The sequence below is a fragment of the Haliotis cracherodii genome, unplaced genomic scaffold (genome assembly GCF_022045235.1).
Source record: "Haliotis cracherodii isolate W230 unplaced genomic scaffold, xgHalCrac1.p SCAF_9, whole genome shotgun sequence".
Taxonomy (NCBI): Eukaryota; Metazoa; Mollusca; class Gastropoda; order Lepetellida; family Haliotidae; genus Haliotis; species Haliotis cracherodii.
Window position 1 is genome coordinate 33,419,196 of NW_027266343.1, and position 144,179 is coordinate 33,563,374.

The window sequence follows — 144,179 nt, forward strand, 5'->3', positions numbered from 1 at the left end:
TGTTTTGTTTCATGACAATTGTTTAATCAATTACTATATATTTTACAATACAAATAAGAAGTTACGAGAAATTAGAACTGTTAGTTGTTTTGTTATCTAAAAATAGTTGGTACTTTAGTGTGTCTAATCGTGAATAAATCATGTTTAAACTAATATAAAGCTTTATTTATTTTCAGCCATTTGAAATTTTATTACTGATAAATATGATTCACATATAAGCAGTTGTATTTAAAATAGTATATAAACTCAGCGTCGCCATAGTTACCAGACTGCTTATACCGCCATTTTGGACGAGGTGCAATGCGTGAGATGCCTTGAGAGGAATGAGACGTCATGCATCAACTAAGATAATGAACACATACAGCATAATTCTAAAGCTAACATGACAAATTTGCAGAAGAGCACCGAATCAGACCAACTGTCTGATTCGTGTGCAGAATCGTCGTGTAGTGAACTTCAACAACTTGACATAGACCTCGAGTCGAGAGAGGATTCTCCGAGTGTAAGAGCACTTGCCAAAACGCGACAACAAGAAGAGGAAGTGCTACAGATTATTAGACAAGTAGACGCTCTCGGTGCTAACACTTTAGATCTGAGCAACAAGGGACTTTTGCATCTGCCAGAGGAAGTATTAGAATTGAAAGGCCTGGAGGTATTGCAATTGTTACGTTGACAAAACATAATCAAGAAGTTATTCAAACAATGTGTTTCACACATCAGTCCAAACTGACACTCTGACACGTCTGATTTGTATTTCATATTCAAAAATCTTATTTTACCCAAATATATAAAAGATTTTCTTGAATAGTTTAGAAGGGAGATATGATATATAATCTCCATTATTTCAGGAAATAAGATTTCTGAGACTAATAATGAGATTCAATTTGTTTATACAACTTCGTAAGATTTCGTGAGTATTGTAATCATCGTGTAGCCTATACATGGTTAAAGAATGTCGCAAAACATGCTGTTCCAAGTCTTGTTGATGAATGAAAGTTGACACCACAAAACTTTGCGCCCAAAACTGAAGTCTTGTTAAAACTCAAACATAGGCTATAACTCAAAGTACTAGACGAAATATTTGAAAAATTATCTCTGAATTTAATGGTTGTATTCAACAGACATGTTCAAGTGAAATATGTATTGGATAACTTTCTTACAGACTTACTAACTTTCTTAATGTCGAATATTACACACTTGGCAATCAGTCAATACCATTTCCACGTTAGACTATGGAGATGTTGCTTTCTTATTGGCTGGTCAATACATGCAAATTATGTGCTATCTAGGCAACTGTATATGATTTTCATGGTACATATAGATTCAGTCTAGATTTCATCTTTCAAAGACTGGAGTTGGCTTGTCTTCCTTTTTCCAGGAATATCAGACATTAATTCTTTTACATGTCATGGTTATTAGCTATTCATTGCATTATGTCCCATTTCATGTGGACTGATGTTTAATTACGTCATTGACAAACTGTTGTAAAATGTGGATTCAGAGTCTTTTTATAACTACAGTAAAGTACGGTTATAACATACTTAAAGGGACTACTAATTTTAGTTCGTTATAACTGTAGTTCGTTATAAGCATATATAAAGCATAACTACAGCAAATAGTCCGGACCCAAAACGTTAGTTCGTTATATCCGTAAGTTCGTTATAAGCGTGTTCGTTATAACTGTAGTTTACTGTATTTCAAGTGAATACATCAGGTTGTGAGAAACTACTATTGATAGTTTTATAAACGTAACTGCAAATGCTTCTTATTAGTATTAAAACTAGGTTAACAAATACCGGTGTGCACATTTCAGAACCGGTTTGGAATTCTAACCAAACCATAACCAGTAACTGTTATCTGATAATCTTAAAGGGCCTAAATGATTACTGGCTACTCACAATTTATCGTCAATTTTCATGTTATTTCTGAAATATTCTGTGTGTAAAGTTGCCTATACCAATAACTTTTATTTTTGTGAAGGTTTGAGCAAAAGGTTTGAATAGAGGGGAACACAAAGTACCTGATCTACTCTCAGTTGTCGGATTTCCATTTTGTGAAAGCCTCAGTGGCTGAGTGGGTTAAATCGCTGAGTTCATGTGTTGGTGATTAGGTGCCTCACTCTGGCGGTGTGGGTTCGAATCCCGGATGGGACTGAACCACAACAGTACTAGAATTTGTACTTTACTAAGAGAGTGTAACAACTGAACCAGTTATCGTTATCGTTTTAACAGCAGGTGCCACATGATTACATAGACCGCTTCAGTTATGAAAATTGCGTTTTTTATTATCTCTGGTATCACACTCAATTATTTTATTCAATGAAATTAATAAGAAATGTTTTTTATCAATTTGTTGCTACTGATGTAAACCAATATTCCCAAGCATGATACTATGTTTGCTTCTGGATATGAAGAGAGAACTTAGAAATACAAGGTGTTGTACATGGCGTATGAATCAGTTTCCAAAGTTTGTTTGTTTGTTGTTTAACACCGCACTCAGCAATATTCCAGCTATATGAAGGCAGTCTCTAAAATAATCGAGTCTGGACCAGACAATCCAGTGATTGACATCATGAGCATCGATCCACGCAATTGGGATCGATGACATGTATCAACCAAGTCAGCTAGCCTGACCATCCGATCCCGTTAGTCACCTTTTACAACAAGCAAAGTCACCTTTTACGGCAAGTATGGGTTGCTGAAGACCTATTCTACCCCGGAATCTTCACGGGTCAGTTTCCAAAGTACACTGGCCAGGAGGGCTTGTTAACAAAAAATGTTGGAAGCCCTCATGTGTGACTTATGGCTATGACCTACATAGTGTGTGTTGACCTAAATGTTTTGTGTGGTTAAAATACCGCATGTATGTATATCAGTCATAATCAGTGTACAGCAAAAAACAAATTTACTACTTTGTGTGGGTTTCCGATAAAATACAAAATGAAAATATATAACAACTGTCTTTGACATTAATTGTTGCCTTAACTGACTTGATGATTCATGGCAATAAATCAGTACTGACTGGAATTTTAACTAGACATTCAGGCCAGGTCTTACAGAAATGTTATTACCCCAATTTTAAAGACAATGGCATTTGACAGCCATTTGAAACACTGGTTGTGCATACCAGTTTAAGGGAATATTCTTTGTGAGCTATGCTAGTATATGAGTATTAGAAATTGGCACTAGTCCTGTAGACCTTGCCAAACTGCCCAATAGTTAAGGTATCATAAGGACTAGTAGAAATTTGCCATTTTTAAGGGTTTTGCTATATGTTATCATTATAAGGACTAGTGGACTAAAACAGTTAGTTTCTATCACTGTACATGGTATATGCACTGACATGTAAAGTAGTCCTGCACCATGACTGTGGAATATATTTATTTTATGAAAAATTAATAATCTAGAAACCCATTAAAAAGCAAGTCTAGCCAGCTCTAGCTAACTTTATTATACATGTATGTGAAATCAGCATAGGGAATTTTTTTTTTTTTTAGTGTCAAGAAGGATATTGTGTAATATAAGATTTCAGAGACTAAATGTTAGTCTATATGTAAAGGTGCTATCTAAGTTACACATAAAATTTAACAATTTAGTGATTTATCTAGGATTCCAAACTCTGCCCTTGGCAGGCAAACTGGGAAAAACCCTCTAATTATGACATACTTTAACATTGCATTCAATAGTTTAGAACAAAGCACCAAAGCCTTATTGATCCTTCTTATTGGTCCTGTTATCTGTGAAATACAAGTCACCTCTACATAGAAATAACATTGGGTATTGATTATAACAATATCTACATTAATTGGGAAATTTATTCGAGCCGGAATATGTCTCAAAGCCTCATTTTCAATAGAATTCAGTGTAATCATATGGACTATTATTAGCAAAGTCTATTAGATGACACAGAATTTTACTTGACTCAGGTCTCCATACTAATGGATAAAGTCAGAAACTGCAATTGATACATGACAAATTTAATTGCACACTGAACACAAAGTCAGGCAAACATTTATACTTGTCTTCACTTTGATGAAGTCAATGTCCGTGCACAGTTTTTGTGGGAATTTATCAGTGGTGATTGTCATAATTCCTTCTTTTCCTGGATACTTATCTATGTCAAGAGATTCATCATCATTAGTTATCTGGATAACTATTGATCAGACCAACTGAGGCTTAATTCCTATCATTGGCACCCCATACCTCTATTAATAACAATCATTGTGACAGTTTTGTCAACGCTTGCCGTTTTGAGTGTATCTGTCTATGATTATAGCACGTTGGGTTGTTCCTGGTCATGACAGGCGTAGTAAAGACACGGTTTGTTCTGACTGGAAGTGTTTTTATAACTATTTCCCGGACTGTGATTGTGACAGGAAGTCCATTTCCCTCAATCAACCTCCGAGTCCCATTTGTCATACTGCACCTGTAACAGTCTATAAAAAAAAGACTCATTGAAGTATGTTTCAGCATTGTTCAGCCTCAACTACAATCATTGATTTTCTGGTTGTTAGAATAGGGGCATCTTTTTTTCTGAAATAGGGGTGGGGGATTTAATTTATGGCATGTGTTCGCCACAAAGTTACATCTTTGGGTTAAAATGTAGAACTTAAAAAATATATATTTTTAAGAATCCAACTAGGTGAGTCCCGGCCTATTTTGTGTTCATTGGTAATTATATGGCCATGGAAGACAAATGCATTTGTGTTTTATTACTCACTTCACAGATCTGTCGACTATACTTTTCACACATGTGGAATAAAATTATGAGAACATTAATGTGTTATTCCCACAGAGTACTATATTTCTCTGAAAAACAAATAATAGTGTTGGAATTCTTTTGGATTTCTTTTGGCATGTGTCATGAAAAGGTCAAGGTCAGAGCATAGTAAATCCCCACAAGATTGCTTTGTGGTTAGATTTTCTCAAAAAGTATTGTTGCATTTGTCATAAAGCCTGGTATATAATCTCTCTAGGACGAGGCCATTTTTCATAGACTTTGATCAAGATTAGTCAAACATCAAGGTCAGCTTTCAGGTTTTTGTAAAACATCTTAATATCAGAGTCAGTTTTCTTAGCCATCGTTACCTTTACCATGTTTACAGACATTGAACTATAAATTTACCTGTTTCTTTAGAAATGCTTCCGGATCAAATGTCAATCACATTTATGTCAAAGGTCAAGGTCACCTTTGAGGTAATTTTGTGCAATGTAGTTGTGTGATACTTTCTCCTAGAGTATGGCACAAAAAATATTGACAGTAGAGGATGTCTTACAATGGATGTTTTCAACACAGACCTATTGAATTATTTTGTTCCGTGCTATAAGGTCAAAGGTCAAGGTTACAAGAAAGAAAATAGGGTTATGGTTACACATTCTTTAAAAGTATTAATGCATTTATAAATAAACAGCATATACATTATTTAGGATGTGGCCCTGATATTGAAAGATTTATGTCACAAAAAGTCAAAGGTCAAGGTCAGCATTCAAAATTTTGAAATGTTGGTGGGTGGTCTGTGAAAAATCTAAGGCTTCTCTTTGGTGCATGTGGTGAAACACGTTTGCATCATTCATTGCCAGTTACTTTTGTACTTTAACCAATACTCCTGAGACTTGGAATTTTGTTGGATCTAAAGAAGTTTTGTTGATTAAGTTCAGGGAAAAGTGTTTTTGGACTTGAAGCACATGACCGATCAAACTTAAGTATCACTTACAAAATCGTGAAAGTGAAAGTCCGAATGTGTTTTCTTATCATCAGATCATGCAACCAAAACGATTAACAAGGGGTATTCCAAATGATAGTTACAGGATGTAATGGGATAAACATTTGAAATGGAAGAGGCTTTTCACAGCCCATGAGAAGTACTACCGTACAATCTTGGTCATCCATTAGACATTCCAGAATTTTCTTTTGTTCAGTTTTCAAATTTTGAATCAAGAACTTTGTCAAAATGTTTCAAAGTGTAGTCTAGGAAGGAATTCACCATTTTGAAACTACAGCCATCAAACTTGAGAAAGTTGATTGGCTTATGTCGTCTTCCTGTTATTGATTTCAATTGTCGGTCAAAGTTTACTGAAGGTTGTCCTGACATGACCGTTAATGTGATATCCTCAGACCTTTGTGTAGGGGTAGTGAGCACCAAGATAGGATTGGGTACAATCATAACAAATACTAGTACTAGTCACTGACCAGTTATCGCCATTTTCTTCATGTTATTTCTGACATATTACATGTACAAAGTTGGCTGTACCAATAACTATATTTTTTCGGAAACTATGAGCAAAATGCACTTATTTCTGTCCGCAATCTCATTAAAATCAGATCTTAGTTCTCGCTACCACTAAACAAAGATCTGAGGACATCCCATCAGGGATCATGTCAGAACGACCTTTCATCCGACCAATCAGAGTGTCGCTTACCAGATCATGAAAATGATAGTCGGAATGTGATTTCTATCATGCAGCCTCGAAAACTTTAAAACGGGGTATTCCCAACGATAGTTACAGGCTTAACGACTTGATCTATACAATCTAGACCATATATTAGCCTCAAATTTTTAAGCGAGAATTTGTCAAAATATGTTTCGAAGCGTAGTCGCTGATTGGAAATTAGTGCCGTAAAGCACGAGAAAGCTGCCTTCTGATTGGCTAATGTCGATTTCTTGTCAGTCATTCCATCGGTCGGTCAGAGTTCACGAAAGGTCGGTCTGACGTGACCTGTAATGGGATGTCCTCAGATCTTTGTTTAGCAGCAGCGAGAACTAAGATCTGATTTTAATGAATTGTTTTGTCCGTGGAATAAGATTCAGTTGATTTCTGTTATAACGCTACAATAGGGAATCAAAACTGTTGAAATAGAACTTTCCCGTCAACTTGCTGTACCAGTTATCGCCATTGCAGCATGTGACACATGATCACACACACCATTTCCGTAATACAAATTACATTTTTTTTGTATCTCGGCTAAGAAATGCTATTATCAATTTGTCGTCTGCAAACTGACAAAAACCAATATTCTCCAAATTCGATCTGCACATGCTTATCCTTAACACAATGTACCATGGGGTTCGCGATATATACTGGTTATGCATTTTTGGAAATATGGCTGAAATAGGTTTCAGAATTGTATTTTGGCGAAGAAGTGACAGATAGATAGAAAGCAATGACAGAACTGAAAGTGCATCATCATTTTGTTTGATTTATATTTTAGCGTGATTTAGTCGCGTGACACCGCCCGCATGTCTTTTCTAAAGTTGTATTTGAGCAAGGTGATCATGGTGGTTTTTTTTTTAAATATTTCCTCACAAGAGTCCGTTTTGTTCATAATTTTCAGATAAATATTCGTCTCTTCTATTGAATACGAGCAAAAGTAAAATGAGATCATGCGCTCGCTTTAACGGGGAGTTGGCGATAATTGGTCCTCAGCGATAACTGGTCTTTTCTAAGATGTTGACTGTGTTTGTATATGAACATGATATGTACTGTAGGAAGTACTATCTTTTTTAAAGAATCTTGGCTATGATCCAGATGATGGTCCAGATCTTTTACTGAAATGGGATTTCACCTCAACTTTTTATTACAGAACCTGTACCTAGAAGGTAACGAGTTAGCCTACCTCCCTGAAGACTTCTTCTGTTGCCTGTCCAACCTAAAATGGCTGGACCTCAGACGGAACTTTCTCTCTCGCCTTCCCACATCCAGTATTGGCAAACATCAGCATCTGCGCAACCTGTTACTGGAGGGCAACAATCTACGCACATTGCCCCTGGAACTAGGTAAGAGCCACACACAGTTCTACATGACATAAACTTAAACACTCAGACAGATGTTTTGTAATGACTTGGCTTAGGGATCCACTGAATAAGAATATCACAAATGTGGAATACTGTTATATGTTTTTTATTTTCCATTCTGTCAACTGAATTGTTGTAATGAACAAAATGTACACTTTAATTCTTTTCATTAAAAAAAAGTCATATTCATTCCGTTTTCTGTCTCATCAAACTGATATATTTTTTATAGATCACTTTAATATCTTTTTATTTATATTTTTTATTTCAACCACCAAACCAACATTTCAGTTTGTTAATTCTGTAAACTAGGTGGTTTTAAAAAACTCCATTTCTTGTCTGTCTTCAGTTTGTACCAAACAATTTTGCATCTACTTTTTGTCAGTGATGATGCAAAATGCCGTGGATGTGTTGTGTGTTACATAGAGAATCTCACCCGAGTGTGTTTTGATATCAAATATATCAACGAGTATTGATATATTTGATATAAAAAAACACGAGGGTGAGATTTTATTTATAATCCAACATCAATCTTCCAACTTTTTCAGTTTGTAGACAGTAATAAGCAATGTCTTAAGTGTAAAAAGTACTGCTGACAGCTTTAGTAGTAGAGCCATTAGTGATGTCATTTGATTGTGACGCCATGGTAACCAATGACGTCACAATGGTCTGCAAAGCATTGTGATGCAATGTCATTGCAGCGATATCTACAGTGTAGATATCGCTTGATCTCACCCAAGGATATATCCTGTGGGAGCCAGTTTTGGATGATAAACATGATTAAAATAGGTGATATTCTAAAAATGTTCTCCCTTTTTAAAGATAAATATGCTAAGTGATTTTTAATTCTGTTTCAAATAGGTTTTGTGAGTACTCTGCATGGCCTCAACATCACTAACAACCCTTTGGAGTTCCCTCCCCTTGAAATCCTTGAAAAGGGAACAGTGGAAGTGCTGAGGTTTCTCACTGAAATGTTAGAGGCCAAATCTGCCAAGTTTACAAATGGAGGTTTGTAGAAAGATTAATAGTTACTGTTACAGAAGATATTTGTTTGTTCTTTATATATTGCAGTGTTCAAGCGGTCCTTATTATTAGTTAAAGATTTATTGGGGGGCCCTTGATTCAAATGCTATAGTGGCAAAACAGAAGAACCCCAGGACCCCATAATTTTAAACACTGAAGTGCAATAATAAATCATTGGTGTCATTTGTAGGCAATCAGACTAAAATTGATGGAAGTTAGCTTTGCGAAGTCTGTAAGTAAGATAACGGTTTTACCTAGATCAACAATCGAGGGGTCTTAGGGACGCCGAATATTTAATTTCAAGGATCTTTATCATGTTTATAGGATATATGGGGTCCTGTAAAGTAATGATATTGAATAGTGTACTGTACTCTATGATTTAATAATTATCTTAAATACAGGACCTTTATATTTATACTTAGTATTGTCGTGCGTCTCTCAAGATGCAATATATATATTTTTTCTGCATCTATTCTAAACGTTTGTGCGTACTGGATTTACATATCTTTGCCATGTAAAACGCTGAAGATATCCCTTAAAGGTGTGATGTTCAGAATTGACAGGTTAATATCTGCATGAAAAGGTCTAAAAATTGAGAACTGCAATATTAGTGGGATTTTATGAATTTTTAAAATATCTGCCAAATATTTACATTAAAGGTCATAACTTTGAAGCTACCTGGACTTCAGTAGCTGCATTACTGTATTCTAGAGCATGAACACTGATCATTCACGCACAAGTCAGCATCTAATGATGTACGCTGACTCCCCAGATTCAATACTACTGAGTAAGGAGGACAGCTCCAGTGATGATGAGTGGGACGGATCCCTGGGAGAGATCGCACGCATGCGACAGCGTGCACGCTCAAAACACCATCAGAAGTCGGCAGGGTCCAACTCCGACATCGGTGGTCTGGTTCCTCACTCTGCAGAGCTGCATCGACCAGTTAGCTATACAGATATCAAACAACAGCATTTAGAGAAGTTGAAGAAAGTCGGAGCATCAGGCAAGTTAGAGAGGTAGGTTCATCAGGACAGATGAATGAGAGCGATACACTGCTTTTAATCACAATCTGTTCTTTACAGAGCTGTAGATAATTTTTGAGCCATTGATTAAATAATTTACTTTCTAAGCATCATTCTCATTTGGTATTGATCATTTTCTTAGGGTATTCGATATTTTTTGCTCCCTTGTCTAATCCATTGGTGTTTTTAACACCAATCAGTAGCACTTTTTTTAGTAATTATGCTTGAAATGCTTTTTCAAGTGACTGCTAATTTGTATCTGTTCATGTGCTGCCCCAAGTCATGGATCTATGACGTCACATGTGATGCATTTATGAGCATTGTTTTTACACAATATACCAGTATGTTCGTTTGTGCATCGAACAAAACTAATATCTCTTGAATATGAGCAAGTCTTCATATATTAACCAACATGTAAGGTATTTGCATTTCTTTTGGCAGTGAATATAGATACAAGTGATTTCTGCAACTTAAACTATGCTATGGTTGATATATAAATTCTCTATAATATTACATTATGACCTATAGTTGGGTCCATTTTACTTGCAAAAAATGCACGCATGGAATGGCCAGTGACTTCCTGGCTCAGAATCAGCTGCAACAACAATAGCATGATGTCATCATACTGATTTATATCTTTGGTATTGTAAACTTATTCAATTAACATTTTTGTCAAGATATGAACAGAGTGTCAGATTGATGGGTTGAAATTAAACCTAAACACATATGGCTCTGAGTGCCAGTGTTATGAGGGTGTACATGGGTTTGCTTGTATGTCCTGCCTGCTCAGTCTTACCTGATATGATTGTTAGACCATTGCTTGCATGATCCTGTTTAGTGATGTAATATGACCACGTCTTGCACATTCTGAATCAGGCCCAAAACAAATAATATGGTTCTGATTATCTGACTGACCCTAATTAGAGATACTGGCCCAAACCTTTTTTAGAAGTACCCACTGTTTGTGACCAGAAACAGATTGTACACATGAAAATAAATATTACATTCTGCAAATTTTACAGTTGTTTTCCAACATATGTAAAGTTTTAAAAAGAAGAATAAGCTTACACACCTACCATTTTGTGAATATTGTTTGTTGTTAAATGCCACACTCAGCAATATTCCAGCTATATGACGGCGGTCTGTAAATAATTGAATCTGGACAAAACAGTCTAGCGATTGACATCATGAGCACTGTTCTTCAAAATTGGGATATGATGACATGCATCAACAAAGTCAACGAGCCTGAACCCCCCCGATCCCATCGGTCGCCTTTTGCATAAGTTACAAGCTTGGGTTGATGAAGACTAATTTAAACCTGGATCTTCATGGTTATTTTGTGAATAAGTGTTATCAGAACCACATTATTTTTATTAGGCCTATGATGATCTTTGACCACTGCTTAACCATTTGCTTCTAATATTACTTATTTGAGCACTGCTTGCTTCTTCTAACTCTCTCCTTGACTGCTCAGTGCTGCAATCAGGAAACTCCTCGCACGCAAGAGGAGCTCCAAGAGCTTACTGATGACTCCAAAGAGGATTCAAGGTCATACGCAGGGGGACAGGTGGGAATTGTTGGGTGGAGAGGTGTGGGTGGAACTGTTTGTGTATAGGGAGGTGGGGGAGAACTGTTTGTGTATAGGGGTGTGGGGGAGAACTGTTTGTGTATAGGGAGGTGGGGGAGAACTGTTTGTGTATAGGGGTGTGGGGGAGAACTGTTTGTGTATAGGGGTGTGGGGGAGAACTGTTTGTGTATAGGGGTGTGGGGGAGAACTGTTTGTGTATAGGGGTGTGGGGGAGAACTGTTTGTGTATAGGGGTGTGGGGGCGAACTATTTGTGTATAGGGGTGTGGGGGAGAACTGTTTGTGTATAGGGGTGTGGGTGGAACTGTTTGTGTATAGGGGTGTGGGGGAGAACTGTTTGTGTATAGGGGTGTGGGGGAGAACTGTTTGTGTATAGGGGTGTGGGGGCGAACTATTTGTGTATAGGGGTGTGGGGGAGAACTGTTTGTGTATAGGGGTGTGGGGGAGAACTGTTTGTGTATAGGGGTGTGGGGGCGAACTATTTGTGTATAGGGGTGTGGGGGAGAACTGTTTGTGTATAGGGGTGTGGGGGAGAACTGTTTGTGTATAGGGGTGTGGGGGAGAACTGTTTGTGTATAGGGGTGTGGGGGCGAACTATTTGTGTATAGGGGTGTGGGGGAGAACTGTTTGTGTATAGGGGTGTGGGGGCGAACTATTTGTGTATAGGGGTGTGGGGGAGAACTGTTTGTGTATAGGGGTGTGGGGGAGAACTGTTTGTGTATAGGGGTGTGGGGGAGAACTGTTTGTGTATAGGGGTGTGGGTGGAACTGTTTGTGTATAGGGGTGTGGGGGCGAACTATTTGTGTATAGGGAGGTGGGGGAGAACTGTTTGTGTATAGGGGTGTGGGGGAGAACTGTTTGTGTATAGGGGTGTGGGGGCGAACTATTTGTGTATAGGGGTGTGGGGGAGAACTGTTTGTGTATAGGGGTGTGGGGGAGAACTGTTTGTGTATAGGGGTGTGGGGGAGAACTGTTTGTGTATAGGGATGTGGGTGGAACTGTTTGTGTATAGGGGTGTGGGGGCGAACTATTTGTGTATAGGGGTGTGGGGGAGAACTGTTTGTGTATAGGGGTGTGGGGGAGAACTGTTTGTGTATAGGGGTGTGGGGGCGAACTGTTTGTGTATAGGGATGTGGGTGGAACTGTTTGTGTATAGGGGTGTGGGTGGAACTGTTTGTGTATAGGGGTGTGGGTGGAACTGTTTTGTGTATTGGGGTGTGGGGGCGAACTATTTGTGTATAGGGGTGTGGGGGCGAACTGTTTGTGTATAGGGGTGTGGGGGAGAACTGTTTGTGTATAGGGGTGTGGGGGAGAACTGATACTTGATTGATTTCAAGATGGATTAGCCTGTTGGGTAGAAGTAGTCATGGATGGATTTTAGGGTGTGGAGTATGATGGAGGGAGTTTGGGGAAGAGTAGTTGTTGTGGAGGGGTTTGGGTAGACTAGTAGTTGTGGAGGGGTTTTGCTTAGAGTAGTGTGTTTGAGGGTGGATTGGCGTGTGGGGGATAATAAGTCATGAATGGATTTGAGGGTGGATTGGTGTGTGGGGAGAATAAGTCATGAATGGATCTGAGGGTGGATTGGTGTGTGGGGAGAATAAGTCATGAATGGATCTGAGGGTGGATTGGTGTGTGGGGTAGAATAAGTCATGAATGGATTTGAGGGTGGATTGGCATGTGGGGTAGAATAAGTCATGAATGGATTTGAGGGTGGATTGGCGTTTGGGGTAGAATAAGTCATGAATGGATTTGAGGGTGGATTGGCGTGTGGGGTAGAATAAGTCATGAATGGATTTGAGGGTGGATTGGCGTTTGGGGTAGAATAAGTCATGAATGGATTTGAGTGTGGATTGGTGTGTGGGGTAGAATAAGTCTTGAATGGATTTGAGGGTGGATTGGTGTGTGGGGTAGAATAAGTCATGAATGGATTTGAGTGTGGATTGGTGTGTGGGGTAGAATAAGTCATATATGGATTTGAGGGTGGATTGGTGTGTGGGGTAGAATAAGTCATATATGGATTTGAGGGTGGATTGGCGTGTGGGGTAGAATAAGTCATATATGGATTTGAGGGTGGATTGGCGTGTGGGGTAGAATAAGTCATATATGGATTTGAGGGTGGATTGGCATGTGGGGTAGAATAAGTCATGGATTTGAGGGTGGATTGGCGTGTGGGGTAGAATAAGTCATATATGGATTTGAGGGTGGATTGGCGTTTGGGGTAGAATAAGTCATATATGGATTTGAGGGTGGATTGGCGTGTGGGGTAGAATAAGTCATATATGGATTTGAGGGTGGATTGGCATGTGGGGTAGAATAAGTCATGGATTTGAGGGTGGATTGGCGTGTGGGGTAGAATAAGTCATATATGGATTTGAGGGTGGATTGGCGTTTGGGGTAGAATAAGTCATTTATGGATTTGAGGGTGGATGATGGCGTGGGAAACTAGTCAAAGAAGTAGAATTTGAATTCTCACTGCCACATTTGTTGCTGCTTCAGTCAAGTGAACAGTCTATTTGTGCGGCTCAGATAATAATTGTTCTTATTTAGCACTAAGATCTATTGCTTGTGGTGCATGTACTAGGTAGTGAATTTAAAAGATTTTGACCCAAACTGCATCCAAACATTCAAACTGTTTATGCAACTAACTTTGATCACTTGTTTATTAGAGAATAGCAGCACTCCTACCATTAGCGTTAACATTATTTAGTCATTTCTGGGTCTGTGGCCATGCAGTTGGTTGTAAGCATGGACTGTAAGAGTGTACCTTTTAACTTGTTCAGAAGGAAGTCTGGTTCGAGTGTGATGTCATGGAAGGTGAACCAGTACCCCGAGCCCCCAGTGCCAGAGTATGTGGACCTGCGCATGGCGGAGGAGAGAAAGGCTGCCAAGATACGCGAACTCAAAGAAAAACAGGACGCCATCCTGCAGAGGAGGAGGTGAGTAGGTCGGCAGATCAGTACACCAGTTTTTGATAAAGGTATTGACCTAGCCATGCTAGCATGGGTGGGTCAGTGGTGTACAGTACCCAGCATGCTGCCGCTGACAGAGTTACATTCCTTTGCTGCCTGGATCTGCTGGTTTGAATCTCATATTTACTCTTATGACCCTTGATCGGTCAGCTCCATGTGTTTTATATGGTGATCTATGACATGTTATTTTTTGCTTTCTTTCTGCACACCATGGTCAGGGCTTGATTTAGCTGAAAAAATGTACACCAGTGCAACCTGTTAGCGAAACATGCAAACTAGTATTTATGTCTACATGTCTACAGGAGCGGTTGGGTAGCGTAGTGGTTAAAGCGTTCGCTCGTCACGCTGAAGACCCGAGTTCAATTCCCGACATGGGTACAATGTGTGAAGCCCATTTCTGGTGTCCCCCGCCGTGATATTGCTGGAATATTGCTAAAAGCGGCGTAAAACTTCACTCACTCACATTCATGTCTACAAAATCTTTCAAATATGTATCTCACCTTGTCCACACAATATCAATCTAATTAGGGGCTTGACGTCATCAAATTGTGGGTACTTCAAGATTATGTGCACATGTATCATCTTTGATAAATTTATGGGATCAGGGTGCAGCCTGTTTTTGTACGGTGCAACGAGGTTTTCATGTCAACATGCAGCTGATGCAAGTTAGACTAGTTCCTAAAATCCCTGACGATATAACTGCAGTACTGATCATTGTGACTCACGTATGCCGTTATGACTCTTCTCTAATAAATATGTGTTGTGTTCTGTTTTTTCATGAATGTTTGTCTTCATTATACATTTTATGATGTGATTAAATGACAGAGATTCCCGATCGGACATGTCTGGCGCATGTGACCATTTCCGGATCCCTGGTATGGCCCCTTCAGTTGCTCGCTGAGTGTCAGGTGAAATTGATGGCATGCTTTCCATTTCAGAGATGAACAGATGTTAAAAGACTGGAGAGAAGAAACAAAGAAACTAAAGCAGAAGAAATACTACGAGAGTGTGCAGAAGGGAACCAAAGGTGAGAATGATGTATTACCATCTAGGTTTCAATCAAAGATGGCTGGTGTTCCAGCTAAAGGTAGATCATTTTTATGGAATGTTGTTTTAAAGTCTTATGATATTTAATCCTACTGTTATATTGAAAACTGTTTCAATCTCTTAATAAATCAGATCTTAGTGATTGCTACTGCAGAGCAAAGATCTGAGGACATCCCATTATAGGGCACGTCAGAATTTATTTTTTTTCATGAACTTTGACCTGCAGATGAAGTGACAAACAAGTTGACATTAGCCAATCAGAGAGCAGCTCCTTGAGCTTTACAGTACTAGTTTCAAAATGGCGCCATGCCAACTTCCATTCCAGACTTCGTTTTGAAAAGTATTTCTTGATTCAAAAATTAAGACATGAAAACTGGAACGTCTGATACATGGCCAAGATTGTATGGCAATACTTCCCTGTGGAAAGTCTCTTTCGTTTCAAATATTTGTCTCCTTGAAGTGAGAGATAGACGATGATTTTGAGGGAATCAGTCTTCAGCCTGTAACTGTCATACGGAATACCCTGTGTGAACCTTTCCAAGGTTGCATGATTAGAAAATACATTCACTGTCACTTTCCCCTTCTGGAAGGTGATGCTCTGATTGGTCGAATGAAAGTTGCTTTGACGCGTCCCATAATTAGATGTCCTCAAATCTTTGTATAGCGGTAGCAAGAACTAAGATCTGATTTTAATAAGGTTGACAACTGTTTTGGCCTCTGTTCCTGCCATAGTTTTAAGCACACCTTACTCATGTGTTATGGGCCCTTTCATTGAAAGACATTTTGTCAAAAAGACCAAGCTCAGTATTCCAGGTTTTGTATTTCCTGGTTACATCATTGTCAGATTCTCAGGCAAAGTTACTTCTACAGGGATGGATCTTTAAGATAATTTTTTTTTAGAATCCTATCCCATCAAAAGTCAATTGCATTATGTCAAATGTCAAGGTTTTTGACAGTAGAGGATATCCGACGATGGACTTATTCAACACAGACCTATAATAAGTTTATAGTTACACTTTTGCTTAACAATATTGATGCGTCTATCATTACACCTAGTATATACATCCTTTAGGATAGGTCCCTGATATGAAAAGATTGGGGTCAAAATATGTCAAGGGTCAAGGTCAGCATTCAGGTTTTTTTACAACATGGTTATATCATTGTCACTTATGTTTGGCACTGCTACCTCTACAGACGTGAAACTTTATATTTGCATGTATCTTTACAATTCCCACCCCATGAGATGTTGGTGGCATGTCTGTCAGTCATCAAGGTCAATCATTCAGTGCCAATTACTGTTGCATGAGTACTTGTACCCCAGAGACTTGGAATATTGGATCATAAGATGTTGTCATTGAGTAAGGTCAGGGTCTGGAAAAAATGTTTTGACTGGCAGTACCTGGCATGATAATATTTTGAGGGCTTTGAGGAAATGGCAGTGAAGGTGCTGCTCCTGTCTTTTTCATGTACAGCAAACACATCTAGTATCCTGAAGTTCTTCAAACAGCATTGGAAATTCAGAAATTAATTCATAATGTTGTAAGATCAACCAAACTATAATTCGTCAGTGTGCCAGGTATTTGGACATCCTGTCTTTGATGAAGATGGCTTACGCACCAGAGATGCACCAGAAGCACATGCAAGTATCGTGATACATATCAGATCATAAGCAAGGAAACGGGATACTTATTGGATAACGCAGTTGGTGTATCGTCCCAGCCCTACTTACTGAGTCAATCACTTGCTGTTGGGGGGGCACGGGTGGCCCAGTCGTCTTAGGCGCCGCGATTCGCTGTGCAGAGTTGCATCCCTTAGGCACGCCAGAAACCTATGATTGTTGGTTCGAATCCCGTTTCGCCCCGATTATGTTTCTAGGTTTGTCAGCACCAGACCCGTGCTCGTGGGTTTCACCAAAGTGGTAAACGTCTGAGACCTGCATCACTTCGGGCTTTCCTCCTACATTAAGCTGACACGCCGTGATATAACTGGAATACTGTTAAAAACAACGTTAATCCAAACTCACTCACTCACTCACTCATTCACTCACTTGCTGTTGGCAGATTTTTTGGATCCTGCAACACAGGCTCCATACGGGTTTGACAAGGAACAGCTCAAGATGATGACAAATGAGGAGAGAATCAAGGTGAGAGATGAAGACCACTTACCAGGAGAGACAGGATCAATATTACCTTGTTAGACTTACATTTTGACATAACAGATTATCATTAATTATCTAGAGAATTAGAATACATTCTAACTGTTTGTTTTCCAGCAGGACGTGAAGACAGCTCATGAGCGTATCCGGCGTGCAATATCTCCTGCTACTAGGCAGAGAGTTGAGGAGGAGAAGTGAGTCTGTCCTATTCATTCTAGCATTACACACAGAAAGACTTCATCTTTTTGTACAAATACCAAATTATTCTATCATGAATTGAAGGTGTTGAAGTATTCAGCATATGATAGGCTGGTGTGTTCACATACAGCTTTCATACCATCGTATCTTTATAATAAATGTTTTACAATTAATTTCAGTGAAATTTCCAAGTGGAAATGGGAGAGATATTTTTATTTGTTCTGATCTTATGGGAGATCTTTTTTCAGCCTGATGCAGTAACAAAATAGCGGATAACTATCCACCATGTTTGTTTGATGCTACTGGTACAGCAGTACATGACATCATGGTTATTTTTAAAATCGGGTGTTGAAGCTCAAGATAAGCAGAAAATATTTGTAAGGTTTAGTGTTGAGCCTTGAAATTAAATATGAAAGCAATTCATAAACAATGATAATATAAGAGTAACGCTATTTTTCAGGGCATTATCATTTGCAGAAAACTGAGGTCTTCCATTAACAGCCCGACGAAGGAGGGCAGTTGAAAAGACCGAGGGCTTGTGCAAATGAAAATGGCCTGAAAAATAGCGTTACCGTTATTATAGCTAAAATGGATGGAATTTATTATCAAATAAAAAGAAACAACAACAACGTTTTGAAACATTTACTGCAATCGACTCGAATGTCACTGACCCACTTTTACAAATATGCAAACGTCACAACAAACCAGATGACGTCTCTATTGAATGTGACGTCACCAACGGGTGTGATAATGACCCGTCGTCAAGCAATATGAGGGCATTATCAAGTTACAGTGGCCAGCTGATTTCTGATAACATGCGGGCGGTTTATTGATAATTCTATCCATTTAGCCATAATTGTATATAAACAGAGAAATATTACTCATAAGATAATTTTCACAATTGCATGGATCAGTCGGTGACATTCTTCAGGGCCACAATTCAACAATCATAAGTATTTCTTCTTAACTTTCAAAACTAAAAATGACATTTATTTATGTTAGCATTTGATTCAGGTCTTGTGGGGATCAAGCCCTCTATGCCCTGCTATTTTAATGAGGCAGCTTAAAAACTTAGAAACTGTTACTAAGAAAAGGTTTGTACTCATTACTGACCAGTATGGAGGAAGGTACCATGATAGTTTCAATGACAGAGTTATCTAATATTTTCAGGAGCCTAAATGTCCTTTATCTGGATGTGATGTGCTAAAATCAGGGTAGTGCCCTACTGACATCTTGTGTTCCTTCCAGAGCGGCACGGATTCAAGAACTGGAGAGACGAATCAAGGACCATACATCCAACATGGTGGACAGGAGGAGGCGACCCAAGGGCACTCCCCAGGAAGAGATGGAGGCGGCCAAAAGGGAACTAGCTGTGGTCAGTACATGGGGATAGGGGTGTGGTTAGCACATAGAGATGGGTGTGGTCAGCACATAGAGAGGTGTGGTCAGCACATAGAGAGGGGTGTGGTCAGCATAGGGGTGTGGTCAGCACATAGCGAGGTGTGGTCAGCACATAGAGAGGAGTGTGGTCAGCACATAGAGAGGGGTGTGGTCAGCACATAGAGAGATGTGTAGTCAGCATATAGAAAGGGGTGTGGTCAGCACATAGAGAGGGGTGTGGTCAGCACATAGAGAGATGTGTAGTCAGCATATAGAAAGGGGTGTGGTCAGCACATAGAGAGGGGTGTGGTCAGCACATAGAGATGTGGTCAGCACATAGAGAGATGTGATCAGCACATAGAGAGAGGGATGTGGTCAGCACATAGAGAGAGGGGTGTGGTCAGCACATAGAGAGAGGGATGTGATCGGCACAGAGAGAGGCGTGTGTGGTCAACACAGATAGAGGGGTGCATGGGCAACACAGTGAGGGGTGTATGGTCAGCACACACAGAGGGCATGGTCAGCACATAGAGAGAGGGATGTGATCGGCACAGAGAGAGGCGTGTGTGGTCAACACAGATAGAGGGGTGTATGGGCAACACAGAGAGGGATGTATGGTCAGCACATAAAGAGAGGGATGTGATCAGCACAGATAGAGGGGTGTATGGGCAACACAGAGAGGGGTGTATGGTCAGCACACACAGAGGGCATGGTCAGCACATAGCAAGAGGGGGTGGGGTGTCAGAATGCATGTGGTATTTGCTTAGATAGAATGCAATTAACATCTGCATTGATCTTTGTGCAACACTCTTTGACATTTATGTGTTAGAGCACTTCTATTCTTAATGCATCAGTTGTTAACTTCAGACAATCTGTAATATCCAACATAAAATGTCAAGGAGAAGGAAAACTGAAAGCAAAACTGACAGCCAGTGGAACGTTTAGTTGCATAAACTGTTTAAAAAAACAACTGAAGGCTGAAGACATACATGAACAGCAAATGGGCAAATGGCCTTGTGTAGGTGCGTGTGTGTATATAACTTGATATGTTTTTTATAATTTTTACGAATGTAACCTGAGCCATCAAAATATGATTCATTAGTCGAGAATGGTTTTGTTTCTTTGAGTTGTGTGTATATATGCTGCCTGTTTTGTGGACTAGGTAAAGGCGCTACAGAAAGATTTGATGAACCGGTACCAGGAGCTGAAGCTGTGGACATCAGGTGGCTACTCCATGTCACTCACTCACTCACTCACTCATGTCTTGTCTTTCTCCTCACACATGCTGGGGGGCGTCACACCATCTGCAACCTACTCTCATTCAGTGGTGTAGTAGTAGTAATAGGATTTAGACATCTTGGACCATAAGAGGCCTGTTTGAGCCCAAAATGGTGATCACCGTGTAGAGCTACGGCCCTTGGCCATGCCAGGATCCAGTGATCCAGATTGGAATTGGATTGACCTTATTTATTATTAGTTGTTAGCACCATGCATTGGGGTTCAACAAAGAGGTAAATGTCTCTGACTTGCGTGATTCCTCAAAAGTTCAGCTCACTATGAAGAACTGAAAAACTATTCGTGAAATCAAATCATCATCGGTTTGTGAATTGATGTGATGATTCATTAGCTGTATTGAAACTATTCTAACAAAGTACACCAAGAATATGAGAGTATGTTGCATATGTTGTTGGGGCCACCAGCTGCGTGGGGCACATCGTCTCTAGTGTTCGTGCATGTGGCATCTGCAGATGTCAGCAGTGATGATCGTGCAGTGTGCAGCGTTGTCTTAGCGTTTAGTGTCGTGTACTGAAATACTGAGCAAACCCATGATAAGTCATTGCATGGAACTACATGTCTAAACTATCAGCTCTGAAACATGTATGGTAATTGTCAGAACACCCTAGCTTTGATCCAAAGTCACAAAGTGGGGTTATTTTGTTCCTAAGGATCCAAGTCTTGGTGAAGAATATGTTTCGGTTAACAGAGAATGCCATGTGGGTATAAGAGGGGTGACTCTGGGTTCAACAAATGTAGATCATGGTTTGCCAGTAAGAACATGTACATGTATTTGAGCTTCTTGTTTGTAGAATTTGTTGTAGTTTGACCGCCCTGTTATGGTCAAATAGCCAGTGTCCAGCAGTAGCTGTTTGTCAGCCATGTCCAGTCAGTAGCTGTGGTAGGCCAGCAGTCTGTGGCAAAACCTTCTTAGTCTAGTAACTAAATAAGAGACATTTTGCTAGATTTGGTTATGCTACTTTACCTAATGCAATTTAATGTGAAATATTCACTTGCCCAATTAGTGAAAACATTTCAGGATATCCTAGCAAAATTGAAATATTTCGAGCTCCTGGGACAGGTTCCACAAAGCGATCTTAGTGCTGCGACTGTCGTAAGTCAGTGTTAAAGAATGGGAGTTACGTCCGACTTAGCGCTAAGATAGCTTTGTGGAACAGGGCCCAGGGATACTTTGACAGCAGAATAACCGACATGGGACTAGTGATAATTTGCATCCATACTTAGGTTTTGAACTGGTGGCTTTTTCAACAGTGGTATTGTACGGCTACATCCTGTCTAGCTGGTGATACTAGTGCAGGGGCATTCAGTGCAGGATTACGTTGGTAACCCTGTAAAAATGTTATAACAGCCCTACCCAGTTGGTATTATGGGTAGAATTGTCCCCAGTAACCTGTTCTTGTCATATGAGTCGAAGTAGGTGTAAGTCTTGAGTAAGTGATCTTTGAGCATTACAGTTTGTTCTTAAGCATAGGCATCAAAACTGTCATAGCTGTGAACAGGCCATTATCAGATATTCCCCTGCAATATATGCAGGATATATGTGTCTGCAATGCACTGTATCAATCAGGGGCACTGTTTCTCAAAGCAATCATAGTGAAAAGGCTCTGACACTGACAGGACAGTCATGGTGACTAACAGGATTGGTACCTGTGAAGATCTGGGGTAGAATAGGTCTTCAGCAACCAATTCTTGTTGTAAAAGGTGACGCTGCTTGTCGTAATAGGATCAGGTGGTCAGGCTTGCTGACTTGGTTGATGCAAGGCATGATATTCCAATTACGTGGATCCATGCTCATGATGTCAATCACTGGATTGTCTGGTCCTGACTCGATTATTTACAGACCACCGTCATATAGCTGGAATATTGCTGAGTCCGGCGTTAAACAACAAACAAACAACAGGATCAAGTGGTCAGGCTCACTGACTTGGTTTGAAGCATGTCATCATGCATTGATTAATGCTCATGATGTCAATCACTGGATTGTCCAGAAAACAAACATAGCACAAGTTTGTTGTGGAGTAGTATCCGGGAAGCTGGCATATTGGTGTCATTTTGCCATGATGCAGTGATCCACTGGTCGTGGGTTTGAATCCCAGATTCTCCTACTTTATTATGTTTGGTTTGTCAGCACCACACCAGTGCTTTTGGTAAAGGTATACAATCTGGGTCACCGGGTTTTCCAGGCACATGAAACTTATACACAGCGTTGACCGTAAGCGGATCAAAGTGTCATTCTAAGTTGTTTAATTTCCTTGGTGACAGGGAAACCTACAATCTTGCTTCGAAACATTGATGTGTGAAGCAATCCCAATTTATTGATAGATGACAGCAATTCCCTCTGTGACTGACATTAAGTTGATATTATGTTGAATGTGACAGTTCTTTCATTATGTCATTTGGCATTTGAGTATTGATTAGGTTAAAGATGAATGCCCTACTTGTAGAAATCCAAATGCAGTACATTAGTTCCAGGTTTTGCAGTTATCAGTTGACATTTGTGATAGTTCTGTTTTGGATGGGGTTTTTAATGGGTGTTTGTGTCAGAACAACAGAGCTAGCCACCTTGTTATGGAACGGACTATTTTGTTATTGGGAGGATCAGGTGAGTTTGTTTCCATGAGTTGATAGACCAGTTTTTGTTGGTGTCCCATTCACTACCACCACACACATTAGACACAACCATGCAGCACCACGACACACGACACAAACACACACACACACACTACGCACACCCATCGCTACACCACACCACACCATACCACACTACCACACCCAGCCATCAACACCGACCTCACACCCCTCTCACATGCCATCACACACCACACACACTCTCAGACACCATACAACACACATCACATACCACACACTTCACACACACCCATGCACCACCACCACCACACCACACACCTCCTTCACACCCCTCACACACACCACCACCACACCACACACCTCCTTCACACCCCTCTCACACACCACCACCACACACCACCTTCACATGCCATCACACACCACACACACTCTCAGACACCATACAACACACATCACATACCACACACTTCACACCCTCCCATGCACCACAACCACACCACACACCTCCTTCACACCCCTCACACACACCACCACCACACCACCTTCACATGCCATCACACACCACACACACTCTCAGACACCATACAACACACATCACATACCACACACTTCACACACACCCATGCACCACCACCACCACCACACCACACCACACCACACCTCCTTCACACCCCTCACACACACCACCACCACACCACACACCTCCTTCACACCCCTCTCACACACCACCACCACACACCACCTTCACATGCCATCACACACCACACACACTCTCAGACACCATACAACACACATCACATACCACACACTTCACACCCTCCCATGCACCACCACCACCACCACACCACACCACACCACACCTCCTTCACACCCCTCACACACACCACCACCACACCACACACCTCCTTCACACCCCTCTCACACACCACCACCACACACCACCTTCACATGCCATCACACACCACACACACTCTCAGACACCATACAACACACATCACATACCACACACTTCACACACACCCATGCACCACCACCACACCACATACCTCCTTCACACCCCTCACACACACCACCACCACACACCACCTTCACATGCCATCACACACCACACACACTCTCAGACACCATACAACACACATCACATACCACACACTTCACACACCCCCATGCACCACCACCACACCACATACCTCCTTCACACCCCTCACACACACCACCACCACACACCACCTTCACATGCCATCACACACCACACACACTCTCAGACACCATACAACACACATCACATACCACACACTTCACACCCTCCCATGCACCACCACCACCACCACACCACACCACACCACACCTCCTTCACACCCCTCACACACACCACAACCACACCACACACCTCCTTCACACCCCTCTCACACACCACCACCACACACCACCTTCACATGCCATCACACACCACACACACTCTCAGACACCATACAACACACATCACATACCACACACTTCACACACCCCCATGCACCACCACCACACCACATACCTCCTTCACACCCCTCACACACACCACCACCACACACCACCTTCACATGCCATCACACACCACACACACTCTCAGACACCATACAACACACATCACATACCACACACTTCACAACCTCCCATGCACCACCACCACCACCACACCACACCACACCACACCTCCTTCACACCCCTCACACACACCACAACCACACCACACACCTCCTTCACACCCCTCACACACACCACAACCACACCACACACCTCCTTCACATGCCATCACACACCACACACACTCTCAGACACCATACAACACACATCACATACCACACACTTCACAAACCCCCATGCACCACCACCACCACCACCACACCACACCTCCTTCACACCCCTCACACACACCACCACCACACCATACACCACCTTCACACCCCTCTCACACACTACCACCACACACCACCTTCACATGCCATCACACACCACACACACTCTCAGACACCATACAACACACATCACATACCACACACTTCACAAACCCCCATGCACCACCACCACACCACATACCTCCTTCACACCCCTCACACACACCACCACCACACACCACCTTCACATGCCATCACACACCACACACACTCTCAGACACCATACAACACACATCACATACCACACACTTCACAAACCCCCATGCACCACCACCACACCACATACCTCCTTCACACCCCTCACACACACCACCACCACCACCACCACCACCACCACCACCAGCACACCACACACCTGCACACACCTCCTTCACACCCCTCACACACATGACCACCACACCACACCACACCCTTCTCACACGCCACAACACATATCACATTCTACACACCCCTCTCACACCACACCACACCACACCACACCACACCACACCACACCACACCACACCACACCACACCACATCACACCACACCACACCACACCAGAAACCACACCACACCACATCCACCACTATCCCTGATTTTAGGAGTGCCCCTGCTGTTTTCTCATTGCCACTCATTGCCTATGATCACTTTGCAGTTCCATCACATGTTCTCTTGGATACAAATTAGGGCTGGTACAAGACTAAATTTACTACCCAGGTACCCGACCCTCTATTACCCTACCCTACCCATCTACCCACTTAAGTGTCAAGAGTTGGATACAAAATATCTGATTACAAATTGTTTTATCAGACCCCTGGCAAGAAATATTTAGGTACATCTATAAAATGATATGGTCATGCATTCTCTGGAGTTGACTGAAGCCGCATCTTTGCTCAAAACATACAAATGTCAGAGGGAATGCTTGAATAGTCAGAAAGTTATGCAGCATCAGCAACTTGTAGGTAACCGTGGAATTGTGGTAGGGGATCTTTCTCATTAAACGACATATCACATCACGGGTCTTGGTAGTCCTGTAGGTACCCGGGTTGCAACTCAGTACCCACCTGACCCATATATACAAAATGAATTTTTAAAAATGAAAAAAGGTGAGAAATTCTTAAAAAAAGGTCATCATTGTTATATGCATTTCAACTGTTAAATGAGAAAAATTGTAACTTTTTGAAGGGATGGTCTATTGTTCATGATATGTGATCACAGTTTACATTTAGAAGTTCATGAAGCGCAAAGGATGTATATCTGTAGAGTTTCATATTTACTGGTGCTCTTGAATTATGTTAAATTTTAAATATAGCTGTGTGACCCTACTACCAAGAATTGCCACTGCTTGCCACGTGAATCTCAATATTGTCATATGAATCTCAGTATTGTCATGTGAATCTCAGTATTGTCATGTGAATCTCAGTAATGCCACATGACTCTCAGTAAAGCCATGGAATCACATTACCACTATGTGAGTCCAATAATACCACTGCTTGCCTGCCATGATAGTTACAACACAGTCAATCACAGTATGACCACGTGACTCACATTACTTCCACTGCCTGCCACGTGAATCAATGTTTTGCCACATGCACTGCACCTGCAGAATCATATCAAGTTTTTGTCAGATAGTCATTTTCACACTGGTTCTGTGCTATTTCAATGTAGTTAATAACGTAGTATTGATACTACAGCTCCACAGATAGCTCATTTCAGTGGATACGTAATGAGAAGTGTAGCACATTATGTTATATACATGGAATTAATTTCTATTTGCCTTTATTAAATATGAAAATCCTGTAAGAATATAAAATTGCTTCTCTTAACGAACATTTTGCACAGTATTCAAAAAATATTCTATTACCAAGACTACAAGGAAATAACAGAAACTGACAGGAAATGACTGTTTGGCAAATACCTTTGCTATGATGATGAAGCTAGTCTGCCTGTAGATGTTCTGTTTCAGTCACCGTACAGCATCTACTGCTGCTGGTCCTGTCTGCTTCCTTGTTGGGGATTCTGTTGTATGTTTGGAGATTAATCAGCCTGTGTCATGATCTCTTAAGCCTGCTAGACTGTTACACTTAGTTTGCAATTTAGGCAAGATGCTTTTATTCATATTTGTGTACGTATTCTGCAAACTCTTTAACAAAATGAACGCTTCGCATATATTTATAGGAAAATACTGTTTTTTACGAGACAAAGCTTATCTAACACTATACAAAAGGCAACATGTGAGGAACCACTTTTACTTTTCATTTTTTCCTCACCTAACCAAATGATAAAAAAGATATCTGTAAACCAAGGCATAGGAAATGCCTGGTTTTATACAATTATATCCCCCCCCCTAATTTTTTTTATAGAAAACAGTTTTATTTGAATCAAGTTGGGGACAAGTGATACTTGTACAAATATTCCCCCCCACACACACACACACACCCTTATGAAATCATAAGAACCAGACAAATGTTTCGAGGAGTAGTGCTTCTCATGTAAATTATAATTATGCTTGCTGACTTGGGTGATGCATGTCATCTTATGCCAATTGCATAGATCAATGCTCATGATGTCAATCACTGGATTGTCTGGTGCAGATTTATTTACAGACTGCCATCATATAGCTGGTGTATTGCTAAGTGTGGCGTTAAACAAATAGTTTACTAACATATACATCTCATAATGTTCTATGTCAGCTGAAGCTAGAAGTCACAGTGCTTAAAAATGTTTCCTGTTTCTTGGGGATTTGGTGGTTGAAGATCTTACAAATGTGATTCAATGTTTGATTTCATATCACATTAATATATAAAAGGGAAAAGAAAACAAGTACAATTTAATATTAGGTTTTATAGACCACTAACATATTGGGGGAAATATTTGATAGGTGATGGTACGTTATCTTCGTCATTTATTATATTGTAATAATCATTGTTAAATCTTTTTATGAAAGTTTACTAAATAAGATACATTTTACAATGATGTTTTGATTGACTCAAATAGGATGTTTATTTTAATTGCCAAGCCTTAGCTTTCTCCCCATTTATAGGTTTCGTCCTTTTGTATGCAAATTTATGCACTAATTGTTTGAAATATATGTTACTCTGGAACTGTGCATATGAACTATGCCATATGAACTGTGTGGACGTCAGTTGACGTTTTAGAGATGGAGACAGTTATATATGATATGATATCATATTTTTTAAGAGGTACTGATTAAGATAAGAATTAAGAGTGATCAGTGTTTATGTTAGGAGACTATTAATTCTTTTCCAAAGACTGACTGTTTGTGGTCTTATGTTTTGTGTACCCCTTCAAGGTCTTGTCCTCATGAACCATCACTACATGTTGGAGGGACCCGTGAAGATCCGGGGTAGAGTAGGTCTTCAGCAACCCATTCTAGCCTTGTCATAAGAGTCGACTTACGGGATGTGGTGGTCAGATTCGCTGACTTGGTTGATGCATGTCATCATATCCCAGTTGCATGGATCGATGCTTATGATGTCAATCACTGGATTGTCTGGTCCAGAATTGATTATATACAGACCACCGTCATATAGCCGGAATATGGCCGAGTGTGGTGTTAAACAAGAAACAAACAAACAAAACTACATGTTGGAGAGGTATGAAAGTGATGTCGAGTCAAGAGAGTTTTGACACTACTGAATTGTGCCATTCTTTATTGGAAGGGGCAAGAGCTCTTATTGGAGCTAGGGTTTGATTTCACATGGGTACAATGTGTGAAGCCCAAATGGATCGAATTGTCAAGCTCAATGACTTGTTAATTGTGTATCTTCGTACCCCAATAACATAGATCGTTGCTTAAAATATTAATTGGATTGTCTGGTCAAACTCGATTATTTACAGGCTGCTATCATATAGCTGGAATATTGCTGAGTGCAGCATTGCAACAAGAAACTAATTACTGAAATCTGTATGTGTGTCTGGGTGGGAGTGGCCACTGCTTGTTCATCTCTGTGGTCATGTGTTATCAGTAACTATTTTCTGTTGGAGATGATAACCCTCTACGGATACGCATAACCCTCCCTCCAATCCAGCTGGGTAAGACGTAGAGGCTGTGTCGCGTGTTCAGACCCGTGGTGGTGGTGGAATGTGTGATTTACCCAATACAAAGTACCCCAACTAGACCATACCGGCATTGTTGAAAGCTTTGAGATCAACAGTGCAGATGTAGTTTCATTAACTTTAGCGAACTTACTGTTTGTTGTGATTGCTGATACTGATATTGATAATGTGTAAACTTCATTCTTCATACCTCTGATGTAAACGTTTCATGTACCCCGACATTGAATGCTCCACATTGAAATGACTTTTGATCACATCACATTTACTGAATAAGCTAATAATTACAGCATAATTTTTTCACATTCGTCCAGACAAAATATTTCTTGACTATTTTGTAGCTGATTTTGTATGAATCTCTTCGAACTTTTTCTCCCTCAATAAATATTGATTTTGATTTAAAATAAAAGGTTCATCGTAAACAATTAAAAATATATCCATTAATTGTCCATTTCAACTTGTCAACAGAGTTTGAAATTTAGAACTGAAGGCACCTTTGAAGAATGTCTAAAGCTAATAATTGGTTCTGGAGAATTAACAATCCTTGCTTGCATGTGTGTTACCACCTTCCTCCCATAACTTATGAATGAATAACATGTCAAAGAATTGGGAGAATCTGAAAAAACATCTTAAACATTAGCATAGTTGGATATATTCGACACATAATCAGTTGGTTTGCAGTGAATAGTCAACAATACTCGATACCATGTGTTTTAATGGCTGTAGAGGTAGAATGCCATAATTACATATAGTGCATGATCTCCCAGGTAAGTTTTGCTTTTAGGGATGTGATGTCAGCATCTTGTAACATGCTATATATGACTGTTTATATATGATAAACTCATTCTCTCTTTCAGAGTTAGCAAAACTCAGAACACCAAGTGGTAATTTTTTTGTTACAAATGCCCTTTTATTTCTTGTCTTGTTATGCATAGACTAGAGATAGACTCTCAGCCCAGGTGTCAGTGCAGGAGCTCTGCTTAAACCTCATCCATAGGATTAATGTGTAGATTCATCCCATGGAGTAGTCATCAAATAATAAACATCCATCCATAAAGTTCCATGTATTCCTGCTCTACAAACTTTTAATATCTGCCATGATGAATTTAGTTCTTGTCCAAAATGTCTGTAACTTCCTTGACAGAATTGGACACATCCCTATATGAGTCTTTGAGTCAGTTGTCTGTTTTAGACAAAGTGGGTACCAGTTGTGATAGATATCCTGTTTGTAGTTGCTGTTTGACTAATACATTTCAAAGTGATAGATTGTATGGTAGATTTTTCCTTTTACCTGTATTTCTAGCTTACCTGAACCAACGGTCCATGTGAGCCAATGTGTTGGCAGTTCCTGCTGTCTGTCTGTCACATACTCTACATCTTCTCTGAAACCTCTTAACATCATGGAAAACTGTTAGGGATTCCGAGTTGGAGTAGAACCCCAGCAACGTATGCTGCTGGTTAAAGAGGGTGGTCAGACCCGGTGACTTTGTTGATAGCATGTCATTGTGACAGTGTGGATTGTTGTTTGCAACATCAATCACTGGATTGTCTGGTCTAGACTCGATTTTAAACTCGTTGTATAGCTGGAATATTGCTGAGTGTGTTAAACATGAAACAAAAGTTGTGTTGTTTGCCCATTACCAAGTGTGTAAGAGACAGTAAATGTATTTTGTCAACATGCCATACGTTGTTTCCTGGAAGCATTCAGATTTTGTTCACAACTCCAAGATGATCTGAATGTAATCTATTATAGTCTCTTTCGTAATTATAGTCTTCTTTCCTTTCGAAAAATAACCCAAAATTCAGGTGAGCTGTAGGGCCTTAGGACTCTCTTTTTTCTGAAGAACTCGAACCATTTCAAAATAATTAGAATCCAAAAAGTTAATCACAAAGTTTTGTTAATGGACCAAGTGATGACAGATACCAATTGAATACTCCCTGCAATATGTAGAATGTTTGCTGATAAGTTGTATGCTGTCTATTTGATAGTATGTGTCTACTGCAGCAAACACCCCTGTGTCAATGTTGCTTCCCATTCTCTTATCCTGCTTGCATAACTGAAGGGAATCCCATCCTTGTTTACCATTGTAGAAAACTTGGGCTTTTGGTAGAGAAATGCTGTTATAAATATCCAATAACTAAGTGAAAATGCAATACAAAGTTTGTTTAAGATAATGTCACAAAGATTTTTAAAGCAAAACTTCTGAAGAAATTATGTTACGAATATAAAAAACATACTTCACTTATTAAACGATGTCTATGTAATTTAAATATTTTATTGAGGCGACACCAAAGTTGGTGTATTTGTCTATGTACTGAGTTTGTTATACAGGCCAATCCCGAGGAATTGCCTCGATTGTGAGGGGTGATGCTTTTGATTTCTAAAGATTGTCGTGTAAGTGCCAGTTTAGTCTTATTTATTAAATGAACAGTATATGAATTTTGGAGTCTCTATGAGCATACTGCAAGATTGGTATATACCGTAATAATTATTTCTTTATGATTTAAATTAGTTTTTTCTTAGCAACAATAAATCATGATTGTTAATCCTATTTATTTATTGAATATGAATTATCGCATGAAAGAAAAATGATTGATTGTGATCTATGATAGATTATCAGTTTTCAGCTCACAATGTGCACACATTTCTTTTATTTCAGATCCTTGTTTCCGTTCGTGTCAGTTGTTTGTAACAATATCTTGTGCCTTCAGGTGGATGACCTATATTCATGCATGATGTACCCTGTGCACCTTGCTGCAAGTTCAGCTATACAATATTACCTCTGTGTTTCCCAGGCTGATCATCTGCATCAGGAGCTGCTGGCCCGCCGAGAGGAGCTAGAGTATCGTTTCCGGGCATTCACGGCCGATATCGCCTCCGGCTTCTCTAACAACACACGGATAAAGCACTGACTTTGCCTTCTTGCCTTGTACATTGTCATGCCAAGGGAACCATCAAGATCACATCAGTGAACTGGTTTAGTACATGGGAATATGTACCATCCTAATATAATATAATAACCTTCGTCCAAATGCAGGTGTTTTTTTCAAACGATTGGTATCATGACTGTGATGACAAGTATTTTGAACTTTTCACCAGTAACATACATATTTTTAATGCATATATAAAAAAATGCTTAAAATATTGTTTCATCAAGACTTAGCAAAGCTTGCTATAATCTGTTTTGCATAGCTGCCAACTGTCCTGATTATTTTTTTTGTTATGAATATGCAACTAAAATATGAAATGGGATTTCTTCCTTAATTCCTTAATGAAGAATGTACCAATCTACGGGGGGGAAAAACAAGAACACAATTTTTATAGACAAGAGAGACGGGTATGAAGGCTATTTGTAGTGTCACATCTGTCTGATCAAGACACTCCACTCGTAGTTATCAGAAGTCGCTGTAGTAGAAATAGAAACTAAGCAATAAAATTATCAACTGAGTTTCAGAATCTTGCTTGGAGAGGACCTCAAATGCCACCATTTCACTCTCAAGATTCCCATACCCACTCCCCAACGATGCCAATATCCCCAGCAAAGGATACTTATTGTAATTTAGGAAAGTTGGCAACTATGGTTTCGTAACTGATAGCATATTTTCTGACTGAATTTGGGGAGTATATTAACTGTAGAGCTTTCAAAGTAAAATAATGAAACTTGCATGAACATGTTTCCATTTGAATAAGTTAATTTCAGCTTTACTTTTTGTAGTATTACAACAGAAAGTTGCATCCACTGCCACAAGTTTCAGTGCTAAAGATATTTTAATTGTTTACCAGTACATTATTATGCAAAAACAAAATTTGAACCACCTGTGCCTTCAACAAGAACCAAAATCATGAAGTCACTTCATTTAAGATTCGTGTATCTAGTTTCTAGTCAGCTGTACATATGATCTTGTTCATGAAAACCTTTTTACTGTTCTTTATTGCAAATACTCTGTAAAGTTTGAATAAAATGTTTTACTCTGAAACAATCTTCTCTCTTTGGGGTCATAATTAACACCTCAGGCAATCCTTATCAAGCGTGTCGATCAAGTTCAGATTTCTTTAGTGTCATATGATATTCACCACCTGATTCAAAATCTAATTCTGAAAAATAATGGCAGCATCATTGCAGAGGATCCCAATTTTGAAAATCAGAAAGCAGCAGCTTGAGACGCCTCACGAATGTCATCCAGACACTGATTGCAGAGTTAGTGGTCAACAAAAAGTGTTTTTCACTGCATAATGTGACGCTCCGATTTGTGGTGTTGATACTTTTTAGGGTTGTTGAAATTAACAATATTAGACCTTATTTATCAGGTGATGTGAAATGGGGTTTAACGTCGCCTCCAAGATAATTGCACTTATATAGCGACGTGCATGCACCTGTGTGTGTGGCTGCTTGTACTAGTCCGGACTGATGCCTATTTATAGTGCTAGCTCACTGAGATACCATGCCGCAGTTTAACATGAATACCCCACTCACAGTATACTTGCCTTGAGTACATGCAGGGTATCTGAATTAGAGGAATATTATTTTCTTCTGGAAAATTGTTCGTTTATATGTGATTTAGTGCACTCAGCAAATGTAAGGTGACGGACAGTAAATGAGCATCAGTCCACGTAATTGTGATACGAAATATGTTCAGTTTTATCAATCTTGGCTTTGATTTGGCCTTACCAGACTGAGGAAGTTTAACTTTGGCATGTATGTTATGATATATTTTATTTCCAATCTTTAGTCTGTTCCTCAGTATTTATGAAAAACAAAATTGGAACATCTGCTGACATGCTTTGTTGACATTTAAGCTGAGCAAGAGGTATCAAATTTATGTCCCAAACTAAGTTTAAGCCTTGTAGACAAAATACTATACTCAGCAAAAACAGTTAGGGATCATGAATATATTTGGGGATCTTTTTTTTGTAGAATGTTTGTAGAATTTATATTGAGCTATCAGATTCTCTTGTGAAGCCCATGTCCCCTGATCACAGATAATAGAAAACACAAAGCCATATTCTGTAAAAAGGGTAACTTTAGTTTATAGGGATAATATACAGGCTAAAATACAGCAGGGTAAGTCAAGCCCAACAAACAGAATTTTGCCTGCGTCATCATGAATGAAAAAAAAATGTGATTATTCCATGCATCACTCAATCTCCCGTACAAGCCACACAAAGTCAACTAGGCAAACTACAAACAATAGCGCTTGACTGTGTCTCCCGACCCAAAACCATGTCGTCCCTCCCCACATAATCCCCCAAAACATCCAAGTAATAAATATGCAATACACAGCCAAGGCCCTGCAAACAAATCTAACCAAAACTCCTTCTTGCATCACATATACTGTGGCTAAACCAGCACGGGTTTAACGTCTTGCATAGCAGCATGAGCAATGACAGGACTGAGGGACAGACCGACACTCGCTGGCGCAGTTCAGTCCCCATGCTTCTTACAGCAGTTGGTAGCTTTGCACATAGTTGGGTACAAAGAGTTGGCTTCCAACCAACCAACAATTTAACAGCAGCTCGAATTACAGGCGAGCCATAACATCATTTGATCATTAAAATCCATTTCTTCCTCTATGAGAAAGTTCTCACGAGTAAGATTTAATAGATATATATTTCCATCCAATCACAAGCTGTAAAAGTTGTCACCATCAAAGACGATAACTGTTCGTCTCACGAATCCATTCCAATGGACATACCAAATATCACTAGTCTCTTCAACAACTATAACATGTACTTAAGTATGACAACTGCAGGAAAGGTTCCTCAGTGAAAAAAAAAGGAAAAACAAACCTCCTTGAACCAAAGATGATCTTAATCAAACCAAATATCTGGTTTTGTCTACAGAAACATGTTGCTGACCTCGACGATTGACAAATGAGGGCTGATGGAGGAATGGAATGCCACATTGGGAATAGTAACATTTGTTGAAGTCTAAATTCATCATGGATTATGTCCAAGTGAAATCAATAAAATGAAGATGACAAAGTGTGTAATGTCCTTTGTTAATGTCGCCATGGACAAGAGCAGCAGCCATCTTGGATATAGCACTACTACAGCACATATTGTGTGACGTGGTGTGTGAGGTACACAAGTAAAACCATATTTAAAGCAAAGTCCCCACAATACTGACAATCTGCGCCCATACTGCGAAACAAATTCCACATAAAAAGCTGAGGCGTTTAGCTACAGCCAAGGCCAGATTTCTTCTTAGAGAAGATGTCCTTCAAATTGAAGTTTACTTGAAGCTTTTCCTTCTTCTGAGGTTGTGGACTGTCAAAGCAGAATCTACAACAAAAATAGCCAACATGAAACTGAGAACATACCCTAATTCGTTCATAAAATAAATCATGGGTTCCATCCCCTTAAAACATATCTAGGTCTACAAGCCCAAACCTTCATCATCTTTAGATCTAAGTGGTGTTTTGAGGACCATTACAAGACAGATATTTTACATGACTCGTGACACTTCTACTTCAACATGGTTGTGGCTAAAGACACAGACTGAAGTTTTAGAATGTTCTCATTGAATAAGGAAATCTATAGGAACAAACACTATGTCCATTATATGCACAGAAACCCATAGTATTTACATTACCAGGTGACACTTTATGATTGAATGATGAAAATCTGACATTGAAAGTCAGAATTGTCAGTTGTATCTAACATTTATGCTACATGTAAATTTGTTTTACTGATTCGAACAGCAGTAAATAATATTTGTGTATGTTCTCAGTATCTGTGTTTATTGTCCAGTTAAATCCTGGATACCATTATTAACAAAGAAGCTCCACAAGGATCCTGCCACAGACTACACCCTGTGATGAACTGCCAACTCCACACACCCTGTGCGCGCCAGCCAACTCCACACAGTTCCTGCCACACACCACAGCCTCTTGAGTAATGGCCAGCCAACTCCACACAGCTCCTGTCATACACCATACCCTCTGAGTGACAGCCACGCAACTCCCCACAACTCCTGCCACACACCACACCCTGTGAAGACCAGCTAACTCCACACCCTGTGAAGGCCAGCCAACTCCACACAACGCCTGCCACACAAGGCCTGCCCCACACCACACCCTGTGAAGGCCAGCCAAATCCACACAACGCCTGCCACACAACACCGAGTGAAGGCCAGCCAAATCCACACAACGCCTGTCATACACCACACCCTGTGAAGGCCAGCTAACTCCACACAACGCCTGCCACACCACACCCTGTGAAGACCAGCTAACTCCACACCCTGTGAAGGCCAGCCAAATCCACACAACGCCTGTCATACACCACACCCTGTGAAGGCCAGCCAAATCCACACAACGCCTGTCATACACCACACCCTGTGAAGGCCAGCCAACTCCACACAATGCCTGCCACACCACACCCTGTGAAGGCCAGCCAACTCCACACAATGCATGCCACACCACACCCTGTGAAGGCCAGCCAACTCCACACAATGCCTGCCACACCACACCCTGTGAAGGCCAGCCAAATCCACACAGCACCTGCCACAGAACGCCCTGTGAAGGCCAGCCAACTCCACACAGCTCCTGTCATACAACACACCCTGTGAAGGCCAGCCAACTCCACACAGCTCCTGTCATACACCACACCCTGTGAAGGCCAGCCAACTCCACACAGCTCCTGTCATACACCACACCCTGTGAAGGCCAGTCAATTCCACACAACGCCTGCCACACACCACACCCTGTGGTGGCCAGCCAACCACACAGCTTACCTTTTAAACTCCTCTAGCTCCCTCTCCACTTCATCCATGTCTCCATTTTCGAGGTCAGACTCCGATCGTGGCATGAAGATTTCATCTAAAACAAAACATTGACAATGTCAATCCAAGCAGCATAACTCTGTGCAGTCTTACACTACGGCAGACATTATGAGCTGATCTTCAAGAATATTTGATCAATGCAGGCTCAATTCCATGAATGGTAGGATTGTGAAACCCTTGATCAGACCCTTGGGACACAATATCTCCATAGAATATAATCATTACATGAGATATGCAGTGGCAGTTGATGGACTAACTCATTTCTCGTCCATACTGCAAAAGAAGAAAAAAACGTAAAAGGTAGTAACTTAGGTTCTGTGGAATATTGAAACTGTACTAAATGATTCGAAGTACAAGACATGCAAAGTGTTGATTAAGACCTTGTCTTCAGATTAGCAACAAAGATTCTCAAAGGATCCTGAAAAAATTGTGTCTGGTGAATGAAGTTTAAGTTAACAAGGTTTCACAACATTTTATGAACTCTGCTTACCGACACAGCCGTCTGCTCCTTTGTTCTTCTTCTTGTTTTTCTTGCCTTTTCCATTTTTGTTCTGCAAATAAAAACCCATTTTATTTGCTTGAATTTTGCTGTTGTACAAAGATACGATCATATTCAAATTAATCTGATCTGAAACTTTGTTAATGAGCACAATGTTGGGCGTTATCTGATAATCTGCTAACATTACCAATCAAGCATGTCTCGATTTTGTCAAAACACTTTTACAACCTTGATGAAGATCTAAGCAGTGAGCCATGTAACAGTGTGGAGGCGCAACATGGAGGCACAGCCACACAATTCCTGCATCTGCTCCGACACCAAGCAAACAGTACAAGGGACCTATACTTCAAAGCCTCACAAAATAATAGTCTTGGTTCTCAGGCACCGCCCACATCATCATGAAGTGGACGGCATGTTTGATTTCTATTTCCAGCCACCCCCAAAGAAACACACCGCCTGCACTATATTTTCAAAGGTCATTGCCTGAGAACCAATTCTATTATATAATTTTTAAGCCTTAGAATCATGATATTACTGTGTCAGTACAAGCAATTTATGGCGTACCTGTTCTGGAGCGCCAGTTTCCTGCTTTTTATCAGCAAGCTTGTGGTTCTTGCCTGGTCTTATGAGCAGCTCACCATTGCCTTTCGATACAACGCCATTGGTAGTGATTTTTGCGTCCTTCCCCATGGTTACATCCACAAATTTCCCATTGCTGTGCGATGGTGCTTGGACAATCTGCACACTGTTGAGGATTGAGCCATTCTGCTTGTGGGTAGACTTGGGAAGAGGTTGACTGGCTGTTGGTTGCACTAACGGAGTAACAACTTTCTTCTTGCCCTTCTTTGACAAGTCCACCTCCGGCTGGGAGTCCACATGATTCTGTATGGGGGAAGGCTGAGGAGGAATTGCTTTACGAGTATTGTTGGTAGTCTTCGGAACGTTGTTCTGTAGGGGTTTCTGCTGAGCTGTCTGTTTGGCTGGCTGGGCAGGCTGTTTGGACAATATTGTTGGAGTTGGCTGTAGAGTAGTGTTTGGTTTGGGCTGATTTGACACAGCTGTGTCATTGGATGGTGTTATCCTCTGAGCTGTCTTTGCTCGTCTCTGTCTGTCTGGAGTCATTGTGTGAGACTTGTCTGTCATGGCTTGCTGTCTTAAGTCTTTTGTAGGAGTGGTAGGGGCACTTCCTGAACCTGAGGTTTTCAGGACCTGTTTGGGAGATGGCGTGTTATCTCGGCCTTTTATGACTTCTTGTTTTCGTTCTACAATTGTTTCCACCTTAGCTGGCTTGGCACTTTCGATGGGTCTGGGAACACTTCGACAACTCAGTTGAGTGGGAGGTACAGAGGTTAGGAGAGGAGCAGAGAGGATGGTCTCGGACTTTTCCTTGTGCTTCCCCTTCTTCTTCTTCAGTGAGCCTGTACTTGAGTCAAATTCCGAGGATGATGAAAACCTCTCTTCAAGATGTCTTAAAAGCCCTTCTTTCTTCTTTTTTTCCTCTTTTATTTTCTTCTTCTTCTCCTCCTCCTCCATTTGCCGACGATCTTCTTCTCGTGCTTTCTCTTCAGCCTTGATAAATGAATAATAAAATAAATACATAATCATTTAAATTTCAAATTTAACCATAATCATTTGAATATCAAGTACAACATTTCAAGCTTGATATATGAACTCTCTTCTCTCCAAGAGGTAAACTCGTAAACCCAACAAAAATGTGAACCAAGTTTCAGTGACATCAAAGAGAATGAATATATAATGTCGCAGTCCAGCCTTATCACAGCAACCTATAAATAATTCAACTCTTGTGTCAAAACAAACCATTTGTTGACAACATGACCAATGATTCATGCTCACAAACCCTCATTTAAGAATTTTTACTCAACCGAAGAGAACTGGGAACCTATGCTGCATCAGTATCCCACAGAACACTACCCACTAACAGACTTTGTGCCCACTTCACAAAGTGACCTTAGCACAACTCCTAGACAATATCAAGAGTCAAAGTGCAAAGATCATTTCTGTGGAATGAGACACTTTTTGTTGGTTTGTTGTTTAACCCCTGCACTCAGCAATATCCCATCCATATAATGGTTGTCTGTAAATAGTAGAGTCTGGACCAGTCAATCCAGTGATAAACATCATGAGCATCAATATACGCAATTTGGATACAATGGCATGCATCAACCAAGACCCAAGACCCAAGACCCAAGACATCAGGCCCGATCACCCGATCCCATTAGTCGCCTCTTATGATAAGCATGGGTTGCAGAAACCAAATTCTAAACCTGATCTTCATGGGAATAATGAGGCCCCGACAATGAGAATCAGTAGCACTGAAAATTCATCTCTATCAATTCCACTGAACCTGCACTTACTAGTCTCTGTTTCCGCCGGGCCCGCTTTGCCGCCTTGCTGCTCTGAGCCTTCTCCTCTTTCTTGCTTTCTTCTGTGCCGTTGATGAAGCGCAGTAGCTCTTCTAGCCCCTTCATTTCAAGGGGATCTGCCAGCTTGCTGTGACTACAAGAACTCTCCATGGTCAACTCAGTCAGGCCACCTCGATCCTCCCCGGTCTTGGCTTCTGTCTGCTGCGTAAAAATAAACCACCTCATTATTAATATTCTGTGCCTCTTTGCTATGGACTGAATAGGCTGTGTTTAAACTTGATTTAAAGTGAACTTCGTAAAGAACTTGTAACTCAGTGGCAGGATTCGCTCTACTCCTGTGTGTGTGTTGATACAGCTACGTTTCACTCAACTCATCCTGGTTATTTTTCCATTGTCACGTATTATATTTGTTTTTAATATTCACACCTCTTGGGTACTAACAGTTTATCATGTTACCATGGCAACAACAGACCTGTGAAATAAAAAATGAGATGAGAAGCAGTGGACAGAATCTGAGACTACACACCTTGCGTTTTAAACGCCTCCGTAGTCTCTCTCTCATCTCTGCATAGTTCTTACTAGTCTGGGCCACCGGAGGCTGGAATCAGAAAATATACATTGATATGGGAAAATCATTTAAAAAATTCCTTAATATTGTCAACAATCTTTTTATACATAAAACATGACATATTCAGCATGTTTAGAGCAGAATCGTTTTAGCTATGGACATTAATCATTATTCAGAATAATAGGTAACAGTTTCAAAAGGTGCTAATCAGTAACTCACGAAACATCATAGTCAATAATTAACACTGTCAGCTGCATGTGTGCTAATACTGAGAAAGTGAAAACAAGCCATTTAATATAACTTCAGTAATGACAAAAGTGCACTTTTCAAGAAATAACCATTTTGCAAGCAAGTAGTCCACAAGGAAACAAACAAACCTTCAAATCAAAATACTCTTGCAAGAGAGGCATGCGTTATAAAGTCTCTGGTAAAAAGGAAATAACGACTATTGTACTGTTTATTCCAGCTATATGACGGTTATCTGTAAATAATCGAGTCTGGACCACACAATCCAGTGATTGACATCATGTGCATCAATCGACTCAATTGGGATATGATGACATGCATCAACCTGACCACCCAATCTTGTTAGTCACCTCTTACGACAAGAATAGTCGCCTTTAACAGCAAGAACTGGTTGCTGAAGACCTATTCTACCCAGGATCTTCACAGGTGACTATTTTACTGAATTGGGCCATAGTATTTATCATAATAGAATTGTTATACAATATATTAGATAATCTAGCATGGTCTTGTAGAGTATATTCACATATTCCTTTATTGTCATTTGGTCTTGATCTTGTTGATAGTAAACAAGAAGTTTCAACAAGCCTACTGTGCAGCCATAGAAGTAGCTGCATCCTCATCATAGCATCCTTATAAAACTGTTTTAATACTGCACAAGAACCTTAGTCTTTGCAAAAAGCTCTAGTCTAGTCTAGTCTAGTTCGCTGAACACTTCATGCAAATGTTTTTCAGTTTACTTTAACCTTAACAAAGTCTGAGCCCAAAACTTTTGAGTCTCCAAGCCCAAGCTTGTTTCTCAACATTAATTTCATAGATTCCAACAAATGGACAATTATTAGTTAAGCTAACTTGACTGAATTACATTTTACTAGATTCAGGCTTCAAGTTAGTGGTATACGGTGAAAGACTATTAATATACGGGCTTTTAAAGAGCAAGTAAAGTCAACACAGAAACTTTGCAGAATTTAATTTTTTCCGGGACACCTAATCAACATGATCAAAAGCAGTTGACCAAAATTAAATTTGAAACAGGGAAATACCATAAAATGGATGATAAAAAAACAGGCCAAATCGGCCCCCTACGAAGCATTCTGCCACCGAGCCAACAGCCACAACAGAGCCACCATATCAGCCAATGAAAACATTTGTCTCGTATCGCTGCACTGGTAGCTTCAGGCCATGGCCCCAAATAGCTTTGTTTTGGAATCCGATTACGGGGAGTGTGACTTCAACACTTTTCACTTGGACATTTAAATACTTTCTACAAATATTATGATATTTTTTCTCTCTAACTGACTTTATATATCCGGAACAAAATCACTTTCACTTTACTTGCCCTTTTAAGAACTAATCCATCAGGAATATATGCTACAACAAAGAGGCTTTGTAATTATGGTAAAGTTTCAGACTGAAATTGGCATATACTTACATTCCCATGCCCAAAGAATTCACAGTAGCAGCAATCACAGTATTTACTGCCCTCCTTCTGGTTGTTGGAAGTGGAGGTGGAAGAACTCTGTTCGGAGCAGCTGTCGTCAATGCTGTCACAGTTGTCATCATGATGAGCATCACAGTCTGGGTCTGTGCACACAGTGGACGTCCCCACACTCACATTGTTGACCGTCGTAGCCATGGGGACAGAGCTGGGACAACAGCCTGCATGAGAGTCCCCTTGTGTCTGATGCACAGCGGAAGCATTGCGAGTATTGGCATGCGAGCACGGATGTGGGTTCAGACTGGAGTTGCGCAGTGGTCGCGAGAGCTCGTCTTTATTCCTCGGAGAGTTCTTCAACAGATCAGACTGCACCCCCTGTAGGCCTCCATGTGCTTGTAAACTATGATTATGACTGGGCTGAGATGTCGTCTTTCCGTTCACATGCTTCTTACAATGAGTGTGAGGTTGTTTAACTCCTGTCTGCTGGACTTGGGTGTTGCCACCTAAAGTAGCTGGCCTCGTACACGGTGGTCCATGAGGCTGAGACGCTGACGATGACAGCGATGACGACAGTGACGACGACAGCGACGACACTGGTTCAGAGCACTTGGCACAACTGTCAGAGAGGACTGGCTTCACTTGATGATCATTGGACCTGTCCATCGACTTGGTAATTGCATTCGCAAGATGGTTATTTAAAGCACTAGTGGTTGTACAGGTTGTGGTAGTTGTGGCCGTCTGTGACACACTTGAAAGGGGCTCGGGAGGGTAAGGAGAATTGGTTGTGAGAGGTGGCGGAGGAAGAAGATCAGAACCGAGCCCTCCTCCATACCGGTAACCACCTATCACCACTCGAGGGTCGTACGGTGTATTATCCCAGTCACCATACGCGTGGTATAAATGATCCTGAATGTTCTCAGGGTTGTCAAAATCTAGTTTGACAGGGAGATTGGCCTGCCGGAGCGGCCCATGGAGGTCATAGAGCTGACGTTGTAAGATAGGCCGCATGTTCCGGGCTTGCAGGTTGTGTAGGCCCGGCGAGCCGTGGATGTGAGGGTAGATGTGGAGGTCAGCTGGGCGGGGCGTGATGGGCACATGCTGAGGAAGGGAGGTGGAAACAGTCTGGCCTTGTTGCTGGAGACACACATGGCACTGACACTGGTTGTCCTCAACCTTTTGCTGCAAGTAAAACACACCACTGTCAATATGTATGGCAAATGTTTGTCACTGGTCTAACTAGTTTACTATTGTTCACATGATTATGTCAATCTAATCTCTGGGCATGAGTGAGTGAGTTGGGTTTAAAACCGCTTTTCATAGTATTCCAGTTGTATCACGGCGTGTCAGCTTATTGTGGGAGGAAAACCTGAAGTGATGCAGGTCCCGAATGTTTACCACTTCAATGAAATCCACAAGCACGGGTATGGTGCTGACCAACCTAGAAACATAATCGGGGCGAACAGGGATTCGAACCCACAATCATAGGTTTCTGGCATGCCCAAGGAACGCAACTCTGCACAGCTAATCATGGCGCCACCACTGCCCCCATTTGGACATGAGATATTTGTTTGCCAACTCCTAAAAGATACCATGGAGTTTCAATGAGTGAGTGAATGCCTGGAATATTAAGACAGAACTATGGTTGGCTCCCTGTAGTGTACCACAGCACACTCAAACCATCGGGGATGATACAAGAAAAACTTCACATGTAACCCCCATCACCCTCAATCACTTAATTTCTATAGAAAAATGAAAACTATCTTCACACTCATTTTTTTTCTGAAAGCAGTTCTGACAAGATTTATCTTTTCAATTCTTTAACTCTTTCAACACCAGTCAACCAGAAGTGTTTACTGCTGGGACACCGAGTTCCCAGAGACTCTTGTTTGACAGATGAAGCCAACATTTATCAAAGAAAATACCTGCTTGTAAAATATATTTGCTACTACATGTTATACACCATTTGAAAGGTCTGATCCTATGGTTTATAAATATGAAAGTTATGTTTTTCACATTATTTAAATTAAGCATTTACAACTTAATTAAATTCGTTGTAAATAAAAAATGTAAGCTAACACGTTGTTAACATCCAGATTAAGGACAAAGGAAGCGAAAACTTGACGATTTTCGGCAAATATATGATTTCATAATATCCACGTACCTATTTCTTTTATTTTCATTGTTTACGTTATTGGAAAATCATTTTAAAAAGAATTATAAAGAGTTTCTGTCATCACCCATTTCCCGATAACAGCGACTGTCCGCTCAGTAAAATGAAGAAATACCCCCGTTATCGAGGTTTCGTATGAATAAAACGTTCGTCGAAGAATGGCATATGACACATCGCTGGAAAGCTTATTCCTTCATCGTAACATCGCCTGTTTTTTCCCCATAGTTATAACAAGCGATTTCATTGGATTAAAATTGGTTTCTAACGACGCTTTCTTGCTGAAATCTGCTACAAGTTTCGTGATTGGTCAATTTTGAGCACGTGACCTAAGGCAGCCAATCAAATTACAGCTGTGATACCAAGCTCATGTTCGATAAATTACAGAAGTTGGCGAAAGATTTTTGTTAAATCGTGTTATTCTGAACGTTTTGAGCAGGAAATCACGATATATATTAAAAATATGGAACTTCGTGAATATATCGTGCTAGGTTACGAGCTGTGACAAAGATTTTTCATGCATATATTTTTGCATTAAACATCGTGTCCGAGCCGAGAATTCAAGGCGACAAAAGCCGAGATGTAATTGGACTTACATTACAACGAGATCGCACGAAAAGATGGAAATAATAACTTAGATGTAAGTTTGCTTACTTTTAGATATATTTTTGTTGATTTTATTTATTACTTTGTATAATATATTTAAAGATTTGTTTAAAACATCTTTATTTTCCTCTTTGACATGTTCGATGTGGACCCGTTGTCGAAATGTGTGTCCGAGAATTTTATTTTCAATAACATTGCGGGAAGTAGTGAATTATTTTTTAATTTATAAATATAAAATGATAAATTGAAATGGAATATGTATTTCAGACATTGTGAAATGTGATAGATTTAATAAATGAATGATATTACAGGTAGGTCCATAAAAATATATACTATTTTGACGTGACTACGGCTTGGCCAGATAACCGGCCTACGGTGTCTGGGGACTGGATGCTTCTTGGCCAGATAACTGGCCTACGGTGTTGAAAGAGTTAATCAATTTTAAACAAGCTAATACAGGGAAAGATTGCTTTGATGTGTTCGAAACTAAGGGACGTCCTGGGGTCCTTGAGGTCTCGTATGGTACTTAAACCTCAGGACACCATAAAACATTTGGGTTATAAAAGGACCCCCCGACTCTCATTCTTTAATTTCAAACACTGCATCATGCAAGAAAAGAGCACTGAACATACCAACTGTTCCGCCTGTGTCTGTGTAACACAGTGGTGACAGTCACATGTATCGGTCTTCTCCATCAGCTTTAGCGCCTCCGTCTCCACCCAGGCCTGCATGCGTTTGTCTCCCAGGTCCATGTCCGTGGGACTCCCTCCGCTGCCACCATCGCCTGCACTGCTGCTTTCCTGACTTCCTTCAGCTCCTTCTACTTCATCATCCTCAACATCATCTTCATCATCTTCGTCCTCGTCGTCTTCATCATCTTCATCTTCATCCCCATCGTCTTCCTCATCCTCAGACTGGCTATCTATCTCCTCAGGGATGTCTTCATTTTCTTCATTTCTTAAATCATACAATATAAATTATAGCAATAAAAAAAACAGGAAATAATGATGACGAAAACTTGACCACCACGTCATCAGACTTGAAGGATTTTGTTTGTCATTCAATGCTGCACTATTCCAGCCATATGACAGCAGCTTCCAAATAATCAAGACTGTACCACACAATCAAGTAATTGATATTGCAAGTAACGACCAATGTAAGTCACAATGACACACAATCAACCAAGTCACCAGGCCAGAAAACCCGATCCATTTGGTCACATCTTACGACCAGCACAGGTTGCCGAGGACCAGTTCACTTGAGCTTCACATATCTTTGACATGGATCATTGATCATACTGTGATCTACCTGGCTCCACGATTATTAGCAGAATACCATGATGCAGCTGGAATATTGCTGACGCAGCATTAAACAACATTCAAATGGCAACTTCTTCACAAGCTATATGACGGCAGTATGTAAATATCTGGACCAGATATCTGGTTGATATCATGCATATCGATCGACACAATTGGGATACGATGACATGCTTCAGTGAGCCTGACCACCGGATCCCGTTAGTCGCCTCTTACAACAAGCATGGGTTGTTGAAGACCTATTCTAACCCAGATCTTCTCGAGTGTCTTTCAAGGACAAACCAGGCCAAGAATTACTTACTCAAACGGAAGCGTGAGCCTGTTCCTCTCCACCATGATGGGACTGGATGAGCCGCTACTGGAAGAGGTGCTGGACATGGAGGGCGGGTCCACGTCTATGACGTAGCGACTCGGGTCGTGTGGGAAGTTGAAGGTGTGGGTGTGGTTGTTGTTCTCCAAGGCATCGGGATTGATGATACCACATGTGATCATGTGGGTAATTGTACATTCATCACAGGTACATCTGAAAGTAACATGAAGGACACATCATACACAAAATACAAACCGTGAGAGAGTTCAGCATAGCTACTTTGTTAGGGAGTGAGTAGAGCATTACTTAGGTTAAAGAACAGTGTCAGTTTTGTGTGGAAGCCTGAAGTGACTTAGTGATAGAGTATTCCACTTACATCACTTTGTGTCAGATTAATGTGGGAGGAAAGTCTGAAGTGATACAGATTTCAGAGGCTTATTCTCTGGTGAAACCCACAAGCATGGTATGGTGACATCAAACCCAGGAACACAAGCAGGATGAACAGTTTCTGGAGTGCCCAAGGGACACAACTCTTCCCAAGGAATTGCAGCACCTTCGACTACTGGGACACCTGTGCCATTTTAGGAACATCTCAATAATGTAGAAATGAATGTAGAATTTACTAAATTCACACCTTAATCATCATTTGTATCAATACAGCACATTCAATACACATGATCATGATCCACACTGCAAACTGTTTTCACCCCACTTTTTAACACACTCTTGTTTCTCCAAGATTTCTTTGAGGAGATGTACCCTCATTATCAGTAAGTGTTGTTTCAAGTAATTACTAATTACCTTTTTCTGTTACATCGAGGACAAAAACACTCTTCATGTGCTGGTTTAGTGCCAGTCAACATATTCCTCATTGTTTCTGTAAACTGCACCTCCATACTGCAAAAAAGTCACAAATATAAATATGATCCATGTACTCAATAAAATATTCTGCCATGACTAAGGAAATATTAGTTTCATTAGAGTTGTTGTTCTGCTTTGAATTTGAAGTTCATTAGTTTATTTATCAGGCAAGTATTCAGATATTTGGCTAAAAAAAATTAATAAGGGGGTAGTCCCCTCTTTCAGTTCCAGAACGGGAACATTTTCATTGAACCAGAGGGTGTATGAAAGTCATAGCCAAGATCATAGATGTGTTTTTACATAGAGTCCAACAGCTCAAATGGAAAGACATCGCTTCTGATCATTCCAATCCATTTCTGAATAAATCGTAATGACTTCCTGGAATTCATTCACTGTTTTTTTCCTAGTAAACACAACAGTCGTGAGTGTGACAGACAGTCTCGATTCTGACAAATATGTATTTTATAGAGTAAAAATATCATTTATACTTATCAGGACTAATTGCTAATCTCATCTCATTATCAAAAGGTCATTGGAAACTTCCTGAACTGTGTAAAATAGAAAAAACCCAGCTAACCCAAATTGGAAATTAATAGAAATATAAATACACCAAATCCACAAATAGCAAAAGGGCACTTCAGGATCTGCTTTTTATATCTGCCATGTTTTGTTGAAACGTATTAAACATTCTTTTAGTTGTGATCCAGAAACGAAATTCACCCTCTTATGAGACTAAGTACAAATTGTCTCCATGGAAATTGAGAAAAATAAAAATGACCAAAAAAAACAACGTAAATAGCAAAAGACAAACCACTTCAGGAACTGTTTGATATATCTGCCAATTTTTGTCGAAACATATTGAACGGTTTTCTTTCAAGTTGTGCTCCAGAAACAAAATGATTACAGACATACGAGGCTTTGACTATATTCCCCCGCATTATATGTTGGGGGAATAATAAAAATATTGTACACTGAAATTTTCATTGTGGGTTTGAATAGCTTTCGGCACAATCTGCGCTAAATACAGTTGAGTTCAAAGCATCAACGACAAATAAGAGTTATCATATAATCTGAACACATCTTGTTCAGCTGTGGCTGAATAAAGTATGTTTAATCCACCCAGTACATAGAGTGTATCTGTGCTGCTCACCTATGCGAGAGTCTGTCTTTGGGTTGTTTCTTGAGCACCTGCTGCTCCAGGAGTTTCCTCTGGGCCTTGAAGAACTCCCAGTCTTCCTTCAGCCACTTCTGCTTTACCTTCAGTGCGGTCTGCAACGCAGCAACAATCACATGGTGACTTCAACACCTAACTTGTAACTCATTTCAGTCAGCAAGATACTAAGTTAACATACCACAGGCACTAAACAGTCATCCGGCCTCTTGAAAATGTGGATTCTAACTTCTTACTACAAAGTTTTACACATACTTGGGCAGTCACCGAAGGACACATCAAATGTCTTTGCTCATACAGTGATTATTTCCCAGCTGCTGTTTTGTTTTTATCAAAATGAAATATACACAATTACTCTGAATATATATTTAGGTCTTTCTTAAGTTGAATTTGCAATTCTTTGGAAGCAAAAAAAGGTAAAAAAATGTTAAAACAGGAAAAACAGGTCTGAATTGCTCTCACTGAATTCCAACAGAGTTATGGAATTTGACCCTTGAAAAGAACTGCATGAACAAAAGAGGTCAGTCAGTCTGACGCTGAAAGTTTCATTGGAGAACTAAATTTTAGAAATATCCCACGAACTTGACGAACAGGTGACAAAACTAACAAATGTCATAATCGTAAATAATTTTCTTGAATTTCTTGTAAACATAATGAAAATTTCAACTTGATAAGACCTCAAAGGGTTAATCCGAGATCAATCACTGTCAGCATAGGCATTACTGGAGACTCCAAGACTCCAGACTGCACTGATGAATCCAAAACTTATCCTTATGATACCACACACGATACACTTTCACAAGTATCCATTCAAGTCTTAATTGTGTATAATATTTCAAAAGTGATACATAATACAGCTTTCTTTCTTTACCAGCTATTATGAAACAAAGTGTGTTTACTGTTTGCATAAAAACTATCAGAAAATATCAAAAGAAACCAGTCATGGAAGTGAAACACAATGTTTTTGATAGTGACAACATATTGTCAGTTGGGTCATGGATCCTGGAGAACTGGATGCAAAAGTAACACCAATGAGCATCATCATACATATTGTATCCTATTAAGATGGAACAGCAAGAAGTTCATGCAAAAATGTCATAACTGAGTTTCGCAATTTTATAATACCATCACTCACGCATTGCGATATGTTCTGATCTGTGACATGCTTTATCATCAGCTTTATAAATTGGCGCTGGTCCTGCAGTCCTTACCAAACTGCCCAATGGTAAAGGTATCATGAGGACTAGTAGAAATTTTAAGGGTTTTGCTATATATGTTATCATTTTAAGGACTAGTGGACAAAAACTGTTAGTTTCTAACCCTGATCATCACTCTCATAATATCCTGTTGGCAATGTCAGGGACTCAGTGGCGGTCCAAGACGACACTCACCTGCTCCTCATTGTACGCTTCTATGAGTTGCTGGCAGTCCCGCCACACCACCAATATCACAGACATTTCATCTTGGAATTTCAGGAACCGATGCAACAAGTTGGGGTATGTGTCCTCGTTGTATGACTCCTTGGATGCAGCACCTCTTCTGTGGATAAATATGACAGTAAATATTCGTTTTATGAACCAGCAAAGCCAAACATCTTACCCTTTCTAAGAAAATAACTGCATAATCGTGAGCTGGAGTAATCAGTTTTTCACCGTAAGAAACCAAAAAACCCATTTATGTCATTGCTTCATGTGTTATTGCAACACCTTGTGAACACAAACACAGCATGGTTTGGTTGGATCTAGGAAACCTAACAGCCCTATTTCTATTTCTACGTAACCACTGCCATCCATTCGAATACAAAGGGAGATAATCAAGCACTAAATGGCATGACAACTGTACAAATACAAGTGGATAATGATATACGCAATCTCTCCATTCAGACTACATTAATAATAAAGAAACACTTCCCAGCAAAATGCGCAATAACAATCAATTACGTCATATTTTGTCCAGAACTTAAAGGTTTTTACAGAAATATTCATTGATTTGGTTCTTAAAACTAGAGTCATCAGAAGATGACAAACCTGCCCCCCCCCCCACACACACACACAAATTTGAAAGAACAAATCATCGGATTGTTACAGAAAGTCCAACTTCATGAGAGAATTTCTATCTAATCTGTCTGTCTGAGTACAAAAGTCGTTAATGATCTATCAAAACAATACCATTGAATTTATTATTCTATACGTTGCATTTCTATGTCCATGATGTCAGGGTCACACCAATGAACAGAGTCAAAGCCAAACTTGTTGCCTTGAAAATGGAAAAAAATAAAATAAAATAAAATCCTAAATGGCAAAAGACACCATTTGACAACCTGGTCTTTGTGTATGACTGAAACTCTTTCCTAGCCAGATTTGATACACATGCTGTTTAACTACAGATTAAAATACCTATTAGTTTCAGAGATGAGGTCCGGACAAACACAACTGTTTACTACATTTCAACATTGAGCTTACTAGACCGAACAGAACTCTACTAGACTTATGCTTAGGATTAGTAGCTAAATATAAAGGTGAAGGCTTACCTCAGCTGATCAATGACAAGATGCAGACTGTTGTGTATGGCCGGATCAGTATAGACAATAGACTGGAACAGGTGCTTGTTGTGGAGTTCCCACGTCACATTGAACTTCTTGATGTGCTCCTTCTGTAAACAAGAAAAAGTCAGTTACAGCTGTTCTACAAATTGTCCTGTATACAAACCAATATATGCTCGTGACATAAGGGTCTTACAATAGCTATGAATCATTTTAGTTCTCCAACGCAAATGCCCAGTAGCGATTCCGGGTTAGAATAGGTCCCAGCAACCTACGCTGACCGATAGAGGCGACTAACTGGATCGGGTGGTCAGGCTTGGTGACTTAGTTGATTGTGTGTTATCGCACCCAGACAGTGTGGATCGTTGCATATAATATTAATCACTGGGTTATCTTGACTCAATTATTTATAAACTGCTGTCATATAGCTGTAATATTGTTGCGTGCAGCGTTTAACAAAACACAAACAAATCAGGTTTGTTGAGGTATTTCAGGTACACAAGTTCGTTTCTTATGGATGAGTCTGCCTTCTATTATGCAGAAACAAAAGCAAGAAGAAACAGACTTATGATTGTTGATCATGTTGAATTTTTTTTTTCTCCTTGAAACTATTATCTGAAGAGAACCATAACTAAATTATTACAATTCAATTTTTCTAAATCTTAAATTGTATCTCCTTGTCATACTGATACAAGGAAAATAACAAATAAACAAAAAACAATTGGTCTGGTCTTCACTTCAAGGAAAACAAAATGCAAAGACATTCCTTGAGGTACTCACAAGGTCAGTGAGGTATTCGGCTGTCAGTCTGGATGCCAGACACAGCTGGTTGTATTCATCAAGAAGCAGTGAGATGAACTCCTTCGCTTGTGGAGGAGACTTGTAACCACAGTTTAACTGCTTGAGGAGACGAACTTTCTTTTCAATGACAAATTCCCGTACTTGAGATTCCAGCCTAAGAAACAATTGATGTGGATCTCGACTGCAAAGTCTGGAAGATGGTTCAAACAAAACAATAAGATTTGTAAAATACACATCGATAAATGAAGAATATTCATATACAGTTGCACCATAAATACAGGAGCATGCAGCCATAAAGGCTGTACGGTCAAGACTCGACTATTTACAGACCACTGTCACATAGTTGGAATAATGCCGAGTGGGGCGTTCAACAACAAACTGCTGATAACATGAATAATAGCCTACTAATTTGAATAACACTGTCCTTAGAGAGTCCTAAAAAGACTCATCAGACTGTGTGTAACACACTTCATTTTAGCTTCTGAGTGAGTAAGTGAATGAGTGAGGGAGTGATCAGTGCTTAACACATCAGCAATCTTGCAATATTCAGCAATTAGATCCAATATGAATATACGTAAACATGCACAAAGTGCATTTTGAACACATACAAGTTATTACAAATTAAATTGTCAACAGATTATCCCATCAACAACTAAAGAAATTTCTGAAAGACTCCTACACAGCTTGATAGGGGAAGGGAAGTAACTCTGCCTGTTCATGCAAAGAATAACCCTAATATCAGAAGAAAGCATGCTTACAGAAAATAATCCTGAACTTGCAGAGAAACAAAGGCTTAAACGAAAACAAAAACCGAAATGTCTGTGTATCCATGAAAATAGTCCGAATGAAATTGAAAGAGTCACGATTACTTGAAAATTTAGATATTTTTGTAAATCAGTCATGGGTTGTCATCTGGATTAGGTCAATCAAGTAGGTTTCAGTGGTTAAACATTTATTGATCTGTATCAAGGAAGAATGGACCAAAACTTGGTTAAATATTGAAGCCATCTGAAGTATGCCATTGTCTCCTACAGATTATCCAACCGTTCCAAGCTATGCTACTAATGCTTATCACTGGTGCTCCATACCTGCACACAAGATCCTTTATTTTAACCCCATCCTCCTCTGACAATGCTGGGTCATCAGCACCATACAGTGTTCGGACAATAGTTCGGAGGTCAGTCCAACACTTCTGCAGCTCCTGTGTCTCTCGTTCATGCTCGGCCTCAATTTGCCTAAAACACAAAGTTTACTTGCTGGAGAAGTGCAAAAAACCAAGGCATAGAAGTAGTTCTTAATTTCTTTCAACATGAAGGAAATTTCTGAAATTCAATCCAACATCAACATTAGCAAATAAGTACACAAATAATGCCAACACCGTACTAGGTAATATCAAACAATAAAATAGTTTCAAGTCGAATGTTACTTATATTTCAGAACTATCTGAAAGCATGAAGATTATGAAAAAAAAAAATGGAGCATGAGCCTTAGTAAATGGGAGTCATTTTGTAGTCAGCAATATCAGAGCTATATTACATCAGCCTTGACAAACATGCTTTGGATGTCAGGTTACAACCACACAACATTCAGACAGGAGACAGGTGAGGGTCGGTTTCACGCCATTGTGACCATCAGATCTCTGTTTTAAGTGGTTCTTACACATTTTATTCCAAATATTAAGATTTGTGTGGAAATATGATGTTCCAGGATATGAAAGCCATAGGTCTAAAAAGACACAGACAAATCCACACAGGTATTAGTTCGATAAATGTTTGGAAGAGTTCTTGTACTGCTTCAGTAAACAAACATCCAAAGTCTTTTCTGTTGCAACAATTTGTTGATTTTTCAGTCCACAACAATGCTTTATGTGTTTTCATGCAGCTTCTCATTCAATGTCAGCATTCATATTGTACAAAGGCGTGGTGGCACATGGTCCTGTGTACAGCGCACAGGTCACAAATCAGATGAAGTAAAGCAATGTTGGACATGGAGTAGTTTGGCAGCTTGACTCCTGCCCCACATTGAAGCACATGTAACACATGTGGTGTCTTCTTACCCAAGTGACATTGTTTGAATTGGTACCCAGTAGGATAAGATGGTCATGTGACTGTTAACCTTCTAGCACCTCACAAGCTGCTTAGATTGTGTACTCCCTAAGAAGCTGAGAATATAATTGATGGCATGCGGGTCGGGGTAATAATGCATGCTTTTGGGTGTTATTTTGCACATTACAAATATGCACATCATTACAAATTTGCACACGGCTATACAGATGTACACATACCTACAGGATACTATTTCCTCAAAGCTACAGCCCCCAAGCATGCTGATGTACAATGCCAGCAAACCATGCAAGCTTGAGAGGAGAAAAAGAATGAACTTAACCAGTCATGATACCTCCTTTCTGTGCAGGCCTCACACGTGCAGAGTGTGCCGTTGGGTGTTGTAGGTTCAGAGGCTCCCCCGAGACTGACCTCAGGGAGGAAGGGGAGGCTGGATGTGTCTAGGTGTAGCTCCTGCTCCTGTAACAACAACACTTCCATGAGTAGCTGCAACTACATCGTCATGATTTGCAAGATGTGTATCATATGCTGCTATTGTTAGTATCGCATCTGATGTTAGTCTATGAAGTGTTTAATCAAAGCAATTCCATCTGTGAAAAGCCTTAATGGTCCACAACAGTATTCACAACTTAGATCTAGCGTGTGCCTGCCAGAGGATTTTCAGAATGGAACTAAAAGCAAGATTGGTTGGTTGGTTTGTTGTTTAACGCCGCACTCAGCAATATTCCAGCTATATGACGGCGGTCTGTAAATAATAGAGTCTGGACCAGACAATCCAGTGGTTAATATCATGAGCATCGATCCACGCAATTGGGATCGATGACACGCATCAACCAAGTCACCGAGCCTGACCACCCAATCCCATTATTCAGCTTTTACAACCAGCATAATCAACTTTTATGGCAAGAATGGGTTGCTGAAGACCCTTTCTAACCTGGAATTTTCACGGGTCTCTACTAAAAGGAAGAGGTTTTGTGAAATGGCACACATATATACATAGCGACATGCATGCATATGTGCATGAGGCTGATTGTATCTGGCTGATTTGTGCCAGTTGAGGCTTTAGCCCACTGATATACCATACTGCAGTTTAACATAAATACTCAACTCAGACACCTTATATTGACTGTGTCAGGCAGTCAACAAGTACCATCTTTTGGCATGGCTTGGCAAGGGGATCGAAACTAAAAGTGTGAATTGGGACATACAGTAAACTATGTTTATAACCAACACGCTTATAATGAACTTACCGATATAACTAACTTATTTTTTAGTCCCGGACATGTGTTGCATATATGCTGTATATATGCTGTATATATGCTTAAAACAAACTACGGTTATTACACACTAAAATTAATGGTCCGTTTGAGTTTGTTATAACCTTAGTTTACTGTAGTTGTGTGTTGTATAACCCACACTCAACAATACTCCAGCTATATGATCGCAGCCTGTAAATAATCGAGTCTGGACAAGACAATCCTGTGATCAATAATATGAGCAGCAATCCACACTATTGTGGTACAAACACACGATCATCCATGCCAATAAGCATGACCACCTAATCAATTGGTCGTTTTTTAAGACCAGCATATTCCAACCCGGATATCTGCATAGGGTTCTGGTTTAACATACATCCAGTTTATCTTGTTTATATCTTAACAGAGTAGGACGGACGCCTAGTTAATCTCACTATCTCAATTGTGACACATTCACTGACATATAAGATTAAGTATCTCAAGTTGTCATCTTAGTCTGTCTTACAGACCCTGATACAAATATATATAAAAAACAGCCCATGCAAGTCTATAATGTTTGGCAAGTCTAGATCACTGCAGTATCAGAAATCTGAAAATGAAGAGAGTCACTGGGCTCCTTTTTATTATATTTTTATTAAGATAACTGAACAACTTTTTTATGTACGATATGTTCATTTCAGAGACTAGATGTTAGTCTAGTTGTCATCTGTGTATCTCGAGTTATTTAATCTGTTTATCTGGAATTGTTAGATTTCCTCGTAAGTATTATCCTACCAGATTGATGTCTACTCCAGATTTCTTCTCAAGCTCACTGTCTGCCGCTCGCCGACAGGACGGACACACCCAAAGGGGAAGCTGAAACAAGTACATGTATAAGCCAACTATACACAATAGCCTTCACAAGCACTGTTAAAGGAATTTCAATTCTCAAGACAGAAAGTGACCAAAGTAATCAAAGCATGTGAAGAAGTAAGCATGTGGGGTAGTGTTTTGTTTGTTGTTTAAGGCCGCACTCAGCAATATTCAGCCATATGATGGCAGTCTGTAAATAATCCAGCCTAGACCAGACAATCCAGTGATTGACATCATGAGCATCGATCTACCCAACTGGGATATGATAACATGCATGAACCATGTTGGGGAGCCTGACCACTTGATCCTGTTAGTCGCTACCATTGATCATACTGACAAGAAAAGATATGTTCATGTAGTGTATGAATTTATTTCCAAGGCTCACTGTTCGGGAGTGCTTGCTGACAGAAATGTAGCTAATCCTCATGATATGTTACTTGCCGTACTTGTTGCTACAGCCTACACATTTTGTGTGTTTTGAGACAATTACGCTAAACAACAAAGCTCCTTGGCTGCTTGCAACTATAAATTGCCTGATGTTTGTGGTGGTTCTTAGACTTTCACACACATTGCTAATAACGCATGCATGTAAATGATGTATGTCAGTCATAAACAGTGCACAGCAAAAATCCAGTTAGCTACTTCGTATGGGTTTCCGATAAATTATGAAATGAAAAAGTACAACTTGACATTAAGTGACATCTTAACTGACTTGATGATGCAGAAGAATAAATATGTATTGGCCGGCTTTACTGAAATGTCATTAGCCCAATTCTAAAGACACTGGCATTTGGCTAGCGGGCAAACAGCTATTTTGAACAGTGTATTCATTGTACATATTTCACAACAGAAGATGAACAATGCCCTACCTGTGTGAGCTCGTGAACATCTGTATTTTTCTGTGCATCACCATCCATCTCTGCAACAAAATCCAAATATTGTTGAATTTTGATCAATTCCCTAATCAATACATGCATAATACAATTGCCGTGTCCACAGACCCAAGGGAGACAACTCAATACTGCCAGGTGCGATTTCCCTTCCTTTGGTTTATGTGAATATCACAAAATATGCATATGATAAAGCTATATACATAATACAAAACCATACTTCTTCATTGTATTCTCTAACAAATATTTTCTATTTAATTTTGGAATCAATCACTTCAACATGCTAACTCTGCAATTCACTTCCTGGAGACAACTCACAAGTTATAGTTACAAATGTGAAGCATATCGTAAGAACGTTTGTTTGTTGTTTAACGCCACACTCAATATTCCACCTATATGACTGCAGAAGATACCATGGATAGCTACTATGTTTAGCTAGTCACTGACCAGCTAGTATCTTCTCTGCTTGTGGAGGGTCCTGTCGCTCACAGCCACATAACAGGCACCGTTCTCGGTCTAGGTATGGGTTTGGACCCCGTGGAAATGTTGGCAGAGGCATATCAGAGTCGTCACTTGCATCCATCAACTTCTCTAACTTCTGTAAAGACAATTACATGTATAGTTAGTAACACATATGACTCAGTAAAATGTTGCTGTTTCCTGAAATCCAAATTCAAATCCAATTCAAAACACTTTCATTAATATGCATGTCATGTAAGTCAGAGATAAAAAAATATCATGCCATGTCATCAAAACTGATCAAGGCGTTTCTAGGATGTAAATGGAGAAAAGTACAGCTACTGCTCTATTTTCAGAGTCATTATTCCCAGTTAACAAAGGCTAAAAATGCAGGATAAGAATATTTTGAACAGTTGGAGCAGGTATATTTCTAGACTGAATTATTCAGGTCTAAAGCATATTTTCCTATCATTTCAGTTGTATCAGGATAAAGTTAGGGACAACAACCAAACGTTGCACTCAGTGTACAGGGAATTGCTTACATTCAAGAGTTTGTGTTTGTGTGTTTTTTTTGTTTTTTTTGTTGTCTAACAATTCACGCTACAATGATCCAACCATATGATGGCAGACTGTAAGTCACTAAGCAATGATTTAAACTTGCTGTGTATGACAAGTATAGGTTGCTTGGGGCCTGTTTTAACCCAGAATCCCCATGGGGTTACCATCACAGAGATTTTCAGATCGGTTCATTTTCTATGACAATGACTGATTGTCATCCAAATGTTCCAAAGATGTGTTTTGAAGAGACGAATATCCTATGACAAAATCAGGAAAATGTCCTGTTGCCATTTGGCTCTTGAAAATTAACTGTCAACTTATGGATTATCATCACGACGATGATGATGATGATGATGATGATGTTTGTTTGTTTGTTTGTTTGTTTGTTTGTTTGTTGTTGTTTAACGCTGCACTCAGCACTATTCCAGCTATATGACAGCAGCCTGTAGATAATCGAGTCAATCCAGTGATTGACATCATGAGCATCGATACACGCATTTGGGATCAACGACATGCATCAACCAAGTCAGTGAGCCTGACCACCCGATCCCGTTAGTCGCCTCAAACGACAAGCATAGTCACCTGTTACAGCAAGTATGGGTTGCTGAAGACCTATTCTACCCCGCATCTTCAAGGGTCTGATAATGATGAAATAGGCACATAGTACACATGCACTGATAAGCAATGAATTGAAAGATTGCTAACAACCTTAAGATTACGGTATACGAACATGATAAACCATCATAAGTGTCCCACTTTATCACCATAATAACATCCCTCAATATAGCAGTACAGTCACAAATATGTAAATCTGCCACACATCCTGAAAAAAGACTGAAATATCCCAACTGATCAATACAACAACATGAACAAAAGAAGAGAAAAAGAACTGTGACACATGTAATACCTAAAAATAGACTAGCAATCATGTCATGAGGTCATCAAAGGCATTGATTCTATAAATAGAGACAGCTGCATCAATATAGCACGATATATGTGGTGATGTGTCACTGTGCTGTGCAGTAATCCCATTGAATACTTCAGGCAAGGTTTATGCAAAACAAATACATGATATACACATCAATTCAATCAACATGATCATGATGATCAACCAGTGTATAAGTTTCAATATAAGTTCTTACCAAACACAAATGATATGCACATATTCCAGAAGCAAGTTATTGTGAGTGAGTGTTGTTTTACACCACTTTTAGCAATAGCCCAGCAATATCATGGCGAGGGACACCTGAAATGGGCTTCACACATTGTACCCATGTCGGGAATAGAACAAGGATCTTCGGTGTGGCTAGCCAACACTTTAAGAAGCAAGTTACAAGCTTAGAGTCTACTTTGACCAGTGCAAACATAGCACTACCGGTATTTCTTTTCTCCCAATATCTAGTTACATTATTGTTAATATGGTAATACAGACCACAAATGGGAAAAGGCTGCAGATAGGTTAAATTTAACTCGATGTCATACATGAACAAGTAAATGTAATCATGAGTAATTTTTTGAAACAGACTTGTGTACTAAACTGGTACTACTTCACATATTTGAAAGCAGGAAGGGCTACCTTTTTTAAGACTTACTTTTTCCGATCAATACCAACACTGTGCATTCCATAACAGACTGCAAAAAACATTTCTTAATCAAATAAATATACCACTCAAAAGAAGATAAAGAACACAAGATTCTTTTGAATGTCTATAGTTTATCTGCCATGACAGATTAACTTTAGACATATTAAGAACTAGGTTGGAACCTATCAATTTCCACCTCATCTCAACTTATTCCATTTCAGTGCAATCAATAAGTGGGAGTATATTTTACCCTATCATATGTGTCCTTAACTACGACGTTGACTAGCCCAACAATAATGTTACAAGAATTCAGGATAGTGCCTGAAGACATGACAATACCTGATTACCCTGACTGCATATCTGTCTGATCACCAAGCATGGCGAGCGAGTGCTGCCAACAGTTGCAACACTTGGAGCATGCACAAGAGTATATGCTGGTAACCTACATATCTTCCGTTAACCAGTTCACTGGGTGAGGCCCTCATCAGGCAGAGCAGCTGGTATTTAGGATATGACGCTAGTCTGAGACCACCCATATAAGATATCTTGGTGCTCCTAGTACACATGAATAATCAAACATGTCATAAGGCTATTATTTACTTTACCATGTTTACAGTAAAATATTGGTGGTAGAAATAACTTCACCGTGTTCACAGCTATCATGTTGCTGCTTCAAAACAATATGGCATCCATGGTATATATTTCTCTTCCTGGAAATGTGCAATCTGTTTGACTACCAAGACCTAAACATTAGCCCTGTAACCTAGTCTCCTTCCACTGTTTGATCAATTGTTAAGATGTTTGTTTGATGTTTAACACCTGTAAATAATCAAATCTGGACCAGACAATCCAGTGATTGATATTGTGAATGAACCACACTGTCATGGTACAATGACACGCCTTCAACCAAGACACCGAGTCTGACCACCCAATCCATCTGGTCGCCTCTTTACAACCAGCATGGGTTGCTAGGAACTTCAACCAAGACACTGAGTCTGACCACCCAATCCATTTGGTCACCTCTTTACAACCAGCATGGGTTGCTAGGAACTTCAACCAAGACAATGACTCTGACCACCCAATCCATCTGGTCACCTCTTTACAACCAGCATGGGTTGCTAGGAACGAATTCTACCCTGGGTAGACCACAGGGGCCAAATGTTTTGAACCAAGTTTAACTCTCAACTTAATTTCGAACACTGATCATATCCATAAAGTAAACATGTACAGAGTTAATCTAAACCACTCTTGATCATTATGATAGAGATATTGTTATGTCTCCATGATCACGATGATACATGAACTGGTTTTCTTGATATGGCAAGTGTATATTTAAATACCATTACATGTGATTACCCCTATCAAAAGTTGAGTAGCATATTCAAGGCTGGATCAGACAAACAAGTATCTAAAATCATATGCAAGGATACATGCCATCAGTGAAGAATGACATGTAATCAACACCATCACAGAGACTGATCACCCAATAGCATACTGGGGACCGCTTCTCACCAGAAATCCCTGAGGGGGAATACACATATTCTCAATAAATCTTACATTTTACACAATTACTATTAAATCATCCAAATACATGATACACCTAAAATACCTAAAAGCAAATAATCCAATTTACATCTGACTCTACATGGCGTCAATAATGCCAATCCTAAAACCACTCATGCCGCCATCCAATTAATGTGTTTGTACCCAAATACAATGAAATAAATGACATGAATAGTTACCATATCAAAACAGGATATAAAACAAGCATCCTATTATTCACTGAGTAGGCATTAAGAAATAACAAGTCGGTCTTGCCTAAACAATGCTTAATACAAAGAGCATCCTGCTTGAACGAGACAAAAATATTCAGTTCCAATTTGAAGTTGAAGCCTTGAGAAGTGATTCAGAATTATGGCCCTCAATTGAAACTAGTCAATGAGGAAAATTATCATTGAATTTACTTATCTTCATCACAAGTCAGTAGTCTCGGGCTATAAAAAGTTGGTCTAGCTTAAACAATACCAAGAGGTTAAAAAATCTGAAGAGAATCCAGTCTATCACACAATGGGTAAATATGGTGGTATTCTTGTCTATCCTTGATTGAGTCAGAACTGACAATAGGGGACCTAGACAAATTTATTACAAGTATAACTGTTATCATCATCAAAATAATAGTGTACGACAGCTGAGCCTTTTGATGGGTTTAGGCAACGAAGACACCAGCGGGATCAGTTTCCATATCTGTACATGTAGACCTCTCAGGCTTGGATTTAGCTGGAATATGTCCGTAATTCTACCACTCATTTGTCAGTGTGTGGGATATCTGACTGCATTTCGCAACCTGGTTCCCATTGATAAAGGGCAATTACTCTGGCGGGCAGACTGATGGATGCTGTGAAAGCTGTCCACTGACAAAGTTGAAAAATATAGTCTTTTGGCCATATGGTAGTCTAGCCAACGTCTAAAATGCAGGCCTGTGAAGATCCGGGGTAGACTTGGTCTTCAGCAACCCATGCTTGCCCTAAAAGGCAACTATTCTTGTCATAATAGTCAAGCTTGGTGACTTGGTTGATGCATATCATCGATCCCAATTGCATGGATCGATGCTTATGATACAGACTCAATTATTTACAGACCGCTGTCATACAGCTGGAATATTGCTGAGTGCGACCAATGCAAGTTTTGGTTGGAACAATATTGACCGTTGTCACTGTCCGACTGCCTAATCACTGAGCTTGTGACGTAATATATTCACGTGCATATTCCAGGAAAACTTCAGTGTTTATGTACTGTTCGAGAGATAAAACTTTTAATTGATGATAGAACTTAAAGAATGACACCATATGATAAAGGTTATCATACTTGTGTGTTCTGGGATGCCAAATATCCTGTATAAGGAACAAATACTGTGTATTTAGCTCGCCAAGACTTGTTAAATAAAACCTTTATGCCACATACAGGATATGTGCCATCCAAAAACACTCGCTTGAAAATGTTCATAACATCTACTTATTTGAAATATTCATCATGAAAATATCATAAACTGCAAATATAGAAATCATTTGAATCAATCATATACAATTATTAAACATGTTAACATGGTCAAAGGTGGGCAACATCAAGGTAGATAAACATAGATTTACCAACTGATAATTGATTATTTTATGTAACCATTTCACAACCAAACATTCAGAAGATCAAATGCCATTTGTAGACAGCATATACTATATCTGTATTGATCTTTGCATTTGTTCACTTGTCCACAAACAAGGACAAACATGCAGAACCATTGCCACCAAAAAAGTGACAAAATTATGACATGGAGTGTTTCACACTGATGAAAATCTCAGCAGTACACAGGACCCTACCATCCAGCTTGATCAAGAAATTCTGAGAGGTGAAGACTTGGATTAGATTAAGTCTCCAGCAACCCATGCTTGTCACAAGAGACGACAAATGGGATTCGTTGGTCAGGCTCGCTGACTTGGTTGATGCATGTCATCATATCCCAATTGTGTTGATCAATGCTCATGATGCACGTCACTGGATTGTCTGGTTCTGATTTTATTTACAGCCTGCCGTCACACAGCTGGAATATTGCTGAGCGTGGCGTTAAACAAACCTGCAGGTAAAAAATCTACTGGTCCAGCTAGATCTCAAGAAGTTCTGACCAAAAAGTGGTAATAATGTTATTTACATAGTGAGAAAACAAATGCCACCCAGGGTTGCTGATTGTGTTCATGGTGTTTCACAGTTCGTACAAGAATTCCATTTTCCAAAACCAACAATGACCCAAATAGCACTTGACCCCCTTATTAATTCCACTGGTCCAAGAGAAGATTTACTACAATACTAGATACAATGGGACTGGTGGACCACTGTTAGTGTCCATCACTGCCATGTGAAGAAAGTGGAGAAGGGTAGAGATGGCTGTTTACAGTTGAAGTCATCAAATGGATCAGCCTGACCTGGTCAGCATGACCCTGACAGCTTTCAAGACAGTGAGTGAACAGGCTAAATGTGTCAACACCATTTCAGCCATGTCTGATCCACAAACCATCTATGCATGGTCCGATACATGTGGCATGATAACTATGCAGTCTGAGTATGTCTAATAAAATGATACAAAACAACATATTGATCATTTGATGGTTGGTTAAAATCATTTATGTTAATTGCAATACTGTAAATCCTGAAATTTATGCAAGCTTGAAGTTATACCCAAAATGGGCATGATGGGAGTGGTCCTTGTTGCATTAATAAAGTAACATTTTCATTTGGACATGTTGAAGTACAGCATGGTATATTATCATGTCAGGCTCACTACGCATGGGCGGAAACAATGACACATAGAACAATCTCATTTGAATATGTATTATTTGGAATTTCCTGTTTATTATTTCATGGAAGTTAGATCACATGTCAAGCAGTTCAGTTTAAGTTAGTGAAGATAAAAAATGTTATAATTCAATCGAAATGCTATCACCAGCTGATCAACCCCATACTATATAATGGAATTCTAAGTTTACAGTTGTATCATTTGCTGATTAGTTTTTATAATTGACAGACCATGCAGACAGGGCTACTCACATTAATTTTATGATGCACTTCAGGACAGGGGTCAAACTCTTGGATTTTTTGGTTGACACAGTTTCATGTACATGTTTTCCCCCAAGACAATACATATCAATACCAATTACCATCAAAACTCAAGACAGCAAGGCTCTACAACTACAGTAAATTCTATCATTATCTAGGAACAAAACCGTTACTGTCAAGTATCACTTTGGTCACTCTGGCTAGTTTAAGATAAGAAATTCATAATGCATACTGTATTTATGAAAAACAGCATCAAAACAGTCTGCTACTTTAGCGACTAGCCCAGTTCCTGAGTAAATTATGTTCAGTCTGGTAAGCTCAGATGATAATAATAGTTAATATGATAACAATAAACTCAACTGAAAATGAGGCTTAGAGCCATTTTCGGGCTAATAGACTTGAAAGTTTTTGACACTGTGAACATGGTGAAAGGAAGAATAGAGCAAAGTACTCAATTCACAGGTGTGAAATATTACACAACGTATTTATTTATCAAATTTTACGGATTGTTTCAGCAAGTTCAATGAAAATACTTTCTAAATGATCAGTATTGGTTTTAGCTGTGTGTCCACCACTATACATACTATATGGAGTATTACACTAACGGTGAAAATGTGTGTCAACGTGATCTACAAGAATTAATGTGATTAAGCAATGCCCATCCATAAACAGTAACATTGAGTACATTGAGGCTGGAATGATTCACTAATGCACCACAATATTTCAGCTATTTGATACACAAGGTACGACCAGGCATCAATATTATATGCCATTTATATTTCATCATTCGTTGGCACATGATTTCCAATCTGGCATTAATGGACATTAATGGTAAAAACAAGCACTATATCCTGAAATAGTGAAACTGAAAGATCACCATTGGTCATGCCATAGACATTTGAAATAAACACATGCTTTTATCATGTTTATTTTCCCTTTATCATGTTCTTATATGATTTGTTTCTCAATCATGTCAACATGGTCAAAGAACTTTTATCATGTATATTCCATGACACATGTCAAATACACGACAATAAGTGACATTTGGGATACAAAGACATGCATCAACCAAGTCAGCGAGACTGACCACCCGATTCCATTAGCTGCCTCTTACGACAAGGATAGTCGCCTTTTAGGGCAAGCATGGGTTGCTGAAGACCTGTTCTACCCGGGTCTTCATGGGTCTATTTATGTATGATGTTAGGCACATAAATGTTTTAAAATATTTTGCATTATGTACAGAGCAAGAGTAAATTGACTTTTCAGAATGTTCAGTAGGCAAACACTAAGACTTGCGTGCAAAAACTTCATAAATTTGATTTCCTTCTACCCTTCTGCAAACATTGTGAACACAGCCCGAAGAAAACTAACTTGCCCCAATGTTGTTCAATGCTCCTTCCATAAGAAGAAAAACAGAGGGAAATTGTTGACTTACACCAGGAAAATAAGTGCAAGTAGTTAATAAGTGTTGTATAACCCCGCAGTAAGCAATATTTCAGCAACACCATTGCGGCATCTGGACCTCAACAAACAAGGGGTTAATATTGTGAGCCAAGTCCATGCTGCTGGGGTGTGATGACACACATTGACGTAATCTACCAAGTCTTTGTATCTGATCATTCGATTTTAGTCAAAAGTTACATGTTCAACCAGCATGGGATGTTGCCCCAGGAATCTAACAGAGTACTACAACCCCAAGAAGTACAATGTATGTACTACGGGCAGAATGTCATGTAGAGAACACTGTTTCAATATTAAGTAGTTGTTCTGAATCTGATGGATGGTAACTTCATAAGTCATCATGATAATCATAATGTGGCTCAACTGTGTTTAGACAATATTTGAGTGTGGGTGACGGATTGTCAGTTTCACATGCTTATCAATATGACAAACTTGCTGTCCCAACTTCTGCAAACCAAAGATTGGCTTCTTTACATTTTTACATTATTTATTTGCCAGCCTGATCATGTTGATCTTCACACTCATACCTTTAGTTAGCTGATGCCTTTGACCGTTCACTGAATGTTACCTTTGTCCTTGCACCGTAACCATTTTGAGTTTGGTATAGTGCATGCACTTGATTGAAACAGTCTGTTTACGTAGGCTCCTGCAGATATATCCTATTATCCTATGTATTGTCCTGATTTGGGCATATATACCAAGGAGAAGTACCAGCAAGGCCAGAGACCATGATGACAACTTACATTATCCCGCTTAAAAATTGCAAGTGTTAACCTTTGAACGCAGCCTTCATGTAAAGAAAGTCAAGACACACAGTGGCGCAACATGGTGCAACAGGATGTCTTCTATACGTTTTATTATTTACAGGTGATCAGCATGATTGCAACAGTCTATCATGTGTCTTGGATAGGTTTGTTGAGAATTTGAGCTTTGCTCCATTAACTTTCACAGCTGGTAAATAACTTCAGTTACAACCTGCAACTTTAGCCACTTGTCCAGTAAAGTTAATACTCATCTTAGATCACAATACAATCAGCTGTACACTGAAACTAAATATACTGAATATCAATGAACATAATGTCACAATATATGTTTAGGTAAGCAGACTCAAAAGTTTTGGCACAGACTACAGTAAGCACGTCTGCTCTGATTCTATTTCTTGTGGATATGTCTAATATGTGAACCAATACAAATGTAGAACATAACTTGCACAACTGCCACACTGCATGAATCAGTATTGTGTAATATGGATTCCACATAGAGGAATTCCACACACGATTGCTTGTTTGTCGAACATCGGGACTTCCAAATATATATATATGTGACGTTTCAGCAATGCATTGTGATATTTGTCAAGTAGTAATATTAGCATATAAATATTTTTGTGAAAAAAAAGCAGCATAAGGTAAGTTTATTCATGGTATTTTTGCTCTGATACATGATAAACATGATATGTGTAAGCACTTACTATGACCACATGATGACTAGTGTAAAATACATGACAACAGGCTTCAGTTGGCCTCTGAAGTAATAGTTTCATAATGTAGTAAATAAACTCGAAGTGCCTGCAACTTTTCAGACACTGGTGTTGTCGGTATACTTGATGTCTGACAAAAGTATGATCAGTGAGCACTTCTGTCTGGTAGAAGTCTTGAGTGTCTAGTGTCAATTAAGGTCAGGCCCCTTCGTTTGTTACCTAATACACTGCAAAATGTAAGTAACATGATCTATTTATGTCCCACTGTTCGTGGTGAATATCATAATAGAGGTAGAGTTTTGAGAAGCTGATCAAACGATGCATGGGTCGGTCTGCCTGCCTTTTATTGACGTCAAGTACGAGCATGCCATGGTTCATTTGTTGCACGAGCATATCACAGATGCAAGTGCACTGAAACACGGATGTCATGATTTCTTTGAGGTAAATGATTACTACCGACCTGTACCATACACATTTCTAAAACTCTAATCCTATGCAACAGAACGAGTTTCCGAACACTGAAATGTACATTTGTACTTTGCATAGAGGCACAACGATTGCTTGTTTGTCAAACATCGGGACTTCCAAATATGGACACGAATAGAATAATCGATCTTGTACAAGATAACACTGTGATGGAACTAATAGACAGCAAAATTATTACCTCGGCTTCCCCATTTTCACCCAATGAAAAATGTGAACCTTGTGGGGTGTTATTTGAGACGTTGGAACTTGCATTAGACTTGGTGACAGTATTATTCTTGCTTCTCCTTCGTTTTGCCTTTTTGTTATCCACAGCACTCATATTGACTTGTAGAGAGAATAGTTAGTTTCCAGCGTGTATGAAATTCCTGCGTTGTGCAGAGGATAAACGCTAGTTACGGATTAAAACACTAGCTGTCAATCCAGAAATTGCCATCCCTAATAAATATGGCGGACACTTGCCTTGTTCTGTACCCACAATGCCCTGTTGGTAAGGCACTTGTCAAGGGGAAGTAATCGCTTAAACTTGTTTATGTATCGCAAGTCTACCAATGAGAAAACGCACGTTCGAAACTGACATGTACAAGTCTTATAAGAAACATATTTTTATCTCGTTTTCTTAATTTTGATATGCGATGTGTATCTACTTTATTAAAAAATATCATTATCCTGTCAACGATGTTCTTATTGGTCTGGGTTTTTTTTCAATATTGAACATGACTTCATTACTCTAGTTTCAAATAAGCTGCCAGGCAAAAGGAACTACACAGCTATGTTTGAAACAAACAAGAAATGGTTATTCGATGGTGATGTATTTGATAAGGGTATCACTTGTGTTTTTTTACCTTAAGTTTGCAGCGCTTCGGAGACTGTTTTCAGTCTCATAGCCTTTTGATAAAGTATGTAATTGTTTAGTCAAATCAATTTTCAAGTTTTTACTTTATTTTGTCCGGCAGTTTAAATATCACATATATTCACAGTCATTTGACTTGGTCGTGAACTTTAGGCACATAAGAAAATACTTACTCTGTATATCATATTCCGTTGATAGGCAAATAAATATGAATCCCCCAATCGTTTGTAAATATGATTGATTGTTTACATCTTCCCGAGGCAAGGGAGATAACTGACTGTTAAAGTCCAGTCTTCACACTTGCCGAACTAGGGTCGAATTATGGAGTTCTAACGCGTCTATGCATGGTTCAATCAAAATCGCCTAACGAAATCGACATCCGGTTCATAAACTGGACTGCAGATTTTGGTCGATTGCAGGATTTGCAAAGCATGTGTACCACCAACACTGCGTCGGGAGACATTTTCGAAATCTTTTCACGTGTCTCATCAAGGTGCTCACGTAATCTGATGCACTTTGCGAAGTGAAACCTGTTTTATCACAATCCAGATGTTTATTATCGATCAGATCATCTTGACTGGGCGTCGCAATTTTGTTTAAAGCAAATGCAAGTGATATGAGAGATGGAATCGGATTGGTCAATAGGAGGGACATAGAATGGACACAACTCGTAATAGCCACTTGTAGCGCTTCGATCGAGGCCGGATGGAAACTGGTATTTAACAGTTATTTAACTCCCTTGCCCCGGGAAGATGGATTAATTATCTATTGTTCAACACCACATTCTATTTCAGCTCCACGGCGGTCTGTAAATAATAGAGTCTGGACCAGACACGCAATTCGGATAGGGTAACAGGCACACAACCATGTATTTAGACGCCTCCTACGACAAGCATGGGTTACTGGAGACCTGTATTCTTACCCGGAATTCGCACGGGTCTTTGCAAATACAAATTCCTGGGGTTGTTTCCGAAAACACCAGTAACTAGGATACACTGTTTTCCATTTTCAAAATTGATGAATTGGAAATAAAAAACTTATCTCATTTCAGGTCAAGTGATCATTACTTTGAATGAGTGAAATTATTTAACTACATGTTTCCTTTGGATTGAGCATAAAACTCAAACTTAAAAGATACGGAAAAATCAAGAACAATGTTGATTTCAAGGAAGTTTCCATCTTTATATTGGCAGTTATTATTTAATGTTTTTGTGTAATTACCGCCTACGTGTGGAAATCAGAGCTACTATAACAGCAGCCCTAGAAATCAGAAGTGGCCACATGGTCCAATATTTAGGTCTGAACCGACTTTTAGGTCAGAAATCCGCTAAGCTTTGATTGTTTTGTACCCTAGGGCTTTCTATTAATGTGTAGGCCAGACCAAACAAGCTAAATTCGGTTAAAGTAATTCTTTTTTTTTTTAAGTTAGTGAGTGAATTAGGTTAACGGTTTAAATAATATTTCAGTGATATCATGGCGCGTCAGCTTGATGCAGATCTCTGACGTTTACGCCTTCGGTGAAACCCAAGAGCGGGTATGATGTTGACAACCCTAGGAACAAAGTCGGAGTTAACCAAGATTCGAAATCACAATCAAAGGTGCACAACGAATTTGCGTCTTAGACGACAGGAAGCACAGAAGCCACCCACACTAAATGTTGCTGTCATATGTTACCCTGTTTTGTTTTTAAATCTCTGTTTATCTGTAATCCTAGCTGTATAACCATGTACTTATATACCCGAGGAGCGATGGGGTAGCCCAGTGGTTAAAGTGTTCGCTCGCCGAAGACTTGGGTTCGATTCCCCACACGCGTGAAGCCCATTTCTGGTGCCTACTGGTCTTTATAATAGCTTTATGATCTAGTTTCTTCAAAAGGGTCATGTGTCTACTACTCTTATCATTAGAGACTGTGTCTCACGAAGGGACCAATTACGGTGTCTGGACCTACACCGGAACTAGATACCTGACCGTTGAGTCGATGGAATTCTCACATTTCGTAACTATATGTTTTCATGTACGTACAGTCAGGTTATGTTCGACGATCTGGGTTATTAGCTGGCAAGCATGATAAATAACCAGGATGCACCAAACATATACTGTTCATCAAAAGTTAAGGCCCATTTTACGTTTAAGGATAGTAATTACAGGCATTTCAAGAAATTGGTCCAACTTGATTATGAATACGGTTGTTTGTAATCAACTTTTCATGAGAAAGATAAAAGATGCTTCGCAGATCTTTCACGTCTGATTCTACCATTTAACATGGTAAAGACAGGTACCGTTGATCTCACAAACAGATACGATGGGGTAGATAAATGTTCCTTTCTTTGTATTTTTGTTTAAAAATAAAATAAATAAATCTGTTTGAAGGTTACGATTCAACCAAATAATGTTTAACTGAAAACCACTTAGGAAAAACACCCATGTAAATTTGTAATGGCAAATCTTAGTGGAATTCAAATATACTGCAATAAATAGCGATTTGGTAAAGACACTTACACACATTGTAGACAGAACTACACCTTATGAGGAAACGTTTTCTAGAAATAAATTTAATTTATTTTAAGTAGGAAATGATTTTTTGCTTTTTATAATGGGACATATCGGTATTTCACATCAGATAGAAAGGAATTTGGCATGGGATATATCGGTATTTAGCATGGGATATACATGTAATTAGTATGGTACAATTATATATTGGTACTTAGCATGGTGAATATATGTACTTGGCATTCTCGGTAAGGGCGATACTTCACACCGGAAGACCAAAGACGTCTGCAGGGCGATCTTTCAGACCAAAGACCTTCACAGGAAGCTCACCAAGACCAGTGATGTAACCAGGGCCATCCTTCGGACCAGATGCCTTCCATAGACACCCCGGAAGAGTATTGATGTAGCCAAGGCGATCCTTCGTACTAAAGACCTTCCGCGGATGCTCCTCAAGATCAATGATTTCGCCAATAAAAGCTCTTCAAGAGCAGTGATGTCGCCAGGGCAATCCTTCGGACCAAAGAACCTCTGTGGATGCTCCTCAAGAGCAGTGATGTCGCCAGGGAGATTCTTCGGACCAAAGAACCTCTGTGGATGCTCCTCAAGAGCAGTGATGTCGCCAGGGCGATCCTTCGGACCAAGGAACCTCTGTGGATGCTCCTCAAGAGTAGTGATGTCGTCAGGGAGATTCTTCGGACCAAAGAACCTCTGTGGATGCTCCTCAAGAGCAGTGATGTCGCCAGAGCGATCCTTCGGACCAAAGAACCTCTGTGGATGCTCCTCAAGAGTAGTGATGTCGTCAGGGAGATGCTTCGGACTAAAGACCTTCATCGGATGCTCTTCAAGATCAATGATTTCGCCAAGGAAAGCTCCCCAAGACTAGTGACGTAGCCAGGGCGATCCTTCGGACTAAAGAACTTCCGCGGATACTCCTCAAGACCAATGATTCGCCAAGGTGATCATCCAGATCCAGAGGACCTTCCCAGAGAGTCCACCAAGACCGCACTCGTCTACGACCTTTATATTTTCACTTTGGGAATTTGGAAAACTTATCCAAACCTATGTGTTGTGATATAAGTAACCATCGAGCGGCCATTTCACAAACGGCTTCATGTTATATTTTATGCTACAAAAAAACAGGCACTATTCATTATTTACCCCAGGAAGTGTTTGTTATGCGAGATACGTGTAATCAACCTGTTGCGCTACTGGCGTATGCTGGAAGAGGATTCTGTTGCGACGCGGAGCTGTGGGGTAGCCGAGTGGTTAAACTGTTCGCTCGTCACGGCGAAGACCCGGGTTCGATTCCCCACATGGGTATCATGTGTAATCCCATTTCCGGTGTCCCCCGCCGTGATATTGCGGGAATATTGCTAAAAGCCGCGTAAAACAACTCACTGTTGTATGACATGTAGGCCACAAGCTAAGAGACATGGGAAGCCGAGATAATGTGACATTTTTTATCAGAGCAAAGCACCAGTGCACAGATCAGTTGTGCCCACTCTATAATCCACGAGTGTGGCTTTGAACTCCTTCAGCATTCACCTTATTCTCCTGATTTGGCTCCGTCAAACTTTCATCTGTTCTCAAACATGAAGAAAGCTTTTGCCGGAACCCATTGTCATGGCAACTGTAGATAGGTTTTTGGACATTCAGGACTTCTACGAAACTGGGACAAAAATCACTCCCAACATCGTTGGCAAACGTGTATCAATGTGGAAGGTGGTAATGTCTTTAGCACAAGTCTTTCTACGTGAGGCTCAGAACATATCAATCAGTCCTCGTATGACACTATTTTGATGACCTATGTTGCCTTGGAATATCTATCAGTGGGTACTGGCGTTCCTTCTGTTTCGGAAAGCCAGTAGGTATTATTTTTTAACCAAGGGTATATTTGCCCTGAAATACTCATGGGTACGACAATGTTGCATTTGCCCGGAAGTACCCAATGGCACATATGATCGCCTCCGTGGTGTAGTGGATAGAGCGTCTGCATGGAGGTAGGTGGTTCGAAACAAGTAATCCGTTGCCATTGGGGTGCCTATGGCACACATTGGGTGTGAGATCAGATACCAGAAGCTTTGGAACCCAACGAGCTGATACTTTCTCCATTGGCAAAGTGTCTGTGATAATAGAATGTACTCTCCTTGGAGTTGCCTACAGAACAAACACTATGACGCTCAGTCATCCCCGTGTGGTGGACTCTGAATCATTATTGGTGTTGATGATGCCATAGGCCTTCCTGGATGGGGGTCATCTTCAAGGCTCTCCATTCCACCTTAAACTGTGCCATCACTTTACAGTGGCATAGTAATGGGCTTCTTACCCTAGTGTTGTACTCAGATCTTCAAGGTCAACATCAGACAATAACCAGTCTAGATTATCTGCCAAAACTGATTCTATTGGGTGTCAAAGGCAAAACAGCTTTGAAAAGGATATGAATAGATCAGTGAAAATCTGTGTTGACATGAAGTTATATTGGGTACGACGACATGCAAACAACCAGGTCACTGAGTCTTACAACCCGATCCATTTGGTGGCCTCTTATGACCACCACAGACCGCTGGCGACTTATTCTAACTCAGTTGGTTGGTTTGTTGTTTAACGCCGCACTCAGCAATATTCCAGCTATATGACGGCGGTCTGTAAATAATCGAGTCTGGACCAGACAATCCAGTGATTAATATCATGAGCATCGATCCACGCAATTGGGATCGATGACATGCATCAACCAAGTCAGCAAGCCTGACCACCTGATCCTGTTGGTTGCCTTTAACGACAAGCATAGTCGCCTTTTACGGCAAGCATGGCTTGCTGAAGACCTATTCTACCCCGGAATCTTCACGGGTCTCTAACTCAGTACCGGCACCAGGGACCCGTGACAGAGAACAGTAGTGATGTGCTATGTCAGGCAAACTGCTGATTTGTTACTTCATAGACTGAACTCAGAACACAAACATAAGATTGGAATGTCACATATCATTTATTGCAGAAATATCCACATCATATAATCAACATTACACAGGAAAAGACTGAGAGACCATCCACATGCATACATTTAGCGGTTATACATATGTATTTCCCAACCATTCCCACAAACTATAACAAATAGGAACAAAAACATATTCACACAGGAAAATATTTCTACTTAAAGCATAATCCCCAAAGAGTAGAATTTGGGGCCGACTGTAAATACTGGAATATTTGTTTGTGAGAATGATTGTTTGCAGATTTGTTTGATTGAATGTTTGATTGTGTGAATGTTTCAATGCTTTTGTTTGATTTTGTACATAATTGTTTGATTTTGTTTGTGTGAATGTTTGTTTGCATAAATATTTTTTATAAGATGAATATTTGAGTATATATGTGTTTGTGTTATTACTGTGCGAATGCCTGAGTCAGTGATTGTTTGATAATGTGACTCTATTGTATCAGTATTGGTTTGGGTGGGCAACTATTGGCTTGCTTCCATATTTTCAGTTTTAAGAGAAACCAAAATGGCACAGATTCTTGCTTTAAGCTCCAATACAGAAAGCAACAGACTTTTCTTACTTTCCTAGGAATCTAATAACTCATAGGCAGGAAGCTTTTCTTAAAAACAGGGATAAAAAATTCTACCTTTTGGGAGGTCTTATTAAATAAGATGCATTAGTTGACTGATAAGAATCCAGATTATCTAGTCAAGAACTTTTTGCAAGTGGCCTCTATAAGGTTGGAGTTGTTTGGAGATTCAATGGCATTTTGTTTCTCTCTTTCATATTTTGGTAACATTGAAGCAATGACATAGACATATTCTTAAGCATGAAAAAAAACTAATGTAAAATAGGTTTTAAGGTCGCATATCAAGATTATTGCACTTACATAGTGGTGTATGTGTGTTTGTGAGTGAGAGAGAGAACACTGTCGCACTCTGCGATATTTCAGCTATATGACGTCGACCTGTAAGTAATCGAGTCTCATTCAGACGATCCAGTGATTGATATTGTTGGCAATGAGGTACGATGACAGGCCATCAACTAAGTCAACCACCCTGACCACCTCATCCATGAAGTCCCCTCATCCCTCTAACAACTAGCATAGGTTGTGTGGATCAATTCACGCATGCATCCTAGTACGGACAAATGATGATTTGATAGCACAAGCCAACTGAGCCAATGCTGCAGTTTAACATGAATACCTAAATTAGAGAATACTGATACAGTATAGACTCCGAGCCGACCAGTCCTTGCCCCTTGAATGCCGAGGCCCAGGCAGAGTAACAACAAGTACCATCTTTAAATGACTGTCTGGGATCTGGAGGCAGTCATGTGTGTGTGTGAGAGAGAGAGTTACCTGCCCTTGCTTCAGATTTCACCATGTTGTTAATTGTCGAGTTAACCGACCTTGCCCGGTATTAACATTCCCCCAAAGAAAAATAATTTGAGGGGTGGGAAGGAAAATTGAAACAGCACGGAAATGAGAATTTAAACACCATTTTGTTGTCCTATAAAGATCACATTTGATCTCTGAACTTCGGATTACTCCACTTCAGATGATAGGAAAAATATGTCCTTAATCATACTTCGGATCCTGATTATCTATTCATCATAAAGTAAATTTTCTTTCAAGGAGAACAGGATGCCCTTGCATCCATTCGCACATTTCGTGTAGAGAAAGTAAGCGAGCGAGTGATTGTGTTTTACATCACTTTGAACAGTGACACCTGTGCGTGTCAGCTTAATGTTGGAGAAAAGCCCTAAGTGATGCAGGTCTCAGACATTAACCACTTCAGTGAAACCCATGAGCATGGGTAGGGTGCAGACAAACCTAGAAACATAATCGGGGTGAAACAGGAATCTGAACCACTATCATAAGGTTCAGGCATTCCCAAGGGAGGTAACTCTACTAAAAAAAAAGTTCAAGAAAACATAAACATCCGGAACATGACAACATGTTTATCGGACTGGTTGTTTTTCATCACTAACACTATCCATTACAGGTCAAAGATATTTACTTCCATAACAAAACTGGCTTGCATGGTGCCAGATGTTGTTATATCTGTACATAACAGAATGCTAAGATATATTATATATACAACTCAAAAAGTCAACTGCAATGGCAGTTTAACAATAGTAACATGAAGAAACGGGTGATATTTAACTTCTTTTCAGAAATATATGTTGTGTCAACTTATGACTGTACTCCCTTGCTCAGAATAGGAAAAACATATCTGTTTTTACTACAACACATGTCTCCCCCTCTCCCTCGTTTTGATACATTAATTCAAGTTGTTGCCATAAATATGTTTGCAAATCTGAAAAACAGTACTATCAAGTTGTAGCTTGGAAAGATAATGGTTTCCATGGAAATGTAACAAAATTTAATTTAGAAAAATTTCAAAATAGCAAAAGGCACCAATTAAGCTGATGAGCTATGCATATGCCAAGTTTTGTTGAAATATGTTCAAAGGTTTTCAAGTTATGGCCCGTTTGAGACTAAGTCAAAATTGTTTCCATAGAAACATATAAAAATAAAATTTAGAACTTTTTTAAATAGCAATCAATGCACTTGCCAAATTAAGTTGAAAAACAATGAACCTCCCATGAAATATTCCCTCCGATTGAACATTCCCCTCCCATCAAGATGAACACACTGAAATTGATAAGAATTGATAAATATTTCTATTTTAAATACATTAAGAGATACATGTAGATTAATACCAAACAAATTACAGATCAATGTTAGATGCAATTTTGTCATTGGAAAACATATCAAACAAAAATACATAAAAACAATCAAAACAATCACGCAAATACATCATAATGCATTTGTCAGTAACACACAACACCAACAGCACAAAGAAACAAATTATTTGTCGTCTTGAATATTTGTTTCCAGTTTCAGCAATGAAATATTGGCAGAAATCCCCAACACGAGCACAAACACTAGGAGCTTAGGGTGTTGAGCACAACACACTACTGTACAAGGAGGAATTGTGTCCAGTCTAGATGGGGAGTCTAGTCTCATATAACACACGATGTCTATGGGAGTATGATAATCCCTGAAACTAAATAAATCCTAAATGCAGTAGATGATGAAAGCGGATTTTCAACGGTTGTACAACGATGCAGAAGGCCACAATTTGACACGTATCTCGATACACGATCACGATATGAAACGTCTTGATACACCACAATAAGAACACAAAGGCCATGAACTGAAAAGATATTTTTAATTTAAACAGAAAATAAAGACACTTATATTCTTATATTAGAGGCACTTGCAACAGCAACTGATAAATCCCTTTCACTCACTATTTGGATGTAAACTTCATTCAAGATATGGTTATTCTAGTAGGTAAATATGTACTTTGTATCATAATGTATAGCTATACAGGCCCATATGTATTATATTGTATCATTTGTTGTTGTTTCATTCCACATTCAGGAATATTCCATCCATATAACTGTGGCCTGTAAACGATAAAGTATGGACTTGACAATCCAGTGATCAATATTGTTAGCAACGACTCACACCGTCCGTACATTGTACGAAGACTCGCTATCAACCAAGTCCCCCTGTGCGACCACCTGAACCCCTTGATCGCCCTTACGACCAGCATAGGTTTCTGGGGACCAACTCCTACCTGGCTCCCCACAGAGTACCTGACCTCCTTGATCGCCCTTACGACCAGCATAGGTTTCTCTGGAGACCAACTCCTACCTGGATCCCTACAGAGTACCTGAACTCCTTGATCGCCCTTACGACCAGCATAGGTTTCTGGGGACCAACTCCTACATGGAATCCCTACAGAGTACTCTCATACCAAAGGCCATGTATAAAGTAGTGAGTGAGTGAGTGAGTGAGTGAGTGAGTGAGTGAGTGAGTGAGTGAGTGAGTGAGTGAGTGAGTGAGTGAGTGAGTGAGTTAGATTTAACGTCACTTTGAACAGTTATATCACGGCATGTTAGCTTGATGTTGGAGGAAAGCCCAAAGTGATGCAGATTTCGGACGTTTACCACTTTACAACAAATACAATGGAAAGATAACAAAAGAATTTTTTTTCAAATTTTTGATATAAAATATTCCAGTGTCCTTCCTATGCTGTATGAACATCAGCAGATAAACACCACACATCAATAATGAACATGTCATACAATAAATAGCACTCAGTTTGTCTAAAACAAACTGCACTGCAAGATCAAGTCAACTTAGTCAATAACAGTGTCAGATATTACCCCAAGTCAGAACCATTTATCCTCAGCAGTGTTATGCAACAACATACCAAAGTATTTATAATATACAGCACAATATTGTTTATGCTACGATGCATATTATACACATCTCAAACTAAAACTGACTGAAAAGATTGCAAGTGGATAAGGCAAAAAGTTGACTTTTCAAAGAGGCCATTCTGATGTCAAAGGATCACATTACCTTAATTCATAATTCATAGAAAATGAACTTCATCTGTGAAAATGTTGATCCGTACCACTTTGTAAGCCATCTGATGTGCAGATAATTACAAGAATTTGTCAAATGAAACATATCCTTACAGAATGAAGATAATCAATGATGTATAATATATACATGTAGCATCATAGTGTGGAGTTTCTTATAAGCTGAAATTGTACATCTTGAGATATTTTGATATCTTCAGATAACTGTGAAGGCTGTGCCCTTTTCAATAGCACCACCGATCTCTGCACAGTGCTAGGTTATATATTTCATATTTTTATCCAAAAGATTTCAGATATGAAATAAATTTGCAAATCTGATCTGACCTTAAAAGTATGCTCAAATTTGTTACATTCCAAGTTGACGATTCATTACGAAATATCACTATTGAAATGATGGACGGTATTATCACAAGAAAAGAGGGTGTGTCTGCCTGTGTGTTAATCGTTTCCGGCACGTGGGGCAGCAGTGTTGAGCTCGGATGGCCTGTCCGATACATTCATCACAGAACAGATGACCACATACTGTAGACATTATCTGACGGTTACTTCGGCGAATCTGAAACATGTCAGACAGGAGAACATTAAAAGCCTTCAAAATTCACTTCTGCTAGCAGGAGCCTTCTAAATTGTGCAAAGGACAGGTAAATATCCAACAATGGGAGTCCTCATTGACTTGTAGTATTTCAGGACTAAAATTCTGAACCAGTTCTCAATGCTTCAATTTTGCTACAAATTGGAACTAAATAAAACCGACAGAAAATGTAAACACAGTAAATATTTTTGTCTTGTTCCAAGGACGATTAGCAACAAACTCTGAAGACCAGTGAAAGAAGGTTAACACTAGTCTTTAAAAAAAAAGATCTTTGAAGGCCGAGAATATCTAGATATTAACATTTCAACAGTTTGGTGGGCCATGGGGGACATATTTGATGAAGAGGTTAAAGCCTTAACATAATTCCGGCAGGTACAAAGTAGGGTATACTTTGATACCATGTAACCATACAGAACCAAAACATGAAATAGTTATATAAACAGAACAAAAAAGTCTCGTCCATAATGTCTACTGGTATGGTTTTGTCTTCACTGCTCATGTCATACTGCTGTGTGCCGCACACAGCAATATTCAAGCTATGTGATGGCAGCCTGTTAATAATCAAGCCAGGACCAGACAAACAACCAGGTGATTGATATTATAAGCAACAATCCACGTCATCAACCAAGTCACTCAGTCTGACCACGAGAACCATTTAGTCGCTTCGTACCAACACAGGGTGCTTGGTACCAACTCTAATCCGGAATCCCCTTGGCTAACCTACTTAAACTTTTAATCATTAGTGAACACAGACAAAAGATTTGGTAGGAAGAAAAAAAACTTGGTGTTGGTCAATCAGTAATCCATATACCAGTATATAATGCTGCATTCAGGAATTTTCCAGCTATATGACTGCCTCCCGTAAATAAGCGAGCCTGGAAACAGTGTGATTGATATTATGAGCAACGAACCACGCCGCCAGGGTACAAATGACATGCTCTCAGTCAAAATCACTGAGCCTGACAACCAAATCAATGAAGTCGCCTTCTATGACCGGGGTAACTTCTAACCTGAACTCCCCAGTGAGTCTAATATACAGTAAGAATGGAATCCCCACTTGGCTGCTGTGTATGTGACCTACAACAACACACCTGTTTGTCATCATCCATACAGATAGGACAGGTGATGGTGATCTGCTGCGGAGATGTCACAACCCCAGAACCCTCTCCACTCGGCCTGGAACATAGAACAGATCCATCATTACTTGTTAAAGAATCTGATTGGTTAGTGGTCATCATATTAAACACACATGTCGGCTGGTCAACCTGAAAGGATATTGTGATGTCATATTGTTCTTCACTGTTAATTCGCCTTGTCGCATTTCGAGTTACCAAACTGAGTTTGGACCACTCGAGTACATAGAAAGTTATCTCCCTTGTTAAGTAGAATTATCTCCCTTTCTTAGCACCTTCTAAATCATGACACCAAACATGGCTTTTATGGTTTTCTAACAAGAACTAAAGCAATAACAGGAGCCCATGTTCAAGGAGAAATTCTTCAAGAGGCACTGCATGCTTAAGCAACTTAGGGTCAATGGTACAACAGTCTACAAACACATTTTATCATGTACATCATGAAATTAATGTCACCAAATTTATGCAAGGGAAAAACCTCAGCCTGAATGTGTCATGAAATAAAAGGGAGTAGCCCTACTTTATCATAAATTAAAAACACCATCTCCTTCATCAGTAAACAATTGTGAATACCACCAATTATTATATACTTCAGTGCGAAAGACTGAGTTTTCCCAAGTTGAGACGAGTGATATTTTCATTGCAGTGAACATAACACTTTGCTATTATTGTAATACAAGAATGACCCCCCCTTTAAATTGTCTCCCTTTATCGTAAGAATGTGGCCCATACACAAACTGTTGACTTCATTTTAACGTTAGTTCCACATTGACAATCGAAATAAAGACAGATGGTCATTTAGGGAGTGAATATTGCTTCATGCCGTTTGTTATTCTCTAGGATATGTTTCGTTGTAAATTTCTCATTTAACTCTTTCCCTTGGGCACGCCAGAAACCTATCACTGTGGGTTTGAATCGCAGTTCGCCCCGATTATGTTTCTAGGTTTGTCAGCACCATACCCACCGAAGTGGTCCGAGACCTGCATCACTTCAAGCTTTCCTCCCACATTAAGCTGACACACCGTGATATAAATGGAATTCTGTAAAAAGCGGCGTTAAACTCAACTCACTCACTCACTCAATAAGGTGCGACCAAAGGCAGACGTAGGTTTGTCGTTTGACGAACTTTCTCCAGTATCAATGGCAGAAACGCGTAAGCGTCTAGACCCTCCCACTATATCGCTAGAGCGTTGTGGTCCCATGCCCATGGGTCCGGAACCGGCGACACGAATTGAGGAAGGCGGTTGTTGTAACGGGTTGCAAAGAGATCTACTTGGGGCAACCAGAGTTGATCCGTCAGCAGATGAAAGACTGTCTGATGGATCATTCACTCCGTGGGAGACGGCCTCGATGGTCTCGACAGGGCGTTGGCTATTTGTCCGAGCCAACCAGTCCTTGTTTTAGCCCCTTAATGCCGAGCGCCAGACAGGGTAACAACAAGTACCATCTTTTAACGTCTTTTGGTATGACGCGGCCGAGGATCGAACAACGGACCTTCCGCTCTCCGGGCGGACGCTTTACCACTAGGCCACTTCTGGGACTGCCGACCGAGTCGTTCCCTGTTTGTTGATGCAGTGGACGACTGAGGAGTTGTCTGACTGTATCACCAGCCGTTTCACACAGAGTCGAAGTTTCCAGAACTCGACCTTTTCTTCTGGCGACCACAGCCCGGCCGCTGGGTCGTCCCCGAAGCGCACTCCCCAGCCATCCAATGACGCGTCTACGAATAGGTTTAGTATGAACGGAGGCTCGCTCATAAAGACGCCTTCGCAAATGTTCGACGGCTGGAGCCACCACTCCAGATGACAACGTAGCTGCGCCAGAAGTGGAACAGATGGGGGTACAGCAATCTCTGCAGTGGACGAAGTTGAAGATGACCTCGGCGAGTCAGGTCTTGGGTTGATGTCAACGGACCGAGCACTTCCTGCCACATGTGCACCGACGTCGGGGCATGTAGAAGTCTGGAAGCGTATACCGATGTACTGTAGATCCCGAGTTGGTACTAAGTTCGACTCTTAAAGGTTGACGATCCACCTGAGGTACTGTAGTAGACTCAGGGTGGTCGCTAACTCTCCTTAAAGGGCTTCTGTGAACTGGTGAGCTTGAAGCCCGTTGTCTAGGTAGAAGGCGACCCTGTGTTCGAAACCTATGGCCGTCTTGTCAGGTTGTGTGAAGCCGAAATGATGATGTCACGCTCGGCTTCCTTTGAGTACTTGTCCAGAACATCGTTGGTACGACCGTCAAACAAGTGTTGCGATGACCACAGGGCCCGTAAGAGTGTCCTGCCATGACGATCAGGTAGTTCAGTGTAGTCGATGTAACCATGACGACGTGCAGTAGTAATCTGGCCCGATACATATCGGGACTGGGCGAGGACGTCCAAGATCCACCGTTGCATACAGGTGATGATCGATGGCACCATCCTTTCGTCCTCGTAGTGGGGCTCTTTCTCCTCAATGTCTTTGGGAGGCCTAGGAGGGGTGTCGTCACAATCCATCGTCGATGTCGATTGTGTAGGAGTAGATGAATGAACTGGTGTACTGGCAGATTGTCCATGGGCCTCCGACGTAATCGAATCCTTCTTGGTCGTCGAGGCGAGTACTGCCGCCGTGATCTGGGCTATCAAAGCCGGGTCGATATGAAAGTGAGACGAGGGCGTCGATAGGTCATTATCTCTACGACGCTGATCTCCAAAAAACTCCCTTCGAGAGAGTCGCACGTCCCCGAAGATCAGCCGTGCATGTAGTATCATCAGTAGGCGAACGGTCACGTGTCTTGTTGAAAACATAAGTTGCCTGAGGCGGGTCTTTATCAACTGATTTCTTGGGTGTGGCTGACTCGCCACCCCCAGGGCCGGATGTGGAGGGTGCAGAGTACAAGGATCCACCCGATGACCTTCTCTGCTTGTAGCGCTGGTCAGTAGCCCGCTTCGCCAACGCACGAAGATACAAATTAAAGTTTATAGAAGACAAGTGCTCACATTCTTTACAACGTTTATCCCACAAACACGTTGAAAACCCATCCTTAATTATGCAGGAAGGACAATACTTGTGAGGATCTACTTAAGACAGTTTTCTTTGACAGGGGGCACAAATGCCCGACATGTTGCCACGTGTAAAATCAAGTCAAACAGTGAAACACGTGTTGAACACAAACAATGGATTACCAAGGATTACATTCCAGGAGTCTACAGGTAAGACATATTATTATTACTTTATTAGAACAACAACTGTAGATACACGATAAGTACTAGTAGAATACAAACTAGCAGTCTATCGCGAAAGTCTTTCTCGAGCGACCAGCTCAGAGGCGCGCTGAGAGATTTGTGACATGTCATAGGGAGGTGGGTGCGCAACCGGACGGAAACAAGTTTAATATTTACATTCCAGCTTCTGGCTTCCTTTTAAACTTGTGACTAGACGTGAGGGTATGAGAGATACGCATTTGTACGACTGAAAACAGACTAAAACATGAATACTTCAGGGTAAAAATATCATTTACACTTTACACAAGCGAGGGTATGACTTAGTGCGCATGGACTAGGTGCCTTTATGTTGCTGAATGATATATGAGAGCCATGTACTGTATTTGACGTAATAAGCGCCCGCAGGGTGCTTTCAAATTTAGAAATAGGGGGCTCTTATTAGAATATTATTTTGGTGAAAAAAACTGAGTTGAAAGAAAAAATATGAAATATTTATGTACGACATATGTACGACAGAAGGGGTGCTAATTTGGATTGTTCACTAGCCAATATCTTAGCAAATGTCACCATGGGCGCTTATTAGAGCGGGGCGCTTATTACATCGAATACGGTATATATATCACCAGAGTGAGTGAGTGAGTGAGTTGGGTTTAACGCCGCTTTTAACAGTATTCCAGTTATATCGCAGTGTGTCAGCTTAATGTGGGTGGAAAGCCCGAAGTGATGCAGGTCTCAGACCTTTACCACTTTGGTGAAACCCACGAGCATGGGTATGGTGCTGACAAACCTAGAAACATAATCAGGGCGAAACTGGATTCGAACCCACAATCATAGGTTTGTGTCATGCCCAAGGGACGCAACTCTGCACAGCTAATCGCGGCGCCTTAGACGACTGGGCCACCCGTGCCCCCTTTATCACCAGAAAAATCATGGAAAAATAGAGGGAATATTATTGTTTTAACATGGTACAAATATTTCTAAAATTGTCAAATTATATACTTCAACAAATACACATACACAAAATCAGGTTATATTCTGTAAGTATGTACCCTCAGGATGTCATTGTCTATCATGATATTGATACATTCTTAATGTTTATCTGTATCAATGCAAAATAAAAAATACCAATACAAATACGATGGCCACAGAAACATTTGTTAAGATCACCATTCTTAAAATGGACAATAATAAGGCAGAAAAATCTATTTTAAACTTCTAATGGATCAACCTAGTTCATATTTAGCATATGAAGTTGCTTAACAGCAGGTCTAGATGAGAAAATTATATCTATACACAACCAGGGAGAAGGAGGATGTTGGAGGGAAGCCAGCAAGAAAAAACCCAAACTATATTCTCCAAAACACTTGGTGCACTTCTCCATTGTGTAGCAATGAGAATGAGAATGGTGTGGCAGGGGTATTCACGTGATCAGGTCGTGTAGGTTGCAATGCACAGGATTATAGTGTGTGACCCATTTGTTTAGACGGTGACCATGGTTATGCTGGGTTGTGTTTGGATGATTTGTTTTTTAGAAGCTGGAAACTTTGTTTAAGCACGCTTCCCCATAGTTTTAGATAGGATAATTTTAAAAATTAACAAGAGTTTGCCACTAACGTCGCTATATCCCCTGCCCCTGTTGCAGAATTTATGACATAATTAAATCTAAACAAACCCTAACCTTTTTTAACCGAGGTGGAACTTGGAAAAAAGAAGAGTTTGGAACCTAAGTCCATCTTGCTGCCATGGAAAAGCAAGAAAATAAAAATTTCTAAAATTTCTAAATAGCCAAAGGCACCAGTTCAGCATGTACCTGATAGACCTGCAAAGTTTGATGAAAAAATATTGAACGGTTTATGAGTTATGCTCTGGAAACGAACCCTACACTCACAGAACCTAAGTCCATCTTGTTGCCAAGAAAACGTAAAAAATAAAAATTTCTATAATTTCTAAATAGCCAAAGGCACCAGTTCAGCATGTACCTGACAGACCTGCAAAGTTTGATGAAAAAATATTGAACTGTTTATGAGTTATGCTCCTGAAACGAAACGTTACGGATGGACGGACGGACGGAGCCCGTTTCTATATAACTAATTGTTTTATTAATCAATATATATCAACATACCGTGACACTTTTGTAGATATATCAATTCTTACCTTTCCAATCAATGACACCCCTAATGTCCCCTACCTGCAAGGAGACCTGTGAAGATCCAGGTTAGAATTGGTCACTGAATTGTCTGGTTGAGACTTGGCTATTGACAGGCCAATGTCCTGAGTGGGGCGTTAAACTACAAACACACACACCTGAAAGGAGTTCCTGTGGTATCAAAGCTGGGAAGTTCATCATCATCTGAGTCAGAGTCTTGAAGTATTCTTTGTGTTCTCGGTGCAGTCCGCCTTGATAAACTACGACCCCTCCGACGACCTCGACCTCTAAGTGACCTTGGCCTCCTATTCCCACTGATGTCCGCTGGAAGAATAACAGTTTTGCTTTCTAATTCATCAACACTGATAGGAATATTGGATTGTAATCTTTACAAACGAGGCAGTTTCATGTATTGACTTTCTTCATGACAATTCTGATCTCAAACTGAAACACCCCGTACAAGTGCCGCGAATCTGATATTTACTATTTACATCCCTCCTCTCATTCTCTCACTTTCTTTCATGATCTCTCAATCGTTTTCTACCAAACCCACAGTCTTTGCACTTTCTCAATTTCGCAATCTCTGTCTTAGCATCATAACCGGATGACAGCGAAACTGACAAGTAGCTAAGGGAGGCAACTCCACTCACTGAATCTTCAGAGGTATGACAGGAAGACATTGTCACAAATGTAGGATGGCCTTAAAATTAATATAGTCAAACCACAAGGGCTTATCAAAACTTATTGAAAGAAATAATTTTAAGAGTTAAAAATTTAATTCCCCAAAACTTAATTCAAGTAAATGAAATGATTATTCAACTTACCATCAATGGCTGATAGCACCTGTGAAGGAAAAAAAATTATTTGAAATAATGCCAATAAAACTTACTGTTTAAATACTTCTACCAAGAGGACCAGAAGAGGTCGATTTTAGCTGTTTCCATGACCTATGCTGAGATCAATCTCTTGGACCAGTCCTTTATCCAATAATGCTGACTGCCAAGTACGTAATGGCAAGTACCATCTTTAAACGTCTTTTGGTATTTGGTAACATGATTTGGATCGAACCACCAACCTTTCAGTGTTAAGTGAGACGTTCTATGCACTACACATGGGCTGTCAGGGACGATGATCCACAATCACACAGATCAGACAGGGGCACTACCCCATCTTACAGCTGTGATGGGGGATGTATTCTGACACCATGATAACAAAAAATTAGGAAAAAGATTACTAGGGGAGGCTGAAACATTCTGAGCCTAATTATGATGTTGTTTGCTGATTATCTTTCAAAATAATCTCTTCCGCGGTCCACACACTACTGCCAACAATGCTGGAGAGCCGTTACCACTGGCGTAGAAGGTGTCCTCCTTGTGGTGTAAAAGGGGCACAGCAGAAATGTCATCACCGTCATTTGCAGTTCTTTCTTCAATTTTAGGAAGAGGTAGAAATATGACTGTGTTAAATATGGTGAAAGCCAGCCACGTATTGCAGCCACAGTGATAATAGACCTGTGCACATGTGAATTTAGCCTGATGGAACAACACAACTTTAGTGAGTTTTCCAAGATGTTTGACATTGAAATTCTCTTTCAGTTAACTGAGCAGATCAGCCAATGTTCATTCAAGTTGAAAAAAATGTGGGCCCTTCCGACCCTCTTGTTACGAAAAAGGGGTCATTTTCAAAAGTGGAGGCACAAACTACTGGCTGATCCTTAATCTCAGCATGGTGTGTCAAGGACAAGATTTGCTGTCTTTTCCCATGTTTCAGTCATATACTTGGCAATGCTGTGATGTCACACTCGAGAATGAATACTGTTAATAGTGGGCATTTATGGTTTGACCTTTTGCAATCTCATTAAAATCAGATCTTAGTCCTCGCTACCGCTAAACAAAGATCTGAGGACATCCCATTACGGGTCACGTCAGACCGACTTGCGCAAACTTTGACTGACCAATGGAATGACCAATCAGAAGACAGCTTTCTCGTGCTTTACGGCACTAATTTCAAATTGGAGACAACACTTTGAAACATATTTTGACAAATTCTCAATTACAAATTTGAAACCTGAACAAAAGAACATTCTGGAATGGCTCATATATGGTCTAGATTGTATGGATTCAGTCGTTAAACCCGTAACTATCGTTCAGAATTCCCCATGTTAAAGTTCTCGTGGTTGCATGATTAGAAATCACATTCCGACTGTCACTTTCATGATCTGGTAAGCGACGCTCTGATTGGTCGGATGAAAGGTTTGGTCCTGATGTGACCCCTAAATGGATGTCCTCAGATCTTTGTTTAGCGGAAGCGAGAACTAAGGTCTGATTTCAATGAGATTGGACCTTTCGGGAAGTAGTAACCAAAGCCATCACATGCCGGCTGATGGAACAGACTTTTCTTCTTCGGAGACATTAGATGTTTCCTTTGCTTTGACTGTTGCCTCCATGGTTTAGTCTCTGGCTATTAGTGGTGAACTGAAGACTCATCCAGGATTACAAAATCAAATGGGTCTGCTTCAAAATGACGCAAATTCACACGAGAGATGAACCTGGAGCATTTTTTATCAGGAGTCAGAAGCCTTTGAACCCAGCTTGCTGAAACCTTTGTCATGCCCAGATCGCAAATGTTCTCAACTCTCTCATGTCCTGTCCCATCTTCCCGAGGCAAGAGAGTTAACTGACTTTAAAAGTCCAGTTTCCACCCTTGCCCAACTAGGCTGGAATTACTGGGCTCGATCATAGCGCCACCAGTGGCTATTACCAGTTATGTCCCCTCTAAGCCTCTCCTATGGACCAATCAGATTCCACCTCTTGTATCACCTGCGTTTGCTTCACACAAAATGGTGGCGCCCAGTCAGGACGATCATGCATCATGTGAGCACTTTGAACAAAAGTAAAAACATGAAAAGATTCGGAAGATATCTGCTGACAACGAGTTGGCGGTACACATGCTTTGCAAATCCTGCAATTGACTGAAATCTGCACGACAGTTTACGAACCGGATTTCGATTTCAGTGAGCGATTTTGATTGGACTATGCATAGACTCGTTCTTCCAGCCAAAATGTAACTCCATAATACCAGCCTAGTTTGGCAAGGGTGGAAACTGGACTTTTATAGTCAGTTAACTCACTTGCCTCGGGAAGATGGTCCTGTACTTAATCAACATGTTCCTTAGTGGTGGCAGTCGCAAGTCTGATCTTGGATCATTTTCAAGGCTATTTCTTCCACTCTTGACCTCTGCTGCTCATCTCTTAACAATGGCAAAGGGTATAGCATCCTCCAAAATTTACACCACATCCCCATGGCTGGCTGCTGGAGCTAGGCCTTTCAGTTGGAGATGCTTGATGATAGTACAAAAGCCAATGTTGTTCATTTTTATCAACAGAGAATACCTAGTCACTTTAATGCCTGAAAAAATAGGCTGTCTGGTTGTTTATTTGGTGCAGTTGCAGCCTGTATGGCTGGAAAGTATTGTACTTAATACATGTAAACTGTTAGGGTGTACTATCCCCCTTCATAGTTAGGCTCAGATCTTTTCAGCAATACCTTGTTAATTTCCGGGGAAATCGTATTCAACGCTAAGGTATTCAACCAGACTACGTATTCCAGCGGTCTGTAAATAATCAAATCTGGACCAGACCATCTAGTGATTGAGATTATAAGCATCGATCTACACAATGGGGATACGATGACATGCATCAACCCAGTCAGCCAGCCTGACTACCTGATCCCGTTAGTCACCTCTTATGACAAGCAAAGTCGCCTCTAAGGACCCGTGAATAGCTGGGGTAGAATAGCTCTTCAGCAACCCATGCTTGCTTTTGTTAAAGGCGACTCTGCTTGTCGATGCTCATGATATCAATCACTGGATTGTCTGGTCCAGACTTGACTATATACAGATCGCCGTCATATAGCTGGAATATTGCTGAGTGCGTCGTTTAACAACAAAACAACCAACTTACGACAAGCATGGGTTACTGAAAACCAATTCTAACATGTTCTACGCCGCATCTTGTAACCTGGCATAATGACACAGATTATCTCCAGTGAATGTGCAAATCTTTATCAGATGGGTGAGGTGAAATTGGGATTAACGTCGCGTCCAAGATTATTGCACTTATATAGCGACGCGCATGCACGTTTTTGTGTGTGTGTGGCTGCTTGTACTAGTCCAGACTGATACTGATTTATAGTGCTAGCTCACTGAGATACCATGCCGCAGTTTAACATGAATACCCCACTCAGACACAGTATACTGACTCCGAGCTGACCAGTCCTTGTTTTAGCCCCTTAATGCCGAGCGCCAGACAGGGTAACAACAAGTACAATCTTTTAACGTCTTTTTGTATGACGCGGCCGGGGATCGAACCCCGGACCTTCCGCTCTCCGGGCGGACGCTCTACCACAAGACCACAGAGGCGGTCTCTTTATCAGTTGGTAGCAACATAAGGTGGACTTAACCCATAGGGCATGCTGTTCACCTGGTTCTCCCCTTAGCTATCAGTGTGGTACTCACAACGACAGGGCTGTCATTAACACTGGTCAGATCAATCACTTCATCATCGTCAGTCGTCAGATCAATGCACATGCCATTATGATTCGTATCTGAAACACAAAAACCAGCCTTAGAAATTGACACTAGTCCTGTAGTTCTTGCCAAACTGGCCAATAGTTAAGATATCATAAGAACTAGTAGAAATTTGCCCTTTTCAAGGATTTTGCTATATGTTATCATTATAAGGACTAGTGGACTGAAAGCGTTACTTTCTACTGCGGAAAAACACTGGTAGATTAACACCATTACCAGGCTGTCTGTGCCTAGTAATTCATTGAAGAACAGTTCATGTTCCCAGAAGTTCTGATATATACCTAGGAACTGTTTGCCACCAAAGCTTCATTTCAAGGGTGACGCCACTATCTTAATCTTTCTTTTCACTAACTGTAACATAGTACCTGTATAATATTTCTTCTACTCATGAGCATGAAATCAATCTCTCATATCACTAACTGTAACATAGTACCAGTATAACATTTCTTCTACTCATGAGCATGAAATCAATTTCTCTTATCACTAACTGTAACATAGTACCGGTATAACATTTCTTCTACACATGAGCATGAAATCAATCTTTCTTTTCACTAACTGTAACATAGTACCGGTACAATATTTCTTCTGCTCATGAGATCAACAACCAATCAAAATGCTTCTTAACGTGAACTCTGTATAGATCTGTATTTAAAATTACAGGTTAGTACAAGAGGGCACTCAAAATATTTATTTGAACATGAAGACTGTAATATGTGTACTGTTTGCAATGATCTTATCATCATAACATGATTAAGACGGGGAGGAAAGTTCTTTAATACAAAAAGTGGAAGACGTTCCGGGTTGTACTTGTTGAAAATCCTAGGTCTGATGGATGTACAGCAGGCCCAGTAATAAAACATTTATCAACTTGATTCATAAAAGATTTTATGAGAAAGAAATGCAATGTTACTATTTTTGGGGATAATATATTGTATTACAGGTGATATACAAACATCACACGAACATGACATTATAATCAATCGACATGATCAAACAATTGCATTGTTGTGAACATTTATCAAGAATAAGTGATGAAGTACTGAGAGGAACAGTCAACAGGAAATCTTTGTAACAGCGAAGTACCTAGATCTACCACATCTTCAGAAGCATTGGATGTTGAAGAGGATGTGGTACGCCTCAACAGGGTCCGCACCTGACTCAGTCGTCTTGTGTGCCGACGATTCGTACGGCGTCGGTTGGATGGAGTCTGAACAACAGAAAATATCACTTATAACTGTCACCATTTCTACAGTCTACTCTTATACACAAGATCATTTCCCTATCGAACAGATTGTTTTGTTTACATGCAATATTTATTATAGGCAGCAGCCAGTAAAGAAAGAAGTTTTTTTTAGCTTCATAACTATTCTGCATAAATCCCCTGCCCTCAAGTGCCCTGTTGGGTGAGGTGAGGTGAGGTGAGGTGAGGTGAGGTGAAATGAGGTTCAGTGTTGCATTCAAGATCATTGCACTTACATCATGTATATAGCAATGTCAGTTTCATAGTGCTAGCCCACTGAGATACCATGCTGCTTGCCGAGGTTAGGTGAGGTGAGGTGAAATGGGGTTTAACGTCGCCTAAGATTATTGTAATCATATAGCGACGTGCATGTACATGTGTATGTTTGTGTGGCTGCTTGTACTAATCCGGACTGATGCCGATTTATAGTGCTAGCTCACTGAGATACCATGCCGCAGTTTAACATGAATACCTCACTCAGACACAGTATACTGACTACAGGCGACCAGTCCCTGTTTTATCCCTTTAATGTCCAGCGCCAGAAAGGGTAACAACAAGTACTATCTTTTAACGTCTTTTGGTATGACGCGGCTGGGAATTAAACCCTGGACCTTCCGCTCTCCCTTGCCGAGATTAACATGAATACTGCATGTAGACTGACTCCAGACTACCAGTCCCTGTTTTATCCCTTTAATGCTGAGTGCCAGACAGGGTAACAACAAGTACCATCTTTTAACATCTTTTGGTATGATGTGGTATGAAACCACGACTTCCTCTCTCCGGGCAGACACTCTATCCACTATACCACGGAGGTGGTCGTTTCGTGTTGGGACTAACAGAAAAACATATTTTGATTTATAACTCAACTGCAAGTGTAAGATTAATCTAAATTTGATGAAATGTAACACAAAAAATGAAATACTGCTCATTGTAATACAGAGATAATAATTTACTTCTAAAACAAATGGTTGGTTTAAGCTGTCTGGTAAACAAAACAATGACCAAACAAAAAAAGCAAAATAAATAATAAACATTACTCAAATAGAGATTTGATATTCATATTAGACTTATTTGTTAATACTGATGGATCGGCAATTTATGCATCATTGTAGATCATGAGGTGACAAAGAGATTATTTATTTTGGGGTGACATTCCTAAAGTGCTAAGACATGCAAGAGACAGACAGAAACTAAAACAAGAAAATTCAGCAAATCAGGTGACTGTTATAAATGGACAAAATGTTCTCCCGAGTATCCAAGCAGGTAACAAGGCACATGGAATATTTGCTTGTTTCATCATAAAAGAAGAGTATAAACTGATTGGACATCTGGAGCACCTTTAGAATACAGTACCACAACTTCTCGTGAGGACGGTCTCTGCCGTAGAGTCACATGTCTCAAAGACAAGCAACCAGTTTTTGTGAGAATCCGTCGGACGCAAACTCGCAATCTTTGGATTGTTAGCCCGATATAGCATCAGGTTATTTAAAAATGTTAAGACGGAAACAAACTATTTTATCAAAACAGAATGAAGATATAATACACTGGATTATCGAGGATGGTATGCCTTGGAACTTTGTCAAATATCACAAACCACTTGAAATCCTTCATCAGAATCAACAAAATGTGCCAAAAAAAGCGAATTCCAAAGGTTGGATTGATCAATGATCTGTAACAGATGTCTAGAGACTGTTCATCACTGTCATGCTATCTGAAAGACAGTTGGAACTAGAAATTTCACTTACAAAGTAACACATTTCAGAACCATTCCAGTGATTTCACATCAATTCTAACGACAACAGGTAAGTAAAAGTACTAATACCAGACAGATGGCCCTAATGATGCTAAATCTGACTCTTATCATGTCATTGTCATATTTATGTCTGGACAACCCTCAATAATAATATACCAGCCTTAGTTGTTTATTGCAGTCTTGGGGGTAAGACAGCATTTGATAAATGCCTGGATATTTCTATCTGATCAAATAGTCACCGTTTTCAGATCAACGCCAATGAAATGGGTGGAATCGAATATAGTCACTTTCTGTTTCAAATTTCAATGTCACAGTGACTGATCTGCTTAGTATAACAAGTACCAAATTAATGTCACTCACAGGTGGTCTTGAAATATAATTACCAGATCTAATCAATATGAACTGCTGCATGTAAAGTGTGTGTTTTCTTCCAGAGCGTAAAGCGTAGCTTTTGAATCAGGTTGAAATGAGGTGATACATGTTCCAAAACAAACCAAAAGGCTTACACTCATGCTCGTCGTCAGTCTTCGGAACAACACTGGCGCTGTCTACACAGCTGCAGTGGACACTTTTAGACAATAGATAATAATAATATGATGTCTGAGTAGTCATAAAAGTGACCAATTTGTCACATCATCTTTGAGATTTACGTCTTCCGATCCTGGCGCTGAACTAGCAAGGGACGTAATTGCTCACTGTCACATTGTAACCCGCTAGCAAATTTTATCCCCTCGATGTTCCTCTTCTGTTCTGTTCTCACTTTGAAGTCGAATATCAAGTTCAACACACATCACGCACATAAATACACATAACAGCTTTGAATTCTCTTGGAGGTTCTCTGTTCTGTGATATCATCCATTTTAGGTAAAAAAAGCATCATTAGATCTACTGTAAATGACCTCTGTAAATTATGTACATCGCAAATCTCGCCTTTTTTACGTGCACGTTACATTACGAAATCACCATTCACGGCGTTATTTAGTATGTTCAGAAATCTATATTTCAGATAGGCCCCTATTTACTCGGAGAAATTATAAGTTATAAAATAATATCCCAGTGACCACCAATGATCATTCCAAGACGTCGACACACGGGATTTTGTGAACACAATCCAATAGATCTATGGCGTTCTTGGGTGCGTATTTTCCAAAACACTCTAAACGATTCTAGAGCAGAACTACTGACCCCACATGAGCCCGTATACCTTCAGTAAAATCCAAGATGGTTGATAGATCTACTGACCTAATATGAGACTGTATACCGTCAGTAACAGCCATCTTGGATTTTACAACGCCCACCTCACATAATTCACACGAAATTTCAGGTACAGAAATTCGTTATTCGACACTGTTTTTTGTTTTAATATAATTAATGTTGATGTTCAAGGACGTTTACGTTCGTGACTTTAATAAGATTATATAAAGTCAAAATTATCAAGAAGGTTTGGCCTCTGAGGTTTGAAGAGTAGTCTCCCTTTGACCCTTCACGTCTTAGGTTGTAAGTCTTAAGTTTTGAGTTTTAAGTTTTGACATGAAATGTGCGACAAAGATATCAATTAGTGTAAACTTTTCGGCATAATGAATTCGTTTAGGTGTCTTTTGTTGTCGTATACGGTGTCATATTAGGTTAGCAGAATAATATTGGGCGAGGCTGACACCATAACTAATAATTACGTATGTCTCAAAGTGAAATTGACCAATCAGAGAGTCGATCTACTGACCCGTCAGTAAAAATCCAAGATGGTTGATACTGACCTACTATGAGACGGTATGACCGTCAGTAACAGGCATTTTGGATTTTCCAACGCCCACCTCACATATTTCACATGGGAATTCTGGCACAGAAATTCGCAAATTCGACACTGTTTTGTGTTTTAATATCATTAATTGTGATGAGCAAAGACATTATTTATTAAAGAAACCACGTTCGTGACTTTATTGATAAAAATTATAGAGAAAAAAGCTTAAAACCGAGGTCACTGAGTCACAAAAGCCGTGAAGATTCCGGGGGTAGAGTAGGTCTTCAGCAACCCATGCATGCCGTAAAAGGCGACTAGGCTTGTCGTAAAAGGCGACTAATGGGATCGGGATCCAGAGACTGACATCATGAACATTGTCTACGATGAAATGCTTCAACTAAGTTACCAAGCCTGACCACCAGATCCAGTTATTATGCATATTGATGGGCATAAGATCCACAAGTTCTACATAAGTGTGATATTCAGAGGCTGACCCTATTGATTGTGGTGCTTTTGCTCTACTTAACCAGATTATACAGAAGACCAAGTGTTGTATTGACTAATCATTACGGAAGTCAATAACCAGTCCTTGGTGCCGACATCTTTAAATGTGCCTAATGATGTCACCATATGGAGAACAGAGTAAATTGCTTCAGACATTTCCAGACCCGTGAAGATTCCAGGGTAGAATAGGTCTTCAGCAACCCATGCTTGCTGTAAAAGGTGACTATGCTTGTCGTAAAAGGCGACTAACGGGATCGGGTGGTCAGGCTCGCTGACTTGGTTGATGCATGTCATCGATCCCAATTACTGGATTGTCGGGTCCAGACTCGATTATTTTACAGACCGCCGTCATATAACTGGAATATTGCTGAGTGCGGCGTTAAACAACAACCAAACAAAAACAAACAAATTGTATGGTATGTACATGAATTTGCAAGTTAAACACCAACAACGTGGACCTTCTTCCTTGGCCGGCAGGATCTCCTGACATGTCTCCAATAGAACATATGTGGGACCACCTGGGACGAAAGATTAGGCAACGTCAGCCATGGCTACAGACAATTGGCGTTAGCACTGGCATTGCAGGCAGAATGCAAATTACAATTTGTTTTATCTTCTGGGTTACGCATGTGCGCTTTGACAGTGTAGGTACTTGCATCACTGTATCCTGCTGCTTACAGTTACAATTATGATGTTTGTTTGTTTGTTTGTTGTTTAACATTCCACTCGGCAATATTCCAGCTATATGACAGCGGTCTGTAAATAATCGGTGTGGACAAGACAATCCAGTGATTGACATCATGAGCATCCACGCAATTTGGATCGATTATCACTTTGTTCCCATCAACACATCAAATTTGACGTCAACACAACAACAACAACATAAAAGCGACAAAACCTTTCCGTAATTATTACGCGTCTCTGCTTAAAGCAGAGGCCATTGCACGATCCCCACAACATCATAACACATCACTGTGTTTATGCATCACTATCAAACAGTGATGATACCAGGTGTTCGCGAAATAGTGGGCGTACCCTGTCCCACCCGTCACAAACACATGCAAAGGTAAGTCAAATATTCACCTGAACAAACACGTGAACATGTGGTACATGCAGGCCCGTATGAATGTTAACTGTCTGCAGTGTAGTTCAGTAGTCAAGATCTACCGGACTAGCGCGAATTCTGAAGGCTGCTATAACTTGACAGGGCTGTTAACTTGCACTCTCCAAAGACTCTCTCTCTATATATATATATCTATATATACGCTCGAAAACGTTCACTGTACTCCATTCATGTCTTGTTTTACATTGTGTCCGTCCAATCCCTAAAATATATACTAGCCACATTAAGAAACTGTGCACGGAGAAAATATAGATATAAGGGCACACCGTCCATATATATGAAATATAGGTTTGAACACAGCAATTATTGGAGACATTCAAACGTTCATGCACGTGCCATGCGATATGACGTCATTGATGGGGGCCTATGGACGTGCAATGTGTTACTGCACGTGCATCCTGTGCAGCTGTACACAGCATGTGCAACTCAAAATTCGCTGTCACTTTGGAAAGCATGATCTGTGGTCATTCAAAAATTCAAAACTTCCCAGGCGCAGACACAAGCATATCACAAGCAAATCATGCCAAGATTGACAGCTGCACAGCGTCGTGAAGCCATTGGAATGATCCGAGCGGGAATGAGGCAACAACAGGTGGCAACACATTTCCAATGCCATCGTAACACGATATCGGCATTAGTGAGGCGTTATCAGAACACAAATGACGTTGCCGACCACCCACGTTCTGGACGTCCCCGAGTAACGACGCCAATACAGGACAGATGGATTCTCCGACACAGGTTCCAAACGGCAGAAACGACGTCCCAGACAATTCCTGGACTGCGCCGTATCCATCCCAACACTGTCAGGAATCCTTTACGTCAGTACGGGATTCGACCACGACGCCCTGCCATACGTACCATCCTGACACACCGTCATCGAGTCAACCGTCTAAGATGGTGTCGAAATCATGTTCGCCAACCTCGAATATGGTGGAGAAATGTTGTCTTTACAGATGAATCGAGGTTCAACATTTCCCACAGCGACGGGCGCCAACGTGTCTACCGGCGTTTGGGAGAACGTTATGCAAGCAACTGTATTGTGGAGAGGAATCGTTTTGGAGGTGGCTCTGCGATGATTTGGGGTGGGATAACAGCACGGCATCGAACCCCTTTGGTGGTTGTTCAGGGCAATCTCACCGGTGTTGGCTACAGAGATCAGATTCTGAGGCCTGTGGTCATTCCTTTCCTGCAACGTCATGTCCCGGGATTGACATTTCAACAGGACAACGCTCGTCCTCACACGGCTAGGGTCGCAATTGATTTCCTTCACCATAACAATGTCATGTTACTGCCATGGCCTGCAATTTCTCCAGATCTCTCCCCAATAGAGCATGTGTGGGATGAAATGGAGCGCCGTCTGCGTCGTCTTCCACATCTTCCAGATAACGTCCGTGACTTGGCACAGGATGTGAGAAGGATATGGCAGGCCATTCCCCAGGCCTTCCATGCCCATTTGGTGGACTCCATGCGTCGCCGATGCACTGTTGTGATTCACGTACAGGGTGGTCATACCCGTTATTGACTTTGTGACTTTGTCGTATGACCCCCTACTCCATTTTGATCTTCTGACGTCATCGTAACAGATGTTGTTCAGGTCCCGTTGACATTTTCTTATGGTCCGATCATTCAGCTGCTACAGCGTCTGCATCATTTTGTTCTTGCTGTGTTGTATTATATAATAGAATATATTTTCTCCGTGCACAGTTTTTTATGTGGCTAGTATACTTTGATTTGTTTTTGCAAATCACCGGTATTTATGTATAGTTGCATTAAAGTCAACCACTACACACGAATGTATATTCGTCGCCAAATAGTTATAATTATGAACTCTTTACTGACCACCATTGAAGTAGACAGATCTGAAATTAAGAGTGATCTCCCCTGGCCCACACGTCTTTCCACACATACACCTCCAATATATTACACATACAATGAACTTTGATATGATATTTTTTAATGTTGGAGTAAACAATACCAGTCAATGAAGTAAATGATAAAGAGACCAAATTCGGAAGCCTAATCAATCTTCATTATGCTTGTTGAAGGTCCAAGTGCAGTAGGGGCCTATACCAGGAGTTTGCTGAATAAAGGTTATTATTCCTTGACATTTTGTTGATCGTGCAACATTTTTGATAAATCTTAGCACATATGTCGGCCCTGTCATGAACTGGGTGTTTGTTACTCTCTAAGCATTTTGAATTATTTTTTTTATATTCCCTGCATGGTTTCAAACAAATTTGAGGGTAGGGTTTGTTTTCAGAGTACAACTCAAAAATGGTTAAATATATCTTGCAAACATTTTGTGCAGATATGTCTGGCAATGAACTGGTGCCTTTTGCTGTGTGTCCTTGACAAAATATTCCAGTCAATGGACCATTAATGAACCATTTGTATTTCTTCACCTATCAAGCGGTTCAGTGCTTACTTGTATGTTTGAAAGTTGGTTAATTCCATTAAAAGGAATTGAAAAGCCCAGTGTATCCAATGACAGCCACAGCTCCCAGTCATCTTCTCACAGTAACACCCCCTACTGAGAAGGAGTATGAGCATTTTATGCTTGTTCCATAAATAAAACTCTGTCCTTAGTTGTACTCCAGCTGTGGCTAATTTGGTTAAATAAAATATTTTTCAATTTTGATGCCCCACTCATGTATTTTAGTTCTGTGTTATGACATGTGAAGAAGATACAACAGGTTGGAGCTAGGATACCTACAAAATACATTCCTTAACTGTAACGATATTAATGTAATATGTTACAGACACAAGATATGGGCTGCACACATTATCCACGTTCCAACCATGTCTTCGGTGTAAACAGCCGATCCTAATGTCCAGCTTTGAAAATCAGCACTGGCTTACTGAATATGGCTTGTTATGTGCTGTATCACTTCTTCAATCATTTTCTTGTTTGAAGGCTCTGTGATTGGTCCAATGGCAAGTTTGATCATCATCATCATCATCATCATCAATCATGTCTGGAGCCCATTCCTGGTAATGCTAGCTACTGTCTGGCATCTAGCATCTACCCACATGTCCTTGAGTACAGACATGAATACCATGAAGATCCAGACAAGTCAACCCATGCAAGGTGACTATTGGGATTGGGTGGTAGTGCTCGCTGTTTGTTTGTTTGTTTGTTGTTTAACGACGCACTCAGCAATATTCCAGCTATTTGCGGTGGTCTGTAAATAATCAAGTCTGGACCAGACAATCCAGTGATTGACATCATGAGCATTGATCAATGCAATTAGGATACGAGCCTGACCACCCGATCCCATTAGTCGCCTCTTACGACAAGCATAGTCGCCCTTTACGGAAAGCATGGGTTGTGCTGACTTAATGGCTGATGGATGTCTTCATATCTCAAATGCGTAGAATGATGCTCATGAGGTCATCGCTGGATTGTCTGGTCTAGACTAGATCGTGTACAAACAGCCATCAAATAGCTGGTACAGTGCCAAGTGCAGCATTAAAAACCAACAACAGAAATGAAAACAGGACGCTGGTGTTATTTGATTGACTTTACTTTGATTCTATATATTATACATTATATTCAGGTGAATCCTTAAGGTACATTTTTACAGTAAAAGACAAAGATTTCAAACTATAAATAGCAAGCATAGTTTGCATATATCACAAAGTATGATGTGCTGAGAATTGAGTATGAAAACCAGGGAAAAGTCCTCTCCACGGACGACTCATTTTATACAAATCAGCTCAGCTCTACGTAATTTATACAGATTTTCTTTGTGTATACATAACCCTCTGTGTAAATGTACAGTTTAGCAAACAGTTCTCAATAACTTGTGTCATGTTCGCCAGATGCAAACAGCTTTCAATAACTCGTGTCATGTTCACCAGATTCAAACACTTCGAAATTTACTCAGGTTGAATAAAAACCAATTGCACGAACAGGAAAACTGCTGATACTATTTCCCACACAAATTCAAAAATTAACACAAGAAAGTCTAATTTCTAAGTCCAATCCAAAACACTACCTACTGATAGTTGGCAAGAAAATTGAAGTGCAAAGTACCTGAATGGGGTTATGTGAATCTTTCAAAATGAACAAATGAGCAAATGTTTGGATATAAAATGGAACCCTACAAGACTGAAAACACTTCTTTAGCATGTTCCAGTATGTGTTAAAATTGTGCCTCCTTGCATCGCACAGTGTCTCTTCCTGTTGGCATTCATTATTAACTGGAAGATAACTCTAATATTCCCTGTTCTCAACATTAGTATACTCTGTGTTATGTGGGAACATTGTAACAATGATGCGTGATACTTGATATGGTACTGTAATGGCTAAGTAATAATGTCTATTACTAAATACTGTAAACTTTGATGGGAACGTGACAATACACAAATAAGCCTCTCTATGCACTGTTCTGTATTCCGACATACTGGTGTAAGATCTCGTAGCACTGAAAACAGACACAGTTGGAATTCTGATGAGTTCCAATGACCAAAATACCCTTTTCAAAATCCTAAGCTCGAACGATTTTGTTAGTAATATGAAGATATGCAAACCAATCAGTGTTTCTGAGATATGACATACTCTGAAATATAATTTGGACCAATTTCATATTGAGCTTATTAACTTATTCAATATGGCTCCTGGGAAGAGGGGTTTAATATTATGAACAGGACATCAATTTCATGATACATTTAAACACATCTCTCCTTTTATAACAAATAATATAATGCAACTAAATGTCAGCGAAATAAGAGATGCTGCAGACTCAACAGAAACCAAACAATAACACCTTGAATGTATCAGGGATCTGGCACAAACAATCATAGCACCTTGACTGACATCTCCTATGCCTTGAAACAGCTGTAAAATCTAAGCCACCACAACTCTGTAGTCCTAATTTTGATCGAAATATTAAAGATGGGTTAACTTATGTGACTTGCTAGCTTGGTAAAAAGGGATGAGTGTCGGTACTGAAACATACATAAAGACTACAGGTGATATCAGAACTCAACCCTGTCTTCATTGATTCTACAGCTCTTAAATGACAATACAGACTTTGCATTCATCCAGTTCAGTATGACCCGAGAAGTGGTTTTTCATATCATGCAGATAACTGAACATACAAATTTTTGAAAAAAATATTGGACTTCTAATAATGGTCATAGGTTCAAGGTTTGTTGGTATATGAATGAAGAGGAATGATTGGAATCATAGGTGCAATGTCCATTTGTGCGAGCCTCTGATACTCCAGGTAGGTTTTGAAATCTTCTATTTAGGTCATACAACAAGAGGGAGAGGCCGACAGGAGCACTTAGAGAACATCCTCCCCTCTGAAAATCAAAAGTTTTATTGAGAGAAAGTTTCCAAGCCAGTGCAAATTTCTGTACAAAGCAAGCTCTTTAGAAAACCCTGAAACATAAATATTGTGAAGTAATCACACTTCCGATACTATATCCACATATAACATCTGTACAGGTACGACAGAACGTAAAATTACAAACAGCACATCATAAACGGCCACTCTCCTTACAAGCAGAAGTAATTGCACAAACTCCCAAATGGTTTCTAATTGAAGTGGATGGTGCAAATTCTGTTTAACCTTGTCATGCAACCTATAGATATTGAACAAGGAGGGAATTTGGAAATAAAAGCTTGAAAAAAGTTATTTTTAAAAACAAATCTGAAAGACTGCATATGAAATTTAAAGGTATAGGACCAGGGACACACATACCAGCTTCTGGAGAAATAATTTCCAGATGGCGATTTCTAATATTTTAAAAACCTCAAATGTAATCATTTCCAAGATCCATTTTCTGTGGACTGCCAATGGTCTGTTTATAATTTGCACCATACACGATGTATACCAGCTCTGTTTGTAATTTTAAGCCTGAAGGACAATGCTGTGCTAACTGCATGTATCTGTGTACAGTCACATGGACTAATGATAAACACACAAACTCTCCGACACCACTCTACCTAGGGAAAAAACCAAAATGTCACTAAATGTTATTTCCTTAAATTGTAATTTATTTTATTCCAAAACATGAACTGTTTCCTTTACGAATATATGCATGAGTCTGTGACTTGTCTTAAGCATAGCTCTAGTAAACTTGATTTTGGGCTGGTATGATTTGGGCCAGTTCCAAAGTTTGATGTTGATAATAATTTTAATTTTGGGGTGTAGATTAACAGGTCTGCAAGTTTTCCATGTAAAAAAACCCAAAACTTTCCAGGATTGAAGTTTATAAATAACAGCTCTAATCATCAAAAATATTCTCTGAAAATGATGAGTTGGAGCAAATACGCTCAACTTGGAAGATGGGAAAACAACCCACTGAGTTTAGATCTATTAGTCACAATAGACAAAACAATGTTTATGAGGACATCAATAATTTCACAATAAATTATTTATCCTGTATAAAACTTTAAACTGATCCCTTTGTTTAACAAAGGTTCTCATGAAAAGTTATCCCACAGCCCTGGTGGGTCTAAACATTTTTGGAGAGTGCTTGTATGAATGTCACATTATATAAGTAGTTTTGAGGAACAGCGGCCCGTGGGAGAGTTGTGTGAGAGAGTTGTGTACGCAGTGTTTCAACACTGAAAGAAGTGAACAAACTAAAGTATTATTCCACATTGATTCATCACAATATGTTGATTTGTTCATGACAGAAACTGATCTGGTGTGCTGTCTGTTCAAAACTCTACCATCAACATACAACAAAACTGTTCTTAAACCCTGTAATTATCAACTATGAGAAGAAACTCACAATATGTTTGTCATCCAGGTCAACATCAAAAACAGAATCTTCACTGAGTCCTTGTCAAAGTCACACTCTCAAAACCATTACTTCAATATTTACAATATGTTTGCGACATTGACCTTCTACTTTTTCCAGCATAAATTCCTGCACCAAGTGGATATGGTGATAATTTTCTTTTTCTGAGTAAAATAATAGGTTCTACAAACAGTCTTCAAGTCTACCTTATATACATACTAATTCATGGTGTATAATAAAAGTTAAGTATATTTATTCAATAGCATTATAGGACATCTGCAAGCCTTACATTGGCCGAGTCCTCGTAACCATGGAGATGACAACATATACAGATTGTAATAATGTTTCTCCTGGTTTCTGGAAGCAATGATTGAACACTGTGCAACACACCGCCATGTTTATCACTATCACCAGCCCTCAATCAGGACTCGCACATACCCCTTTGGCTCTGGTCTACCTGGCTTCTCTCGTGTCATCTCTCACAGGCATTTATAGGAAGTAGCCAGGTGTCTACCAACTAACACAAGCCAATAGATGTCGACTATGAAGTTAGTTTGTCCAAATATTAAATCTTAGGTTACAGTGATTTACGTTTTAACAATTCAGTCTTATACAGAAAGCATATAGTGCACAATATGTGAATACTTAATACACATAGTGTGACATTAGGAGTACTCATTGTTAGCAGTGAAAGGGTTAACAGTGTTTCGCGCACCAGGAGATGATACTTCATCACTCCGACTCAAGTCTTGAGTTCTCATTCTCAGGATGCACCAATGTCCAGCACTTGAATCATATTGATCAACATCAAGACCCTTGGTCTGGTGCACTGAACTGTCTCCATGCAACGATGCAGCTGCACCAGTATTGCAGCACCATATGTCTCGATCAGATCTGCAACGAGTCCTACCATCAGCATCAAGCTGAAGCCCAGCTGCAGCATCTAGATCAACTCCACACACTGTATAGTCACTTCAGCACTGTCACATCACAAGGTAAGTACAACTCTGCTAATCCACCAGGAAATATTTCAGCTAAAGAATCTGCAAAACAGAGGGCCCTGCAGAGTAACCTCCCTTGATTCCCCCATGTGGCTGTGCTGCCAGTATATGCTTGTCCCATCACAGAATGTAAGTAAGTGTGACCAATGTCCCTATGGTCGGAACTATATCACTGTGGAGTGTCTTGATCGCATTGTGTCCTCTCGGCTGCGAACACTACCCTGCGATGAGCGGGAATAGGGTGGGTGGCCATCTATATCTCCTGTTACGTATGCACCATAAAACTTTTCCTGTTCATCTCGCTGTCTGGAAAACTCTTCTTCCAGTTTCTACAATGGAAACATTCCTGCAGTGAGTATTTTGAAAGGTACAGGCAACACAATAAAACATCTGGGTTGATATTGTTTGTGTAAAATAAAAAAAACAACCTTGTAATGAACACACATATTCAATTTGTCATGTTCTACTCAAAAAACCTTCCTTTCATATTACTATAATTAATCTGTTGTGCCACAACCACACAAAAAAACATGTGATTCTCATTAAATCCTCAGCTCATACAACCAGCATGCTGTGGTTGTTATTCTGACCTGTAAACCCAGTGGGTGAGTGAGTATGGTTTTATGCAATATTCCAGCAATATCACGGCGGGGAACAACATAAGTTGGCTTCACACATTGTATCAGGAATCGAACCCGTTTCTTCGGCATGACGAGCTAACGCTTTAACCAATAGGCTATCTAAATCCTCATCAACCCCCATGAGGCCAAGACATATTACCTGTTTTCTAGGCACAAGCTGTGCTTTCCAGTCTTTGAGCTCTAAGTCATACTGTTTCTCCACCTCCTTGATCTTCAACGTTTCCTGCTCCATCAACATCTTCCTCTTCTCAGCCTACAACATCAACAACAATGCCTTAATCTCTCAATGATATCTTAATTAACATCACGAACAAGGGGTCTACTTTATTGGCATACTTTACACAATTTAGTTTTGCTATTTTAAATCTAAACAAAAGAAGAAATTAGTGCCTCCCAACTTCCTCTTTCAGTCGATTAATGGCTGAGGCCATGAACAACACCAAGATGCACAGCAAGACATCATCTAAGATTGATGAGTTATCTCCCTTTAACAGCCATATCAGTGGCTAAATATTAAGTAATAACAAATACAGATGACACTGGCATAGAAGTAAATAAGGAGGTTGAACATTCCATGTAATCTGACAGTAAAGCTGTAGTTGCCTGTGCCTACCTGCAGCTGTTCCAGCTCCTTCAGGGCTGTCTCATTACGGAACACAAGGTCGTCCCACTGTTTCTTGTGCTTCGACTCCTGCCTTTGTTGTTCTGCCTTCATTCTCTTCTTCTCATTCTCCTCAAACTGAAAATGCAGACAGCATCAATTAAGACCTTGATTGCACATGAAACTTCAGTTTGGTCTAGTAAGTTCAACTGATAATAGTCTACATAATAACACTATGGCTTAAAATAATAAAAGAATTGGTTCCCAGGCAATGTTTTTTGAAAATATAGTGTGGGCGGGCGGTGTCTTTTGTTGTTTTTTGTTGTTGTTCAAACTAGTATGTAATAAACAATTGTGTACAATCAACCTGGGAAAGGGCGTCCCTATATAAATGTATTCCTTGATGAGTAAAATACTGGAATACAGTATTTGACTAATGTTGAACTTGGAATATTTAAGGATTTTTTTCTTTCTTTTAAAATGGCAATAGAAACGAAACGTCTGGTGAACTGTATGATGACTTCTTTTTTTTTTAGCCTAAAATCTACTGAAAAATATGCTACAAGACTTCATATATACAAATTGTAAGCTCATGAAAGACCAAAATAAAATATCCTATTCATAATTATTATACAAGGTCATAGGCTGCTGAATGAGCAAATATTATCTTGCTAATTAGGTACAAGATTAAGAGTTCCCTAGACACAGTGTTAATCCAGATGGTACCGTTCCAATAGAAACAGGAAAGGATTTACTTATTACAAGGCGTTGTCATATTTCTGTAGTCCTCAATGATGTCTGACCTGTTTAATCTTCATCTTGTCGTCTTCAGGTGTAGATATTGTGCTGAGCCTGAGACTCTGTTTAAACATCTGTTGTCTGGTCTTTGCCTCATTCTTGAGGATCTTGGGTAGTCGGCGCTTCTCCAGGGCATGGCGCTCCTTCATCTCCTCTTCCTTCGCTGAGTTGTAGCGCTTCATCTGGTCGATTTCCTGCAACCACATCACCAACAATGATACCTCTTGGTACTTCCATGTAATGAAACATAATTGTGAATGGTATGCGTTCCCTGACTTTTACACCGATCCATGAGATCACTGCCTACATATCCTCTAATGCCTGTTTAAAAGAACTCTGCCTACATACCTTCTGATCCTATCCATGAAGTCCTGCCAACATACCATCTAATGCCTATGAAAAAGAGCTCTGCCTACAAATGTTTGTATCCTATCCATGGGATCACAGCCAATTTACCCTCTAACATCTTTTCAAAAGACCCCTGCCTACATACGTTCTGAAGAATATCTGAAAATATTTAAAGACACCTACGATCTGAGCTCTCTGCCTACACACCCTCTGATCCCATCTATGAGCTCTCTGCCTACAAACCCTCTGATCCCATCTATGAGATCCCTGCCTACACACCCTCTGATCCCATCTATGAGATCCCTGCCTACACACCCTCTGATCCCATCTTTGAGATCCCTGCCTACACACCCTCTGATCCCATCTATGAGATCCCTGCCTACACACCCTCTGATCCCATCTATGAGATCCCTGCCTACACACCCTCTGATCCCATCTATGAGATCCCTGCCTACACACCCTCTGATCCCATCTATGAGATCCCTGCCTACACACCCTCTGATCCCATCTTTGAGATCCCTGCCTACATAACCTCTGATCCCATCTTTGAGATCCCTGCCTACACACCCTCTGATCCATCTATGAGATCCCTGTCTACATACCCTCTGATCCCATCTATGAGATCCCTGCCTACACACCCTCTGATCCCATCTATGAGATCCCTGCCTACACACCCTCTGATCCCATCTATGAGATCCCTGCCTACACACCCTCTGATCCCATCTATGAGATCCCTGCCTACATAACCTCTGATCCCATCTTTGAGATCCCTGCCTACACACCCTCTGATCCCATCTATGAGATCCCTGTCTACATACCCTCTGATCCCATCTATGAGCTCTCTGCCTACACACCCTCTGATCCCATCTATGAGATCCCTGCCTACACACCCTCTGATCCCATCTTTGAGATCCCTGCCTACACACCCTCTGATCCCATCTATGAGATCCCTGCCTACACACCCTCTGATCCCATCTATGAGATCCCTGCCTACACACCCTCTGATCCCATCTATGAGATCCCTGCCTACACACCCTCTGATCCCATCTATGAGATCCCTGTCTACATACCCTCTGATCCCATCTATGAGATCCCTGTCTACATACCCTCTGATCCCATCTATGAGATCCCTGCCTACACACCCTCTGATCCCATCTATGAGATCCCTGTCTACATACCCTCTGATCCCATCTATGAGATCCCTGTCTACATACCCTCTGATCCCATCTATGAGATCCCTGCCTACATACCCTCTGATCCCATCTATGAGATCCCTGCCTACATACCTTCTGATGCCTAGTGAGCATCTGATGCCTCTTCAGGAAGAACATCTCCTTCAGTTGCCCCTTGGCTAGCTGGTGCTTCTCGTGAAGCTGCTCCTTCTCCATCTCCCAGATGGCAGCCTCACGAGCTGGAACAACCACAACAACGTGTAATGGTCATACACACATGCAACACATTGTTCTCTTATCATGCTATTTGTTTTTTAATGTTATACTCAGCAATATTCAATTTATATGACGGCGGTCTGAAAAACATTGAGTCTTGACCAGATAATCCAGAGACTGACATCATGAACATTGTCTACACAATTGGGATACGATGAAATGCTTCAACTAAGTTACCAAGCCTGACCACCAGATCCAGTTATTATGCATATTGATGGGCATGTCTTCATAAGATCCAGAAGTTCTACACAAGTGTGATATTCAGAGGCTGACCCTATTGATTGTGGTGCTTTTGCTCTACTTAACCAGATTATACAGAAGACCAAGTGTTGTATTGACTAATCATTATGGAAGTCAATAACCAGTCCTTGGTGCCGACATCTTTAAATGTACCTAATGATGTCACCATATGGACAACAGAGTAAATTGCTTCAGACATTTCCAGACCCGTGAAGATTCCAGGGTAGAATAGGTCTTCAGCAACCCATGCTTGCTGTAAAAGGTGACTATGCTTGTCGTAAAAGGCGACTAACGGGATCGGGTGGTCAGGCTCGCTGACTTGGTTGATGCATGCCATCGATCCCAATTGCGTAGATCGATGCTCATGATATTAATCACTGGATTGTCTGGTTCAGACTCGATTATTTACAGACCGCCTTCATATAGCTGGAATATTGCTGAGTGTGGCGTTAAACAACAAAAAAACCTCCCAAAACAGACATTTCCAAAATGAATATCTACATGTTGTTGAAATAATATTGTTCAAGGTGATCACTTCATGGATCACTCCAGTTTCAAAATCAACATGTTTCAATCCAGACCGTTAAAAACATCTCTGTTGATGGATCTCCAGTGTATCTCATGTGTGGCTATGATTGGTTTTGCTAGACACAAAGAAGCTGAGGTGGTTATAAGAAATTTCTATGATTTCACTAATGATCTTAAGAACATTCTACAGTCTCATTTGAAAATATATTCTATTGACATTTTGGAAAACAATCTATCAATGTCCCAAAATGTCTGCCGTTACAAGAGTGTGTGGGCTTATTGCTACTAAAGTGACATTGTTTGTGTCTCAGCTTAATGTGGGAGTAAAGCATAGGTCATTGACGTGTAGCAACTTGATGCAAGCCAGATAGAGCTACGCATGATGCTGACAGAACAAAGTTCATAATAAGGGCTGCAATCAGTAAAATACAGTTTCTTTCATGTATCCTTCCCTATCCCAGTTCTATACAAGGTGTCCCACCCTACGCCATGTCTATATAAGTGGTCCCTTCCTACCCCAGGTCTACAAGTGGTCCCACCCTACCCCAGGTCTATACAAGGTGTTCCATCCTACCCCAGGTCTATACAAGTGGTCCCTTCCTACCCCAGGTCTACAAGTGGTCCCACCCTACCCCAGGTCTATACAAGGTGTCCCACCCTACGCCATGTCTATACAAGTGGTCCCTTCCTACCCCAGGTCTACAAGTGGTCCCACCCTACCCCAGGTCTATACAAGGTGCTCCATCCTACCCCAGGTCTATACAAGGTGTCCCACCCTACGCCATGTCTTTTCAAGTGGTCCCACCCTACCCCAGGTCTATACAAGGTGTATCTCCCTACCCCAGGTCTATACAAGGTGTATCTCCCTACCCCACGTCTATACAAGGTGTTCCTCCCTACCCCAGGTCTATACAAGGTGTTCCTCCCTACCCCAGGTCTATACAAGGTGCCCCACCCTACACCATGTCTATACAAGTGGTCCCTTCCTTCCCCAGGTCTACAAGTGGTCCCACCCTACCCCAGGTCTATAGAAGGTGTCCCTCCCTACCTCGGAGCAGTTGCTGCTTCTGTTGGAGGAACTGGCTCTCCAGGAGGGCTATCTTCTGTCTGTGCTGGTCTCCGAGCTGCTTCATATGCTTCTCCATCCTCTCCTGCTGGTTCTCCAAGAACAACCGCTCCTACAACATCAACAACATCACCATCAACCTGATCACAAGTCAGCATATTTATGGGACAACCAACCAGGAAAGACATAAACATTATCATCAGCTGTCCATTTGACATCATACTGGGACATTTCTTATAACTGATCCTTTCTCTGAAAGGTACTCGTATCCATTGAAAAAAGATGTGCTACTTTATTTCCTTTCACTCATATCCTACTATCCATGTCAAGTACAATTTCTGGGCTGGGGAAATTGTTCAGAAATTCTAAGGTCTTCCCTACACACCTTGTCTGTAAGTTCTATTTCCTTGGCCTCCTTGCGTTTGCGCATGGCTTCTTTCTTGCCATCTCGGGGCAGGAGGTCCATCTCCTGCTTCAGCAGCTTCAACTCCTGCTTCATTTGCTCCTTGAAGATCTTCACTTCCTTCTCCTGCAATCACCAGCAAACACTGAATACCTCAATCTTACACTCCTTCACATTCATACAGTCTGTGCCAAATACTTTGGAGTCTGCAGGCCCCAACTTGGAACTCTGCATCATATCTTTGTCCATTTCAGTCTATATATGGATTTTTATTAGCTGATCTCACTAGACCCAAAAGACTTTTACTAGACTTGGGCTTCAGATTAGTGGCTAAAGTAACAGACTGTTCATATAGTCATCAAATGGTGCTTGGCTTGTATTTCTCATCGATAAACAAAGGTTAATCAACCACTGTTAAATTTGCAGAGGAATAAAACTCACACCCTAACACATCCATTCTACAGTTACTCCCCAGACACATATTGGTGCAAGTACTATGTATGACTAATGATTCACTGGGCACTAACTTTCCTGTTCACATCATTTTCATCAGATTTTTATGTTACTGCATGGGCTATCAGAAGCATAGCTCACTGGACAGAAAAATAGTTTTCTAGACTTTGGCTTCAGAGTGAGTGTGTGAATGACTGGGCATGGTTTGACAAGAGTATGATGTTATGCCACCTCAGCAGTATTTGAGCCCTACCACAGTAAGGGACATCAGGAAAACACTTCACATATTGTTTTGTCAAAATCGAACATGGGTCTTTATTACTTAACCACTATGCTGCCTCACAAGCCAAGGGCTTCATTTTTGCACCATAGTTAGTAATACAGTCAAGTCTCGTTAATCCGACATCGTTGGTTGCACATGATTGTGTCGGATTAACGAGTATGTCGGAATAACGAAATTAAGTGATTTGTGATCGAAAATCGGACATCTTCACGATAGATAATAACCGTGTGTTTCCTCGTGTAAATGCAAGTGCTACTGTCTTAACAACTTGCTTCATCTACTTAAAATAGTCTGTCAGTGTTTTCTGTTTCTCACATTTTGAAGGCACATTTCTCGAAGTCCCCTGTTCGCTTGACGTCTAGGGCTGGTGGTTCGTCAGCATCAACATTGTCGAGGTGTAATTTCATTTGTTTCTTATAATAAAGCTTGAAATTCTTTATGATCCCGGCATCTAGCGTTAATTGTTAAAGTTAATCTCTGCAGCCAGTGCGTGTCAAAACACGGGGTTGTGTACTCGCGGGCAGATGACCACGGAGTACGCTGACCACTGTGTCAGATTAACGAGACTGATTAATGAGTGATTTCGGTAATTTGTTGCAAATTAGGTGTGTCGGAGTCGGAGTGCGAGAATGTCGGATTAACGGGACTAAATAGCGCTGAATCAATCGGTTCCCATCATTTGTGTCGGATAAAGCCGAGTGTCGGATTAACGAGTGTCGGATTAACGAGACTTGACTGTAATCAAGTATCATAGCAGCCTGGACCAGGCAAACCAGTGACTGAAAGCATGAGCAACAATCCTCTCCATCATGGTTGTATGACATGCAATCAGCCAAGACAAAGAGCCTGACCATCAAATCCATATTAGTCGACTCAGATAGGTTACTGAAGCCAATTCCACCCCGGGTCGGCCTTGAGATTAGTGGCTACTGTGTTGTACCTGTTCTGTCTTGATCTTGCGGGCAGCATTCTTCATGTCGTTGGACTGGGCCAACTCGGCCTTCTCAACTTGCTGCTTCTGCTGTCTAGTCAGTGTTTCCATGTCCTGGTCAAAGTTTTTGACCAGATTCTGTTGAATAGAACAAATTATGACTGATAATATGCGATATCAACAGTAGAGAAAATGTCTCATCTTTCACAGCTGTTGTCCATATAATGGAACAAATATAGGCAAACTGTAAAACATAGGAAATTTCACATGGGAGCAGATAGCACACTAATACAACCATCATACAACTTCACCCCCAGCTTTACCACTGCCATGTAACATGCATCTCCTCCAGCATAATTAATGTACCAATTGTCTGCTGTACCCACTGTCCCATTAAACCCTTTCCCCTGACAGCTATTATATTCTACAGTAACATCTTCCAGTGTCCAGGAACAGAACAGATCACAATCTGGCATGAGGGAGGTAATCCTCTATGCTCCAATTTTCCCAAACATTTATTACTATAGAAAGTGAAGTTCACTGTGGGGGAATTGAAAACATGCAAATTCTGCTGATGTGGAAATATCCCCCATGGATATTAGCAGCTTGCATTCTGGGGCAGCTCAGACAGATCGGTCTCCTGGTCTGAAGGGACTCCTGCTAAATGCTATCAGTCACCATGGTAATCAATAGTTTGACCTTATAAGGAAGTTTAAGTGTCTCTAGAGGTGGAATACGGTCCGGCACTGCAGTACTGAGGCATATTGCCATGGAGAAGTGCCAGCCTGCAAGGCTGGTTGTGTAACGTGGTGCAATATTGTCTGTTATCCAGTACAGAAGTCACATCATTATGGTATCCCGCTATGAGTGTATAAATCCAGATACTTAAATGACGACATCATATGAAATATAATCTTTTAACACCAAGTTACTTTATGAACATTTTTTTGCATAATTCAGAACCAGTATATTTGCATAAAATGCTATCAAATATATAGATGTGCATTCAAACTTGAAACTTGGGAAAACAATTTGGATAATATGAATATGACAGTTTGTGCCCCAAACATTTGAGTCTACTGGCCTGAACTTGTAATGTGGCATTATTTTCAGTAGATGTTAGTCTCTGTATATGGACCAGTTGACCATAAGAAATTTTACTTGTCAGAGGCTTCAGACTAGTTGATAAGTGGATAAGTAGTCTCATGTGATATTATAAATGACTCAGTGTTTAGGGGATACAATATAGGTTATGATGATATGGAGCAACCTGTTGCCAAAACATTAACATTGAGAGGCACATATTATTTGCAAGATCAATATGAATATTTGTTATGTTCATGTCCTAATGCAGTATTCATTTATACAGCTCTAGTTTCTATAGACATGCTGAGAGGACGGCTAGGTTATTTGAGAAAGTCAATTATGTGTGCAGGACATAAACTACATGAACATGTTAGGGGTGGGATGGATGAACTTAAAGTTAATATAGCATTGCACCTTACTAATATATACTCATATCATTCTGTGGTCGGATAAATCGTTGTCCTTGGATACAGATCCTGATTTAATGCTGTTTGAATAATTTTGTTTGTGTCAGCTTAATGTGGGAGGAGTACAAGGGCATAGATGGAATGGTGAACATATTCATCACTGTAATAAGACACCTGGGCACTGAAAGCCTTACTGCCCAATGAGGGAGTATGGTGTTCTGCCAGTTTTAGCAATATTCAAGCCAGATAATGCCAAAACTGTGTTTCACAGCTTGACAAAAATGTCTCTTTAACCACATAACCAAAAGTCCCTTACAATTATGGACAGTTGACAGTGAAGAGGGCTTTTTTTTGAAAAACTGAAGATTTTTATCGTGCAATGACGCCCGAAATACAGGTTTTAGAGGTTTTGTATTTGTAAAAGTTATTGGTTCTCTGGAAATCTGTGGTGACATGGGCCTTTTACAATAGGAAAGGGATTTGATGACTTACTTGCATGTCAGTCTCGAACTTCTTCTCCTGGGCATCTCTGGCGACATGGGCCTTGTACATGAGGTCCTGGTACTGCTTGTTCTCCTGCTTCTGGAGCAGCTTCAGCTCACGCAGGTCCTGCTTCCTGGAACACAGAGGAGGAACACATCAGGGATCAGGAACTGACAGCATGCTCACAGTTTTGCTTCATCATGTTATTTGTCTTCTAGTAATGTTCATTGGTTGGTTAGGGTCAGTATCGCTTCCACATGTTATTTGTTTGTCTTCATATTCATTGATCATGTGTTTGGGTAATAAAAATGTTCATTATATGTGTTGGTTTGGTTTGATGTTGCAGTAGGTTTATCATTCAGGATGATCTTTTCAGAAATGAACTGGAACCCCTAGCAGTAAATGAGTGATTGAGCAAGTGTGGTTTTACACGACTTATTCCAGCAATATTCCAGCAATATCACGGCAGGGAAAAAACCCATGGGACGAATTAAACATGGGTCTTCTGTGTGACCAGGTACGCATTAACCACTTGGTTACTGCACTAAACCAGTCTATAAAGAGAAAGATGGGGGTAAACTGATGGCATGGCCATGGTTTCAATAGCATAGAATGTCAAATCTATGTTTATTTCTCTATCAAAAGTCTAGCAAATAAGTCAAGGACTTATTTGTTTTCTTGTTTAACGCTGCAATATTCCAGCAGTCAGTAAACAATGAAGTCTAGACCAGACAACCTAGTGATTGACATCCGCATAATCCACACAATTGGGATACGATGACATGTCAGTGAGCCTCAACATCAGATCCTGTAAGTTGCCTCTTACATTATGTAAAGGAACACAGTGTATGAGTGTTATGGTTTGGTACAGAAACCTTCTCGAGATCCCGTTGACAAGGAACCCTGATCGATAAACATCTAATACAGAACAATTCCCATTCATACAGTAAGCTGCAAGTCACTGTGACACACGCTTCAATATATTCACTTCCCCGCAACAAGACAATTCCTAGGAGAGGTTCTGTTTGCAAGTTGAAACACTTAGCATCCCTTACCCCAGATAGAGGTATTAACAGTAGGCAGAGACAGTCATCCATGAAGCAATATGTGAAATTAAGCATGAAGGTGTCATAAGCTTAATGTTGAAAACTAGAGTCCCTAGATTCAAATACTACAGGAACAAACCTTAAGGAATCAAGGACCCCTGATTGTGAACGACATAACTATACATGTGAATATCCTAGCCCAGGCTGTTTGAAAGTACGCATGAGAGTCAAGGGGTCCTTGTCATAACCCTAATGTTAAAAGAGAAAGATTTCGGGGGTCCCAAGATTCAAATACCATAGAAGACCTAAAGGACCCCAGGATTTCAAACACTGCCAGTCTACACATAGTACTGACGTGATGTACCTAGTCTACACATAGTACTGATGTGATATAGCCAGTCTACACATAGTACTGACGTGACTTACCCAGTCTATACATAGTACTGACGTGATGTACCTAGTCTACACATAGTACTGACATGATGTACCTAGTCTACACATAGTACTGACGTGATGTACCTAGTCTACACATAGTACTGATGTGATGTACCTAGTCTATACATAGTACTGACGTGATGTACCTAGTCTACACATAGTACTGACGTGATGTACCTAGTCTACACATAGTACTGACGTGATGTACCTAGTCTACACATAGTACTGATGTGATGTACCTAGTCTATACATAGTACTGACGTGATGTACCTAGTCTACACATAGTACTGATGTGATGTACCTAGTCTACACATAGTACTGACACGATGTACCTAGTCTATACATAGTACTGATGTGATGTACCTAGTCTATACATAGTACTGATGTGATGTAGCCAGTCTACACATAGTACTGACACGATGTACCTAGTCTATACATAGTACTGACACGATGTACCTAGTCTATACATAGTACTGATGTGATGTAGCCAGTCTACACATAGTACTGACGTGATGTACCCAGTCTATACATAGTACTGATGTGATGTACCTAGTCTATACATAGTACTGATGTGATGTAGCCAGTCTACACATAGTACTGACGTGATGTACCCAGTCTATACATAGTACTGATGTGATGTACCTAGTCTATACATAGTACTGACGTGATGTACCTAGTCTACACATAGTACTGACGTGATGTACCTAGTCTACACATAGTACTGATGTGATGTACCTAGTCTATACATAGTACTGATGTGATGTACCTAGTCTATACATAGTACTGATGTGATGTAGCCAGTCTACACATAGTACTGACACGATGTACCTAGTCTACACATAGTACTGACGTGATGTACCTAGTCTATACATAGTACTGATGTGATGTACCTAGTCTATACATAGTACTGATGTGATGTAGCCAGTCTACACATAGTACTGACGTGACGTACCCAGTCTATACATAGTACTGACGTGATGTACCCAGTCTATACATAGTGGTGGACATTTCAGTCCTTGCTGTCATTCATCATAAGTCTTTGAGAGGGAATGACATGCATTAGGAAATGGCTTCATTAGTGGCCGGGGCTTTTGTCAGATCAATACTGAAGGCCATGTTGCCTCTTTACAGGGCCAGTTTGGTATGGGTTTCTTGTGACTGAAAGTGCAATACTTAAGATATAGAACATGGCACTCATTGACTTGGTTCTATACATACAGGAATGCTCTCCAGGACGTGTCATGTGGGGATGCTTTGGGCCTTGGTTAATGTTCTGGAGTTGCTTCAGTCAACAACTACTCTTATAAGCAGAAGAGGTCCAGATACATATAAATGATGATGCTATTTGTGATCTCAATAGCCACCTTCCAACACCATTCAATACAGCTACAGAGGTACAACACTGACAGGTCACTCATTGACCTTGTGACAAGACATAAGATGAACATGGGAAATATGTGGAATATGGAGGAAATCCCACACACTGAAGACATGCAACATCATACAGACCTGGGTCCCATTCCTCACAGTGATCTTAGCGCTACGATGATCGTAAACCTATGTTTAAGTATAGGACTTACGATCATCTTAGTGCTAAGATCGCTTTGTGGAACGGGCCCTGTTCTTAATCAAGTTAATGTTGTCATGCTAAGGGAAGACCATGGAACAAGTCTGAAGAGTCGGCTTTTACTCAGTAACTGGTATATTCCCACAAATAACCTTTCCCTCTCAAGAAACAGGGACATAACCCTTTGTGCACTGAACAAGTACAATTGAACCAGCTCAGGTACAGCATAATGTATTGTTGATGACCATATAAATTCAGCAGTCATGACAAGTAGAAAACAACAAAAGAGTGATATATACAAACTCTCACACCAGACAGTCAAGTGATTGACATCATGAGCATCGATCTATGCAAATGGGATACGATGACGTGCATCAACCAAGTAACCGAGTCCCCCTGATCCCTTTAGTCGCATCTTATGACAAGCAGGACCAATTCTTAACCAGACATTCAAATGACCATGACAAGTAGAAAACCACACGAGTAATACATACAAACCCCAGAACATCGTTATCATTTGGAGTCCAGGCTCTGATGAAGTGTCAAGCTCAATCTTTGACATATAATCATGGCTCCTAAATGATGTTTATTGTTTGGAAGGTACCAAGATTGAGTCAAGCAAAAATCAATACCTTCATTTAACAGCAACTCCAGTTTCAGGTGAAATACAAGTTTATGGTGCAGAATTACTCCTACTTAGACACATAACGAGTTTACCTTACTTCCCATTAGCAGAGCTACCAACAAAAGACATTCCAGAATCATTTTCTTCATACATGATACCAACTCTTCGTACAGTTCTGAAAGGTCAGCACTGATATTTATCAGAACGCCATCAATATGATGATGCTACTTGTGATCACAATAACCACTTCCCAGCACCATGCAGCAATTCAATACAGCTACAGAGCGCACTGACAGGACGTCACTCATCTATCTTGTGACAAGAAGCCACAGAAAGGAGATCCTGACCTAGGTGGTAATCTCCTGCTGCGTGGAAATATAGTCTTCAGGTTGACAGGTGCTTGTCAGGGGTTAGCATCCAAATAGAAACAAGGGTAACACCAGGCTGGCCCCACAAAGCATCACTGATGATACATCCGGTTCATCACTGCCCAAAATGTAATGTTGACAGAGGTTACCAGGGTAACAGAATTATGATAATTTTATTTCCACAATGGACATACAGTTACGAGACAAATATTACCCATGATAGCAGCGAAACATATCAGTACCATTATATTTATTGTATTAATTTGATCCACATTCTGGAGTTTGAATGCCATTTGACAACTCTTTCTGACCAATACACTCGACATAATGTCATCTTTGCTATGAAAGCTGCTTGATTATCATATTACATAATAAACAGAAGTAAAAAAGTCAGATTAAGCGAGTTTTCCAGACTAAACACACAGTAAGTACATAAATATTCACTAACTTTATACAGCTGCACCTTCCAGTTCTCGTTTTGTTCGTTCTTTACTCTACATATTGCAAAAGGTTGAAGAAAAATAATAAACCAAACAAAATACCACATCTTCAAAAGAATATCCTGAATTCTTGAGCTTATTAACAAATACATGATCAGCTTTTGTTGTAAATGACCTCAAGTATACCTTGACCACACATATTTAGTTTTTGCCATCTGCTACTTGGCATACTAGCCATCTAAGAAAGAAGAAGAAAAATTTCTCTCACCTCAATACTGTTAAAAACCAAAACCTGAGCCAAGACTTCAAGATAAAAATTGGAAGACCCCAATATAACAAAAAGAAGTTAAAATAAATGCTGAATGAAAAACTTGCATGTTACAAAGTCATATATTGATCTGTAAGACTGATATGATAGAACTAGCACTGTCCACATGGCAACATATTCAGATTGCATTTTGCAAGAAAAAATAGTAAAGAACCTGAAATGTGTTCAATTTTTCTTCTCACTAACAGGTATAACAGAGCTAATGTCTTTGTTTGTTGAATGCGGCACTCAGCAATATTCCAGCTATATGACTGCAGCCTGTAAATAATAATAGTCAGGACCAGACAAACCAGTGATTGATATTGTGAGCAACGACCTACTGCGTCGGGGTACGATGACATGCAATCAACCAGGTCAACGAGTCTGACCACCTAAACCAGTAAGTCGCTTCTCACAACCACCACAGGTTGCTGGGACCTACTCTAACCAGAATCGCCACGTGGATACAACCAAGAGGCATGCGATATATAGGTAATACTGTGCAGTGTGCCGTAAGAGGAAGCTTTGGTGTCTGTGGCGCCTTCGGAGTTGCACTGCTGACACAACATGTCCATAACTATGTTACTGATAATGTCAGATGTTAACATTGCATGTATTCGCAAGATAACTGTCTTTTCTACATGTGGCTGCTCATCACTACTGACCTTTCTTAAATCGCCTTTTTTAATCATTGAAAAAAAATAAAAATCACTTCCTGACAAAACACAGACACCGTTCTGTCTTGCTAGTTGGGTGTTGTGTGTCCATACAGAATATCTGTGATTATATATCCCCACTACTGTCAGGGCTATTCCATGACACACCAAACTGATAACTATGTGCATGTAAATGGTATGCAATGGGATGAGAAGAACATATGAAACTGAAGACAAGGGGGTGAGTGAGTCAGTGCTACTCTGTTTTACCAAAACCCGGCTTCACAAATTGCAGGCGAGGAAGTTTACTCCATGGCAATGAGCAAGACAGAGCACCTCCTACAAGGCTTAATATCAGCCTCCGCGAGTGAGTGAGTGAGTGAGCGAACGAGCGAGCGACAGAGTGATATGACTGCATTCTGTAAAATAATCAACAATCAAGTGATTGATATGATGAGCATCAACCCACGTAATGAGTGAGTGATCTCATACCACCTTTAGCAATATTTCAGCAGAGGACACAAGGAATACAATAGTTTTCCCACATTGTGCGCATGTAAGGAATCAAACCTTCATCTATATTACAAACACCTTCACAAGTGTCCCTATCATTTAATGAGGTAGTGGTCTATGTCCCTCTTCACAGTAAATTCATAGTAATGGTATTCTGAAGACTCTAAACACCACATGATCCAGTGTACAAGTGTTAAAAGTCAAACTCGCAGGGCACCTGTCACCCTCTTCCTGTTTGTCAGGCTCAGGCTGGCATGTTACCACCAAGCCTAAGTCAACACACCACCAGCTATCAAGTAAGACTACACACACAACAACAACCATCCACTCCAACCAAAACACAGGGCTGGGATGAATTGGTAGAGCACAACTTAAGGAGTCTGTGGAAAAGAGAAAAGACGATCGATATGACTCTGATATAGATGTATCTGAGTATTAACTACTCTGTCTTGTGTATTCGGTTCGGCTAAACGCATGTCAACCTCTAGGGTTCCTCTGCAGAGCCTGTCACTCTGTTCACCTGGGGAGAGAGCCAAGTGCAGCTGCATTCCCCGTTGAGAACAAACACCTCCCCACCAGCCAGCTTACGTCACTCACATTCTCCTTACTTCAGTGCACCAGGAAACTAGTTTTGTTGGACCAATTTAGCTTTCATGTTTTTCAGCAACCTTGTCTGATCACACAATTTACTTTTCAGGATTGTTGTCAATCACAGAGAGATTAACTTGGTAAAAAAAGCATTGCTCATCCTCGGATCAGAATGATATTTTCTTGTTAATGAAGCATCTGACATTTGAGAGGAATGTTTGAGGGGATCATAATAAGGTCATGATTTGATTGAGAAAGACACAAATTGATTAAATTAGTTATCTCATGAAATCTTGCTAGTGTCTCCCCGTTCCATGTGTCTGATGAGGCCCATTTCTGGTGTCCCCAGCCACCATGTTGCTGGGTGGGTGAGTGAACAAGGTTTTACGCCACTTTAGGCAACAATATACCAGCAACATCATGACGGGGTACAACAGAAGTGTGCTTCACATGTTGTTCCCAGGTGGGGATCTGAACCATGGCCTTTGACATGAAAGAAAACACTTGAACGAAAAGGCTACCCTATTCCCCTTTATGTTGCTGGATATTGCTGAAAGCAACATTCAACCACCAATCTGTCCGGTAACACTTTAGCTTCAGGTTTACTAAACACCAATGATGTTGAGATGTTTCTAAACATATCCCAAACAATCTCCTCCAGAAATATCAACACATACAAAAATTCTGATTCACATGAAATCCACAGAAATGAAAACACACTCACTTTAAAAGCAGAATTTTCAACGGCGACAGCATGTCTAGATAGTCCTAAGCATGTAAGGGTTACATTAACTATTGTTCCCTGTTAATGCATACGGAATGTTGTATTGTCAAAACAGGTGTGCTTATGTCTCATATAGGTCTGAATGTTGACAATCCAAAATGAATGACACACATAGATGCAAATATCACGTTTCTATCTTTCATTTTCAGTAAAAGTTGTCAATGTTTCAATCCAATGATTAAAGAAATGTGAAATACAGTCACAAGGGGAATTGTAAAATACAGTCACAAGGGGAATCGTAAAAATATCAAATCCTGTCTACAATTTTTGCCACTTTAATAATGACAGTGGTAGTGGATTGCCATACAGGGTCTGAGAGACTGCGCATGTGAAACAAATAGAAAAAATTGTTACAGTAGGTTCTGATAGTTGTCTCCCCAAATGCAGTTGTTTCACAAACAACCATAGTCTTAAACCAGTGATGAAGATGAAGGATGAAAGTAATGTACTCATCATCATAGCTAGATGGTAAAAAATAATAACTGATAAAGAATCCCAGGACCCTGAATAAAGGAAATCAGCTGTGAAGTACATTAGTCCATCCCATGGGATCTATCCTGCTACAATACATTCATTTGTTTGTTGTTTAATACTGCACTCAGGAATATTCCATCTATTTAACTGCAGCCTGTAAATAATGGAGACTTGACCAGACAATCCATTGATTGAAATTGTGGGCAGTGATCCACACAGTTGGGATAGAAGGACAGGCTATTAACCAAGTCACCAAGTCTGACCACCCAATCCATTTGGTTGTCTCTTTAAACGACCAGCATAGATTGCTGGGGCCTTAACAGTGTTGATAACTAACGTGTGCGTGTGCGTGTGCGTGTGCGCGCACACACACACACACACTCACACCAGTACTATATATACTAGTTCTTATAATGATAAAATAAACAAAGATGCTGTCCAAATGTTCATATGCTGTCCAAATGTCCTATGGATCTGTTTACTACTGAAAATGTTCATTTGTGCTTCAGGACTAGGTTTCTGACTGCAGGTATTAGCATGACTTCACAAATGTCATAATGTTTGAGTTTTTCTTTTTCAATAAGGGGCAGCCAGGTAGCCTATAGTGGTTAATGCTTTCACTCGTCCAGCCAAAGACCCGGGTTTGAATCCTGACATGGGAACAATGTGTGAAGCCCATTTCTGATGTCCCCCGCTGTGATATTGCTGGAATGTTGCTAAAAGCAGCGTAAAACTATACTCACCTATTCACTCTTCTCCAATACAGACTTTGATGTGGAAACTAAGCATATCAATATATGTGAATAGCAAGGACATGGTTCATGGTTCAAAGTAGGAATGTGGCCTTGCCTTTGAAAGAAATTCTTACAGATCTATGAATACCAATGCACAATGTAACGTGATCATTAGGATATTGTATATACAGATGGCATATATTCTACGACATCATGCAAGTTTCATTTCAAAGTTTTAGTAATTCAATATTCACAACCCGACATAGAGAATACAGAAACAACTCAAGGTCATTTTCACAGATTTAATGAAACTTTGAAGAAAAAATCTTTGAATCATGAAAGATAAGAACACCTGTCTAGTTAAAAATACACAAGAGAGATCTTTGTGCTTCATTGTGTTTCATGTTTCTATTAAAACATTGAATAACATCTATGTGGGTGGAAAAAGAGTTTTATCAGTGATGTAAAAAAGAATAATTATCTCAGATTTAGGAGATAATCTTCCTACGCAGATGTGGGGTTTTGGTAATGGATCATAAATAAGGGTTTTATGGTTACTTGTACAGATGCAATGATAGTTTAATGTTATTGCCAAAAGATTTCTAAAAATCATTTATTAAACTTACAGATATACCTTCAAATGTTTGGACCCTTTCCTTCAAAAACATGTTTTTCACAAGTGATAATTATCAAGCGCTGATCACTCGGGACAAACTGAAAATGATATGACTAATTCCAAACACTAAAAAGGTGAATGAATTCTTAACTTAAAACATAATGCAACCAAGATGAATAGAGCTATGATTCATTGTTTCCAGGGAAATGTTATCATATTGTTATCATGTGAGTGAGTGAGTTTGATTTAATTTTCTTGAACAGTATTTCAGTTACATCACAATGTCAGCTTGATGTGGGAGGAAAGCTCAAAGTGGTGTAGGTCTGACCACATTTACCACTTTGGCGACTACGGGTATGGTGCAGACAAACCTAGGAACTAAATCAGGATGGGTCAGGGATTCGAACCAATGATCACAGATTCCTGGCACACCTATGGGGTACAACTCTACACAGCAACTGCAGATCCTCAGACGACTGGGCTACCTGCCCACTTTCATGTGAGTAGTGACTTTCAGATATAACGCAGTAATGGTGTCCAGATTGGTTTTAATTATCCAGTACTCTAAACCATCATGGATGATGACACGAACTTCACCATTGTAGAATCTACATTTCTTTGCCCCTCTTCTACAAAGGTAACCCACAACATAATCATGCATATCGATTCCTCGTAATTTACCTCAAGTAACTATGCTTCATCAAGCTCCTCATTCCGAAGGTAATCATATGGTTATTAAATCGCTTCATTCCATGACTTACATCATCCAATGACAGGTGCGCTTGAAACCATGCACTTAATCAAGAACACATCTGAAGCTAATTATGTTATTACGTTCATTTACTAATGACATCACCTGAAGTGCAGATGTTCTTCATAACGAGCCTACCTTTGTTGGTGACAGGTGCCTAGCAAGGCTATACTTTGGCTGATGAGATCAGTGAGGGTGTAATGCCGTGGCCCATATCCCTGCCCGACAGGCTTCATGCTGGACTGGCACTATCTGACTGACTGCGAGAACCTGAATCACTTCCTTCTCCACGCCATGTTTGCTCTTGGGCTACTAAGCAACTTCCTGACAAGCCACTTTTTCAAGGCGTTCGATAAAAACTTGCAAATATTTATTCATTTCATATTCTGCCATCACTACAGGCAGTAAACAATTACCTATAACATGAGTGAACTGATGATTGTGATTTGGGTTGTTTTGAAACTTTAGATATTACTCGATTGAATGTTTCTTAACGAGGAGCTTTGATAACATGAAGAGCTGGTATTGTTAGTGCTATTTCCTATCAACATTTGTGACGTAAATCAACTTTTATAGACAATGATCTTCATTTTGTAAAGCAGGGAAACTCAGCAATTTCCTGTCAATTCTTCTATTTCTACATTATTCATATCTGAGCAGGTCAATCAATCTTTATATTTCTAGACAGGAGTCAATGATCTACGGTATATCACCATGTAAAAGGCAAGTTTTACGTAACTAGAATTAGGGGGATTTCAAGGGGTGCTCGCCCTACAACAGGGTAGAAGAGTTTTGATGTTTTTTACCCCAACACAAAAACATTACCGTGAATGAGCACGGGAGTACCGATGGTGATGGGTCAAATTGTCCATACATAAAAAGTATCTGCAATAGTGATCAGTTGTTACTAAGCTACGCTTATTAATTTATTTCAACTATATATAGTAAAGCTGCAAACTAAAATAACACAATATTGGATATCTTATTCCTTATAAACCAATAGTTTCATGTATAATTCTTCCGATCATTGTATCAAAATTCCTTAAAGTAATATAATATTATTGGGTAATTTTTAACCGAATGAACGGTAGATTGGGAGCAAATGTGTGTACAGCTGATTGTTGTTTCTGGCTCAATCTCTGCATATAAAATATAATTACAAATTTGTATTGACCAAGTTTAATTATCACCTTTTTGCTTACATGAATTCGCTGAAGGGATACAAGTAATTTTTTCTGCGGCAACAAAACACATTTTTATTGCGAATATCGGGATTGTGTATGGTGATGTGTTTCATTCTGGATCGCTTTATAACAAATTAAATTTTATGACAAGGACTCCTTGACTTTCAGTCTTAGTTTTGGAAACTGTCACTGTTTTTCAAATTGTCACAGCTCTATGTTATTAAATCTATGTGTTTAACCTTTATTGTTTAATTATGCACATATATTTTATGATCACATCATTAACACTGATATTTATTTCAAAAGTAGTTGTTTGTAGGCCGACTTTAAAAAGGGAAAGAAAACACGATTTGCAAAATATCTTTATGTGATGTGGGCGTAGAAATATGAAACATTGAGACCATACAAAACCATTACAAAAATATCTCTGCGTAGGAGAATACTATTCGTCTACAATTAAATTCTAAATTGACAACACTACTCCCCTTTGGCCAGAATGGCAACACAAGGAAACCACCACCAACCAAACTCCCCCTCACACACAAGCACCTACACAGAAGTAGCACCACATGACAGCATGACCACAAGCAGCCAGGGATTTCAGATGCAAGCATCTCTGAGCCATGGAAATCAATGTAATGAGTCGCTCCTCACTAGCGATATTACGTTTATTGCCAGGCTTTACCTCACTACGAATATAACGCTGATTAGCTGTAAGGTCGCTGCCACTAAGTCTATCTGAGTCTGGGTGCAGGGGTACAACCACCGCAGAAACACAGTCATTTACTGGGAAGGATCCCCGTCAGTTGTTCCTCCAGAAATGCCACCAGTAAATTCTACCTGCTTGCGAATCAGGCCAAGTGTTCCCTGGGGCATCTTCTTAAACAAAAGTGGTTACCCTGGAAGTATCGGGCCTCACTGGACACCAGTAATGGGATTTTATTGGTCAATATTGCCTTTAGGGACTTTGATGCATTAGGGATAGATGGAGAGCGTCCCTACTGACCAAAGTAGAATCAAGTAGTATGAGGAATGAAATCAGCCTTTAAGAAGCATTGGTAATGGATCAAAATAGGGTCTGAAATTGACCTGAAGCCACCAAATCACCATACTAGCAGCATGGTCAAGGCTTCTGTTCAGAGATGATAACAGAGCCAAAATTACTCATTGACTTATTTTCTGTCTGATTATAGTTGAGAACCAAGTAGACATGAACGAGTATTATCGATTGGCATTCACAACTATTTTTTCTGATCTCCATGAAGACATGAAACGGTTTCTACACAAGAAGACAGATGGAAGTAATTTACATCATACACAATTAATATCCTCGAGTAGTCAGAATCAGTACATTTAACCAAGATGTTCCTTGAGGGACTCAGCACCAGAGCATTTAACTCATTCAAGAACTGGACACGAGGGAAATGAAACAGCTCCTGATTAAGGACTATTCTTTAAACATTTACAGGGTATGACATTGTGACAGAATTCACATTAAAATATTTATAATCTGTCGTTTGAATTTCAGAGTGACTACACTGACAGTTCCTTGCAATCTCACTGTTACGCCAGAGCCAAGTCATCCATTTTAAATGAACATGGCACATACCATGAATTCTTGATCCTCATAATGCTGTATGATGAATAGAAGAGGCGGGAAAGTGATGTAGTGGGTAAGTGGGATTAACAGAATATACTAAACTTACAGGAAAGCCCAACATCACACAGATTGTAGACATTTAGCCTTTCAGTGAAGCACACAAGTATTATGCTAACAAACCAAGGATCACAATCAGGATGAAACTGGGATTCAAACTCACAACCAGCTGCAAAGAGGCAGCACCTTAGACTGCTGGGCCATTTGCAGTTCCATAAAGATGAAAGACCCTAGTTACATCTCTACTGGCATTTAAACCATAAACCATGACGTATATAAAGCATGCACAAAAACCACAATACACTGCTGTTGTTGGATAGCCATCAGAGGGTGAGTACAACACAGTGCATTCCAGGAATATTTCACCACTGCAGTTGGAGGTAAATGGAGTCTAGTGGGCTTACAGTGGAAGACATAATTACATCAACAAGGATGTCAGTTTTAGTTCATGTTGTTGAAGGATAGGACTACATGTTGGCCTTCTCCTAACTGCAGAACACAACCGCTTGACTGACTTAGTGAAACAGTAGATCAACTATCTAGAACTCGTCTCCATTGCAAATCAATAACTCTTTCCAAGGAGATATTTGTCACATGATATTTATGACAGGAACATGACATCAAGCATTCCTCAAGGACATTTCCATGCATTGTATGTCAAACTCACTGGGTTTTTGTGAGAATATGGCAAATATAAACAAAAAGTAGATGTTAAAAACTTAAGAGGTAGGCCTTTTTGCAAACACCTGGTGTCATCACTGATTTCAGTGATCCATTCATACAAATTTCACTATTTTGCTTTTTAAGTAGATTCACATTTAGTCTATGAAATCTTATATGACACAATTCTCTTCTCGCCTCTAAAATTAAACAAATAATTTCCAATGCTTATTTCACAGAGCTAGATTGAGCTGGCTAGACTTGCTTTTGTATACATATCTAGATTGTTTTTTCTCTCCATAAAATAAATATATTCTACAGTCCTGGTGCAGGACTACGTTTTACACTGTTTTGTCGGATAACAAAGACTGTTTTTTCTCTGGCGTTGACGTTTCACATATTTTTTTCAAGTTGGTGATTCTTGGACATATTTTACTTAATTTTTTTATAGTTTGAAGGGAAACAGTTCAAGACATCAAGAGCGTTCGCTCAGCACGCCGAAGACCCGGGTTCGATTCCCGACATGGGCACAATGTGTGAAGCCTATTTCTGGTGTCCCCCGCCGTGATATTGCTGGAATATTGCTAAAAGCGGTGTAAAACCATACTCACTCACTCAAGACATCAAGTGATGAACAAACTGAAGATTTATTCTTTTTCTTTTTAATCTCAAAGCAAACAAAACTCTCTCTAGGATTCCACAGTCCAAACAAAAGAGGGCACAACCAAAACAACGAAAAATAATTTTTCTGTTAAGTCATTATCTCTAACAAATATTTCAATAAATGTTTTATTAAAAAACAGTAAATAATCAATATCCTGACAAATAACCAGACAAAACTCTCTATTTACACAACTTTCATTACTGTGGCATTGGGGAGGAGCATTAGCATAATTGAATTTAACGCCACTATTTGCTTGTTATGAATGTTCAATATTGGTCCATCTGGTCACGAAACAATGCATGGATATCTGTGACGGGGGTCCGTCTGAGTGCACGTAGATGCCATTTCCTGTTAGACGGAATCTTCGCCATGTTGGATGATGGAATGGAGGACAAGGCATGCTGGGTAATATTGACTTGCGATGTGATTCGGACGGTCAAACATTCACCGAGATTCAAGCCCAAAGTCTTGCGCCATGTTTATACAACAAACATACTAAACCATTTCCATACAAATCAACTGTGGACTAATATTAGTTTTTTCTTAAAATATCCATGTTTTACACATTGAAGAGGGGGCCTGATTCCCATGCTTCTTCATACAGATGAAAAGTACTGTTTCAGAATCATGTTGGACCCAGGAAATGTGGTGGGGCCATTCCTCGCGAGACCTAGTCAGGTGACGAAGTGTGATAGTAATTCTTCAGGGAAAACAGGAATTTCCAATGATCACATCCCAACAAAGGACCCTGTAATTTCGCATAGAATGAACTGGGTCAGACAATTTCAGGGCGGAAATTGTGACTTCCTCTTTTTCACAAAAGATTGATTCATTTGTCAGCTACTCATTAATTAGAGGTCATCCTTGCTTGCCTCTTTGCCTTACAAATATACATGTATTATGTCTCACCTTATGAATACATATCTCTAAAGAACCTGTTGGACAGGTGGAAATAACTTGAACATTGCATGATAAAGTCTATGGTAGGATGATTGCTATTTGTAAACAGTAGGTGTTCTACAGCAATGAACAAATGAATTACTTTTCTAATCTTTTTCTACATATGTTACTATGAAACCTTATTACATACTTCTTTGAGGCATCACAATATCATTTTTTATCACATGTGACTTCAACCACTATCTCAAAGCCTGTGTGTGAAAAAGATATAAAAGTTTGTTTAGTAGACCCAAAGGTGTTCAGCACAGATTTTCCCAAGTGTTAAACATTTTGATATTCTTGTACTAATTTTCATTTTCTGCCACAGCCTGATGTTGAAGTTGAAAAGCTTTCTGAGACACATCGGACCAACTGATCTTGTACATTCTCGCCCTGTTTGATAGAGCACCTGTTTCAAACAGGCTGTATGATAATGAATTATCTTCATACGCAATATTTGCATTTTTGTTCTCTAAAAACTTAACATAAATCTGCAGCAGATGAGTAATATATGAATTTAGCTTCCTTTTTAGCACTAAAAACAAAAACAGTTCATGATCACAATTTTTTAATTTTTTTTTGACATCATTAAACAGTTGGTATATAACAGAAGCATTTTATCCTTTATGACATTCATCTCATGACAAAAAAAGGCCCTAAAATCTTGTAAAATGCCTTTGGTGTATATTCAGTCAAGTTAACTTAATCACTGTTTTAGCTGCTTGGTAATAACCACACGAATTGAAGAACTTTGTTTTACTAGTCCTTAATGACCACTAACATTTACAGCTTAATAAATCCAAAAATATTATATCTACACTGACTTGTGTTTGTTTGTATATGACAGGACAATTGGAGACATTGCCTCCATGTGTCACAATTATAATAAAAGCGACAAAACCTTTTACATAATCATTAGAAATTTCTCCTCAAAAGCAGAATCCATCACATCACATAATCCCCACAATGCAACAAGCATGTGCTTAGGAATCACTATACATAGTGACGATACCAGGTGTTGGAGAAAAGAAGATGAAAAGATGCCGTACAAGACATGGTAAAGTTTATAAGATGGTTGGTACTAAATATTCCACCTTGGACCAGTGTAATACAATACGTATACCATATCTCTAGGTGTAGTTCCTAGTTAGTTCTCCCTGTGCTATGTACAAATGTCAGCACGACCTCCAGGAAAGTTTTTGGATCCGAGAATAGATGACCGCAATGTACTGCTCAAATTGACAGTAACACTTGCCTGTACTTGTCTGATACTGAAGGGGGGCACAGACAGCATGAAGGGGGACAGGTTAAATGGGTGGGGACATCAGATGTATGGGGTGAATGTACTTCATATATTTCCTTTTTTTTCATAAAAAAAGATGATTCATAAAATTGGCAAAAGCTTAAAGCAAAAGGAAACTTATACATACAATTGAGCATATACTTATTCTAATGTCAAAACAACACTGTATGAAGTGTTCAAAATTAAGGGGGTCCTGAGGTGTTTACGGTCTTCTATGGTATTTGAATCTAAGGAACCTCTTAATCCTTACATTTTAACATTAGGGTTATAAAGACAGATATGTATCCCTATCAGTGATTTTGTTATGGACAAATGTCATTGGGACATTTTTATCATTGCATCACTTTTTGATGACATTCTTCTATATTTATCAAGGCAAATTTGACCAAAAACATCTTAAGGACATTCGGATAACAATAAGACATTGTCCTAGAACATAACTGATCTGAAACACTACTTTATCATATGTTTTCAATACACACAAACATACCAATGAGCAAACCTACATTAAACGACATGTTGGAGGAGAACAGGGCTCAGGTTTCCTCTGCTTGTCTGCAGACACCTAACAAATGTATCTCTACCCCATCATGAGAGGAAGATGCAGCCACATACCACAGCTGAGGGTTGACCCTACACTTCTCCACCATCAGCGTTGGTACTACGCATCTCAGCCGAGGTCAACACACAGATATTCCAACATGCGGATTTCGGACACTGATTCCAAACACCATACATTGTGATCAGAATACAAATTCAATACGTCAACAAAGCATGGCAGGTTATTTTCTTCTGAAACATGATATGCAAAAACATACCCTACAACCTATATTTGAATGCCAGGTCCAAGGACATAACAAACAATCAAATAATATTGCTAACCTCAAAGTGTATTGGCATCATTAAAATCAAACATAGAGAAACAAACGGAAAATTGCTACTCACATAGTTCAAGTTCAAAATAACAAGAAAAGCAAATTTCTTCATGGATTACTGAGGCTCGAATCATCATATGGCCGTTTGAGAGGCGAGAGTAATTATTTGTTATTTGGCACCTCGGTACAGCCCTGGAACAATGACAAGGAGGGGCAATATTTCCTATCTGTTGGTAACCTGTTTGACAAACTCTCCTCTACACATGGTAATTACGATACAGTGCTATGTGGGCTGTGTTGTTTGGTGTGAGGACAGTGACACACCAGGCTGACGTAAAGACGAAGGGGAGACAAAGGATAATACAGGTTTAGTTTGCTATCAGCAATACGCAGCAAACTGTAAACACGCCCAACTTGTTTGTTGTTAACTCCTGATGGTGGATCAATAGGGTTGATAGAGCATACTGGGATGGCATTATGATACAAAAAGGTGAGGATGGTTGATGGAACGTACATTGACCAAGTGGGAACAGCTATATCCAGTTCTTGAACAATATTACACTTGATGCCTGAAGTTGGTTTATCACATTGTAAGGAGTTTGTCAGTATGTTCTTAGGCAATACTCCAACAATATCATGCCAAAAAACACCAACAATGCATTTCGTATGTTTTTACTATGTGAGGAATCAAACCCAGGAATAAGGCGAAATAAGTGAATGCATAAACAACCAGGGTGATCGTAATTGAATACCTGAACATAGACTTCGCTAAGGTTGTTTTGTACAACGGCACCATTAACGAGAACATGACCCTATGATTGGTCCATCAGACGAAGAACTTGGCCTATCCAGGTCCAGAGCACAAAAAATAGTGCAGTTAGGCACTGTAGCTCACGCAAACCTTCCCGATCATGTAACTATTGATAAAATTTTAAATTGAGATCATAAAGGCTACTTAAAGATTCAAAGATGAAAAGATTCAAATAATGAAATGAGAGTTTTGACATAAAACTGTTTATCAAATTTTACATAGATACATGAATAAATTGTTGTCAAGAAAATGCCAATATGATATGGAACATGTAAACATTTTAAGGAACCATAACATCACCTCACATAAACCTTCAGTAATGATTTTTAATAATCAAATTAATGGTCAGATCAACACATTGCATAAGTTTTTGTTTTAGCACATACTAATTAGTATATCCTTTTTGGAAGACTGTCAATGGTCAATTGAAATTACTTCCTGTTTTATACCATATAAAGTAATATAATCTTTAACAACACATTACAGACGAATGCAACAAGACCAGACTAATGATAGACTGTTTCAGTGTAAACAAGCCAATTGTATATTTATCAGCAGGAAATGTGTCCACGGACAGCACCAAACTACTTGACTGGTCAAGTGTGGGGCAGCATTGTTTCCAGGCAAAACATCAAAGTTGACCACATTACGGTAATCTGTATATTCATCAGCTGTCCAAAAGCGTGAGCCACTTCTACTTGGGTATGGCTGTGGCGCCTAAGGTTTGACTGCTGCCTGGTGACAGTCTCCATGTCTACTTGTCAATGGGGTGCGGGGGACTAGTGTAGGCAAATTAGTGTTACACTGCTACAATGCTATTGCTTTATTCAGGGTAGGTTAAAGGTGGTTATCAAGGCTATAAAAAGCCTGAACACCTCAATTTACATGTGACTTAATACACAATCTCATTGAAATCAGATCTTAGTTTTTGCTACCGCTAAACAAAGATCTGAGGACATTGTATTCTCGATAAAAAATGTTAAAACTGATAAGAAGAACATTCTGGAATGGCTTATAGATGAACTAGATTGTATGGATATAATCATAAAACCCGTAACTGTCATTCGGAATACCCCGTGGTAAATATTTCGTGGTTGCATGATCAGAAAACACATTCCGACTGTCACTTTCACAATCTGGTAAGCGGCGCTCTGATTGGTTGGATGAAAGGTCGTTCTGACGTGACCCCTAATTGGATGTCCTCAGATCTTTGTTTAGCAGTAGCGAGAACTAAGGTCTGATTTCAATGAGATTGATTAATACATCACAATGGAATTTCCTTTCTGCAGATGTCAGCAGAATAACAGCCTTAGAATTTAATTTTGGGGGACAAGAGCAAACCATATTTTTCAGTCCTCAGAGCTTGTAGCTAGTCCTGCTTGAACAAGAAATGAATACTTTACTATGTTTACATTTTCTGTCAGGTTTATGCAGTTTTGTGCATTTTTTTTGAAGTTTCAATTTGTAGCAACTGAAGCACTGAGAACTTGTTCAGAATTATGGCCCTCAAATGCTGAGTATGACCATCACTGGGTTTTTACTTGTCCTCAGCACAAAGTAGTTGTCTCAAGCTTGTGAGAATTTCGAAAGCTGTCCAACATCTTAATTTAAGTTATCTAGCAAAACAAATAACAGAGAAAACTCAGTAGTGCCCTGAACTTCCTACACACACATTTATTCCTGCTCGTTCAACCCTAAGAAGAACATCTATCACTGATTTAAGAAATTCTTGAAATGTCAGTGCTCAGTTGAAAATAGAATCCTCGTAAATAAACCTCATAATTGAATTACCTCTAAGAAAATTTGTAGTTATTGCTCATCTTCTGAAAATGTTATACCTTAACCAACCTTTTAACGACATAACAAAAAACTATTATGACAATTAACCCATTCAAATACCTAAGCAAGTGCAATGGCCCTCAGTGGCCATAGTTCAGATTTTGAAAGGTTGGTTGGTTTGTTGTTTAACTCAGCATTATTCCAGCTATATGATAATCAAGTCTGGACCAGACAATCCAGTGATTAATATCACAAGATTTTGAAAGTATTTTTGTTTTGTCTAAAACTCTGCAAAAGGCTATTATTTGTTGAAATCAGAGGACATCCATAGTTTGCGCAAAAGATACAGATTGTTCCATATCCAATGCCACAGACAGGTCGTTTAAAACTGAAATGAATTCAACAGTGTTAGGATAATGACAAAGAAGTATTGAATTGATAACATTATGGAAATGTCTCTAAAATTTCCCCAAAAGTGTATATTGTCCATAATTTTGAGCACCGTAGTGGCAATTGTGTTGATGTTCCATGAGTGTAGGTTTAAGGATTTGTTTGAATATAAAGTATGAGCACCCAAAGCACTGTTCCTAATTAATCACAACAAAGGTCCTTGTCATTTCTCTAATGTTATGGGTTAGAATCAGGTGCATGGTCAACCTAGATACAAATACAAAATGAAATAACTCAAGGACCCTTCAAACACTGCAAAGGCATATTATACAACACTACAGAAGTTCAAGAACACTGACTTTGTCATATGTCTACAGTTAATCTGTCATGGCCAGTCAATATTGTAACATACAGTCTGCCAACTGAGTGTATGCTATAACTTGTTTTGAGTAGTAAATTTATTACTGAATAGTAGTGTGTGAATTTGGTTTTATCCTGCTTTAAGGAATATGGTGAGTGACACAGAAATGTACCTATGTGGGAAATTGAACCTGGGTCTTCAGCATGACAAGCAAACACCTTAAACACTAGGCTACCCCAACGCCCCTCAGATTAGCCAAGTCGCATTAATTCCCAACCTTGGAGATATGTTAACCAGTGTTGCAAGTGCCATTGAGTGGATACTTATAGCACCTCCTTGAAATAACTAGCCCTGATAACAGATGTATAATCTACGCATGTCACTACAGACTTACTTCCAGCAAGTACATGGCACTATTTGCAATAACAAGATGCCTTGTGAAGGAGACGGGCTGAAAGTTGAGATGCCAATGTCTGCTTAAAAGCAATTAATACACGCATGCATTTATGTAATAAATCCTGGTTCAATGGGAACACTCTTGAAATCAGACTTTAGTCTGATTAGTACAAACAAGGGTGAGAAAGCTTTTATGTGTAATTTCTATGTTGACAAAACAAGACGATAGTAAAAAATCCCTTGGAAACGTATGGGATACTAATAACCCTTTTTGGAATCAGTTTGTTTGTTTGTTTATTTGTTTGTTTGTTGTTTTTGCCACACTTGGCAATATTCCAGCTACATGATGGGGGTTTGTAAATAATCATGTCTGGACCAGATAATTCAGTGATTGATATCATGAGCATCGATCAACGCATGATGATCTATATCATACAAATATCACAATCAACGTAAAAGTGCCCCTCACTTACATTCCTCAAATAATACAATATTATTAGTAATTCTGTCAATAAAGAGCAAATAGAAAATGAAAATGTAATTTTAATCCCTATGGCTATCAATTGAGTTGTACATGCTGAGTGAGTGGGTGGTGTTTTATGCCATTTTTAGCTTGTGGCTATCACAGAAGCAGACATAATCAGTACCTGTGTTTAGAATCAACATGCTCTTTATTGTGACTTGCAAACATTTTTCCCATAAATCCATCCACCCAACTAAATGTAAGTCTTTGATTGGAATTTAGAAGTGATCACCTGATTTAAGTATATTCTCCAAAAAGTATTCTTCATAACAAAGAAGATGACTTCCAAAAATTTTCTCTCACCCAAAATATAAATTTGAAGAGACAAATTCAGATAGCTTCACATCCAACTTATTGTTTTAAATATAAGCTTTGTATAAGAGATGCAACAACTTCAGCAGGGTAAGTGCTGAAGATGGAACGACTGCCTGTCACCTGTCTCACATGAACTGCTGAGTTGATACACCTACTCCACTCCAGCAGTTTCGGATTATATTGATAGGCCTGATGCAAGCACTGATGCAAGAGCTATACACATGGATAGCTCATTAACTTCCACCCAGGAGTGACCTGTGAAGATCACGGTGAGAATAGGTCTTCAGCAACCCATGCTTGTTGTAAGAGACGACTAACAGGATCGAGGGGTCAGGCTCGCTGAATTGGTGCATGTCATTGTATCCCAACTACATGGGCCGATGTTCATTATATCAAGCACTAAACTGTCTGGTCCAGACTCGTTATTTACAGACCGCCATCATATAGCTGGAATATTGCTGAGGGCGGCGTTAAACAATAAACAAACCAGTTATAATGAGACTGTATTCCTGGCTGTTATTACTCAACATTTATAGCTCAGAATTGGGTTTAAGATGATTAAATAACAACTGAACAAAACCCTGACTGCAGCGATGTATCAATTTCAAATAGTTCTTTTCTAAAGCATAACGACAAGAGTTAATTTGTGACTTTTCCGTAACTATGTGCATATGTTTAACATATCCAAATAATGGATAACCAGTCTCGATTATCTACCTTAACAGAATCCATTGGGCGTAAAGGCAAAATAACACTGAAAAGTATATGAATGGGTCATTGAAAGTCAGTGATGACACCAGGTGTTCGCAAAAAGGGTAAGGCAGGATCAAGTGGCATCCATATCAGCAATGTGCAGCACAAAATTACAACCAATTAATTCACACACATGCAAGCTCCTTCTCTCTGTGAAAAGAGTGAGTGAGTGAGTGAGTGAGATGGGCTTAATGCCACTTTGAACAATATTTCAGTTACATCACAGCATGTCATCTTACAGTGTGAAGAAAGCCCAAAGTGACATAGGCCTTACCTCTGAAAACAGACTAAACCAATGTCTTGTAAACTATGATCAACTTTTTTCAAGTTCAAATACCACATTTCAAATCTACATTTTTTTTAAAGGGAACTGAATTAAGGGCCGAAACATCCTCCTGATAAGCAGGATTAAACCTCCAACAAGACGTTGCCAATTCCATTTTGTTTTTCCAGCAAAAAGCTGTGGATCAATACAGTTACGCTGTGAAGCATCATCCTTCTCCCGGCTATTCCTCAATCGTCATTTACAGGGTTGAACCCCCTCTGTTGGGAAGCTGCATATTGAAGCAGTCATTTCTCCTGCAGCACTGAAGTGGTCACTGAAGAGGCTGTTGCTAACGTTGCAAATAATTGCAGTATTTAGATCTGCCCAAAATAGGGCTGTTGAGGAAAGTTTTTAAACAAACCCATTTGGATGGAATTTCAGCTTAAATTGTAGCTGCAAGCTAATTTCAAACTGCCACTTTACAAGCAGGTCTATTTTTTGTGGTTCCTGACCAATGAATTATTACAGCCCTATCTGGCAAAACATGAATGGCCATGTTGTGCTCATCATACATTTTTCTTCTTCTGTCTAGGATTATCAACTAAACTATCAAATATCAGCAAATATGCTTCGTTATATATTTCTAATAAATAACTACCAGTATCTTACTGCACATGCATTAATCTTCACAGAAACATCTTATTTCTACATTCTTACTGACATGATCAGCAGCTCTGATCACGCACAGACAAAAAAAAGCCAAACAAAGACTTGACTTCAAACAACCTTTTGACCCAAATCAGTTGAAATTTCATTGATCAATATCCTTTTAAACGAATTCCCATACACAACCACAAGGCCTTTTACAAACTATTTCAAAGTTGACCTGATAAAACATTTCACATTTCAGTCAATTTAAGGAGAATGATTCCATTGATCCCCAACGCTGGAGTGATTTCTTTTCCACTGGTGCTTCCAGCTGACACAAACTGGATTTAGTTTTGAACTGAAAGACAGTGAAGCAGGCTCCTGTTTTCTGCCTGCAATTGCTCGATATTCATGGCTGCTGCCAAATGTGTCAATCGTGCAGGATGCTCCAGACATTCTCCAGCTCTCCTCATCCAAGTTTGATGATGGTGTGCTCCAACCAAACACACTTATAAACGATTATTTGGACAGGAACCACTCACTAGGTTGTTTGGTAATGTAAAGGTTTCTGCTAAATCATTTTTAATTTGGAAACTGAATTTACGATTTGATTTCAGGATGAATAAAACATTTGTTCAAGAACCTTTCTGAAATGGACAATTTCATGCTTCAGAATCACAAAGACAGTAAGAGCTAAAACCACATAATTTGGAAGTAAATATAACATCAGCACATCACAGTGATTTACTAACTAATTTATCCTGATTACGAGCAAATTTTGCTGAGACTCAGGAACTCATAATCCTTTGCCAATTTCTTCCTATTTCTTGAAGTTAAACGCTGTCTGGATTGCTTATGCCCTGTGGCCAGCTATCAAAATGCAAGACCAGCGGTCAAGGAAAAGGACAAGGCAATTTATATTCTCAAGGATATGTGCAGAAATTGTAGCTCCTTCTTCTTCAGTGATATAGTCTTTACATTGGCCCATCGAGTCAATAATCCTGTCTGGGTAGAAAATAACAGCAAGACAGTTCATGTAGATCACACAGAGGAGGACCTTTCTCTGACTGGGGACTTACAAATGAGGCCAATCTTTTCCTGGAATCAATAGAAGGATTTGTCTGTGCAGTATTAGACCATAGCATCCAAGCACTAACTAATGTCTGTCCACAAATGGAACTATTCCGGTTCGTTACTTTCAGATTGCCTCATTGTTAATTAAAATGTATGTCGGGATTGAATGGTGCAAGACAAATTAGACCTGTTCTACAGTTGTAAGGAAAAGATGGCATAACATCTAATATTGTGTACCATGTACATACACATGTCTGATCATCAGCAGGATGAGGAGAGGGTCTGTCCAAGAGCTTTTCACAAACATCAAATATCTCATTACAGATAGTCCAACAAAACAAGACAAGACTATCAAAGATAACAAGATAATTTCGGTCTTAGATATTACCATCTTCTGACAAGTGTTCAAACCCGTGAAGATCCAGAGTAGAATTGATCTTCAGCAACACATGCTTGTTGTATGAGCCGACCAACGGGATCGAGTGGTCAGGCAGATGAAGAAAATTGCTATATGTGTGTAAATGTTAATACTCGACTTGATGAAATGCAAAATACCACATATTCATGCTTCATGTGAATCAAATCTGGTTATAGTTATGTACACAAATGCCTTGAGCAGTTTCATAAAAAAAACCAGGACGCAAAAATAAAATAACTAACATTTTTTAAAAAGATACCATGAAAATCTAATAGTTACTATGGCCCAAAGGTATTTTGAAGAATAGAACACAATCACTCAGCGTCTAAAAGTTTCAAGGCTTGGCAGAGTGCAACACAGGATGCCTGGATGTTCAACATCTATGTACGACATTACCAAGAATGAGCATGTAGGGTACCATTATTGTCTGTGGCACAAACAAGAGACAGAATTAACAATTTGAATGGAATTACCCTCTGTGCCCCACTGGCGAACCAGATGGGCTCTTTGCCCTGAAGTTAATTCCTGTCTGTGACTATGACCACTAATTCCAAGGTTTCTCGTATATTGTTTTTCTTCTGTTTGGTAAGCATTTTTTAAAAGTGTTCAGTCTGAAACATATGGAATTGTAGAAGCTAGTTTTAGTAAACAGGAAAAAATATTTACTTTTGAGGCAATAAACAATATACTGAACTCTGCAATCATTTTCACTTTTGTGCGAGAAAACGCTTATATTTGGGAAGGTCAGAACCTTAGAAGGTAGACACTGAAGTCAGGGCAATATTGTGCAGATTAACATTGTATGAATAATGAACATAGAGAGAAACTCAGTGATGTCATTTGATTGTGACGTAATGGTAACCAATGACGTCACAATGGTCTGCAAAGCAATGTGATGCAATTTCATTGCAATGATGTAGATATCGCTTGATCTCACCCACGCATATCTACTGAGGGAGCCAGTTTGGGATGATAAATATTGATAAACCTACTCTTTAATATAGAACATTTCAAAATATATGTAAGATCGAAGATTGACGAATTATGTTGACAAGGAAACACAGCAGTGCATTTTAAAAATCGATAACAAGAACATACTCCATATCAATTTCTCCTTTAAATAATGGATAGGCAAAAATATTAAAAGCAGCACAAAGTAATGGAGAATAACGACTTCGAACGCAGCATATGTGATCATTGATGATTACCACAGATCTGACTGATGACTCCACTGTCCAGCTGCTGTGATAATGATAACAAGATATGACACTATGCATAGTTTCCAACAGCTTATACTATGATGACCCGGTATTATATATACATTACTCATCTATGTGGGATATATGGGAAAGAGGTCATACAGAGTTCAGCCCATTCTCCCTTTTGGTCAGACAACTGTCCACTTTCAGCAAACAGATGAGCAATCTTTGATCAACTGGATTAATATTTAAATAGTTTTTGTATTCAAGTTCAAAGAATGTTTGTTGTTGCTCTAAGATTATTTACTGAAAACACTGTTAAAAAGTAGGACTAGTTTGTGATCACGAACCTTGAACTGGATGTTTGTGTGTAGATGTTGCTGTTGAGATCATAGATTCCTTGTGAATGTGGACATTGGGTAAGGAACAAAAACCCATTAACTAATATGATGTAACTATTGAAAAAAGGATAAATAATAATATATATGCAATACTCTGTTCTTGTGGAATACAGGCTGTAAGCAGGATGCTATTGTTATCCGGTACTTTTCAGCATGAGTCTTTGAAGGTAAAAATTTAGGTACCTCTCTTGTTCTATGAAGGAACCTTCCCAGTGTCTTACGGAAAAAGAAGAAGAAGAGGTAGTTCTATGTTAATTTCAATCTCACAGTTTCTTGCCATTTAGTATTTTTTTAACACCTATTTCACATTAATTTTGAAGGAAAATTAAAAAATGACCAACAGACATTTTAAAAATGATTGATAGATCGCCTCATAGTGTACTTGTTGCAGCCGTAGTAAATAATGGAATCTGGACCAGACAAACCACTGATTGATAAAAAAAAGTCCCACTCTGAGGGGGTATACTGTAGGCTAGAAATCCGTAATATTCTCTGGGCTACCATCAGGTTGTTATCTTGAGGCAGTTCTAACATCATGGCCCTGGTGACTAGGTAAGTAATTAAAACACACAATTAAACATGTTTTCTTCTGCTACCACATATTTTTTGTCCTGTTAACATTTGGAATTGAAGAGCCTATTATCGAAATGTCTGTAGTGCAGCCCTAAGCTTCCAACCGTCTTCAACAAACTGTTCGAAACTGACCTTTAACAAGCCATTAGTACAGACACACGCCTCCTGCACCTTCGATTTTTTGTCTTTTAGAAGTGGCCCTGGAATTAATTTCAGTTTTTGCGTCATCGTTCTCCCTCCGTATCCTAGTTTAGATTAACCCTACATCAACAGGATCTAATTTTTCACATGCAAAAAGACCTCCCAACCACCACCACTGCCTGACAAAGGAGGGAAGAGCTTACGTACATTCCACAAATTGATTTTTCAAGTCGCGATTGGTTCTTATCACCATACATCAGTGGTATCCTGACAGCCCATTACGAAACAGTGGGTCCGTGTGCTACAATCATAGATGCTCAATTTCAAAACAGAGACTGACCTTTGTGGCAATGAGCATATGAATATTGATTGGTTGTAGATGAAAGTACTTCTTATGTGGCCACTTAACAAAAGTGTACTCTGACAGTGGAACACGTTACCATGGCAACTTTCCAACACAACATCAGATATGAGTAGTGAGTGACTGACTGACTAGGGCAACAAGCCAGGAATGGCCCAGCTGCATCATGTCAACCGACAAGGAATAACTGGGCTTGGATCAGGCAAACCATTTATCAAGTCACATGGAAAAAAGTGAGAGATTATGTTTTAACACTGTTTATTATTGGTGTTTACTGAGTCTGGATCAGGCACACCAGTGACTGAAACCACAAGCAACAATTGATGCCATTGGGGTACAGTGTGAGGGAGCAAGTTAACAAGTAGGATTTAACCAAGCTTTGAACATTATTCCAGTCTATATCAAGGCATGTCAGCTTTATGTGGGAGGAAAGCCTGAAGTGGAACAGGTCTGAGACGTTTACCACTTTGGTGAAACCCACGAGCACAGCTATGTAGCTGACAAACCTAGAAACATGGTCGGGGCAAACTGTGATCCAAACAAAACTCTGATCCTCTTTATTTTTCCTCCAAGCATTAGAGAGCTTAACCAATTCTAACCCAGGTCCTTGACCAATTCTAACCCAGGTCCTAAAGAGGATTTAGCCATATTACAGGAGGATAGCAAGAATGTGCTTCGTAACTGTAGAGAATAGAACTCAGTCTAAGGCGATATGTGCAAATGTCATAACCACTTGGCTACTTGATACATCCTCTTTGGTATAATGTCACACTGAATCAGCTAGGTTTGGTCATCACTGATGGCCCATCAAACTGCTTTCACTCAACAGCCATTGCAGTCTACAGAATAAGAGATGGAAGTAATTTCCTCTAGACACAACATTTGACATAAATCTCAGTGTGATAATGTCAAATGAGAATGGTGGAAATATGTCACCATTTCTCATTGAAATCAGCAACACTGGACAAACATGAGCTTAAAAACATATTCATTTCACAAATACAATTCTGTTTCTCTTGTTTTTGAATCATTCAGTTTTAATTCTAGCTGCTGAATCCTCTCAGGAGATGTCAGCCTGCAATAGGTGATGTGACTGATGGTGTTTGCATCATTTACTGTCAGTAACAGGATCTCCATGGAAAACTCTCTGCATCATAATGACCAGATCCAATGGAAGGTGGGAAGAAAGGTTTCTAGTGAAGGCGTAGTGAAATAGAAGTCTTAGTTCTCAACTCTCATCAAACTTGACAAGCCAAGATGGTGTTGTGTTGGGAAGAACAGAGGTTGTGGACTTAATGTCCTGCTTCATTATGATGCAAGTTCTTAAATGTCATACAGGATAAATCATCAGAAAGACATTCCTGACAGGACTTCATAATCTCATTGAAACAATGAGTTTGAATAATCTCACGAGAATTCTTATTAAAAGTTTTAGAGTTTCAAAGTTCTATTTGGTGTTTGTGTTTGATAATCATATGAGCCTTAACTTTATTGCCATAAACTGATTCAATAACTATATTAAAATGCCTCAAAATGAAACTGAAATTTTGTTTTTCATCAATGATACTGTCAATTCCAGCAAATTACCAAGTTAATGTAATATTTTTCAGAGACATAAATTTCCATATATTAATGCCATCAAAATCATATTTTCCATTTTGTACATTGTGAAAAAAATTCTGGATACACGTAATTTTGTAGTGTTTATATTATGGATAGTTTTGCTTAACAGTATTTAAATAAGCGAGTCCTGGGATACTTGAAGTTTTCTGCAACTGTATTTTGATATGAAGACATTCTAAATTTTACATTTTTAACAGAAGGGTTATGAGGTAAGGTGAAATGGTGTTCACGTTCACAATTATTGCACTTATTTAGCAAGGTGCATGCACTGCTTGTACCATCTTTTAATATCTTTTGGCATGACGCGACTGGGGATTGAAACATCTTCAGCACCCCAGGCAGACGCTCTATCCAGGGTGATAAAAAGGACTCAGTGACTTTAATTCTTACAATTGTAACAGAGTGGTTTATAAAGATGCCCATCCTCCTGGAGATGAGGTAACGCACACTCGGCACATCAGGTCTTGAGAGGGAGGTAACACAGTCAGGATACATGGACAAGCAGATGGGTCAGGGCACAGCCCTTGTGTGTGTTGGAGTTTAGTTTCTCCACACAAACACCAGAAAAGGTTAAAGTCATTAAACAACTGATTATCTACATGGATGATCGGTGATGGTGCTTTGGGTGCATTCAGAAGCAATTTGAGCTAGTTGTGATGAGACCTTTTTGGAGAAATGAATAAGTGTGTGACTCTCCTTGTACATATAGGCAATATTACAGCTCGACCATGGTGGCTGGCCTTTACATAATCAAGTCTGGACCTGATAAACCAGTGGTTGATAGCATGAGAGACAATCTCATCAGGGTACGATGACACACTATTAACCATGTCACTAGAGCTGAGTATCGTCTAGTATCACGATACAGACTGACTATACTACTGGTATCACGATACACATCAAATAGTAAGAAATGATCAAATCACTGAAATACAGATCTAAAACCTCTTTCTTCAATTTATGTATTGATATCTCAAAAACTTTAACAAAGAAAACCACAAGAACAAAACAGGTTTGACTGAAGGGATGGTTATTAAATGTCACAGTCGGCACGTCCTCAGCTTGTGTTCTGCCATGCTTACAGGTGGCGCTACGCTACTTCTGCCAACTCTATTAGTTCCTCTTCTATTTATAGCGATCTCACAAACTGACGATTCATTAATGAGTATCGTGTGTACCTAAGTATTGATGATATCGTAGGTATCAGTGAATCGATACAGCCCTACATGTCACACTTTGTGTAACTCATCTCTGTCAGCTG

General features: G+C 39.8%; 4 protein-coding genes across 15 annotated transcripts in view; 1 reads left to right on the forward strand and 3 right to left on the reverse strand.

Annotated features, from left to right (window-relative positions):
* Positions 1-284: 284 nt before the first annotated feature.
* Positions 285-32,966, forward strand: LOC139452352 (leucine-rich repeat-containing protein 27-like). Of its 5 annotated transcripts, XM_071233802.1 has the most exons (13): positions 285-652; positions 7,582-7,774; positions 8,651-8,797; positions 9,585-9,831; positions 14,204-14,359; positions 15,331-15,419; positions 17,500-17,582; positions 17,712-17,788; positions 19,041-19,167; positions 20,335-20,395; positions 29,908-29,934; positions 31,383-31,445; positions 31,847-31,923. In XM_071233802.1, the coding sequence occupies exons 1-12, from the start codon at positions 383-385 to the stop codon at positions 31,433-31,435; spliced, it is 1,530 nt and encodes a 509-aa protein (XP_071089903.1). In that variant the 5' UTR covers positions 285-382; the 3' UTR covers positions 31,436-31,445; positions 31,847-31,923. The 5 variants fall into 5 exon arrangements, with proteins under 5 accessions (XP_071089903.1, XP_071089907.1, XP_071089902.1 ...); XM_071233806.1 differs by lacking the exons at positions 29,908-29,934; positions 31,383-31,445 and having other exon boundaries at positions 31,847-31,921; XM_071233801.1 differs by lacking the exons at positions 31,383-31,445; positions 31,847-31,923 and having other exon boundaries at positions 29,908-30,728.
* Positions 32,967-34,061: 1,095 nt separating this feature from the next.
* Positions 34,062-67,903, reverse strand: LOC139452188 (protein FAM193A-like). Of its 5 annotated transcripts, none has more exons than XM_071233557.1 (20): positions 67,603-67,903; positions 57,246-57,396; positions 56,778-56,827; positions 55,831-55,911; positions 54,135-54,259; positions 52,826-52,972; positions 51,717-51,927; positions 50,925-51,046; positions 49,786-49,933; positions 48,374-48,492; positions 47,164-47,259; positions 46,354-46,575; positions 45,369-45,693; positions 41,958-43,142; positions 40,241-40,312; positions 39,706-39,912; positions 37,895-38,899; positions 37,322-37,382; positions 36,784-36,868; positions 34,062-35,333 (listed from the first exon to the last, which is right to left on the reverse strand). In XM_071233557.1, exons 1-20 carry the CDS (start codon positions 67,741-67,743, stop codon positions 35,228-35,230), a joined length of 4,659 nt encoding a protein of 1,552 aa, XP_071089658.1. In that variant the 5' UTR covers positions 67,744-67,903; the 3' UTR covers positions 34,062-35,227. The 5 variants fall into 5 exon arrangements, with proteins under 5 accessions (XP_071089658.1, XP_071089657.1, XP_071089654.1 ...); XM_071233556.1 differs by having other exon boundaries at positions 39,706-39,915; XM_071233553.1 differs by having other exon boundaries at positions 39,706-39,915; positions 49,786-49,930; positions 54,123-54,259.
* Positions 67,904-73,755: 5,852 nt separating this feature from the next.
* LOC139452721 (E3 ubiquitin-protein ligase RNF4-like) lies at positions 73,756-93,521 on the reverse strand. Its single transcript, XM_071234297.1, has 7 exons — positions 93,367-93,521; positions 90,951-91,074; positions 89,796-89,884; positions 86,104-86,122; positions 85,438-85,603; positions 79,887-79,971; positions 73,756-78,759 (listed from the first exon to the last, which is right to left on the reverse strand). The coding sequence occupies exons 1-7, from the start codon at positions 93,370-93,372 to the stop codon at positions 78,610-78,612; spliced, it is 639 nt and encodes a 212-aa protein (XP_071090398.1). The 5' UTR covers positions 93,373-93,521; the 3' UTR covers positions 73,756-78,609.
* A 6,212-nt stretch (positions 93,522-99,733) lies between these two features.
* Positions 99,734-144,179, reverse strand: part of LOC139452731 (serine/threonine-protein kinase 10-like) — a 130,646-nt gene continuing 86,200 nt past the window's right edge. For all 4 annotated transcript variants that reach the window (XM_071234311.1, XM_071234310.1, XM_071234309.1 and 1 more), the window contains 9 exons: positions 113,711-113,834; positions 111,735-111,863; positions 110,041-110,184; positions 109,638-109,767; positions 107,660-107,784; positions 106,031-106,219; positions 105,240-105,365; positions 104,766-104,879; positions 99,734-104,314 (listed from right to left, as the gene is read on the reverse strand). In XM_071234311.1, coding sequence (XP_071090412.1) covers positions 104,150-104,314; positions 104,766-104,879; positions 105,240-105,365; positions 106,031-106,219; positions 107,660-107,784; positions 109,638-109,767; positions 110,041-110,184; positions 111,735-111,863; positions 113,711-113,834 — 1,246 coding nt within the window. In that variant the 3' untranslated portion in view covers positions 99,734-104,149. The remainder of the gene's footprint in view (positions 104,315-104,765; positions 104,880-105,239; positions 105,366-106,030; positions 106,220-107,659; positions 107,785-109,637; positions 109,768-110,040; positions 110,185-111,734; positions 111,864-113,710; positions 113,835-144,179) is intronic.

Bases quoted from the DNA above. Each gene is read 5' to 3' on its own strand.
- LOC139452352 (XM_071233801.1), top strand. From the start codon at position 383: ATGACAAATTTGCAGAAGAGCACCGAATCAGACCAACTGTCTGATTCG. The intron at 15,420-17,499 runs GTGAGAATGATG...TGCTGTTGGCAG, and splicing joins TGTGCAGAAGGGAACCAAAG to ATTTTTTGGATCCTGCAACA. The intron at 17,789-19,040 runs GTGAGTCTGTCC...TGTTCCTTCCAG, and splicing joins CAGAGAGTTGAGGAGGAGAA to AGCGGCACGGATTCAAGAAC.
- LOC139452188 (XM_071233552.1), bottom strand. From the start codon at position 67,743: ATGAGTGCTGTGGATAACAAAAAGGCAAAACGAAGGAGAAGCAAGAAT. The intron at 56,828-57,245 runs GTCAGTGACTAG...ATTTTGTTGCAG, and splicing joins AGCAGAGAAGATACTAGCTG to AGATGGATGGTGATGCACAG. The intron at 51,928-52,825 runs GTATGGAGCACC...ACCATCTTCCAG, and splicing joins ATAAAGGATCTTGTGTGCAG to ACTTTGCAGTCGAGATCCAC.
- LOC139452721 (XM_071234297.1), bottom strand. The intron at 79,972-85,437 runs GTGTGTGTGTTT...TCTATGTTCCAG, and splicing joins ACCACAGGAACTCCTTTCAG to GCCGAGTGGAGAGGGTTCTG. The intron at 78,760-79,886 runs GTGTGTTGTTGT...GACATGTTTCAG, and splicing joins GTATGGATGATGACAAACAG to ATTCGCCGAAGTAACCGTCA.